Below are 144,179 nucleotides of genomic sequence, written 5' to 3'. Positions count from 1 at the left end.
CACATCGAGAGAGAAAAAAAAAGAGAGAGAGAAAGAGAGAGAGAAAGAGAGCTTTGTATTGTACCTTCTCCTCCCATCAGCTTTGTATTGTGCCTTCTCCTCCCATCAGCTTTGTATTGTACCTTCTCTTCCCATCAGCTTTGTATTGTGCCTTCTCCTCCCATCAGCTTTTTTATTGTGCCTTCTCCTCCCATCAGCTTTGTATTGTGCCTTCTCCTCCCATCAGCTTTGTATTGTGCCTTCTCCTCCCATCAGCTTTGTATTGTGCCTTCTCCTCCCATCAGCTTTGTATTGTGCCTTCTCCTCCCATCAGCTTTGTATTGTGCCTTCTCCTCCCATCAGCTTTGTATTGTGCCTTCTCCTCCCATCAGCAATTCACTGCACCTTCTGTACATGAATGGTTCTTGCTTATGCTTGGCTGCATTTACACAGAGAGAGAGAGAGAGAGCATGACAGTGGGGTTAAATAGACATCTTATTAGCACCTGCTCACTGTCAGGGTGATGGTGGCCAAACAGAGTGCTGGCTTACTGTCAAGAACTAACAAGCTGAACTAGCTTGTTAGTCTAGCAGCCTAAGGTAAAGGTAGAGGAAGCTGAACTACATGTCTAGCAGCCTAAGGTAAAGGTAGAGGAAGCTGAACTACATGTCTAGCAGCCTAGGGTAAAGGTAGAGGAAGCTGAACTACATGTCTAGCAGCCTAGGGTAAAGGTAGAGGAAGCTGAACTACATGTCTAGCAGCCTAGGGTAAAGGTAGAGGAAGCTGAACTACATGTCTAGCAGCCTAAGGTGAGGTTAGAGGAAGCTGAACTACATGTCTAGCAGTCTAAGGTAAAGGTAGAGGAGGCTGAACTACATGTCTAGCAGCCTAGGGTAAAGGTAGAGGAAGCTGAACTACATGTCCAGCAGTCTAAGGTAAAAACAGAGGAAGCTGAACTACATGTCCAGCAGCCTAAGGTAAAGGTAGAGGAAGCTGAACTACATGTCTAGCAGCCTAAGGTAAAGGTAGAGGAAGCTGAACTACATGTCTAGCAGTCTACGGTAAAGGTAGAGGAAGCTGAACTACATGTCTAATAGTCTAAGGTAAAGGTAGAGGAAGCTGAACTACATGTCTAGCAGTCTAAGGTAAAGGTAGAGGAAGCTGAACTACATGTGTAGCAGTCTAAGGTAAAGGTAGAGGAAGCTGAACTACATGTCTTGCAGCCTAAGGTAAAGGTAGAGGAAGCTGAACTACATGTCTAGCAGCCTAAGGTAAAGGTAGAGGATGCTGAACTACATGTCTAGCAGCCTAGGGTAAAGGTAGAGGAAGCTGAACTACATGTCTAGCAGCCTAGGGTAAAGGTAGAGGAAGCTGAACTACATGTCTAGCAGTCTAAGGTAAAGGTAGAGGAAGCTGAACTACATGTCTTGCAGTCTAAGGTAAAGGTAGAGGAAGCTGAACTACATGTCTTGCAGCCTAGGGTAAAGGTAGAGGAAGCTGAACTACATGTCTAGCAGCCTAGGGTAAAGGTAGAGGAAGCTGAACTACATGTCTAGCAGCCTAGGGTAAAGGTAGAGGAAGCTGAACTACATGTCTAGCAGTCTAAGGTAAAGGTAGAGGAAGCTGAACTACATGTCTTGCAGTCTAAGGTAAAGGTAGAGGAAGCTGAACTACATGTCTAGCTGCCTAAGGTGAGGGTAGAGGAAGCTGAACTACATGTCTGGCAGCCTAGGGTAAAGGTAGAGGAAGCTGAACTACATGTCTAGCAGCCTAGGGTAAAGGTAGAGGAAGCTGAACTACATGTCTAGCAGCCTAGGGTAAAGGTAGAGGAAGCTGAACTACATGTCTAGCAGCCTAGGGTAAAGGTAGAGGAAGCTGAACTACATGTCTAGCAGTCTAAGGTAAAGGTAGAGGAAGCTGAACTACATGTCTAGCAGCCTAGGGTAAAGGTAGAGGAAGCTGAACTACATGTCTAGCAGTCTAAGGTAAAGGTAGAGGAGGCTGAACTACATGTCTAGCAGCCTAGGGTAAAGGTAGAGGAAGCTGAACTACATGTCTAATAGTCTAAGGTAAAAGTAGAGGAAGCTGAACTACATGTCTAGCAGCCTAGGGTAAAGGTAGAGGAAGCTGAACTACATGTCTAGCAGCCTAGGGTAAAGGTAGAGGAAGCTGAACTACATGTCCAGCAGTCTAAGGTAAAGGTAGAGGAAGCTGAACTACATTTACCTAATAGTCTAAGGTAAAGGTAGAGGAATCTGAACTACATGTCTAGCAGTCTAAGGTAAAGGTAGAGGAAGCTGAACTACATGTCTAGCAGCCTAGGGTAAAGGTAGAGGAAGCTGAACTACATGTCCAGCAGTCTAAGGTAAAGGTAGAGGAAGCTGAACTACATGTCTAATAGTCTAAGGTAAAGGTAGAGGAAGCTGAACTACATGTCTAGCAGCCTAGGGTAAAGGTAGTGAAAGGATGACATAAGGTAAGCACATGAGCAAGGAGTGAGAGATGGAGTTGTTTATTCTGAGAAGAATGGTTGCTATTGGTTATGATGATGAGGACATTTGACTTATGGCAAGGTTCCCCAACTGGTGATTTGATTGGCCCAGTTTTCTTAGACATTTGGGGGGGGGGGGGGGGGGGGGTAAAAACACCAGCAAATCAGCTCCAAGCGATTTTAATTTGTGAAATCTGTTCCAAAGTATTCCCACGCACAACAAAGATATATTCACAGGTATGTGATTGTATACCAATATATGCAAGGTGTTGCGTGTGCTCCCTCCCCAGCCTCTAAGTCAGCAGGCTGCTCATTATGGCGCACACCTGTCACCATTGTTACGTGCACCTGCGCGTAGTCAGACTCACCTGGACTCCATCACCTCCTTGATTACCTGCCCTATATATATCCCTCCCTTTGGTTCCTTCCCCAGGCGTCATTGTTTCTGTTTCTTGTCTGTGCGTTGTTCGAGGGTCTTGGTTTGTATTAAGTTTCTGTTTATTTTTATTAAAACACTCACTCCCTGAACTTGCTTTCCGACTCTCAGCGCACATCGTTACACAAGGTTTGAAATGATTATCATTTAGTCAAATATTATATTTGTTTTGGATTCTTGAGGTCAATTTGCAGTCTACAAATAACTTGTAATTATGTTCCGGCGAGCTGACCATCCGCCCAAGAAACAATCGACCCGCTGATGAATCTAGTTAATGATCCCTGATGGATGGTGTGTGTGTATGAGGACAATATTCCTTTATCCACACTCAGTCTTGGTGGGTGTTAATTGAGATAGTTTACAAGCTTTAGGTAGACTTTGATGCTGTGGAAAATGCTTGATTGGAAATAATTTCATGTGCAGTGAAGCTGTTGATCAATCCACTATGACATTCACACGGTCACCCCATATTTCCTTTGTGCTCACTGTTGGTAGGTCACTCAATCGTGCCTGTCATTCATTCTAGGTAGTTTTGGTGCCTTCTAGCTAAATGTCAGATGTCATGCTGATTGTGACATCAAATAAAGGCTGCATTGTGTTGAACAAATGACTGTTTATTTCTCTTTGTCTTTACTTTGATTGCTTTGGTTACCTTTTGTTGATGCAGAAATATAATGTAGCTATTTAAATTGATTTGAGTGCTTCACAATCACACGTTTTTGAAAAAAGCATGGCTCTTGCAAAACATTTGTAAAGTTTACTGTGTCATACATTAACTGATTTTGATGCATGATGCACTCAGACTATTTCTTCAAACATATGTTGCATTTAAGAAAGAACATGCTTTGAGATCTGTCAGATGAAGAGGAGAAGCAGAATGCTTTATAGATGAAGCTTTGACTTTATCCCTAATGATATTTTAAAGGACAAACAGAAAGTAGAGCTGAGTGAAAGCAGAAATTGACAGATGCTCATGATATCCTAGATGTATAGCTTTTGTATCTAATCAGTGCTCAGTTTAACAAAAATCAAAGCGAGAAGACTGACATTTAATTTTCCATTGTTTCGCTCCCTGGATTCCATTGCCCTCTAATTGTATCAGAGTCATTATCTTAACAGTGAATCCTGAGCGATAAATAAAGTTGCCTAATTCTCCTTGATCTTTAGGCCATATTCTCATTTAACACCCACTAGAAGTGCACTGTGCTTGTGTAACGGATGTGAAACGGCTAGCTTAGTTAGCGTGGGCGCTAAATAGCGTTTCAATCAGTGACGTCACTTGCTCTGAGACCTTGAAGTAGTAGTTCCCCTTGCTCTGCAAGGGCCGCGGCTTTTGTGGCGCGATGGGTAACGATGCTTCGAGGGTGACTGTTGATGTGTGCAGAAGGTCCCTAGTTCGCGCCCGGGTATGGGCGAGGGGACGGTTTAAATTTGTACTGTTACATTGATGCTGTTGACCCGGATTACTGGTTGCTGCGGAAAAAGAGGAGGAAGGTCAAAAGGGGGGTGAGTGTAACGGATGTGAAACGGCTAGCTTAGTTAGCGTGGGCGCTAAATAGCGTTTCAATCAGTGACGTCACTTGCTCTGAGACCTTGAAGTAGTAGTTCCCCTTGCTCTGCAAGGGCCGCGGCTTTTGTGGCGCGATGGGTAACGATGCTTCGAGGGTGACTGTTGATGTGTGCAGAAGGTCCCTAGTTCGCGCCCGGGTATGGGCGAGGGGACGGTCTAAATTTGTACTGTTACACTTGAGGCCTATCCTTTCACCTCTAATGGTGTAAAGTTGAATAAAGTTCCAGGACATGCAGTATGTGTTGTATATGATTTAACACAAATCAATCAATCAAATTGTGTAGATTGTGTAAAAGAGCATTTTCCGATACACATTGGGTACAGCTTCCCCAACCTAAACTTCCAAAGATTAGTAATGACAATGACAAAAGAAAAACTCCCATGATAGGAAGAAACCTTGAGAGGATGGAACCATGAACCATGTGGTTAAGATAAGATCATCTTGGCCAGACAAGACTACAGTACCACAGGAGGTTGGTGGCACCTTAACTGGGGAGGACGGCTCGTGGTAATGGCTGGAGCAGAATAAGTAGAATGGTATCAAACACACGGTTTCAATGTGTTTGATGCCATTCCATTTGCTCCGTTCCAATCATTTATTAAACTTCTATAGCGCCTTTAATTAAAGAGAGAATTTCAAAGTGCTTCAAAAGCAAAAAAACAAAAGCAATACATCACGAGCAACCTAGCTATAGCTAGCTAGGTCAACTAATAGAGGCCAAGTCTTTGAGTGCATGCATTCGCCAAGGATGGAGAGGGACAGGTTATGGCTTGATCAGAAGAAGGTGGTCAGGGAGATGGTTGATGAAGAGTCTGGTGCTGATCGTGTGGATGGCTCCTCTGGGAACAAGGCGTGTAGCCACTGGACTTCTCCTCCTACACAATATGTGGCACCCACAGCAGCTCTGGGCGCCAGAAATCTCACCACACACAGTTCAGAGAATTAACATTAGTCAGTCATCCTCACAACAAGCCCTCTGCCTCAGCACTACATTCCTGCACTTCATCTCCTGTTCTGCTCAAGCTTAAAGTGGAACTGACAGCGTTTTAACTTCTTTGCAGATATGAAACAAAAAGATAATCATAACATCAGTCAAAAGTACAACATTCCCAGTTTATGCTACAAAACCAACTTTATAATAGGTTCTATGGACTCGAAATTCTATGACGTAGAGTGAGGCATTCTTGGCATAATGGATGGATGCAGTTCAATGCATGATTAATTGTTTAAAGTCTAAACTGTTGTGTTTTTAAGTTTTTGTACTGTAGCTAGGTATAATATATAAAAAAGCTGAAGAAAAATATATATACTGTAGAGTTCCTCTGTCCAGTGTCTGTGTTCTTTTGCCCATCTTAATCTGTTCTTTTTATTGGCCAGTCTGAGATATGGCTTTTTCTTTGCAACTCCGCCTAGAAGGCCAGCATCCCGGAGTCGTCTCTTCACTGTTGAGGTTGAGACTGGTGCTTTGCGGGCACTATTTAATGAAGCTGCCGGTTGAGGACTTGTGTCTGTTTCTCAAACTAGACACTCTAATGTACTTGTCCTCTTGCTTAGTTGTGCACAGGGGCCTCCCACTTCTCTTTCTATTCTGGTTAGAGCCAGTTTGCGCTGTTCTGTGAAGGGAGTAGTACACAGCGTTGTATGAGATCTTCAGTTTCTTGGCAATTTCTCACATGGAAAAGCCTTCATTTCTCAGATCAATAACAGACTGATGAGTTTCAGAATAATTTTTTTTTTTTCTGGCTATTCTGATCCTGTAATCAAACCCACAAATGCTGATGCTCCAGATACTCAACTAGCCTTAAGAAGGTCAGTTTTATTGCTTCTTTAATTGGGACAACAGTTTTCAGCTATGCTAACATAATTGCAACAGGGTTTTCTAATGATCAGTTAGCCTTTTAAAATGATAACCTTGGATTAGCGAACACAACGTGTCATTGGAACACAGGAGTGATGGCTGCTGATAATGGGCCTTTGTACGCCCATGTAGATATTCCATACAAAATCTGACGTTTCATTTACAATGTCTCCACTGTATTTCTGATCAATTGATGTTATTTTAATGGACAAAACATTTGCTGACCAGGAGAATCCAGGTAAAAGCTATGATCCCTTATTGAAATCCACTTCAAATCAGTGCAGATGAAGGGGAGGAGACAGTTTCAAGAAGGATTTTTAAGTCTTGAGACAACTGAGACATGGATTATGTATGTGTACTGTACCTGCCATTCAGAGGGTGAATGGGCAAGACAAAAAATATTTAAGTACCTTTGGTAGTAGGTGTGGTGGTAGGTGTTTGAGTGTTTCAAGAATTGCAACGCTGATGGATTTTTCATGCTCAACAGTCTCCAGTGTGTATCAAGAATGGTCCACCACCCAAAGGACATCCAGCCAACTTGACACATCTGTTGGAAGAATTGAAGTCAACATGGACCAGCATCACTGTGGAATACTTTTGACACCTTGTAAATCCATGCCCTGACAAATTGAGTCTGTTCTGAGGGCAAAAGGGGGTAGGGGGTGCAACTCCACATTAGGAAGGTGTTCTTAATGTTTTGTATACTCAGTGTAGATAATTCACCAATACATTTCTTGGTAGTCCAACAAATATTGCTATCAGGTTGCAAATCACAGCTGGTCTGGTACATTGTTTGCTGCCTCCAGTCATTCGGGATGCACTATTTCAGTTTCAATGGCTCAATATTTTGGACAAAAACGAACAAATGTAACTAAGGCTGGGATTGTCAATAAAATCAAACTAGGAAGGGCAATGACCACAAGTCAGTTATAACGTGGCTAATAGGCTATCTATATATGTAACTATGTATACAGTAAGCTAAAAACGTGGAGCCTAATGTTAGCTGGCTAGCTGCTGGGAGGATGTCAGCAAATCAAATCAAATGTTATTTGTCACATGCGCTGAATACCATGCAATACTTACTTACAAGCCCTTAACCAACAATGCAGCTCAAGAAATAGAGTTAAGAAAATATTTACTAAATAAACTAAAGTAAAACAAATAATAATGAAAACGTAATACATGAAAGGTACATAACAACAATGATGCTGTATACAGGGGGTACCGGTACCGAGTCAATGTGTGCAGGTACAGGTTAGTCGAGGTAATTTGTAAAGTGAAATTTGCCAGCTAGCTAAACAGCTAGCCAAGCCCCAAAAGGTTTACTTACCAGACAATCTGCAAATCTGTGGCTAAAAACCACCAGATGTATCCAACAAAAACTCAATGTTATCAAAAACAAAACTGCTGATTCCAAAAATAACAACATATGTACAAATGTACAGGAGCTATGTGCTTAGGCCGCTACTAGGGCACAAAGGCAACTATAGAACTCGTGCCTCAGATTGATGCGATTCAGACGTTACAGTTTCCCATTAGATTGCAACTTATATAACATAAGGCGCCATCTTACTCCTACCGTCTTGTAGGCAGAAACTCAAACAGGATGTACCAGTGACGAGAACCATTCAATGCTGGTCTGACCAATTGGAAGCTATGCTTCAAGATTGTTTTGACCACGCAGACTGGAATATGTTCTAGTCAGCCTCAGAGAACAACATCAACCTATACGCTGACTCGGTGAGTGAGTTTATAAAGAAGAGCAATGGAGATGTTGTACCCACTTTGACTATTAAAACCTACACTAACCAGAAACCGTAGATGTATGGTGGCATCCGGGCAAAACTGAAAGCGCGATCCACCGCATTTAAATTTGGAAATAGGTCCAGGAATATGGCTGAATATAAACAGTGTAGCAATCAAACAAGCGAAATGCCGGTACAGGGACGAGGTGGAGTCGCAATTCAACAGCTCAGACACGAGGTGTATGTGGCAGGGTCTACAGGAAATCACAGACTACAAAAAGAAAACCAGCCACGTCACGGACAACGACGTCATGCTTCCAGACAAACCAAACACCTTCTTTGCCTGCTTTGAGGATAATACAGTGCCACAGTTGTGGCCCGCTAACAAGGACTGTGCCTCCTCTCCTTCTCCGTGGCCAACGTGAGTAAAACATTTAAACGTGTTAACCCTCGCATGGCTGCTGGCCCAGGCGGCATCCCTAGCCGCGTCCTCAGAGCATGAGCAGACCAGCTGGCTGGAGTGTTTACGGACATATTCAATCACACCCTTTCCCAGTCTGTTGTCTCCACATGCTTCAAGATGGCCACCGTTGTTCCTGTACCCAAGAAGGCAAAGATAACTGAAATAAATGACTATCGCCACATAGCACTCACGTCTGTCATCATGAAGTGCTTTGATAGACTAGTCAAGGATCATATCACCTCCACCTTACCGGTCAACCTAGATCCACTTCAGTTTACATACCATCCCAACAGGTCCACAGACGACACAATCGCCATAACACTGCACACTGCCCTATCCCATCTGGACAAAAGGTATACCTATGTAAGAATGCTGTTGATTGACTACAGCTCAGCATTCAACACCATAGTACCCTCCAAGCTCATCATCAAGCTGGAGGCCCTCGGTCTCAACCACGCCCTGTGCAATTGGGTCCTGGACTTTCTGACCGGCCACCCCCAGGTGATGAAGGTAGGAAACAACATCTCCACTTGCTGAGCCTCAACACTGGGGCCCCACAAGGGTGCATACTCATTCCCCTCCTGTACTCCCCATTCACCCACGACTGCGTGGCCATGCACGCCTCTAACTCAATCATCAAGTTTACAGAAGACTCAAGTTTGCAGACGACTTAATCAAGCTGGCTTGATTAAACAACAACGACGAGACAGCCTACAGGGAGGAGGTGAGGGCACTCGGAGTCAGGAAAATAACCTCTTACTCAACGTCAACATAACAAAGGAGAAGATCGTGGACTTCAGGAAACAGCAGAGGGAGCACCCCACTATTCACATCGAAGGGACAGCAGTGGAGAAGGTGGAAAGTTTTAAGTTCCTCAGCGTTCACATCACTAACAAACTGAACTGTTCCACCGACGCAGACAGTGTGGTGAAGAAGGCGCAACAGCGCCTCTTCAACCTCAGGAGGCTGAAGAAATTTGGCTTGTCACACAAAACCCTGACAAACCTTTACAGAGAGCATCCTGTCAGGCTGTATCACAGCCTGGTACGGAAACTGCACCGCCCTAAACCGCAAGGATCTCCAGAGGGTGGTGCTGTCTGCACAACGAATCACCGGGGGAAAACTTCCTGCCTTCCATGACACCCACAGCACCCGAAGATCATCAAGGACAACAACCACCTGAGCCACTGCCTGTTCACACCACTACCATCCAGAAGACGTGGTCAGCACAGGTGAATAAAAGCTGGGACAGAGCGACTGAAAAACAGCTTCTATCTCAAGGCCATCAGACTCCTAAACAGTAATCACTAACTCAGAGAGGCTGCTGCCTAGATTGAGACCCAATCACTGGCAATTTTAATAAATGGATCACTAGTCACTTTAAACAATGCCACTTAAAAAATGCCACTTTAATAATGTTTACAAATCTTAAATTACTCATATCACAAGTAGATACTGTATTTTATACCATCTATTGCACTTTGCCTATGCTGCTCGGCCATCGCTCATACATATATGTTCATGTTCTCATTCACCCCTTTAGATTTGTGTGTATTAGGTAGTTGTTGGGAATTGATTACTTGTTAGATATTACTGCACTGTCGGAACTAGAAGCACAAGCATTTCGCTACACATCTGCTAACCATGTGTATGTGACCAATAACATTGATTTGATTTGAAGGCACCGTTATAGGTAGCACATTCACTTCGCTTGAAGAAAATGTACTGAAGGAGTTAAATGGGCCTTCACCCTCCATCCTTATTTAGTCTTAACATCACTTGACAATGGTAAGCTCCCTTTGAAATGAGACCTTTTTTAAAACAAAGTACCTTTTTCATTTGACGCAGTTGACACCCATTCTCAGGTGTTCTACTTTTACTTCTGATAGACACATTCTCTCAAATCCTCCCTGTTGCGAACATCATTATTATTAGATCAGGGACCCTTATTCCACATGGGGACTATGGAGTTCTGACTAACATTTCTTAGGGGAGAGAGGAATCAAAGCTTAAGGATGAGCACTTAGCCTGGAAATGTTCTACCAAGAACATCTCAAAATAACAAATCGAAAGGAAGAGCAAACCATCCAAAACAAAGCTCATTTTGCCCAGGCTTTGAGGATTACGTCAAACCGTTGGCACCGGCTATGATCTACATCAGCGAACTAATTATAATGACAATGGTAGTGTTGGGAATCGAAAGTCAGGACATTTTCTTAGAACCTGTATAAAAGTCAAACTATTTGTACTCATATGCAGTTTACAGTTTTATACAGTATGCTCTGTAGTCAGCCTTTTGGGTGTGTCATCTCATGCTTTTTACTGGATTGTTTTCTTAGAATCTGTCACTCTTCCTGTCCCTAGTTCTAGACATACTGTGTGGGAGGTTTGGTATGACACAGTCTATGAAATCAAGCATCATCCACAACTGCATAACAATCATAACTTCATTCGTAGAGATAAGAAAACAACAAAAACAAACTAACCACAAAACGAGAATACAAATTATGAGTCTGACATGGGCATTTGCTGTCACTGACATTGAGTTTTTACAGGGTTGACGAAAATGTGAAATCATGACAGATGAATTAGCACGCTGACATAAAGCTGTGTGAAAGATGAGTGTTTTCTGTCTCCCGGAATGGTGGATGAGTGCAATCAATTATGTCTATAGTATGTGTCTGAGCGAAGGGATTGCCTATCATACAACACTTCTCCCCACGTCAAATTCACATGAGATGAGACAGCTAACCTTCCCATCACACATGAAATAACATTTTATTTGTCACATTCTTCGTAAACAACAGGTGCAGACTTAGGCCTAGATTCAATCAGATCAAGTGTTAACCGGTGATAGCAGACAGCCACACAGCTGATGTTTTGACGGTGTCGGAGGTGTAACTGTGTTGGAGCCGTCAAATCGGTGAGCAGCTCTTGCGATCATTGTCACGAAATGTTGCAATCATTTTCACAAAGCCACACCTGCCCAACTCATGTTTGAAGTTCAGAGCAAGACAGTGTAGGCGAAATATACATAATAAAACGTCATTAAACAAAATAATGAGAATTTCTATCATCCTAATAGAGTTTTAGATTGCATCTCACATTACAGTGTTCCAACCTGTGAACAAGGCCGCATGGGATTTCTGTTAGTGTGACTCCATGGCTATGCCCGCTTTAGGTATGATGCCACTAGTGGATTTGACAGCTCTAACACCTCCAACACCGCCGAAACAACCACTATGCAGATGATCTGCAAAAGCAGATCTGATTGAATAAAGCCCTGACAGTGAAATGCTTATGGGTCTTTTTCCAAAATGAAGAGTTAAAGATGAAAAAAATATAGATAAATAGTGACATAGTGAATAATGAATAACAATAACGAGTAAAAATAACCTGGCTATATACAGGGAGTACCAGTACTGAGTCGATGTGCAGGGGTACGAGGTAATTGAGGCAGATACTTTACCCCCTACCTGTATATACAAAATGTGACTAGGGAACAGGATAGATAATAGACAGTAGCAGCAGCTTATCTGGTGAATGTGTGTGTGTGGTGTCGGTATGCATGTGAGCGCGTGTTACATTATGTGTATGTGGGCGATTGTAGTGTGTGTGTGTATTGTGGTAGAAGTACGTGTGAGTGTGTTGGTATAGTCCAGTGTGTGCTCATAGAGTCACTGCAGGAGAGTTAGCGCAAGAAGTGTATGTGTGTGTTGTGGCGTGTATGTGTGTGTGTGTGTTTTGCATACACATCATGCATTTGCTTTGTACATGGTGCTGCTGCGCTCTCTCAACATGGACCCAGGGGTAGACGTAATATAATAAATTAAAATATGCAATGATAATAATATTAGGATATGTTACGTTTGGTATGGTAAAGTTGAAGTCGGACATTTCTCCAAAAGTACGATCTTTGTCCACATGTGCAGTTGCACACCATAGTCTGGCCTTTTTATGGTGGTTTTTGAGCCGTGGCTTCTTCCTTGATGAGCGGCTCTTCAGGTTATGTCGATATAGGACTCGTTTACTGTGGATATAGATACTTCTGTACCTGTTTTCTCCAGCATCTTCACAAGGTCCTTTGCTGTTGTTCTGGGATTGATTTGTACTTTTCGCTGCAAAGCACCTTCATCTCTAGGAGACAGAAAGCGTCTCCTTCCTGAGCGGTATGATGGCTGTGTGGTGTTTATACTTGGGTACTATTGTTTGTACAGATGAGCGTGGTACCTTCAGGAGTTTGGATTTTTTTCTGAGGTCTTGGCTGATTTCTTTTGATTTTCCTATGATGTCAAGCAAAGAGGCACTGAGTTTGAAAGTAGGCATTGAAATACATTGAAATACATGTTGGACACCATATGTGAATTGATTGCCCCCTATCTATTTTCAGAGTTCGTTCTGTTAGGTGAGCTAAACTGGGATATGCTTAACACCCCAGCAGTCCTACAATCTAAGCTAGATGCCCTCAATCTCACACAAATTATCAAGGAAAACAGCAGGTACAACCCCAAATCTGTAAACATGGGCACCCTCATCGATATTATCCTGACCAACTTGCCCTCCAAATACACCTCTGCTGTTTTCAATCAGGATCTCAGTGATCAGTGCCTCATTGCCTGCATGCGCTATTGGTCTGCGGTCAAACGACCACCCCGCATCACCGTCAAACGCTCTCTTAAACACTTCTGCGAGCAGGACTTTCTAATCGACCTGCCCCGGGTATCCAGGAAGGATATTCACCTTATCCCGTCAGTCGAGGATGCCTGGTCGTTCTTTAAAAGTAATATCCTCACCATTTTAAATATGCATGCCCCTTTCAAAAAATGTAGAACTAAGAACAGATATAGCCCTTAGTTCACTCCATACCTGACTGCCCTTGACCAGCACAAAAACATCCTGTGACAGACTGCAATAGCAATGAATAGTCCCTGTAATATGCAACTGTTCAGGGAAGTCAGGAACCAATACACGCAGTCAGTCAGGAAAGCAGAAAAACAGAAAAAGCTAGCCGTTGTTGCAACCTCTATTACCAGTCTGTTCAACCTCTCTGACCTCTTATCATCTGAGATCCCTAAGGATTGGAAAGCTGCCGAGGTCATTCCCCTCTTCAAAGGGGGAGACACTCTAGACCCAAACTGTTATAGACCTATACCCATCCTGCCCTGACTTTCTAAAGTCTTCGGAAGCCAAGTTAATAAACAGATCACTGACCATTTAGAATCCCACCGTACCTTCTCCACTGTGCAATCCGGTTTCCGAGCTAGTCATGGGTGCACCTCAGCCACGCTCAATGTACTAAACAATGTCATAATCACCATCAATTAAAGACAGTACTGTGCAGCCATCTTCATCGACCTGGCCAAGGCTTTCGACTCTGTAAATCACCGTATTTTTATCTGCAGACTCAACAGCCTTGGTTTCTCAAATGACTGCCTCGCCTGGTTCACCAACTACTTCGCAGATAGAGTTCAGTGTGTCAAATTGGAGGGCCTGTTTTCCGGACCTCTGGCAGTCTCTATGGGGTACCACAGGGTTCAGTTCTCGGGCCGACTCTTTTCTCTGTATATATCAACGATGTCGCTCTTGCTGCGGTTGATTCCCTGATCCACCTCTACGCATACGAAACCATTCGGTATACATCTGGCCCTTCTTTGGACACTGTGTTAACCTCTCTAGGGTATGTGGGACGCTAGCGTCCCATCTGGCCAACATCCAGTGAGGTGGCAGAGCGCCAAATTCAATTACAGAAATGCTCATTATAAAAATTCAGAAAACAAAACATATTTTACATAGGTTTAAAGATGAACTTCTTGTTAAACCAACCCCAGTATCATATTTACAAAATGCTTTTCGGCGAAAGCATACCTATCCCAGAACATACCAAGCCCAGAACATAGCCCAGTTGACAAACTATTACAAACAGTAACCAGCCAAGCAGAAGCGTTACAAAACTGAGAAATAGAGATAAAATTAATCCCTTACCTTTGATTATCTTCATTTGGTGGCAATCAGAAGACATTCATTTACTCAATAAATATTCCTTTTGTTCTATGAAGTCTCTTTATATCCAAAAACCTCCATTTTGTTAGCGCGTTTTCTTCAGTAATCCACAGGCTCAAACTCAGTCAAAACAATCAGACAAAATATCCAAATTGTATCCGTAAAGTTCATAGAAACATGTCAAACGATGTTTATATTCAATCCTCAGGTCGTTTTTTAGCCTAAATTATCTATACGTTATTGTCAACCGGACAATAACGTTGTCAATATAAAAGGTAAACAAGAAATGCACATGCGCCTGAAAAAACTCTGTGTCACGTTAGGGTCCACTCGTTCAGACTGGTCTTACTCCCTCATTTATAAGAATACAAGCCTGAAACGATTTCTAAAGACTGACATCTAGTGGAAGGCATTGCAAAAAAAGTCCTAAGTCAATGAATACTGTAATGGCATTGAATAGAATACTACAACCCCCCCAAAAAAACTACTTCCTGAATGGATTTTTCTCAGGTTTTCACCTGCTAAATCAGTTTAGGCATCGAAACCAAACCATATCATGTAAGAATCGCTCATGTTGTATTAAATGTAATATAAACAGTGTGAATAGGTCAGGAGCCAGACAGGTAGAGAAATGATTTAGGCTATATTATTAGCATATTATTTCAATTATTTCAATGCTTTAGCCTACAAATAAATACACTATGAAGCATTAGTGTGATACATTAGGCTGGCAGGGACATTAAGCACTCAGATTTAAACAATATTTCATTGTATTAAATCATTATAGTCAATAAATTGTGCATATAGGCTGTGACTTACATACAATTAAATATAAATTAAACAAAAAATGATTTATTTGAGTCAGACTACACATACAGTGCCTTTGAATAGATTTTTAGAAACACGAGTTTGGCCGGAGTCTGGCTTCAGGCTCATGCGATGGTGCCTGGAGAGAAGCCCAGCAGCCGAGAATACCCTCTCCGCACTTGCAGAGCCACTGGGGATGCTAAAAACCCTTCAGGCCACTCTCGCCAGGCTGGGCAGGGATACAGAGTTTTTTAAATGTAGGTAGGCCTACGTTTTTGGGGCAAAACAACACTCCTTCTACACTGTGCTGTTACACTCCTTCTACACTGTGCTGCTACACTCCCTCTGCACTGTGCTGCTACACTCCTTCTACGCTGTGCTGCTACACTCCCTCCGCACTGTGCTGCTACACTCCCTCTACACTGTGCTGTTACACTCCCTCTACACTGTGCTGTTACACTCCCTCTACACTATGCTGTTACACTCCCTCCACACTGTGCTGCTACACTCCTTCTACACTGTGCTGCTACACTCCCTCCACACTGTGCTGCTACACTCCCTCCACACTGTGCTTCTACACTCCTTCCATACTGTGCTGTTGCACTCCTTCCACACTGTGCTGCTACAAACCTTCTACACTGTGCTGCTACACTCCTTCCACACTGTGCTGCTACACTCCCCCTATACTGTGCTGCTACACTCCATCCACACTGTGCTGTTACACTCCCTCCACACTGTGCTTCTACACTCCTTCCACACTGCTGCACTCCTTCTACACTGTGCTGCTACACTTCACCCACACTGTGCTGCTACACTCCCTCCACACTGTGCTTCTACACTCCCTCCACACTGTGCTGCTACACTCCTTCTACACTGTGCTGCTACACTCCCTCTACACTGTGCTGCTACACTCCTTCTACACTGTGCTGCTACACTCCCTCTGCACTGTGCTGCTACACTCCTTCTACGCTGTGCTGCTACACTCCCTCCACACTGTGCTGCAACACTCCCTCTACACTGTGCTGTTACACTCCCTCTACACTGTGCTGTTACACTCCCTCTACACTGTGCTGTTACACTCCCTCTACACTGTGCTGTTACACTCCCTCTACACTATGCTGTTACACTCCCTCTACACTGTGCTGTTACACTCCCTCTACACTGTGCTGCTACACTCCTTCTACGCTGTGCTGCTACACTCCCTCCACACTGTGCTGCTACACTCCCTCTACACTGTGCTGCTACACTCCCTCTACACTGTGCTGCTACACTCCCTCCACACTGTGCTGCTACACTCCTTCAACACTGTGCTGCTACACTCCTTCTACACTGTGCTGCTACACTCCTTCTACACTGTGCTGCTACACTCCTTCTACATGGTGCTGCTACACTCCCTCCACACTGTGCTGCTACACTCCCTCCACACTGTGCTTCTACACTCCTTCCACACTGCTGCACTCCTTCTACACTGTGCTGCTACACTTCACCCACACTGTGCTGCTACACTCCCTCCACACTGTGCTTCTACACTCCCTCCACACTGTGCTGCTACACTCCCTCCACACTGTGCTGCTACACTCCCTCTACACTCTGCTGTTACACTCCCTCTACACTGTGCTGTTACACTCCCTCTACACTGTGCTGTTACACTCCCTCTACACTGTGCTGTTACACTCCCTCTACACTATGCTGTTACACTCCCTCTACACTGTGCTGTTACACTCCCTCTACACTGTGCTGCTACACTCCTTCTACGCTGTGCTGCTACACTCCCTCCACACTGTGCTGCTACACTCCCTCTACACTGTGCTGCTACACTCCCTCTACACTGTGCTGCTACACTCCCTCTACACTGTGCTGCTACACTCCCTCTACACTGTGCTGCTACACTCCCTCCACACTGTGCTGCTACACTCCTTCTACACTGTGCTGCTACACTCCCTCCACACTGTGCTGCTACACTCCCTCCACACTGTGCTGCTACACTCCTTCAACACTCTGCTGCTACACTCCTTCTACACTGTGCTGCTACACTCCTTCTACACTGTGCTGCTACACTCCTTCTACATGGTGCTGCTACACTCCCTCCACACTGTGCTGCTACACTCCCTCCACACTGTGCTTCTACACTCCTTCCATACTGTGCTGTTGCACTCCTTCCACACTGTGCTGCTACAAACCTTCTACACTGTGCTGCTACACTCCTTCCACACTGTGCTGCTACACTCCCCCTACACTGTGCTGCTACACTCCCTCCACACTGTGCTGTTACACTCCCTCCACACTGTGCTTCTACACTCCTTCCACACTGCTGCACTCCTTCTACACTGTGCTGCTACACTTCACCCACACTGTGCTGCTACACTCCCTCCACACTGTGCTGCTACACTCCCTCCACACTGTGTTTCTACACTTCTTCCATGCTGTGCTGCTACACTCCCTCCACACTGTTCTGCTATACTCCTTCCATGCTGTGCTGCCACACTCCCTCCACACTGTGCTGCTACACTCCTTCTGCACTGTGCTGCTACACTCCCTCCACACTGTGCTGCTACACTTCTTCTACACTGTGCTGCTACACTCCTTCCACACTGTGCTGCTACACTCCCCCTACACTGTGCTGCTACACTCCCTCCACACTGTGCTGTTACACTCCCTCCACACTGTGCTTCTACACTCCTTCCACACTGCTGCACTCCTTCTACACTGTGCTGCTACACTTCACCCACACTGTGCTGCTACACTCCATCCACACTGTGCTTCTACACTCCCTCCACACTGTGCTGCTACACCCCCTCCACATTATGTTTCTACACTCCTTCCATGCTGTGCTGCTACACTCCCTCCACACTGTGCTGCTATACTCCTTCCATGCTGTGCTGCCACACTCCCTCCACAGTTTGCTGCTACAGTCCCTCTACACTGTACTGCTACACTCCCTCCACACTGTGCTGCTACACTCCCTCTACACTGTGCTGCTATACTCCTTCCATGCTGTGCTGCTACACTCCCTCCACACTGTGCTGCTATACTCCTTCCATGCTGTGCTGCCACACTCCCTCCACACTGTGCTGCTACACTCCTTCTACACTGTGCTGCTACACTCCCCCCACACTGTGCTGCTACACTTCTTCTACACTGTGCTGCTACACTCCCTCCACACTGTGCTGCTACACTCCCTCCACACTGTGCTGCTACACTCCCTCCACACTGTGCTTCTACACTCCTTTCATACTGTGATGTTGCACTCCTTCCACACTGTGCTGCTACAAACCTTCTAAACTGTGCTGCTACACTCCCTCCACACTGTGCTGTTACACTCCCTCCACACTGTGCTTCTACACTCCTTCCACACTGCTGCACTCCTTCTACACTGTGCTGCTACACTTCACCCACACTGTGCTGCTACACTCCCTCCACACTGTGCTTCTACACTCCCTCCACACTGTGCTGCTACACTCCCTCCACACTGTGTTTCTACACTCCTTCCATGCTGTGCTGCTACACTCCCTCCACACTGTGCTGCTATACTCCTTCCATGCTGTGCTGCCACACTCCCTCCACAGTTTGCTGCTACAGTCCCTCTACACTGTACTGCTACACTCCTTCTACACTGTGCTGCTACACTCCCTCCACACTGTGCTGCTACACTTCTTCTACACTGTGCTGCTACACTCCTTCCACACTGTGCTGCTACACTCCCTCTACACTGTGCTGCTATACTCCTTCCATGCTGTGCTGCTACACTCCCTCCACACTGTGTTGCTATACTCTTTCCATGCTGTGCTGCCACACTCCCTCCACACTGTGCTGCTACACTCCTTCTACACTGTGCTGCTACACTCCCTCCACACTGTGCTGCTACACTCCTTCTACACTGTGCTGCTACACTCCCTCCACACTGTGCTGTTACACTCCCTCCACACTGTGCTTCTACACTTCTTCCACACTGCTGCACTCCTTCTACACTGTGCTGCTACACTTCACCCACACTGTGCTGCTACACTCCCTCCACACTGTGCTTCTACCCTCCCTCCACACTGTGCTGCTACACTCCCTCCACACTGTGCTGCTACACTCCCTCCACACTGTGCTTCTACACTCCTTTCATACTGTGATGTTGCACTCCTTCCACACTGTGCTGCTACAAACCTTCTACACTGTGCTGCTACACTCCCTCCACACTGTGCTGTTACACTCCCTCCACACTGTGCTTCTACACTCCTTCCACACTGCTGCACTCCTTCTACACTGTGCTGCTACACTTCACCCACACTGTGCTGCTACACTCCCTCCACACTGTGCTTCTACACTCCCTCCACACTGTGCTGCTACACTCCCTCCACACTGTGTTTCTACACTCCTTCCATGCTGTGCTGCTACACTCCCTCCACACTGTGCTGCTATACTCCTTCCATGCTGTGCTGCCACACTCCCTCCACAGTTTGCTGCTACAGTCCCTCTACACTGTACTGCTGCACTCCTTCTACACTGTGCTGCTACACTCCCTCCACACTGTGCTGCTACACTTCTTCTACACTGTGCTGCTACACTCCTTCCACGCTGTGCTGCTACACTCCCTCCACACTGTGCTGCTACACTCCCTCTATACTGTGCTGCTATACTCCTTCCATGCTGTGCTGCTACACTCCCTCCACACTGTGTTGCTATACTCTTTCCATGCTGTGCTGCCACACTCCCTCCACACTGTGCTGCTACACTCCTTCTACACTGTGCTGCTACACTCCCTCCACACTGTGCTGCTACACTCCTTCTACACTGTGCTGCTACACTCCCTCCACACTGTGCTGCTACACTCCCTCCACACTGTGCTGCTACACTCCCTCCACACTGTGCTTCTACACTCCTTCCATACTGTGATGTTGCACTCCTTCCACACTGTGCTGCTACAAACCTTCTACCATCTGCTGCTACACTCCTTCCACACTGTGCTGCTACACTCCCTCCACACTGTGCTGCTACACTCCCTCTACACTGTGCTGCTACACTCCTTCCACGCTGTGCTGCTACACTCCCTCTACACTGTGCTGCTACACTCCTTCCACACTGTGCTGCTACACTCCCTCCACACTTTGCTGCTTCACTCCCTCTACACTGTGCTGCTACACTCCCTCGACACTGTGCTGCTACACTCCTTCTACACTGTGCTGCTATACTCCCTCAACACTGTGCTGTTACACTCCTTCCACACTGTGCTGCTACACTCCCTCTACACTGTACTGCTACACTCCTTTCGTTCCTACTTTTGTCCTTGGTGACACGTTCTGTTAACTGATGCCCATGCTCTTAACAATGGACAGTGCACATTCTTGCGGTGGGAATAGGGCTTTAACATGATTACTGTTTGTGTACGGAGAGTATAAACTCCTCTTTAGGTGTCTTTAATAAAAGCTACACCGTCTGTCTCTATAAGCAAGTTGAGTTGAGGGAAATGGGATACCCAAGCACACAGACTTGTTTTGTTTGTAATATCACTAGGAAATGCAAGGCAGGAGGTATTCTGTGATAAATTAAACAGATAAGTCATGCATAACTTGCACTTAATGGTAATAATATCGGCATACATGCCAACTTAGAAACATTGAAATGCAATATTGTAACGAACTTCTTCTTCGTCTGATGAGGAAGGATCGGACCAAAATGCAGCATTGTAAGTGTCCATGATAATGTATTTTTTCAGAAAATGAAAAATACAAAATGACAAAGTGAGGGAAAGAAATGCAAATCGAAACAGTCCTGTATGGTGCAAACACTGAAATGGAAAACAACTACCCACAACCCATAGTGGGAAAACAGGCTGCCTAAGTATGGTTCTCAATCAGAGACAACGATTGACAGCTGCCTCTGATTGGGAACCATACCGGGCCAAACACCTAGAAATATAACACAAAGAACAAAACATAGAATGCCCATCCCAACTCAAGCCCTGACCTAACTAAAATAGAGACATAAAAAAGGAACTAAGGTCAACTAAGGCTCTGGCAGCTCCTGACTGATGGACAGCCCCTGACTGACGGGCGGCTCTGGCAGCTCCTTACTGATGGGTGGCTCTGGCAGCTCCTGACTGACGGGCAGCTCTGGCAGCTCCTGACTGACGGGCGGCTCTGGCAGCTCCTGACTGACGGGCGGTTCTGGCAGCTCCAGACAGATGGGCGTTCTGGCGGCTCCGACAAACGGCTCCGGACAGGAGGGAGGCTCTGCAGGGTCCGGACTGGAGGGAGACTCTGGAGGGAGAAGACCCATAAGAGGCCTCCTCCTTGGCCAAGGCACCGGATGCACTGGGCCGTGGAGGCGCAGTGGAGGTCTCGAGCAACGAGCCTGCACAACCTGTCCTGGCTGAATACTCCCTGTAGCCCGGCAAGTGCGGCGGGTTGGAACAGACCGCACTGGGCTGTGCTGGCAATCCGGGGACACCGTGCGTAGGGCTGGTGCTATATAACCCAGGCCGAGGAGACGCACTGGAGACCAGAAGCACTGAGCCGGCTTCATCCCTCCTGGCTCGATGCCCACTCTAGCCCGGCTGATTCGCGGAGCTGCGATGTAGCGCACCGGGCTATGCGTGCGCACTGGGGACACCGTGCGCCTCACCGCATAACACGGTGCCTGCCCGGTCACTCTCTCGCCACGGTAAGCACGTGGAGTTGGCTCAGGTCTCCTACCTGACTTTGCCAATCTCCCTGTGTGCCTCCCCCCCCCAAAATATTCTGGGTCTGCCTCTCGTACTTGATTCCTCGAGCCAATTCGTCATAGTGTCGCTGCTCTGCTTTAGCTGCCTCCAGCTCCGCTTTCGGACGGCGAAACTCTCCCGGCTATGCCCAGGGTCCCTTGCCATCCAAGATTTCCTCCCATGTCCAGGAGTCCATTCCACGCTGCTTGGTCCTTTTGTGATGGGTAGTTCTGTAACGAACTTCTTCTTCGTCTGATGAGGAGTAGGAAGGATCGAACCAAAATGCAGTGTTGTAAGTGTCCATGATAATGTATTTTTTCAGAACATGAAAAATACAAAATAACAAAGTGAGGGAAAGAAATGCAAATCGAAACAGTCCTGTATGGTGCAAACACTGAAATGGAAAACAACTACCCACAACCCATAGTGGGAAAACAGGCTGCCTAAGTATGGTTCTCAATCAGAGACAACGATTGAAAGCTACCTCTGATTGGGAACCATACCAGGCCAAACACCTAGAAATATAACACACAGAACAAAACATAGAATGCCCACCCCAACTCATAAAAAAGGAACTAAGGTCAGGACGTGACAAATATGGGAGACCCAAGCATTATTACACAAAAAACTGATTTGTATCACATGGGCAAATAGCTGACCTCCACCAAACACAATGTCCTTAACGACCCTAGGTCATTTTCATCAGTTCTCTATAGCAGACACGTTTTCACTGTCCCCTGACCCTTTAAAACCCTCTGCATTATTCCATAGAACACCATAGCACACAGAGCTGGGAGAAGCAGAACTGATTGAGGTGAAAACGGACATATGTTGATAAAACCAAGGGCTGCGTGGTATTTCCCCCATTCTGTCGATCTCAGTCCAGGAGGACCACAGCTGAGCAGCTCTCACTGACAGTTTACCATAATCTCTCAGAGGCTCCCATCATGTTTATTCCTCATAAAAATTTTATCAGCCATGGCAAATTGTAAAGATTAGAGAGGGAGGAGGGCTTTCGCGCCAGCCTGTTCACAGATGTATTACTGCTATGGATGATCCCGGCTTATCAGATCCACAAAGTCAAAATAAGTTCCTGAAGCACTGCAGAGGTTGTGGAATTTGACCTTCATCTTGAACGGCAGCCAACTTAAGTAAGTATGGGCACATTAGTGGTATAGACTCATAAGCTTTCTCCTATTTAGTTTTAAAATACACTGACATTATACAACTTTGTCCTGGCCTATTGATTTTTTGAGAAACTGCATTTATGAGATACTGCTTGTATGCACTTGTGCCAATGTTGCATGGTTCACCTAGGGATGACTGCTGAAAGAAAAGGAATTAGGCAACATTTCAGTTTCAGAGTGCAACTTTCCATGCACCAATGACTGTAAATTATGTTTTGTCTGGTACACCTTGATTTAAACTCTAATGTGATTATTTCAAGGCCAGAACCAGGAGAGATTCTAAATAAGCACTTTTTATAGTTGTGGAGGTTCATGCATGTGATTCTGTCTTTAATTTGCTGGTGGTTGATTGAGACCAATAGGTGCTATGCTATAAAACTCCTCGCTCACATATTTACTCTCACAGAGAGGCTGGTGTGCTCTAATTGACCCAGCTAAATCCCCATAAAAGTCTCCATTAAACTCTGATCTCATTCCAGGTTGCTGCACAGTTTGGGGTAAAACATGCTTAGCAATTATCAAATAGCACACACAGATACAGATACAGATCTTAATTTGATCACCCCGTTGTTGCAGGAAATGTCCTGCACGGCAGGAAATGCAAACTTGTAGTTTATTCAAGGTTTAAAAAAGCTTCTAACGTTAGTAATTTCCACATTAACATTTCAGACTTGATTTGCACTAACAAAAAATGGATCAACCCATACAAAAAAACATCCATTAGGTATAATTCACATTTTCTGTTCCTGCAGGATTATTTTCCTGCTGTGAGAAACTAGTCAAATCAAGATCCGACATCTGTATATGAGTGCTTTGGAGAGAGCTGCTAAAATTGCAAATTGACACAGAATAGAGTCAATTGTCACTGTAGAGGAGACTTGTGACGACTGCAGGAATGGGCAGTAAAGTCTGAATAGGGTGTAAGTTTGATGGTGTTCCCATAATTTAAAATGATCTGATATAAAAACTTGAGGTTATAAAGCAACACGAGGCTAACTGTGCAGTCCAGTAAAGTGGGCCCACACAATGTGTATTCATGACCACTGGAAACACAAGAACACAACTCATGAAGTGGACTCTTTAAGACATGCTAAAAAGTGATGTCAATCAGCAACTCGGAGCGTCACTGTGATAGCCGAAGCATAACAAATAGATGAAATAACTGAGGGATAAGAAGAATATCTGTCTATTATATACGGGCTAGGTCATTAGCCAGGAGAGGTGTTTTGTTTTCCATTAGTTTCTCAGACAGCCAGACGCCTCCGCAGCCCCCTGGCCTCCCTCTGCCAGCTCCTGGGAAAACCACTGTGGGGTCAGAGTGGCTTGTCCAGTAATGAAGCATTAGGGGATGAGATCAGCAACGCCCGGAGAAATCTCCACCAGGTCGCATCCAGGAGTCTCCATTTGTCAGAGGCCGCAGTGAAATCGCCACTATTTACAGCTGGTAATGCACCACCTCCTCGACCCAACAAAAAACCCCTCCAGGGTTTAAAATCCCCTGTAGACATTCACTGAGTGAGCACTGTTGCTCTCCCTGGGGTGGTAATGTCACCCTTACATTTGACCACGCTGTGGCCAAGATTTAGGGGTGTGAGAGTAAATCTGTACGAACTGGTATTAACGGGGGACTAGATCAAGTACATGGAGCCCAACGTGACAGTGACAGCTCATTGGTCATCTAGATCTAGAGACTGAGAGATGTGGTACACAGATATGGTCACAACAAAATCACATTATTGAATCACTCAAAAACGATTACAATATCCGATAAACGGGTCTCAAGGATCATTGGCCCTATCCCACTTAGAACACAGAGTAGCAATACATTAAAGAACTCTAGACAGGGCACTTATTCATAGAATTACTGAACAATGCCTTTTTAAAACCACAAATCCAATTAGACAAAAACAATGCAATATTTTCAATAGGTATCTGGAAGCTAGCTGAAGTGGTTGCGTAATTTATGTTGGTCCTTTTTGTCTTTTTGAATAGGTGTAATAAAACCAATATCCATTCAGTAATGCATGACCTGCGGTTCTGTTAATAGGCTTTGTAGTGGTAGTAATGTACTTTCCTACATGGCTGATGGAGATTACGGCCAGCGCTCTCTGGTTGCCTGCCAGATATCGATCTCCCTTAATACCTCTAGCTTCCCCGTCCCCGATCATTCAGCCCAGACCCAACACTGAGGAGGGTAAGGGAGTTTGGAGAAACAGAGAAACGGAGTGAGTGAGAGAGGAATCCGGGAGAGGAAAGGATAGCACTTATCAAATAAATGTATGTTCTCCTTTCTTAAATCTGATTATTCTAATAATTAAGAGAAATCGCTCAAGCGCAACTCCAATAAGGTTGTACATATCCAGCAGCCTCCAGCATAATTAGGAAAAAAACTAAACAAGAATTTGGTTTGCACTGAAATCTGATTGGCCAATACAGTACCATAGCTGACATAACTTAGGGAGAAGGTTCAGTCTTAGGCTGAATTCAATTAGAGGCGCCTTTTAGCCAAGCGGATTGCAAGTGGCTTTTAAAGGAAATTTCTAAGAACTTCCCGGAGATCCCATTCACGGTAAACGCTGCAGATGTTGACACAAAATGGAAATGGAAAAGGAAATGACCTATAAATGTCAACTGCTGTGCACTTGTGTACAACATGCCTTTGATTGAATGCCGACCTTAGTTGCTATCCATTGGAATGTTGACATAACTCTAAGGCAAGTATAAAGAGTTAGTGTGCCTGAGGAAGACGATCCGTCTGGCCATGGTACTTCATTTTAGAGACTGAAATAAAGAAACTATGGAACTTGTAGAAAAAGTTGACTTCTAACTTAACTTTAACTAAACTAGCTTAAACTACCATAAAAACACAATATTCAACAATGTGCCCAAACATACTGGATCAGTAAGTGGTATCATACCATTAGGCAGTGTGTTAAAAGAATGAGACTTCACGACAAGAAGACTACAGAAGGAACGAGGGTTTAGTCCATGGTGCCGCCAGTGAGGCAGGTACAGAGGGAGCTGAGATGGCAGCAGTGGCTGATTGGTGGAGCGAATCAGAACTTAGCTTTCGTGATTAGACGCGGAACAAGCACACAGGAAGAAGACAATGAGCAGACATGTTTTAGTTGCCCATCTCTTAAGTGGAGGCCCAAGGTGGCAGGAGGGAGATTTCTCTGGGGAAAATGTGCCCTTCACAGATAAGGTTGAGGGCCAGATCGAGCTCCTGAGTGCTGAGGGAGCCAACTTCCATAAAAACAAAACAAAGGGAGGGAAGAGAAAGGGCGCTGTGGTGTGGAACGCAGCCCGGCCAAACTTTATCTCCTGCATTGGAAAGGAATAAGAAAAGTTTTTGTCACCTAAGCTGCTCCAACTCTGGGGAGTGGAACCTTACGGAAGAACGTTACGCAAGAAGTTGCTCAGTTAGTGAGAAATCCCCCCCAAAGAAACATTCATTTCAAGAAAAATCATTGCAATATGTGTTGCCTTGCCTCCAAGCCTGCAACGGCCAGCAGTGTGTTTCATAGGAGATTCTCAAGCTGAAAATGCTCCATTGAATTTGATGCACTAGCCAATACCCAACTTCCAAATTGACGGAGCATTGTATGGGAAGTGCTAAAGACCTTTCAGTACACTCATTCATCTCAGAGAAAAGGGAAATGCAGGGATGACAGAAAACAAAAGGGAGTGATTGTGCTGAAATAAGTGGCCAGGGTAATAATACACTGCTCTCACTGATGATTACTCTACTCTCTGCTTTCTGCTAAGCACTGAAATAAGAGTGGGAACTTCTCTTTGCTGGACTAGTGAGCTGCTGTCTTGGGACTCAACAAGCTAATAGAACATCTTGCTACATTGACAAGACTGTCAATATTTAAAGTAACTGTCCAGTGTTTCCAGATGACCTGCAATTAATAAAAATCTGAGTGAAATAGTTTTACTCACAAAAACTTGTAATTAAGTATGTTAATAACATATTTTCTGCGTTGGAATGGTGTGGGCATACCACAACAAGATAATAGTGTTATGGAGGAGGAGGAGGAGGAGGTCTACCGACCCTTTAAGTAATTAAGCCATTCATTGTAGTCATTGGGCTCTATAGAGTTGCTATTTTATCGAGATTTCTCATGTCAGTTAACTTGACATTCCTGGATTACTTATTATATTAACAAAGTCTGATTTAATCAACAAATACGATCGTCAGTTTAAAAAAGGTTATGGGTACAAGACTGTGTACATCTCTGGCTGTTTACATATCATTAAATATCCCATCGATCCAAGCGGGGAGAGGCTGCCCATTGTCAAAGTTCCAAGACCAGTCAGAAATGTTCAGCTAACCCTATGCCATTGTAGGGTGGATCTCAAAACTGAACTTGGATCTGCATTAAGTAGTAATGATATCCTTCCTCTCTGTCCTCTTACAACAGATTTCTCAAACCAGTCATGACTATTCAACCAAACAATAAAACAATTTACAGCAAATTTCTTAGTTACATGAATGTATAACTAGAAAATTAGTTATGAAGTTGAGGGCGCAGTATTTATGAAGTTTGGCAATGAGGACTAAAACTAGCATTGTTCAGATAGTTTAGCCAGGGAAAACCATGGAAAATGAGCTTGAGCCTAGTGTGCGTGTGCGACCATGCGCACTAAGCTAAATCAGGCGACAGATTGTAGTTTTATGTCCGGATATCAGGAGCTGGTGATGAAAAGTTTGATTAAACAATTCAGAGACTGAAAGTTGTTGCTTATATTTAAGATGAGTGAATCAATATACAATCACAAAATCAGCTGTAACTGTCAATAGTAAACAAAGCTTAATATTTGAGTGAACCCTGAATCCAGAAAATAAATGGTCAATTCGTTTCCAGACACGGTAGACTCCTCCTCCTCACCACTCTATGGTATGGGCCTATACCGGTCATTAAAAATATTCATTCAAGTAGTTCGCTCATTGGCCAGATCAACCTCCTCAGGAGGATGACATCATCCTCTATGAGAAAATAGAGGGGTTTTTGAAGTTGTTTTTTTTCTCCCCAATTTTTTTATTTGGCCATAAATACAAGTATATGACGAGTCAAGCACATTTGTTGGGTATCAGTTAACAGAATATGAACTTTTAAAAGTAACATTTTCACTGGACAGTTACTTTAACAGCCATATTACTTCCCTCTCAAAGCAGCCTTCACCTCTAAATACCTTTTAGTGTTTACTTGTCTTTGTTTTCACCTGCCATAGTATTCACCTTTACCTGAGATAGCACTTTTTAGCCAATGAGCTGAAATAATCCAATTGTAGATGGTCAGTGACAATTGAAAAGTATTGTGCATATTTACTGACCCCCAGATCATCTAAATGCACTGAGAATAGGAACAGAGATGGAGTCCATCCAAATGCTAAAAGGGTCAGTGAATCTGTTTTGATCCTAGACAACGTTGATCTCCACCAAGGCATAAATGATAGCCCAGTCTGACACAGAGGATGAACTTGAAATGTTCACTTGTTGCATATTGTCTTGGGGCCAAGAGCTACAGCGTTCTTTACCACACTGGATAGGATTCACTCTGATGTCTCCTCTGTTTCTCTGCCATGTGAGCTTTGAGGGAACAAAAATGATTTATAAAGGTTGGAGGACAATACTGCTCCTATGCTAGACTGCATACTGATAGAAAATAACTATAACATAAAGGAACAAGATAGATGAACAAGACAATCACTGACTGTGTGTTTGAATGTGAGAGAGGTTGTGTCCAGAAACAACCCCTATTACCCAATGCCCTATAGACACTTGTGGATCTCTGAGGGGATTGGACAGGTAGGCAATATTGTAAAAATCCCACCTAGCCTATCAAATCAAAATCTCTCAGATTTGTGTTTAGGGCAGGGTTTATCCAAACTCGGTCCTCTGGACCCCAATTTTTGCAGATTTTTCCCCCTAGCACCACACAGCTGATTATAATAATCAACTAATCAGTGTTGTGGCAAAAACCAAAACGTGCACCACTTGGGGTCCCGAGGACCGAGTTTGGGAAACACTGGTTTACGGGCTACAGGTTGTTTCTGAACAGGGCCTGGGAGTTTCTGTGTTTAGATTTCCTGAAAAAGAATTGACCTTTTGTAATGGTCTTTATAAACAGTACTCTACAATTAAAGGTTACAAAAGCATTGAGCAGATGCATATCATGCATGACGTTTTCCATATTACAGTCAGTGTTGGCAGTAACACTATAATATGAAATGATTGTATCATTTGGAAGGAAATGGCATGTTGACAGCCTTCATAATTTTCCACGGTATTGTGTTGTTTGTCACAGTCTAGCTCATCTGTTAACAACAGAAGACTGATGATGACAAGCTGAAATGAGACATAGGAACAGTTATACAGAACAACCCACTGATGATGTATGAATGTCTTATCACTTAAACCAATCAATCCCACAGGGCTAACACAATACAGCAGTAGCAATAGTAGTAGCAGTAATAGTAGCAGTGGCAGTAGTAGTAGTAGTAGACATAATAGTAGCAGTGGCAGTAGTAGTAGTAGTAGTAGCAGTAGTAGCAGTAGCAGTAGACATAGACATAGTAGCATTAGTATCAAATCAAATTTATTGGTCATATACACATGGTTAACAGATGTTAATGCGAGTGTAGCGAAATGCTTGTGCTTCTAGTTCCGACAATCTAGTAATATCTAACAAGTAATCTAACAAATTCACAACAACTACCTTATACACACAAATATAAGGGATGAATAAGAATATGTACATATACATTTATGGATGAGCGATGGCCGTGTGGTATAGGCAAGATGCAGTAGATGGTATAGAGCAGTATTTACATATGAGATGAGTGATGAAGGATATGTAAACATTATTAAAGTGGAATTCTTTAAAGTGACTAATGATAGGCATAGGCAAGATGCAATAGATGGTATAGAACAGTATATACATATGAGATGAGTATCGTAGGATATGTAAACACTATTATGTAAAAATGATTAAAGTGGTGACTAGTGATACCTTTATTGAGTCCATGTATTAAAGTGGCCAAAGATTTGTGTCTGTATGTTGACAGCAACCTCTGTATGTTAGTGATGTCTGATGGCCTTGAGATAGAAGCTGTTTTTCAGTCTCCCGGTCCCTGCTTTGATGCACCTGTACTGACCTCGCCTTCTGGATGATAGCGGGGTGAACAGGCAGTGGCTCTGGTGGTTGTTGTCCTTAATTATCTTTTTGGCCTTCCTGTGACATCGGGTGGTGTAGGTGTCCTGGAGGGCAGGTAGTTTGCTTCCGGTGATGCGTTGTGCAGACCTCACTACCCTCTGGAGAGCCTTGCGGTTGAGGGCAGTGCAGTTGCCGTACCAGGCGGTGATACAGCCTGACAGGATGCTCTCGATTGTGCATCTGTAAAGGTTTGTGAGTGTTTTAGGTGACAATCCACATTTCTTCAGCCTCCTGAGGTTGAAGAGGCGCTGTTGCACCTTCTTCACCATACTGTCTGTGTGGGTGAACAATTTCAGTTTGTCCGTAAAACTTTCCACCTACCCCTGTAGGCCGTCTTGTCGTTGTTGGTTATCAAGCTTACCACTGTAGTGTCGTCTGCAAATTTGATGATTGAGTTGGAAGAGTGCATGGCCACACAGTCATAGGTGAACAGGGAGTACAGGAGAGGGCTGAGAACGCACCCTTGTGGGGCCCTAGTCTTGAGGATCAGTGGGTTGGAGATGTTGTTTCCTACCTTCACCACCTGGGGGCGGCCAGTCAAAAAAGTTCAGGACCCAGCTGCACAGGGCGGGTTCGAGATCCAAGGTCTTGAGCTTAATGATGATTTTGGATGGTACTATGGTATTAGATGCTAAACTGTAGTCAATTAACAGCTTTCTTACATAGGTATTCCTCTTGTCCAGATGTGATAGGGCAGTGTGCAGTGTGATGGCGATTGCATCATCAGTGCTATTGGGGCGGTAAGCAAATTGGAGTGGGTCTAGGGTATCAGGTAGAGTGGAGGTGATTTGCTCCTTGACTAGTCTTTCAAAGCCCTTCATGATGACAGAAGTGAGTGCAACGGGGCGATAGTCATTTAGTTCAGTAACCTTTGTTTTCTTGAGAAGAGGAACTTTTGAATGGGTGGTGAGGAAAATAAAACCTGAAAAACGGTGGCTTGTTTTACTCAGTTGATTTAGGGACTGGAGAGTGGGGTAGGGGTGACATATTTTATTGAGACGTTGTTGAATCGTCTAGCATGTGGGGACAACAGAAGGATATGGATTGATTTAATATCTCCGTAAACACACCAGCCATCTGATCTGCACATGCTCTGAGGACGCGGCCAGGGATGCCTTCTGGGCCGGCAGCCTTGCGTGGGTTAACACGTTGAAATGTTATACTCTGGTCGGCCACGGAGAAGGAAAGCCGACAGGCTTTGGTAGTGGGCAGTGTCAGTGGCACTGTTCTGTCCTCAAAGCGAGCAAGACGTCAATGTCTGCGACTGAGCTGGTTTTCTTTTTGTAATCCGTGATTGACCATAGACTGTAGCATTACTAGCAGTAGCAGTAGTAGTAGCAGTAGTAGTAGCAGTAGTTGTAGCAGTAATTGTAGCAGTAGGATTAGCAGTAATGGTAGCAGTAGCAGTAGTAGTAGCAGTAGTAGTAGTAGTAGTTTTAGTAGTAGCAGCGGTAGCAGTAATAGTAGCAGTAGTAATAGCAGTGTTAGTAGTAGCAGTAGCAGTAATAGAAGCAGTAATAGTAGCAGTAGCAGTAGCAATAATAGCAGCAGTACAATAGCAGTGTTAGTAGTAGCAGTAGCAGTAATAGAAGCAGTAATAGTAGCATTAGCAGTAGCATTAATAGCAGCAGTAGCAATAGCAGTGTTAGTAGTAGCAGAATCAGTAATAGTAATAGTAGTAGTAGTAGTGTTAGCAGCAGTAGTAGTAGTAGTAGTAGTAATATTAGCAGCAGCAATATTAGTAGTAGTAGTAGCAGTAGCATTAGCAGCAGCAGCATAAGTACTAGTAGTAGTAGTATTAGTATTAGTAGTAGTAGTAGTAGTAATAGTAGTAGTAGCAGTAGTAGTAGTAGCAGAATTACAGCCACATGTTTCCCATGCTAGTCAAATAACCATGCACAGTGAAACACTAGTGGTGGTGGCTGTTATCAAAGCCCTCCATTACTCCAGTTTGCCCATGCACAAAATTAACAAAGTCAGCCCTCATACAACTCACACCAATAGATTTGTGGCAAGATTGGACCTGGATTGAAATTAATGGGTTTTCTAATTGGAGCACATGTTCTCTAAAGTGACGGAGTGGAGCTAACATGAGTCTCCTCCTGCTCGCAGCTCACCTGCCCACGGGGGAGACAGGAGGACGGCAAAAATTAATTTTCCCAGACGCACTCCACTTCCTCCGTCTGGCTGATGTCCTTAGTCACGATGGATGATGTCATGCCTGTTTGTGGTGGATGTTTTAGGGACCTTGCTGAGCTACAAGGTGTGTCTGTTTTTACATGGCCCCATCACACCAGAAACAAGACACTTAAAATAATGTTACAAGACATCAGGATTCTGTTGTAGACAGGACCCCCGTCTTTCAGTAGTCTTTTTAATAAACACCATGCAAGATTGAAAATGTTATTTTATTTGATGGCCACAATGTATCTGTAATTTGTCTCTTGTGCTAAATTGACTAGCGTTTTTTTCCTACACTTCTTGGATGTGCAATAAAATGGTACATTGTGTCTTGTACCCAGAGTTGGCACCACAGGTTTAAAAGTGGTGTGGAAAAATGTTTATGTGTCTTTTGGAGCCTGGAGTTTTTCCTGATCTCATAAGCTGGTCAGGTAAACCCCTGGGTCTTATTCGTAGGCTATGACAGGGTCCAACGTAAATGTTGTATATATTTATTCCAAAATCTACCAGCCTGAACAAAATTTCAACTGGCCCGGACATGGTGTAGTTCTTAAATGTATTGGGGTAATGCAGGGCCTATAGTTTGGCATGTTTTCTCTCTATATTCAGCTATTAATAGGTTACATTTGGTTATTGTGATATGAATTAAAAAGCGGTGTAATATAATTTTGAAATGTATGTCATTACTCTATTCTTTAGAATTGCATTGTATTAATTGCATATATTTTTGTTTCTAAAGTATGCCATTTGGAGAAGATTTTTTTTACATCTCAAAATAAAATTCTGCCCCTTTAAGACAATTGCGTTCCAAAAGAGATATTTGCCTGGTACAATACGTTAGCCAAGAGAAATGCTAAAGTGTATTTTTTAGCTTTCTTTTTTGCAGACTATCAGCAGTAGCCAGCATATTGCTATTACGTATTTGCACTATTGAAGGTTTCCTTTTGTATATCACTTTCCCTAAAATAAATAAGCTCAGCGAGTAGATTGATAGGCCTTACTTTTTGCAAGGGACCGCTCGCATGTGCTTAGTGAACAAACAGTAGCTAACTTCTGTACTGCTCGTGTGCTCAAGAAGTTGTGACTCGTGGCAGCGTAGTGGTGCATGAATTAACGGGCAATCGTATTCCTCACACAATCATCTTTTCTGTGTGTTACTGGCCCGGTCGGTGTTGCTGCTGAGAAGTTACTGGCCCGGTCGGCCTTGCTGCTGAGAAGTTAGTGGCCCGGTCGGTGCTGCTGCTGAGAAGTTACTGGCCCGGTCGGTGCTGCTGCTGAGAAGTTACTGGCCCGGTCGGTGCTGCTGCTGAGAAGTTACTGGCCCGGTCGGTGCTGCTGCTGAGAAGTTACTGGCCCGGTCGGTACTGCTGCTGAGAAGTTACTGGCCCGGTCGGTGCTGCTGCTGAGAAGTTACTGGCCAGGTCGGTACTGGCGCTGAGAAGTTACTGGCCTGGTTGTTGTTGCTGCTGCTGAGAAGTTAGTGGCCCGGTCGGTGCTGCTGCTGAGAAGTTAGTGGCCCGGTCGGTGCTGCTGCTGAGAAGTTAGTGGCCCGGTCGGTGCTGCTGCTGAGAAGTTACTGGCCTGGTTGTTGTTGCTGCTGCTGAGAAGTTAGTGGCCCGGTCGGTGCTGCTGCTGAGAAGTTAGTGGCCCGGTCGGTGCTGCTGCTGAGAAGTTAGTGGCCCGGTCGGTGCTGCTGCTGAGAAGTTAGTGGCCCGGTCGGTGCTGCTGCTGAGAAGTTAGTGGCCCGGTCGGTGCTGCTGCTGAGAAGTTAGTGGCCCGGTCGGTGCTGCTGCTGAGAAGTTAGTGGCCCGGTCGGTGCTGCTGCTGAGAAGTTAGTGGCCCGGTCGGTGCTGCTGCTGAGAAGTTAGTGGCCCGGTCGTTGCTGCTGCTGAGAAGTTAGTGGCCCGGTCGGTGCTGCTGCTGAGAAGTTACTGGCCCGGTCGGTGCTGCTGCTATGAAAGTCCACTATTAGTACAAGCAGATCTGTCTCGCCACACATTTTCTGACCGCTCTGCTTGTACCATAGAAAATAAAAGCCTCACACACACAGAGGCCAGATTCAAGCATTGATTAGATTGCTCTGATTTCCTTTTGGCCAGGAACATCAAGAAGCCATGACTATGTCTGCAACCCTTAAAAGGTCCAATGCAGACATGTTATATCCAGTCAATCCTGGGTAACTATGAAGTACCTTACTGTGATTGTTTTCAATTAAAATGGTCAAAAAGAAACAGAAATATCTTCTTAGTAAAGGGACATTTCTCAAGTAAGAATTTAGTTGTCTGGGACTGTCTGGGAGTTGTCTGTCTGTCTGGGAGTGGGGAGGGTAACACTGAAAGTTAGCTGTTACTGGCAGAGAGGTTTGGAACTCTCTTTCTTATTGGTCAATTAACTAATTTACAGCCTGGGGATGTCATCGTGGAAGGCCAAAACTCCATCTCACAAAAACAGGAAGAAATTTCAGGCAGACTTTTCAAAATGCATTATCATCATTCTCACATTTCCACAGTATTATTTCACAATTTCACCCTCATATTGTGGAAATATAGAAATAAAAATAGGAAATCACGTTTTTCACTGCACTGGGCCTTTAAAGGAAAATCACTACAGCTCCAGTCTCCATAGAAAGCACGGCAAGCGCTCCCCTCAGCTCCTAATTTAACTTCTTCCAATCTGTCATCTGCACTGTTTCAGGTGAAAGCACTACGAGTTGACTATCACTGCTCTCTCTCTCTCTCTCTTTCTGTTTGTCCCTCTCTCATTGCGATTCAATTTCAAAGCTTTTATTGACATGATGTGCTGTGGGGCTGTATTGTGTACAATGAACAACCCACAATCTCTTCCTCTTCATTTTACCCTTTCAATCTCTGAGGTGAGTAGAGTACTTCCCCCTCCCTCACATTTCTTTTAAATGGAGTGAGCTGCCTCCAGTTTTCTCTGTATTTCCTCCCTATCATTTCATACAATCATATCTTTCAGGTTTTCTCTTGTGAACTGCTTTTTTGTCTTTCACACCTTTGGTCAAGTCCATTGCTTACATTTATTCTGTCTCTCTCTCTCTCTCTCTCTCTCTCTCTCTCTCTCTGTCTCTGTCTCTGTCTCTGTCTCTGTCTCTGTCTCTGTCTCTGTCTCTGTCTCTGTCTCTGTCTCTGTCTCCGTCTCTCTCCGTCTCTCTCTGTCTCTCTCTCTCTGTCTCTCTGTCTCTCTGTCTCTCTGTCTCTCTGTCTCTGTCTCTGTCTCTGTCTCTGTCTCTGTCTCTCTGTCTCTCTCTGTCTCTCAGAGAATAGTCCCAGTATAGTGGAGGTATAATGTAGCCCATCTTTCTCTCTGTCACACACAATCCTATAATACCTATGAAGGAATAGCAGTCGGAAATAGCAGTATTCAGGAGAAAGTACATTTGTGTAACCGTGTCCCATGCCTCCCCATTAGATGTGATGAAGCTATAAAAATCTTCCTCTTGGACATGTACCGTATATGACACATATCTGACAGCTGCCACAGAGCCAGATTTGGAGGACTATTTGTCTCTTATCTATTATAATTATCACTTCCCACAAAATATCTCACTTCTTCAAAGACACATGCTCAATGACATGAGTACAGAAAAATACAGCAGATGCTGCGCTGGGGAGGAATATATATTGAGTGTGAAATAGGTTCATCCAATGATGTAATGTGAAGGGAGCTGCAAATATAAAGGTGAGAGAGCTGCTAAAATACAGGTGAGAGCTACTAATAAACAGGTGAGAGAGTGGCTAATAAACAGGTGAGAGAGTGGCTAATAAACAGGTGAGAGAGCTGCTAAAATACAGGTGAGAGCTACTAATAAACAGGTGAGAGAGTGGCTAATAAACAGGTGAGAGAGTGGCTAATAAACAAGTGAGAGAGCTGCTAAAATACAGGTGAGAGCTACTAATAAACAGGTGAGAGAGTGGCTAATAAACAGGTGAGAGAGTGGCTAATAAACAGGTGAGAGAGCTGCTAGTAAACCGGTGAGAGAGCTGCTAGTATACAGATGAGAGAGCTGCTAGTATACAGGTGAGAGAGCTGCTAATATACAGGTGAGAGCTACTAATAAACAGGTGAGAGAGCTGCTAGTAAACAGGTAAGAGAGCTGCTAGTAAACCGGTGAGAAAGCTGCTAATAAACAGGTGAGAGAGCTGCTAGCATACAGGTGAGAGAACTTCTGGTATGCAGGTGAGAGAGCTGGAAATATACAGGTGAGAGAGCTGCTAGTATACAGGTGAGAGAGCTGCTAGTATACAGGTGAGAGAGCTACTAGTATACAGATGAGAGAGCTTCTGGTATGCAGGTGAGAGAGCTGAAAATATACAGGTGAGAGAGCTGCTGGTATACAGGTGAGAGAGCTGCTAATATACAGGTGAGAGAGCTGCTGGTATACAGGTGAGAGAGCTGCTAATATACAGGTGAGAGAGCTGCTGGTATACAGGTATTCAAAACTATGGGCAATAAATAATGATAATTATACACTTGGCAGTTCCCCCCCTCTCTCTCTTTCTTTCTTTATTACTTTCTCTTTCTGTCTCTCTTTCTTTTTCTCTCTCTCTGTCTCTCTCTCAATTCAATTCAATTTCAATTTAAGGGCTTTATTGGCATGGGAGACATATGTTAACATTGCTAAAGCAAGTGAAGTAGATCATAAACACAAGTGAAATAAGCAACAACATTGTACAATAAACATTATTCTTTTGGAACTATTGTGAGTGTAAAGACATTTCGAAGGTCATATTATGTGCAAGTAGCACAAAAAGGAAAAGAAATAAACATAAATATGGGTTGTATTTACAATGTTCTGCACTGGTTGCCCTTTTCTTGTGGCAACATGTCACAAGTCTTGCTGCTGTGATGGCACACTGTGGTATTTCACCCAGTAGATATGGGAGTTTATAAAAATTGGGTTTGTTTTTCGAATTCTTTGTGGGTCTGTGTAATCTGAGGAAAATATGTCTCTCTAATATGGTCATACATTTGGCAGGAGGTTAGGAAGTGCAGCTCAGTATTCACCTTATTTTGTGGGCAGAGTGCATATAGCCAGTCTTGTCTTGACAACCAGGTCTGCCATTGGCGGCCTTTCGCAATAGCAAGGCTATGCTCACTGAGTCTGCACATAGTCAAAGCTTTCCTTAAGTTAGGGTCAGTCACAGTGCTCTGGTATTCTGCCACTGTGTACTCTATGTTTAGGGCCAAATTGTGTTGCTGTCCTGGGGCTCTGTGGGGTCTGTTTGTGTTTGTGAACAGAGCCCCAAGACCAGCTTACTTAGGGAACTCTTCTCCAGGTTCATCTCCCTGTGGGTGATGGCTTTGTTATGGAAGGTTTGGGAATCACTTCCTTTTAGGTGGTTGTAGAATTGAATGGCTCTTTACCGGATTTTGATAATTAGCGGGTATAGGCCTAATTCTGCTCTGCATGCATTATTTGGTGTTTAACGTTGTACACAGAGGATCTTTTTTTGCAGAATTCTGCATGCAGTCTCACATTTTTTTTTCACTATTTTGTTCATTCTTGGTTGGTGAGCTGACCCCAAACCTCACAGACATAAAGGGCAATGGGTTCTATAACTGATTCAAGTATTTTTTGACAGATCCTAATTGGTATGCCAAATTTTATGTTCCTTTTGATGGCATAGAAGGCCCTTCAGATCGTTCGCAGCTTTGAGGAAGTTACCTGTGACGCTGATGTTTAGGCCGCGGTATGTATCGTTTTTTGTGTGCTCTAGGGCAACAGTGTCTAGATGGAATTTGTACTTGTGGAACACCATTATTTTTGTCTTACTGAGATTTACTGTCAAGGCCCATGTCTGACAGAATCTGTGCAGCAGATCTAGGTTCTGCTGTTGGCACTCCTTGGTTGGGGACAGAATTCTCGGGCCAACTCTTTTCTCTGTATGTATCAGTGATGCCGCTCTTGCTGCTGGTGATTCCTTGATCCACCTCTACGCAGACGATACCATTCTGTAAACATCTGGCCCCTCTTTGGACACTGTGTTAACAAACCTACAAACGAGCTTCAATGCCATACAACACTCCTTCTGTGGCCTCCAGCTGCTCTTAAACGCTTGTAAAACTAAATGCATGCTCTTCAACCGATCGTTGCCTGCACCCTCCCGCCCGACTGGCATCGCTACTCTGGACAGTTCTGACTTAGAATATGTGGACAACTACAAATACCTAGGTGTCTGGCTAGACAGTAAACTCTCCTTCTAGACATATTAAGCATCTCCAATCCAATCCAATAGAATCGGCTTCCTATTTCGCAACAAAGCCTCATTCACTTACGCTGCCAAACATACCCTCGTAAAACTGACTCTCCTACCGATCCTTGACTTCGGTGATGTCATTTACAAAATAGCCTCCAACACTCTACTCAGCAAACTGGATGCAGTCTATCACAGTGCCATCCGTTTCGTCACCAAAGCCCCATATACTACCCACCACTGCGACCTATGCTCTCATCGGCTGGCCCTCGCTACCATTTGTCGCTAGACCCACTGGCTCCAGGTCATCTATAAGTCTCTTCTAGATAAAGCCCCGCCTTATCTTAACTCACTGGTCACCATAACGACACCCACCCGTAGCATGCGCTCATGCAGGTATATCTCATTGGTCATCCCCAAAGCCAACATAATCCTTTGGCCGCCTTTCCATCCAGTTCTCTGCTGCCAATGACTGGAATGAATTGCAAAAATCGCTGAAGTTGGAGACTTATATCTCCCTCACTAACCTTTAGCATCAGCTATCTGAGCAGCTTACCGATTGCCGCAGCTGTACATAGCCCATCTGTAAATAGCCCATCCAAGTTCCTACCTCATCCCCATGTTGTTTTTATTTACTTTTTTTGCTCTTTTGCACACCATTATTTTATTTCTACTTTCACATCATCATCTGCACATCTATCATTCCAGTGTTAATTTGCTTAATTGTAATTACTTCGCTACTATTGGCCTATTTATTGCCTTACCTCCTTACTCCATTTGCACACACTGTATATATTGTATATAGATTTTTCTATTGTGTTATTGACAATAGAATTGTGTTATTGTGTTATTGTTTATTCCATGTGTAACTGTGTTGTTGTTTGTGTCGCACAGCTTTGCTTTAACTTGGCCAGGTCGCAGTTGTAAATGAGAACTTGTTCTCAACTGGCCAACCTGGTTAGATAAAGGTGAAGTAAAAAAATTGAATAAAAAAATCACCAGGTCATCACCAAACAGTAGACATTTGACTTCAGATTCTAGTAGAGTGAGGCCGGGTGCTGCAGACTGTCTGTTTGTGTACATTTGTGTACATTTATAATGTTGTTTTTTCCCCACACCACTTTCCATCAATTTGTATAGCAGACCCTCATGGCAAATTGAGTCAAAAGCTTTTTTGAAATCAACAAAGCATGAGAAGATTTTGCCTTTGTTTTGGTTTGTTTGTCAATTCGGGTGTGCAGGGTTAATACGTGGTCTGTCGTACGGTAATTTGGTAAAAAGCCAATTTGAAATTTGCTCAGTACATTGTTTTCACTAAGAAAATAAATGTACACGTGCTATTAATGATAATGCAAAGGATTTTCCCAAGGTTGCTGTTGACGCATATTAAACGGTAGTTCTTGCAATCAAATTTTTCTCCACTTTTGTTGATTGGAGGGATCAGTCCTTGGTTCCAAATATTGGGGAAGATGCCAGAGCTAAGGATGATGTTAAAGAGTTTAAGTTCGGCTTGTCACCTAAAACACTCACAAACTTTTACAGATGCACAATCGAGAGCATCCTGTCGGGCTGTATCACCGCCTGGTACAGCAACTGCTCCGCCCATAACCGTAAGGCTCTCCAGAGGGTAGTGAGGTCTGCACAACGCATCACCGGGGGCAAACTACCTGCCCTCTAGGACACCTACACCACCCGATGTCACAGGAAGGTGAAAAAGATCATCAAGGACAACAACCACCTGAGCCACTGCCTATTTACCCCGCTATCATCCAGAAGGCGAGGTCAGTACAGGTGCATCAAAGCGTGGACCGAGAGACTGAAAAACAGCTTCTATCTCCAGGCCATCAGACTGTTAAACAGCCATCACTAACATTGAGTGGCTGCTGCCAACACACTTGACTCAACTCCAGCCACTTCAATAATGGAAAAATATATGTAATCAGTTTATCACTAGCCACTTTATATAATGTTTACATACCCTACATTACTCATCTCATATGTATATACTGTACGCTATACCATCTACTGCATCTTGCCATCTTGATGTAATTAAATGTATCACTAGCCCCTTTAAACAATGCCACTTAATATAATGTTTACATACCCTACATTGCTCATCTCATATGTATATACTGTACTCTAAACCATCTACTGCATCTTGCCTATGCCGTTCGGGCATCACTCATTCATATATTTTTATGTACATATTCCTATTCATTCCTTTACACTTGTGTGTATAAGGTAGTTGTTGTGAAATTGTTAGGTTATATTACTTGTTAGATATTACTGTATGGTCGGAACTAGAAGCACTAGCATTTTCGCTACACTCGCATTAACATCTGCTAACCATATGTATGTGACAAATACATTTGATTTGATTTATAATAAATTGGAATTTGTGGACTATATATTTTATCATTTCATTGAGGATACCATCAACACCACAGGCCTTTTTGGGTTGGAGGGTTTGTATTTTGTCCTGTAGTTCATTCAATGTAATTGGAGAATCCAGTGGGTTCTGGGAGTCGTCAATAGTTGATGCTAAGATTTGTATTTGATCATGTATATGTTTTTGATGTTTGTACTTTGTTATAGGGCCCAAAAGATTGGAGTAGTTTACCCATACATCTCCGTTTAGGATAGTTAACTCCTCGTGTTCTTTGTTTAGTGTTTTCCTATTTTCCATGAAGTGGTTAGATTCTATGGAATCTTCAATTGCATTGATCTGATTTCTGACATGCTGTTCCTTCTTTTTCCGGTGTATATTTCTGTGTTGTTTTAGTGATTCACGATAGTGAATGCGTAGGCTCAGGTTTTCTGGGTCTCTATATTTTTGGTTGGATAGGTTTCTTAATTTCTTTCGTAGGTTTTTGCATTCTTCATCAAACCATTTGTGAAACGTTTTGTGGAGGAAGTTGTCAAAAAAGGGATTGAATTTGTTGTTGCCTAATTGTTTTTTGATAGGTTTCCACAGGACTTTCCTTCCATCTATAGCATTTCTTAGTATTATTCAGTTCCTTCGGCTTTGATGCCTCATGATTGAGTATTGCTCTGTTCAAGTAGACTGTGATTATGCTGTGATCTGATAGGGATGTCAGTGGGCTGACTGTGAATGCTCTGAACGCTCTCTGTCTCTCTCTCTCTCTGTCTCTCTCTCTCATTGAGAGACAGACAGTCTCTGTAGCATTTTCTACTGCTCTCCACCAATAAAATATCTCTCTGGGTAGGTTCAGACAGGCAGCCCAATTCTGATTTTTTTTCACCAATTGGTCATTTGACCAATCAGTTGAGCTCTGGAACATATCTAATTTGAACAGATCTGATGTGATTGGTCAAAATACCAATTAGTGGAGAAAATATCTGAATTGTGCTGCCTTTGTGAATGCAGCCCTGCTTACTGTGAGAGGCCTAAATGCACACTCAGAGGCTTTCATTTTCATTTTACTCACACACAGATTCCACCCATTTCACTCTGTCAGTTTCCACAGTGCAATGGATAAGACAGCCATGGATTAATTCAACAATAAGGCAAAAGCTATTTTAATCAAATAATTGATTTGAACACTAAGGTAACCTGCCTGAAGGACTACCGACCCGTAGCACTCGTGTCCGTAGCCATGAAGTGCTTTGAATAGCTGGTCATGGCTCACATCAACACCATTATCCCAGAAACCCTAGAACCACTCCAATTTGCATACAGCCATAACAGATCCACAGATTATGCAATCTCTATTGCACTCCACACTGCCCTTTCGCACTGCCCTTTCGCACCTGGACTAAAGGAACACCTATGTGAGAATGTTATTCCTTGAATACAGCCCAGCGTTCAACACCATAGTGCTCTCAAAGCTCATCAATATGCAAAGGACCCTGGGACTAAACATCCCCATCTGCAACTGGATCCTGGAATTCCGAACAGGCTGCCCTCAGGTCGTAAGGGTAGGTAACAACACATCCACCACGCTGATCCTCAACAAAGGGGCCCCTCGGGGGTGCGTGCTCAGTCCCCTCCGATACTCCCTGTTCAATCATGACTGCACGGCCAGGCACAACTCCAACACCATCATTAAGTTTGATGATGACACAACAGTGGTCACCATCAACGACGAGACAGCCTATAGGGAGGAGGTCAGAGACATGGCCGGCCGTGTGGTGCCAGAATAACAACATATCCCTCAACGTGATCAAGACAAAGGAGATGATTGTGGACTACAAGAAAAGGAGGGCCGAGCACGCCCCCATTCTCATCGACGGGGCTGTAGTGGAGCAGGTTGAGAGCTTCAAGTTCCTTGGTGTCTACATCACCAACAAACAAACATGGTCTAAGCACACCAAGACAGTCATGAAGAGGGCACAACAAAACGTATTCCCCCTCAGGAGACTGAAAAGATTTGCCATGGGTCCTCAGATACTCAAAAGGTTCTACAGCTGACTGGATGCATCACTGTGGCCTCCGACCGCAAGGCACTACAGAGGGTAGTGTGTACGGCCCAGTACATCACTGGGGCCAAGCTTCCTGCCATCCAGGTCCTCTATACCAGGTGGTGTCAGAGGAAGGCCCTAAACATTGTCAAAGACTCCAGCCACCCTAGTCAAAGACTGTTCTCTCTGCTACCCCATGGCAAGTGGTACCGGAGCGCCAAGTCTAGGTCCAAGAGGCTTCTAAACAGTTCTACCTCCAAGCCTTAAGACTCCTGAACATCTAATCAAATGGTTACCCAGACTATTTGCATTGCCCCCCCCTCTTTTACTCCGCTGCTACTCTCTGTTATTATCTATGCATAGTAACTTTAGTAACTCTACCTACATGTACATATTACCTCAATTACCTTGACTAACCGGTGCCCCCACACATTGACTCTGTACCGGTGCCTCCTGTATATATTCTCACTATTGTTATTTTACTGCTGCTCTTTAGCTACTTGTTACTTTTATTTGTTATTCTTATTGATATTTTTTAAGCTGTGTTGTTGGTTAGGGGCTTGTAAGTAAGCATGTTCTGCCCTTCCAAGCAAAAAGGCAGTAACGGCTCTTAGCGTGAAACTGAGAAAAATTGCTTTTATTTACCTTGGTTTCACAGTAACTTTATGCAGTTACTACTAACATGACCCCCATTTTATCCAAACCACAATACAATAGAGGCAGGATACTTGTCCACATGATTAAGCATGTATTTAATGTATCAAAAATGACATTAACTCATTTTCAACCAAATGAGCAGTTACTGCCTTTTTGCTTGGTAGGGCAGTGTTGTATTCGGCGGATGTGACTAATAAAATGTGATTTGATTTGATTAAAGGACACATGCAGCTTTTTATGTTTGTGAAATAACACTATTCCTACTTTTTGTTCAATTATAAAAAATGGCGTATCATAAAGTAGGCCTTTCTCCACATTTTGTTGATTAACATTAAGAAACCAGAAACGGTTTGGGAATAATCTGGTTGAGGGTCCCTGACTCAATCTGTTCGGTGGCAGGAGGTGACATAATGTTGACGGGAAGGTTCCTGTCAATCAGGCAGAATCTGCCAAGAAACGTCATAACGTCATCTCCTGGTTTAAATCTGGTTGAAGTGACAAGAGGAATGGATTTCCAGAAGACTGGATGTTGCTGCCTTTTTTAATAGATGTTTTATTTCAGCTTTGTTTCACCAGGTATGGCCAGTTGAGAATGAGTTCTCATTTACAACTGCGACCTGGCAAAATTAAAAGTAAAGCAGTGCGACCAAATCAACAACACAAACCTACAGTCAATCACACAATAGAAAAATCTGCATACAGTGTGTGCAAATGAAGTAAGGAGGTAAGGCAATAAATAGGCCAATAGTGGCGAAGTAATTACAATTTAACAATTAACACTGGAGTGATAGATGGCAGATAAGGATGTGCAAGTAGAAATACTGGTGTGCAAAAGAGCAGAAAAACAAAAACGAATATGGGTATGAGGTAGATAGTTGGTTGGATGGGCTACTCCGCTCTAATGCTATACAGTAATACAACTCTATTATATTCTAGTAATCAGTAATGGGTGCTCCAGTAATCATGGAGGCTTCAATTTTATATTACTCTGGTCAACACTGTCCTTCCTCCCAAATATGATGTTTCTGACAAGACACTGCTTAAACCTACCATAAAAAGAATCCCACACAGGATAGCTTCAAGCATGTGCTATTCTACAGTGGTAAAGAATCCGAAGCCTGTGTGGGGTAGCAGCAATGGCCACTTCATCTGTTTTCTCTCTCCTTTTACATTGGCTGAATAACCTCTGACCGTATCGAAAAGGCACCTTGAGTGTTTTGTCAAACTCATACTACGGATGAGCCTTAGCCCCATTGCGAGCCAGCAGGTGACAGGCAGAGGAAGAGTTTGTTGTTATCGTCACCCCTCCCCTCTTTCTCCTCCCTCTCACCTTCCCTCTCATATAATTTCACGGCAGTTTCTGCGGATTCACAGGGCAGCCGAGCGAGACAGACACATGGCGTGAGAGATGGGAAACAGAGGAGACGTCTGACAAAGCGACATAGAGACTCGGGGCTTGCTCAGCCATTACATTGTGCCGTCACCTGAAACTGGGGAGGGGAGGGGACATTGCCAGGAAAGAACAGTGTCACAAAGAGGCACAGTGGATTATGGGTTTGTTTAGTGTGTGTGTGTGTGTGTGTGTGTGTGTGTGTGTGTGTGCGTGTGTGTGTGCGTGCGCGTGTATGACAAAGAACACAGATTTCCCGCTGGACAACATGGCAGAAAACATATTTCCATTTACTGTTAAATACCGATCATTCATGATTTTATTTTCCTTTCATTTGCAGTTGGCAAACATCCAACAGCAGATCAACCACTATTTTAAAATTAGAATTTCCCATATTCTCTTCCTTCTTGGAGTCAGGCAGTTAATTAGCAACGTCAGTGGAGACCAGATGTCCCGAGCTAGTTTGGGTGAGATGAAAATGCAAATGTTCAAAATTTACCAATACAGCTAAAACAACCTGACTGGGAATCTCATTAGGAGCGGTTTTGATCACCTCCTATCAGAAGGTATCGGAATATAGACACCTTCCTCATCCTCAACACTTCCTGGACTTCTTCAATCTTTTCACTGAACTCAATGTGTCTGTCTGTTTTGTCTGTCTAGCTCTCTCACTCTCTCTCTGTAAAATCTGGCTCATCGCAGTACTAGTCTAATAACAGTAAAGCTTTTTCTCTGGTGTCATTTCAATAGAAGTCACAGTACAAGACCAGGTAAAACTGTCAAGGCCGTAAGGTACAGTAGTGTTTTATACCTGTGGATGTACAATAGAATAGTCTGGATACACGTCTGGTAAAATACAACATATTTCAGTGTTCTGAATCAGAATATTTACACTATTTTATATCTCATGAGCGTAAAAAAATATATATATATTTTTGCTGCAAAGCTGATATCAGATCTTGGTCATACCCCAAAATTGGACATATCCACACAAAATAAAATGAACCTTTCTCCAGTAGACTCAACCATCCATCAATCAATCTATCAATTAACAACAATCTATCATGTAGAGACTATGTTTACCTTTAATTTGAACTCGTTTGAGAGCAAACAGACAAGTTTGACATGATATAATCTGAACGCAGTGTATATTTGAACAGGAGAAAATGAATGGCAGCAGACTGAGGTTCGTCAACCCAATGTTAACTTTTATGCCTTCACCTAACCCTTACCTCACTGAAACTATACCTAACCTTAAAGGGCAATTCTGCTACTTTTCAACCTCCTATTCATTATCTCCAGAACCAAACCAGTGTCTGCATATGCGAAAAGGTTACATTATGATATGTGGTTAAAAAGATAAGTCATTTATTATTACGTGTTATTACTTTTCTACTATTTCTCAATTTTCTTTCTCTTTGCATCGTTGGGAAGGCCTTGCAAACATTTCACTGTTAGTCTACAACTGTTGTTTACGGAGCATATGCCGAATACAATTTGATTTGAAGAAACCCACAGGGTTGGTGCAACATAGGTTGGCGCAACATAATTTTGTTTAAATGATGTGAAAACAACATTGATTCAACCAGTGTGTGCCCAATGGTAAGGTCATTTTTTCTTTTTGCAGATGCTCAGTCACTACTGCATAAATTCTTTCACTTTTTAAACGGGTCCCCGTGGGAATTAAACCCACTACCTTGACTTTGCAAACGCCATGCTCAACCAACTGAGCCACTCGGTAGACAAAACATTTTAGGTCCTAAAAAATGCTTCTAGGATTAAAAGTAAGAAAAAGTGTGATTTTCTAAATGTGTAACAGGTTTCTAGTCAGAGGGAGGGTATTTCTTGCTCCCCAAGTCACCACGAATCTCATAGAGTTTGAAAATCACTGTTTTTAAAATGTTTCACTTTTGAGGATGTCATAAGGTAGAATTGTTTTACCTAATATTTTTTGCCCTAGAAAAGTGCCGTTTTAACATTATGTAGACACTGGTATTGTGCTGGAGAAAATTCAAGTGGTGGAATTGCCCTTTACCACTTACCGTTGTTCCGAAACCTGAATTAATTTCCACTGCTATGCCTAAACTACTGAGGGTCAAATAGCTACTTCCTTATCTGAAATCACTTATTCCTATGTCCATTTTCAATAATGAGGTGCTATGCAATTTTCATGCAGGTAAAAAATATTTTAACACAAGCATGTAAATGAAACCCATAGTACTATAATTTCACTCGTCTCCTCCACCAGCCAGTTGTCTCTGTTGAATCACTCTGTCATATGCATAGCAATTAGCCTGGGGATGAAGTTACCATTTCCTTAAATGTGCTTGTTTACAGAATGTGTTTACAGTAACACAACCTTGCAAGATTCGATCATAGTTCAATGCTTCCATCGTCTGCTCACTTCATATTAATTTGCACATATTATATAGATGTGTATTCAGAAGCAACCAGGGTCAACGCCCTGCTCAAGGACAAATCGACAGATCTCCCACAAGGTCAAGAGCATGGACCCGAACCATCAACCTATCAGCCACCGGCCCAAACTCCCAACCGCCAGGCCACCAGCCCTCCAAGATCCCCCCACAGTTCCCCAGGAGCTGCCCCTCAACCATCTGAGCCCCCCCCCCCCCACCTTTATTGTAAATAAAAATAAAATATGTTTCCAAACACTTCTATGTTAATATGGATCCTACCATGATATGGATAATCCTGAATGAATAGTGAATAACTATGAGTGAGGTATCATATATCATAACCCCAAGACATGCTAACCTCTCACCATTACAATAACAGGGGAGATTTGCATTTTTGGGGGTATGATATTTGTGCGTCTGTAACTTTCTCACTCATCATAATTCACGGTTCATTCAGGATTATATGTAATTCCTTAACGGTTCACCCGGTATGGATGAAAATGCCCTTACATGAAATATGACAGTCTGCACTTTAAAATCATAGTCATTGATTGCTTGATTTCAAATCCAAACTTTTGGAGTATAGAGCCAAAATAATTAAAAATACATCAGTGGCCCAATAATTACAGAGGGCACTGTATTGGCTTTAAATATGGTACTGCCTGAGAACGAATAGCAATGCTGAAAGAGCCAGATCATTTGTGAGTTTCAATTAGTGGCTCTCAAATGACAATAAATAAAATCTCCCTCTCAGATAATCCACAACTTTCGCACAAGGAAACGTAATGATATACACACCTGAAAACACCAACATGCACACTAAATCAAATCAAATCAATGTTATTTGTCACACACACGTATAGCCAGCAGGTATATAGCCAACACTTGCTTTGGCCGCCTTTCCTTCCAGTTCTCTGCTGCCAATGATTGGAACGAATTGCAAATATCTCGGAAGCTGGAGTCTTATATCTCCCTGTCTAACTTTAAGCGTCAGCTGTCAGAGAAGCTTACCAATCACTGTACCTGTACACAGCCAATCTGTAAATAGCACACCCAACTACCTCATCCCCATATAATTACTTACCCTCTTGCTCATTAGCACCCCAGTATCTTTACTTGCAGATCATCATCTGCACATCTAACACTCCAGTATTAATGCTAAATTGTAATTATTTTTCACCTCTATGGCCTATTTATTGCCTATCTCCCTACTCTTCTACATTTGCACACACTGTACATAGATCTTTCTATTTTTCTTTTCCTATTGTGTTATTGACTGAACGTTTGTTTATGTGTTGTAGTTTTTGTCGCACTGCTTTGCTCTATCTTGGCCAGGTTGCTGTGAGAACTTGTTCTCAAAACTGGCCTACCTGGATAAATAAAGGTGAAAAAAAATAAATAATAAATAGCAGATGTTATTGCGGGTGAGGCGAAATGCTACCTCACTTTTTCGGGGACTTGCACACATATAAAGTTATTTTTAAGAGTCACATATGCAGTCTTTTACATTAGCAACTGTGTAGGCATAACTGTGTAGGCATAACTGTGTAGGCATAACTGTGGGCATAACTGTGTAGGCATAACTGTGTAGGCATAACTGTGTAGGCATAACTGTGTTATTGAAACTATCCAAACACTTCCATGCTCCTCTAGCAGTTGTCAATGGAACCTAACAGGGTGAGAAATGCCAGTTCCCTTTTCTCCTTGTATTTTTGTAGTCTTGCCAAGGAATGAAAAGAACTCAGTGAAAAAAATGACATTTCTGAGCCTCTCACCCTCTAATCCGTGGTTGGGATTTTTTTCCCTCACCGTAAATATGTCCCCTTTCTTCAGTGGAAGCGCATGTTTGCTGTGTAAATCATTTGTTAGCTGCTGACTTAGATTCTATCACTTTACTCCCAGCTGGCTTTGATCCCATTGAAAGGCATGTACAGTATACACTCTTTCGTCTTTCTCCTGTCTTTCTTTTCCCTCTTTCTTTCTGACTTCTCTCTTTTCTCTCGTGGAAAGTTCCTACAAACGCCTGTTCCGCCGTACTTTAAAGATGCTAGTACATGAAAGGAGTGGCATCAAAAGACTCATTGCTTTGCATGTATGGAGACAGATGTCATCTGGGGTGCATCTGCTATACTCTCCACAGATATTACAAAAGAACAATGCTGGATAGATTTGGCCAGTTGGAGCAATGGGGTCACTCCAAATTCTTAAACTCCTCCCTTTATGCCATACATTTTGAATGCAAACTAACAGGCAGGACAATTGCAATCTAATTTTCCTCTTGTTTGTTATTGATCATTTGACTTCCTAAAATAAACTAGTAACATTGTCCTGGTAGGCCTGGCAGAACGCCAATAGTTATACAGATAACTGCAATTCCTCAAAAACACAAAAGTACACACACACACACTACTGTTACCCTAACCCTAACCCTAACCTTAACCCTAAACCTAACCTTAGCTCCAAACCCTAACCCTTAACGTAATTCTAAACCTAACACTAAACTCCCTAGGAATAGCATTTGACCTTGTGGGGACAAAAATTATGTCCACAGTTGGTCAAATTTTAGTTTGTTTACTGTTCCTGTGGGGACTTCTGGTACCCACAATAATAGTTAAACCCCCCCCCCCACACACACACACACACACCCACACACACAACAGTTCTCTCACTCATAAAGGCAAATACATAGCTGACCTTAAATAATGTACAAGAGAAAAAGAAAAAAAACACAGCCAAGGCAATCCATCTATTCATCCTGTATGTAATCAAATCCATATCAGTATCATCCCTGGAACCATTTCCCTAATTGTCATATTCAAATGAAACTGCCCGAGGATGCTTTCCTACAGTGCTTTCGTCTTTAAAAAACTCTGTATCTTCAAAATCTCAAGAATGGTTGAGCAGGCACTGGCGACGACTCTGGTCATGGCTGCGATTCGGACTGAATACCCAACATGGCCTGCGGCAGTTGCTGTGGCGTCCCTCGCACTCTTACGAAAACTGGGAGCCAGCTCACTCTCCACCATACCCGACTAATGAAAGCTGGGCATGGACCCTGGAGCTATAAACAAACGCTCCCGCTGTGTTGACATTTCCAATGGATTTTGTGTGTGCCTCGCCCCTCACCCGAGCTCTCTACTGTGAAGGAGGGGAAGCCAAACAATTACCCTGGAGATGGATTAAGCCCCGCTGCATGGGGAGTTGGTTTCAAGTAGAGGAATGGTAGCTGGGCAGCGGGGACTTGTGTTCCCTGTGTAAACAGACGTGGAGGGTAGCTGGACGGCAAGTCCTTGTGTTCCCTGTGTCAACAGACGTGGAGGGTAGCTGGACGGCAAGTCCTTGTGTTCCCTGTGTCAACAGACGTGGAGGGGACATACAGATGTGTGCACGCACAGACACACAACACTCAAAGATGGATGGACAAAATATACAGTACCAGTCAAAAGTTTGGACACCAACTTTTGACTGATTTTCTTTATTTGTACTATTTTCAACATTGTAGAATAATAGGGAATTTATTAAAACTATGAAATAACACATGGAATCATGCATAACCAAAGTAAAACAAATAAAAATAGATGTTATAATTGAGAATCTTCAAAGTAGCCACCATTTGCTTTGATGACAGCTTTGCACACTTGGCATTCTCTTAACAAGCTTCACGAGGTAGTCACCTGGAATGCATTTCAATGAACCTTGCCATGATCGGTGTGTGTCCCCCGCTGCACAGTTGAGCTAAAGTGCACTATTGTGATTAGCATGACATTTTAGGACATGGTCTTCTGATATGGGAAGAAAGCTAAAATTATTGTTAATCTAACTGCACTGTCAAATTTACAGTAGCCATTACAGTGAAATAATACCATGCTACTGTTTGAGGATAGTGCACAGTTACGTACTTGAAAATGTATCAATAAATCAATTAGGCACATTTAGGCAGACTTGATACAACATTTTGAACAGTAATGCAATGGTTCATTGGAACAGTCTACAACTTTACACATACACTGCTGCCATCTTGTGACCAAAATCTAAATTGCACCTAAACTGGAATAATGCATTGTGGCCTTTCTCTTGCATTTCAAAGATGATCTTTTACCAGATCTAATGTGTTATATTCTTTTACATTAATTTCAAATTTCCACAAACTTCAAAGTGTTTCCTTTCAAATGGTATCAACAATATGCATATCCTTGCTTCAGGTCCTGAGCTAAAGGCAGTTAGATTTGGGTATGTCATTTCAGGCGAATATTTTAAAAAGTGGTCAGATCTTTAAGAGGTGTGCCTTGATAAAAGTTCATTTGTGGAATTTCTTTCCTTCTTAATGAGTTTGAGACATTCAGTTGTGTTGTGACAAGCTAGGGGTGTTATACAGAAGATAGCCCTATTTGGTAAAAGACCAAGTCCAAATTATGGCAAGAACAGCTCAAATGAGCAAAGAGATATGACAGTCCATCATTACTTTAAAACTTCTCACGGAACCCCTCGACAACACAGAGCGCGAAATTCAAAAATATTTTTTAGAAATATGTAACTTTCATACATTCACAAGTGCAATACACCAAATGTTATAATCTACCCATCGTGTCCGATTTCAAAAAGGCTTCACATATGATATGATTATATCATATGTGATGATATGATTATGTTAGGTCAGAGCCTAGTCACAAAAACACACACAGCCATTTTCCAGCCAAAGAGAGGAGTCACAAAAAGCAGAAATAGAGATAAAATTAATCACTAACCTTTGATGATCTTCATCAGATTCCACTCATAGGACTTCATGTTACACAATACTTGTGTATTTTGTTCGATAAAGTTCATATTTGTATCCAAAAATCTCAGTTTACATTGGCGCTTTATGGTCAGTAATGTTGTGCCGCGAAAACATCCGGCTAAATTTTAGAGAGCCACATCAATTTACAGAAACACTCATAATAAACTTTGATAAAAGATACAACTATTATGCATAGAATTATAGATATACTTCTCCTTAACCTTTCTGATCTCCCCATCCCGGATCCGGGTTCGTGAATACAGACTCAAGCTCATTACCATAACGCAACGTTAACTATTCATGAAAATCGCAAATGAAATGAAATAAATATGCCATCTCTCAAGCTTAGCCTTTTGTTAACAACACTGTCATCTCAGATTTTCAAAATATGCTTCTCAACCATTGCAAAACAAGCATTTGTGTAACAGTATTGATGGCTAACGTAGCATTTAGCATTAGCATTCAGCTGGCAACATTTACACAAAAAAACAGAAAAGCATTCAAAAAAATCATTTACCTTCGAAGAACTTCAGATGTTTTCAATGAGGAGACTCTCAGATAGCAAATGTTCAGTTTTTCCTGAAAGATTATTTGTTTAGGACAAATCGCTCCGTTTTCTGCGTCACGTTTAGCTATGAAAAAACCCCTGTATCCAGGATTGTGTAAATCTATCAGCAAGCTCATTAGCATAACACAACGTTAACTATTTATGAAAATCGCAAATGAAATGAAATAAATATGCCATCTCTCAAGCTTAGCCTTTTGTAAACAACACTGTCATCTCAGATTTTCAAAATATGCTTCTCAACCATAGGAAAACAATCATTTGTGTAAAAGTAGCTAGCTAGAGTTAGCATTTCGCGTTAGCATTTAGCGTTAGCATTAGCGTTAGCATCCAGCACGCAACATTAACAAAAACATAAAAGCCTTCAAATAAAATCATTTACCTTTGAAGAACTTCTGATGTTTTCAATGAGGATACTCTCAGTTAGATAGCAGATGCTCAGTTTTTCCAAAAAGATTCCTTGTGTATTAGAAATAGCTCCGTTTTATACATCACATTTGGCTACCAAAAAAAATCCATAAATTCAGTCCTCAAAACGCAAACTTTTTTCCAAATTAACTCCATAATATCGACTGAAAACATGGCAAACGTTGTTTAGAATCAAGCCTCAAGGTGTTTTTCACATATCTCTTCATTGATACATCGTTCTTGGACACATGCTTTCTCTCCTGAATCCCAGGAGAAAATGACCGCACCTGAAGATTACGCACAAATTTAGACAAAGGACACCGGGCGGACCTCTGGAAAATGTAGTCTCTTATGGCCAATCTTCCAATGATATGCCTACAAATACGTCACAATGCTGCTAAGACCTTGGGCGAACGACAGAAAGTGTAGGCTCATTCCTTGCGCAATCACAGCCATATAAGGAGAGAATGGAAAACAGAGCTTCAGAAATTCTGCTAATTCCTGGGTGATGCATCATCTTGGTTTCGCCTGTAGAATGAGTTCTGGGGCACTTACAGACAAAATCTTTGCAGATTCTGAAACTTCAGAGTGTTTTCTTTCCAAAACTGTCAAGAATATGCATAGTCGAGCATCTTTTCGTGACAAAATATCGCGCTTAAAACGGGAACGTTTTTTATCCAAAAATGAAATAGCGCCCCTAGAGCTCTAAGAGGTTAATGCAACCGCTGTGTCAGATTTCAAAAAAGCTTTAAGGAAAAAGCAAACCATGCAACAATCTGAGTACGGCGCTCAGACACAAAAACAAGCCATGCAGATACCCGCCATATTGTGGAGTCAGTAAAAGTCAGAAATAGCGTTATAAATATTCAATTACCTTTGATGATCTTCATCAGAATGCACTCCCAGGAATCCCAGTTCCAAAATAAATGTTTGTTTTGTTCGATATAGTCCACAATTTATGTTCAAATACCTGCTTTTGTTAGCGCGTTTGGTAAACAAATCCAAATTCACGAGGCGCGGGCAAATCCAGGCAAAAGTTCAGACGATAAGATCAAAAAGTAATTTTACAGTTCGTAGAAACATGTCAAACGAAGTATATAATCAATTTTTAGGATGTTTTTAACATGAATCTTCAATAATGTTCCAACCGGAGAATTCCTTTGTCTTTAGAATTGCAATGGAACGCAGGTCGTTCTCAAGTGTGCACGCGTGATCGGCTCATGGCACTCTGGCAGGCCTCTGGTTGAATCAGCTCTCATTCGCCCCCACTTCACAGTAGAAGCCTCAAACAACGTTCTAAAGACTCTTGACATCTAGTGGAAGCCTTAGAAAGTGCAATATGACCCCATAGACACTGTATCTTCGATAGGCAATGAGTTGTACAAAAATCAGATTTCCCACTTCCTGGTTGGATTTTTCTCAGGTTTTTGCCTGCCATATGAGTTATGTTATACTCACAGACATCATTCAAACAGTTTTAGAAACTTCAGAGTGTTTTCTATCAAATACTACTAATAATATGCATATATTAGCTTCTGGGCCTGAGTAGCAGGAGGTTTACTTTGGGCACGCTATTAATCCGAACGTGAAAATGCTGTCCCCCAGTTAAGACATGAAGGTCAGTCAATCTGCTTGGGCCAAGAAACACCAGCAATGGACATTAGACCGGTGGAAATCTGTCCTTTAGTCTTATGAGTCCACATTTGAGATTTTTGGTTCCAACCGCTGTGTCTTTGTGAGACAATCAGTAGGTGAATGGATGATCTCTGCATGTATGCTTCCCAATGTGAAGCATGGAGGAGGAGGTGTGATGGTGTGGAGGTACTTTGCTGTTGACACTGTCAGTGATTTATTTAGAATTCAAGGCACCCTTAAACAGTATGGCTATGGTTTGCGCTTAATGGGACTAGCATTTGTTTTTCAACAGGACAATGACCCAACACACCTCCAGGCTGTGTAAGGGCTATTTGACCAAGAAGGAGAGTGATGGAGTGCTGCATTTGACGACCTGGCCTCCACAATCACTCGACCACAACCCAATTGAGATAGTTTGGGATGAGTTGGACTGCAGAGTGAAGGAAAAGCAGCCAACAAGATCTCAGCATATGTGGGAAGTCCTTCAAGACTGTTGGAAAAGCATTCTAGGTAAAGCTGCGAAGAGTGTGCAAAGCTGACATCAAGACAAAGGATGGCTACTTTGATGAATCTCAACAATAAAATATATTTGATTTACAACATGATTCCATATGTGTTGTTTCATAGTTTTGATGTCTTCACTATTATTCTACAATGTTGAAAATAGTAAAAAATTAAGAAAATCCTGTACTGTAGATGTGTCCAAACGTTTGACTGCTACTGTATATAGACATATAGATTACCAAACCGACACATAACACATTCACTTATTGATTAAAATATATCCCAAGGCTCAGTGACCATTGATAGAGTCCATGCTGTGAAAGGAGCCAGACACACTAACAGAGTCCATGCTGTGAAAGGAGCCAGACCACTAACAGAGTCCATGCTGTGAAAGGAGCCAGACACACTAACATAGTCCATGCTGTGAAAGGAGCCAGACACACTAACAGAGTCCATGCTGTGAAAGGAGCCAGACCACTAACAGAGTCCATGCTGTGAAAGCAGCCAGACACACTAACAGAGTCCATGCTGTGAAAGGACCCAGACACACTAACAGAGTCCATGCAGTGAAAGGAGCAAGACCATGTAATGACAGACTACTTGGGCCTCCTACTGTTGGTTTGGTAACAGACTCAGCCAGGAGACCCAGACATTCTGAACCCACTCTTGTGGGATGGAGACACAATGCCCAATCCAATCTCTACTTCGACCATTTTAACATATCACTCTCCCATCTGTTTTGCATCTCATATGAGGTGGTTGGGAAATGGAGGCAGAGAACAAATGAGGTGGATGATGGGAAATGGAGGCAGAGAACAAATGAGGTGGATGATGGGAAACGGAGGCAGAGAACAGATGAGGTGGATGATGGGAAAAGGAGGTAGAGAACAGAGAGAAAAGAGAAGAGATATGACAGTGGTTTCAGACAATAGTTTTTCAATTCTGAAGCATAATTCTTTAAGGATCACATTGATAATGATCAATGTGAGTTAAACCGCGGTACAACATGCTTTGAAACAGTTTGGATATGATCAATAGTCTGAGATCTAGTGATGTTTTCTCTCCTAGCATTCCTAGTGAAAATCATTAACTCCAATGAATTTGGGATGATTGATTCTTTGAATGTGTTCCGATATCATGAAGATGGAACTTTCATTCTTCCAAACCCCTATGAATAATTTTGTCCTTCTAATGACAGCAACTCTGCTCATTAAAACATCTGTATTGGCGTACCTACAGACTGTTCCTCCCTGTCTGTCTCTGTGATGTGGTCGTCCTGGATTTTGCTTGATTCAGTCTATTTGAAGTCGGTGTGTTTTGATGTAAAACTGAAAGTGTCAATGCCGTCTGCTTATTGATCGTCTATTGTGTCGGGGAACTCACACCTTTAAATAAGCTTGCAAAAAGTACTGTATTTCCACTGTGCAAATTTTTTCACTTCAAAGTTTTTATCTGCTCCATTGTCAGCCATGTACTCTGGAAGAAGTATGCTACCCAAACACAATGCCCTACTGTTAGTACCGGTACACATGTATTTTGTTGTACTATTAGATGTGAAGATAATGCTCAGAGCATGTAAGCTCAGTTGGCTTCTTGAGATAAAATGCTTTCGGGATTGTATGGCCGATCACGCCATTATCTTGAAATGAAAAAAATACCAGAACACATACATACATTTGTCAACAGTAGTTTCTGGCGTGTCTAGCTAGCGTGATGTGATTTTGGTGACCAATGAAATAGATGAAAATAGCTCCTTGCCATGATAATGAGCTGTCAGTATTTAACAATGGACTTTCTACCCCCAGATCTCACACACGCACACACACACCCGCGCGTGCACACACACACACACACACAAACACACAAACACACAAACACACACACACACGCACACACACACACGCACACACACGCACACACGCAAGCATACACACACACTCTTGCATGGGGTGTCCAGTGTGTTGTGGCCTGAGGATCTGGGTGTCCACTTGATTCAGGGTGAGGGCCAGTGACACTAATCTGAATGATGAGCTGGTGAGAAGGCCCACACATTATGAAGGTTCCATATCTGCCCTAATGAGTAGGAGGGGGTGGGGGGAGTGGGTAAGTACACGGTTACAATTATGTAACACGGCGATGAATTTCAAGCAATGATTTTATTTTATGGGTCGGGGTTGGGGGAAGGCTGTGGGTTGGGGTAAGGCTGTTGGGGGAAGAATGTGGGTCGGGGTTAGGGTTGGGCGAAGGCTGTGGGTTAGGGTTGGGGGAAGGCTTTGATTTGCGGTAGCTTGGGGGAAGGCTGTGGGTTGGGGTAGCTTGTGGGAAGGCTGTGGGTTGGGGTAGCTTGGGGGAAGGCTGTGGGTTGGGGTTAGTGGAAGGCTGTGGGTTGGGGTTAGGGTTGGGGAGGGGGAAGGCTGTGGGTTGGGGTTAGGGTTGGGGAAGGGGAAGGCTGTGGGTTGGGGTTGGGGTTTAGTGTTGGGAAGGGAGAAGGCTGTGGGTTGAGGTTAGGGTTGGGGGAGGGGGAAGGCTCTGGGTTAGAGTTGGGGGAGGGGGAAGGCTGTGGGTTAGAGTTGGGGGAAGGGTAAGGCTGTGGGTTGGGTTTGGGGGAGGGGGAAGGCGGTGGGTTGGGGTTAGGGTTGGGGGAGGGGGAAGGCTGTGGGTTGGCACACACACCCACACACACAGAAACACACACACACACACACACACACACACACACACACACGCACACGCACACGCACACGCACACACACACAGACACACAGACACACACACACATGCACACGCACACACACAGACACACAGACACAGACACACACACACACACACACACACACACACACACACACACAGCTGATGTGTTTGTATGTTTCACTGAATGAGATCAAATTGCAACCCTATTCAATTCATGCACAGATACTGTGGTATTATTAGTAATATTAGTAATTACATGTACTTGATGGTAACAGCCCTTGTTTCTTTCACCATGATTCAAATGTACTTATTTCAATGTCCCTGTGTGTGGCAGAGTGCAATCTGATCACGTCTCACGATAGATTCGATAATATAATTTTGTCCGACCATAAATATTTGATAATGCTAATATTATCCTAGCAAGGGGTAGCATAATACCATGCTGATATCAATATACCGTTGAACAAGCCTCAGTTTTTGAAATGTGTCTCTTTCTCTGATCCATTTTTTTCCACCACCAGCTGTTTCCAATCACACTGTATCCTAAAAAGAGGAGAATTGGTAATTAGCAATGAGCACATAAAACATAGCCATGCCTGCCAGTGTGTGGAGTGTAATTGAAAACAGTTTGACTCAAATTGGTGTATTTCTTTGTTATTATTTTTTCCCTCTGGGATGTCCGCCTGTGAATGCAAGCTCAGGGCCGTATCCACAAAGCATCTCAGAGTAGGAGGGATGATCTAGGATCTGTCCATATAATCCTATTCATTATGATCTTGAAGGTATAATACTCTCTTAGGTGGTGCTAAAACAATCAGGCGCAGCCAGTTGTGGATGGAATCAAGGGTTCTCATACGCAGAAAATTGTGTGTCTCTCCACAGAGAGGGGATATGGCACTACATTGCCTAGAATAGAAGGTTATGTGGTGTGTTGTAGGGGGTGCTGATTCTATAAGCTAGCCAGGGTCTTAAAATTCAAACCTACCTGCTCTACCTGCTATCCATGGTCCTGAAATCAGCTTTTCCCAGGCCTCAGAGTGCAATAATAGCATATGAGAAATGGAGGTGTCCTTGTCCATCACTGCAACAGTGAGAAAAAAACACAAAAAAACAATTTCAATTAAATTACCTCTTTCTTCTTTTCTGTTTCTTAGTTTGCTTCTCCTTTTTGTGCTCTAAATTGAATTGTTTCTTTGTTCCCATAACGATACATCTAGTAAGAGCTTGATTGCTTTTCCTAATTATTCTGTTTATTCCTCCTGCAGGCCAGGTCCTCTTATTGGTGTAATTAATTTCAAAGATAACTTGTCCTCCGCTCGGATTAGAAATGGCTCTAGATAAGGCAATGACAGAAGGGATGGGAGAGGGAGAGTGATATGTTTGTGTGTATGTGTGTGTGTGTGTGTGTGTGTGAGAGAGAGATAGGGGGTCAGTCTAATTAGCCTGACAGGAGAGCAGGCTACCTGACTCCCTCCATATCCTCTTCCTGTCTATCACACGTTTGAATGCCGCACTACGATTCTTTCCCCTCCTATCTCCTTCCACCGTTTAATTTTTCCCCAGTTTGTGGCGAATAAGGATTTTGTCCTGTAGGCATCTGTAGAGTAAGCGGTCAATGCATAGCTTGCTAATTACTTGACATGTTCCATGTGCTTGCCTAATGGGCTAATTAGGACACAGATTCCTAGAACCATTGAAAGAGAAAAATGGATAAATATATCTGATTCAACCAGTACAACGTGCTCTTTAATGTAGCTAACATATTAATATTCCTGATTCAACCAGAAAATCGTGCTCTTTAACTCTTAGCGTACGGATCCTGCTAGCGGGATCAAAATCGTCAACATCCGGTGAAGCTGGAGCATGCCAAATTCAAATGACAAAATCGTAATATTAAACATTAATGTAAATACAAGTGTCGTACATCGTTTAAAAGCTTAATATCTCGTTAATCTAGCCGCGTTGTCAGATTTCAAAAAGGCTTTACGGCGAAAGCATACCATGAGATTATCTGAGGACAGCGCTCCACACCAAAATACTTTTCCAAACCAACACAGGCGGCACAAAATCCCAAATAGCGATAGAATAAATGACTTACCTTTGAAGATCTTCCTCTATTTGCAATCCCAAGGGTCCTAGCTACACAACAAATGGTCGTTTTGTTCGATAAAGTCCTTCTTTATATCCCAAAAATGTCTGTTTAGTTGGCGCGCTTGATTCAGTAATCCACTCTTTCAACATGCATACAAACAAATCCAAAAAGTTAACAGTAAAGTTCATCCAAACAAGTCAAACAATGTTTCTAATTAATCCTCAGGTACTCTAATATGTAAATAAACAATACAATTTAAGACTAGAGAATAGTATGTTCAATACCGGAGATAGATAACGAAGAGCACGCACCTCATTCACACGCGCAACTAGACTGCATTTCTAATGAGAGACACCTAGGAAAAACTATTACTACTCAATCATTTTTCAAGAAAACAAGCCTGAAACACTTTCTAAAGACTTGACATCTAGTGGAAGCCATAGGAACTGTAATCTGGGAGCTATTTATGTGTATATTCCATAGACAAGCATTGAAATGGACTGTGATCTCAAAAAACATTTTCCGGATGGATTTTCCTCTGGTCCTCGCCTGCCATATCAGTTCTGTTATACTCACAGACATTATAACAGTTCTTGAAACGCCAGAGTATTTTCTATCCAATGCTACTAATTATATGCAAATCCTAGCTTCTGGGCCTGAGTAACAGGCAGTTTACTTTGGGCACATCATTCATCCAAACTTCCGAACACTGCCCCCTAGCCCTAAGAGGTTTTAATGTACCTAACAGATCATTATACCTGATTCAACCAGAACAAGGTGCTCTTTAATGTACCTAACAGATAATTTTATCTGATTTAACCAGAACAACCTGCTCTTTCATGTACTTTAATTTTGACCTCTTGTCAGCCTTAACTCCTTCTCACTCCCCACAGCCAACTCTTCTTTTTACTTCCCTTCTGTTCATCTCTCCTGTTGTTTTGTCTCCTGTGCCGAGAGGCCAACTCTCTGATGTGAAAATCATTGCTGGGTGTTTGCCGCTTAGTGAGAGGGGCTTTCATCTGCTCTCTTGCCCGGGTGGGGTGCTCAATGTGCCCCCTCTCTCCTCCCTTCCCCTCCTGCCGCGTGGGTATCGATGGCGGGTTGTCAGTGGCTTACCTGGAGGTACATTAGGAAAGGGCCCTAACAAACAACAGAGTCCTGGCCTCCAAATTAATTTGTAAGTCTAGGGAGAGATGGAGGGGCATGTCGAGACCGAACACTGCTCGTAATAGAGCCAGGGAGCGAGGCCCCCCGAGGGCTGGATCGATCAGACGTTCTTAAGAGGAGTCGCTAACACACCAGCCAACATGGAGAGAAAGAGACCGGGGGATAGGGGAAGAGATAGAAAAACAAGTGAATAGACAAATAGAGTGGCTGTTGATGGATCATTAATATCTATCAGGTTAATATGTTGTGATGGATTATTAATATCTCTCAGGTTAATATGTTGTGATTCTATCGGTGTGACAGAGTGAGAGGGCTGTCTTGACCGTCTCAGACACGTGGACAGACCTAAGTAAAGTGAACCATGTGACTACAGAAACTTGAGCTCAGCAACCAAACGCTCACATTGTCCATATTGTAACAGTTTGAGAAACACTTAGGCCGGGATTCAATCAGATCACGCTTGTAGACAATTCAGTTTTTAAAGGCAATGTTGCTGTGTTTATGGAGAACGCTTTCAAGGTAAACACTGCAGATGTCAGTTCAATTAGAAATTACCATAAAATGTCAAGATATAATGTGGATCTAGCATGGATTGGAATGAATCCAGGCCTTTTTTCTTCAAAGCAAAATGGCTGACATTTCCGTTCAAGCATGACAGTTTAGGTTTATGCATGTTAGCAACTAGCGAGTGGTTATGGTAAGGATTAGGGTAAGGTTAGAAAACAAAACAAAACATGTTGGTTTTCAAACTGCTCCCACTCATGTATTTCCAGTTCTTTGTGTGTTACTCCATCCGCCAACCCCAACCAACCATAGCCATTTCCTGTTCCTGTTGCATTTCCATTCTCTTTATGTGGTCAATTGTTTTTATTTACTTAAGACTTTGAGCAAAGACATCTATGCAAATTGTATTCCTAAGCGTTGCCCTAATAAAAAAATCAAACACATAAAAAAATGACCAACTTATAAAATAAAAAAATCCTTAAATACGCAGTCACCACTTCTTGAGGCTGCAGCATCACCATACTGAACACACAATGCATAGTGTCAACTGTAAAGTTTGGTGGAGGAGGAATGATGTCTGAGGCTGTTTTTCATGGTTTGGGCTGGGCCCTTAGTTTCTGTGAAGGGACATCTTAATGCTTTAGCATGCAATGACATTCTAGATGATTCTATGCTATCAACTTTGTGGCAACAGTTTGGGGAATGACCTTTCCTGTTTCAGCATCACAATGCCCCCGGTGCACAAAGCGAGCTCCATACAGAAATGGTTTGTCTAGATCGGTGTGGAAGAACTTGACTGGCCTTGACCTCGACCCCATCAAATACCTTTGGGATGAATTGGAACGCCGACTGTGAGCCAGGCTTAATTGCCCAACATCAGTGCTGACCTCACTAAAAATGCTCCTGTGACTGAATGGAAGCAAGTCCACACAACTATGTTCCAACATCTAGTGGAAAAGCCTTCCCAGAAGAGTAGAGGCTGCTATAGCAGCGACTCTATATTAATACCCATGATTTTGGAATTACATGTTCGACGAGCAGGTGCCCACATACTTTGGTCGTGTAGTGGAAGATAGTGTAGAAAGATTTACTTTTTTTGGCTCACCATTCAAAAGTCATTGTCAGTGAGTGTCAGCTGGGTTATGATAGGCCTACACACTGTAGATTACAGTGCTTAATTAGAGCAGAATGTGAGCTACATAGTGTAGGATTCCGTCACTAACTGAATACCCATGCAAGGGCTAAACAAGACTTTGTTAACAATCTAATCAGCTGATGAGCTCTTTACGGATAGATAATTATTCACTTCCTTAGCAAATCTGATTTCCTTACTTCAGTCTAATTGACTGGGTAACACTCTAGTAATGGCCAAGCTGAGAGATACTTTCCATCACGTACACAAACGCGCGCGCACACACACACACACACAGACATCCAGACCACTGCCTGTATTAAAAACTACCTCCCAACTCTCACTGTTTGTGTGTGTGTGTATATGCATGCTATATCAGTCCGCCCACTTGGGCAGCTGAGCCCTACGGAGTCACAGATGAGGGGTCTCTGCCCCTGTGAATATGCCAAAAGGTACTCTAGCACTTAGTCTCCAACTGGGAGAGACCAGATGTCATACCATTCAATTTAGACTATGTAGCCATGCATTGTTGCATGGTAAAACTTTCTACTTTAATTGTTATTTATTTAACCCTTATTTTACCAGGTATGTTGACTGAGAACACATTCTCATTTACAGCAATGACCTGGGGAATAAATACAGGGGAAAGGAATGAAACAATTCGAAACTGGGGATGATTAGGTGGCCATTATGGTACAAAGGCCACATTGGGAATTTAGCCAGGACACCAGGGTAAAAAACCCTATTCTTGCCATAAGTGCAATGAGATCTTTAATGACGTCTGAGAGTCAGGACACCCATTTAACATCCCATCCAACAAAAGGCAACCTACTCAAGGCAATGTCCCCAATCACTTCCCTTGGGGATTGGGATCAATTATTTTATTTGACCAGAGGAAAGAGTGCCTCCTACTGGCCCTCCAACACGACTTTCAGCAGCATCTGGTCTCCCATACAGAGGCCGACCAGGACCAACCCTGCTTAGCTTCAGAGGAAAGCCAGCAGCGGGATGCATGGTTGTAGGTCATTACATTGTAATACACGAAGGAGACATATTAGCTGCCAACTAAACCCTACATTGTATGTAAGCAGGATTAACTATGGGTCAATTTACTCAAAATAAACTACAGTAGACATTAGACAGTCAGTCATAAACATACTTTTTTTTTAAGTTTGTAAATATTACTTGTTTTTCTCTTGATTTGGAAAGGTGTGTCATTTAATCTGTGCATTATATTTCATCTCTGTTTTTCGAGACATCTACACTACCGTGCAACATGATGTACTTACTGTCCCACTGAAGCTGTTTTGTGTATGTAGGCCATAACCTGACCATTGTACGGGTAAAATAAGAATATCTTAATTGTTGTGTGACTATGTGTGGGTGAGCTAGTGTTTTGTTTTGTAACCTGAAAGCATAGTTTCTCCCTCTTTCATCAAGAAAGTGGTTGCAAGGCTTCTTTATGCATCATTAAATGAGAGGGATGCAATGCATCATGGGTGACCGTACTAGCCCTTGGCACCTGAACACTTCTGTTGTACATATTCACCATCTTTACATGTAGTGGGGCAGAAGTAATTGTACGCACACACTAACACAGTTCTCAGTTTGTTAGGCAGTCTGATTCATTACATTCTGTGAGGGTGCATCTATTAAGGTGCTTAAAGCAATGAAAATCTGCCTCTTGATTGCACACCCCACATGCTTAGCGGTTCGCCTGATGACTATTTTAATGCATAATTTACTAATATAGATCTTCAACACACCATATGTTTGGTATACAGCTAATTAGAAGGTACATGTAGCTGGAGCTACATTCCCTTGATGCCCCTGACCCTGAAATATTAATGCATATTTACAGTGTTGGGGAGTCATTGAAAATTGGCTGAGTCAATACTATATTTTTTCACCCTTGATCCACAAGATGAGGCCTGAGATGGACCACACATGGAGGATTACCTCTCCCCATTGTTATTAGCTAGAATAATGGCCTGTTGACATGAAAGCGTCACAGAGGGGCTTTTAGCTGACATGTTTCAGCAGGGGGCACCATACAGAGAAGAATGGGACATTTATCTAGACTCAGAGCAGAGCAAGAGAAAAAGAAAAGAAGAGTGTCAGGAGAGGTAGAGAGGGGGTGTAAGAGAGGGGTTCTTTGAGAGTTTAGTAAAAGGTGTGTATGCGTTTTTTCGCCAACGGGGTGGGGGGTGCGGGTGTTCTCATACATAGTAAGTGGTGTGTTTGCAGGTGCTGTCCATGGGACTGCTTCTAGCTCCACAAAGTGGGGATATGGCACAACATTGCCTAGATTAGAAGGTTATGTGGTGTGTTGTAGGGGGTGCTGATTCTATAAGCTAGCCAGGGTCCTGAAATTCAAACTTTCTCTACCTGCTATCCATGGTCCTGAAATCAGCTTTTCCCAGGCCTCAGAGCGCAGTAATAGCACATGAGAAATGGAGGTGTCCTTTTCCAACACTGCAACAGAGAGAAAAAAACAACAACAAAAGAAACAATTTCAATTAAATTACCTCTTTCTTCTTTTCTGTTTCTTATTTTGCTTCTCCTTTTTGTGCTCTAAACTGAATAGTTGATTTGTTCCAATACATCTAGTAAGAGCTTGATTGCTTTGCCTAATTATGTTTTATCAATGGGGGGGCTGGACACATCTTTTTGCCCGCTCATGCGCTGCAGATGGATGTATCGGTCCGCTAATACAGGACTATTGAAGGCCCAGTGCGTAATATTATATTGTTTTACATGTTTTTCAGGGGGTGCTGCAGCAACCTCAGCACCGCTACTTCCAGCGACTATGCCCGCAGGCTGCATTATGGGTTCAACAAGGTCTGGAGAACAACATAAAAAATAAATATTTGGACAAAAGTTGTCCTCTTTCTTCTATACATCATTTTGGGAATTGTGGATGCACCCTGACTGTCTAGCTTTCTTTCCAGTTACGTTAGAAACCTGGTGAGTGAAGAGACTGTAGAAATGTAGGTCAATTATCATGTCTACACAGTTTCCACTTGGTTTAAGTAATTTCAATGTACATTCAGATCATTTTTCCCAGTAGAATTAAAAAATAATAATAACAATTAAACCGCCGGCCGTATTCAATGGGCTGGCTATGCAGTGTGTTTGACACCGCTACATTAGATAATAATGGACAGCTTTAATTCAGTCTAATCCTTTTTAAGCCCCTATGAGAGTTGTCCAGTCACCATTGGATAGCCTACGTCAGGAGAAAATCATGACACCTTTGTTCCACCTGAGTGAGTCTGACCACAAGTCAGAGACCACTATAATGACACACCAAATACTTTTGATGGATCCTTTTTATCTTCATCTAAAGCCTCTTAAGGGGAAAGTAATCTAAAAGTAACAGAAAGTAATCAGATTGAGTTTCTGGGTAATACAAAAGTTATGTTAGTGAACAATTTTGGACAGGTAACTATTTACTGTAAGAGATTACATTTAGAAAGTAACCTACCCAACCCTGTCACAACTTCATTGATGTACTCATATAACATACTCATATAACATATATGAACACTAATGAACACTAATGCAACATCCTGCACGGCATACACAGACACAGACACACACACAGCTGGTTGTGTGGTGCTCAGATTCCTCTAAGCCTTATAAACCTGGGTTACGTTCATCCCCGAAACCCGCGCTTTGACAAGAGCACCACCATGAAATGAATGCATGAAATAGGGTTTAAATGAAACAGGACTTTGATGTACGTTGCCGAGTGGGATTGTGGCTCGGCTGGGGTTTCGTCGTTGTCCTATTCTCTGACCGGCCCACACAAGGCCAAAATCAGCTCTCCTACACACAAACAGGAGGAGACACAATGTTGTCCATGTCATTTCTATGGGATTGAATTCATTTACATCTGTTTAGCAGAGGGATGACCTGTTGACATGGATTACTTTAATTTGAGGCAAACACTATCAGAAGAACAGGCAAAACTGCCAATCAAATTATGTGTTTTCAGACATTTTAAGAGACGCTCCTACAATTCAAAGACGTTCACACAATGTCAAGATGGCTTAGGTTTCCAATGTATCATAGCTCTGTTGTCTTTTTGCTGTGTCGATTCCTGCATACGGTAAGAAAAGCCTCCCGGTAGCACAGGTGAGCTGAGACGCCTACGGAGACCCTCATCTCCTCATTTATTTAATAATACCTCCCCAGTTAACATTCATTATACCATGTTCTCTCTATCCCCATAGATACAATGTTAATCTCCCAATCACGGTGGAGACACAGCGTCCCCGCCAGACTACAAACGTTTGAGCTCCGAGGCATACCCCGGAAGAACCATCTAATATCATAATTACTTTAAATGTTTTGGAAACATTGAACCAGCCCTCTTGATCTCCTATGTTTTGGTACTGTAGCAGTCATCTGGTTTTAGTATGCCATGCTAGTGTTTGACAAACGGCACTGCACACAGCTCTGCACACTCTTGGTATTCTCTCAACCAGCTTCACCTGGAATGCTTTCCCAACAGACTTGAAAGTGTTCCCATATATGCTGAGCACTTCTTGGCTGCTTTTACTTCACTCTGCGGTCCAATTCATCCCAAACCATCTCAATTGGGTTGAGGTTGGGTGATTGTGGAGGCCAGGTCATCGAATGCAGAACTCTATCACTCTCCTTCTTGGTAAAATAGTCCTTACACATTCCGGAGGTGTGTTGGGTCATTGTCCTGTTGAAAAACAAATGATAGTCCGACTAAGCGCAAACCAGATGGGATGGCGCATCACTGCAGAATGCTGTGTTAGCCATGCTGGTTAAGTGTGCCTTGAATTCTAAATAAATCACTGACAGTGTCACCAGCAAAGCACCCCCACACCATCACACCTCCTCCTCCATGCTTCACAGTGAGAACCACACATGCGGAGATCATCTGTTCACCTACTGCATCTCACAAAGACAAGGTGGTTGGAACCAAAAATCTCACATGCTAGCCTTGCTAGCCTTCTAGGCAGAGTTGCAAAGAAAAAGCCATATCTCAGACTGGCCAATAAAAATAAAAGATTAAGATTGGCAAAAGAACACATACACTGTACAGAGGAACTCCGCCTAGAAGTCCAGCATCCCGGAGTCGTCTCTTCACTGTTGATGTTGAGACTGGGGTGTGCGGTTACTTTTTAATGAAGCTGCCAATTAAGGACTTGTGAGGCGTCTGTTTCTCAAACTAGACACTCTAATGTACTTTCCCTCTTGCTCAGTTGTGCACCGGGGCTTCCCACTCCTCTTTCTATTCTGGTCAGAGACAGTTTGCACTGTTCTGTGAAGGGAGTAATACACAGCGTTGTAGGAGATCTTAAGTTTCTTGGCAATTTCTCGCATGGAATAGCCTTTATTTCTCAGAACAAGAATAGACTGATGAGTTTCAGAAGAAAGTTATTAATTTCTGCCATTTTGAGCCTGTAATCAAACCCACAAATGCTGATGCTCCAGATACTCAACTAGTCTAAAGAAGGCCAGTTTTATTGCTCCTTTAATCAGAACAACAGTTTTCAGATGTGGTAACATAATTGCAACAGGGTTTTCTTGTGATCAATTAGCCTTTTAAAATGATAAAGTTGGATTAGCTAACACAACGTGCCATTGGAATGCAAGAGTGATGGTTGCTGATAATTGGTCTCTGTACACCTATGTAGATATTCCATTAACAATCAGCCATGTCCAGCTACAATAGTCTACAATAGCTACAATAGTCACTTCATTGTATTTCTGATCAATTGTATGTTATTTTAATGGACAGAAAACGTGGTTTTCTTTCAAAAACAAATGAGAGGGAGAGAGAGCTAAGGCAAGGCTTCTCTTTGTGACTGTTGCTGAGGCAACCTTCTAAAGGAGCTATAGAGAGAGACTTTTCAGGTGCACTACCTTCCCCTCCCATCAGCTTTGTAGTGTACCTTCTCCTCCCATCAGCTTTGTATTGTACCTTCTCCTCCCATCAGCTTTGTAGTGTACCTTCTCCTCCCATCAGCTTTGTATTGTACCTTCTCCTCCCATCAGCTCTGTATTGTACCTTCTCCTCCCATCAGCTTTGTATTGTACCTTCTCCTCCCATCAGCTTTGTATTGCACCTTCTCCTCCCATCAGCTTTGTATTGTACCTTCTCCTCCCATCAGCTTTGTATTGTACCTTCTCTTCCCATCAGCTTTGTACTGCATCTTCTCCTCCCATCAGCTTTGTACTGCATCTTCCCCTCCCATCAGCTTTGTATTGTACCTTCTCTTCCCATCAGCTTTGTAGTGTACCTTCTCCTCCCATCAGCTTTGTATTGTGCCTTCTCCTCCCATCAGCTTTGTACTGCACCTTCACCTCCCATCAGCTTTGTATTTTACCTTCTCCTCCCATCAGCTTTGTAGTGTACCTTCTCTTCCCATCAGCTTTGTAGTGTACCTTCTCCTCCCATCAGCTTTGTACTGCATCTTCCCCTCCCATCAGCTTTGTATTGTACCTTCTCCTCCCATCAGCTTTGTAGTGTACCTTCTCTTCCCATCAACTTTCTTGCTAATGCATTGACTACATTTACACAGGCAGCCCAATTCTGATATGTTTTCCAATTATTGGCAAAAGATCTCATCTAATTGGTCAAAAGACTAATAATTACATAATTGGGCTGCATGTGTAAATGTAGCAATTGTGAAGGCTGATATACTGTATGTGTGCTCAGACATTGAATATGCCCATGCAGCTATCAATAAAATCACATTGACAATACTTCTGGTTGGGGGCTTGACCTTGTAAACAAGGAAACTAATACTGTCAGCTGTCTACAGAAAAAGTGTGTACAAAAGCCAGGCCCTGTAAAGTTAACTAGAACCTATGTACCAGCTACACAAACTTCACTTGAGCATAGTTCCTGGCAATTGAAATCTTTCTGTGTAAAATTGGTTCAACTTCCCTATACATTCACCAGCAATATCTTTGAAAAGTCACAAGCATTCTTTTGAAGAAACAGATTTTGCACTAATCATGACTGCAGGTTAGTTGAAAATGCCCTGCTGTTCATGTTATCAATTTATATCTACAGCATCACACATAATTGTAAAGGGATTTGCCGTGTTGATTACGGTTTTACATGAGCCAATACTGTGTTCATCACACCATTTCCCAATGGCCACACTTGTTTCACACACTTAGACAATCAAAGGAGAAGAAAAGCTTCCCAAGTTGTTTTACCCATAGACACAAAGACATTGCCATAGAAGTATTGCTTTTTATTACATTTCTTTGTTGTAAAGTGACATTTTGTCACAAAATTGCCAATAGTTAAATGACAGCCTCATATATTGGTTTTTATTGTGCCTGCCTTGAGTGACAATGACAGTTAGGCAATGAGAGCCAGTTGGTAACATGAGAATAGATATGCAAGTAAAACAATTTCCAGCAACACAAACATGCTTTGAGTGAAGGATAAAGAATGGGTCCACTCCCTCCCCAAATCTGTCACACCCTGGTCAAAGTATTTTGTGTTTATCTTTATTTATTTTGTCAGGCCAGGGTGTGGCATGGGTTTTTGTATGTGGTGTGTATTTATGGGGATTGTAGCTAGTGGGGTGTTCTAGCTAAGTCTATGGCTGTCTGAAGTGGTTCTCAATCAGAGGCAGGTGTTTATCGTTGTCTCTGATTGGGAACCATATTTAGGCAGCCATATTCTTTGAGTTTGTCGTGGGTGATTGTCCTTAGTCTGTGTTAGGTTACACAAGTATAGGCTGTTTCGGTTTTCGTTAAGTTTATTGTTTTGATAGTGTTTGTGTTTAGTGTGTTTCTTCATTAAACATGGATTGCAATAGACACGCCGCATTTTGGTCCGACACTCCTTCACATACAGAAAACCGTTACAGAATCACCCACCACAAAGGGACCAAGCAGCGTGTCAACAGGCAGGAACAGCCCAAAGTGGAGTACAGTATGGACTATACTTCTTGGGAGGAGATAGACAGGTGGGCGGTCGACCCAGGGAGAGTGCCGGAGCCCGCCTGGGATTCGATGGAGCAGTGCGCGGAAGGATATAGGAGAATGGAGTTTGCGAAGCAAGCAAGGCGGCGCGGACGGAGGCCCCATAGTCAGCCCCAAAAATGTATTGGGGGGGGGCTCAGGGAGAGTGTGGCAGAGTCAGGAGACAGACCTGAGCCAACTCTCCCTGTTTATCGTGAGGAGCCAAGGAGGAGACCAGAACCAGAGCCGGTGTTGGATGTGAGCGAAACAGAGACTGTGAAGGAGTTAATGGGGAAATTGGAGGAGAGAGAAATGAGGGAGTTGCTGTGTTGGTGTTTTAAACATGGAATTCGCCCGACGGAGCGTGTCGGGGATTTGATGGCACCTGGGTCAGCGCTCCATACTCGTCCTGAGGTGCGTGTTAGTCGGCTGGTGAAGATGGTGCCAGTCTCACGTACCAGGCCTCCTGTGCACCTCCCTAGCCTTGCACGTCCTGTGCCAGCACCGCTCTCAAGAGCTCCAGTGCACCTGCACGGTCCGGTTTTTCCAGTACCACCTCCATACCCCAGCCCTCCGGTAGCAGCTCCCCGCACCGGGCTTCCTGTGCGTGTCCTCGGCCCAGTACCACCAGTGCCAGCACCACGCATCAGGCCTACAGTGCGCCTCGCCTGTCCAGCGCTGTTAGAGCCTTCCTTCTCTACAGCGCTGCCGGAGTCTCCCGCCTGTTCAGAACTGCCAGTTAGCATGGAGCTGTCAGTCTGCAAGGAGCTGCCAGTCTGCAAGGAGCTGCCAGTCTGCAAGGAGCGGCCAGAGCTGCCTGTCTGCAGGATGCCGCCAAAGCTGCCAGTTTGCAAGGAGCCGCCAGAGCTGCCAGTCTGCAAGGAGCAGCCAGAGCTGCCAGTCAGCATGGAGCAGCCAGGGCCGCCAGTCAGCATGGAGCAGCCAGGGCCGCCAGTCAGCATGGAGCAGCCAGGGCCGCCAGTCAGCATGGAGCAGCCAGGGCCGCCAGTCAGCATGGAGCAGCCAGGGCCGCCAGTCAGCATGGAGCAGCCAGTCAGCATGGAGCAGCCAGTCAGCATGGAGCAGCCAGAGCAGCCAGTCAGCATGGAGCAGCCAGAGCTGCCAGTCAGCATGGAGCAGCCAGTCAGCATGGAGCAGCCAGAGCTGCCAGTCAGCATGGAGCAGCCAGTCAGCATGGAGCAGCCAGAGCTGCCAGTCATCATGGAGCAGCCAGTCAGCATGGAGCAGCCAGAGCTGCCAGTCGACCAGACTCTCCCAGATCTGCCAGTCGACCAGACTCTTCCAGATCTGCCAGTCGACCAGACTCTTCCAGATCTGCCAGTCGACCAGACTCTTCCAGATCTGCCAGTCGACCAGACTCTTCCAGATCTGCCAGTCGACCAGACTCTTCCAGATCTGCCAGTCGACCAGACTCTTCCAGATCTGCCAGTCGACCAGACTCTTCCAGATCTGCCAGTCGACCAGACTCTTCCAGATCTGCCAGTCGACCAGACTCTTCCAGATCTGCCAGTCGACCAGACTCTTCCAGATCTGCCAGTCGACCAGACTCTTCCAGATCTGCCAGTCAGCCAGGATCTGCCAGTCAGCCAGGATCTGCCAGTCAGCCAGGATCTGCCAGTCAGCCAAGATCTGCCAGTCAGCCAGGATCTGCCGAAACCACCAGCCAGCCTGGATCTGGTAGATTCATCAACCTGCCTGAGCTTCCTCTCACTCCTGAGCTTCCTCTCACTCCTGAGCTTCCCCTCAGTCCCGAGCTGCCTCAGTCCCGAGCTGCCCCTCAGTCCCGATCTGCTCCTCAGTCCAGTGGGGTTCTGGGTGAGGACTACTAGGCCATGGTCGGCGGCGAGGGTGGACTATCCAGGGACGCGAGGAGAAGGGATTAAGACATTGATTGAGTGGGGTCCACGTCCCGCGCCGGAGCTGCCACCATGGACAGACGCCCACCCGGACCCTCCCTATTGTTTTGAGGTGCGTTCGGGAGTCCGCACCTTAGGGGGGGGGTTCTGTCACACCCTGGTCAAAGTATTTTGTGTTTATCTTTATTTATTTTGTCAGGCCAGGGTGTGGCATGGGTTTTTGTATGTGGTGTGTATTTATGGGGATTGTAGCTAGTGGGGTGTTCTAGCTAAGTCTATGGCTGTCTGAAGTGGTTCTCAATCAGAGGCAGGTGTTTATCGTTGTCTCTGATTGGGAACCATATTTAGGCAGCCATATTCTTTGAGTTTGTCGTGGGTGATTGTCCTTAGTCTGTGTTAGGTTACACAAGTATAGGCTGTTTCGGTTTTCGTTAAGTTTATTGTTTTGATAGTGTTTGTGTTTAGTGTGTTTCTTCATTAAACATGGATTGCAATAGACACGCCGCATTTTGGTCCGACACTCCTTCACATACAGAAAACCGTTACAAAATCAGAGGATTTTTTAATCTTCATTGATATTTACGTATACTATGATACTATGAATTATTTGAGGTGTTCTTGGTGTAATAGAAGCAAATTAGTAAATGTGACAGACCAGCTCGATTTGGTCTTATGTAGCAAAATTTGAAATAGTGTTTTTTACAGTGGATAAAAGTAGAGCTAGAAAATTGTATATCATACACTACAAATGAGGAACAATGGGAATGTAACTCTTCTTTGAAAGTTGATAAACTTGTAAAATCACTTTTGAGAAAAGGGTCCTTGAATATTTTGGTAGACCTACTGGACCTACTTCTTTGTCTACACCCATGCAGCATTGTTCACACCCTCTTAAGCTTTAGTCCCACCTATCCCACCCAACATTCACATGTTTACCTGTGTGCCGACGCTGTGCCTGTCTTGTTACCTGATTGTTCCTGATTAAATGTTGACTCCCGTACCTGCTTCTCATCTCCGGCGTCGGTCCTTACACGTCTGTTGTGTTAGCTAATCCAAATCAATCATTTTAAAATGCCAATTGATCATTAGAAAACCCTTTTGCAATTATGTTAGCACAACTGAAAACTGTTGTGATTATTAAATAAGCAATAAAACTGGCCTTCTTTAGACTAGTTGAGTATCTGGAGCATCTGTCACGACTTTCGCCAAAGTCGGTCCCTCTCCTTGTTCGGGCGGCGTTCGGCGGTCGACGTCACTGGTCTTCTAGACATTGCCGCTCCACCTTTCATTTACCATTTGTTTTGTCTTGTTTTCCTGCACACCTGGTTTACGTCTCCTCATAATTACTATGTGTATTTAGCCCTCTGTTCCCTCCATGTCTGTGTGGGGTATTGTTTATTGTCGAGGTTGGCACGCTCCCAACTGGTTAGCGCCAGGTTATATGTATACCTGTATTTTGTGGCAGACGGTATTTTGTACTTGTACTTGTTTGTGGTACTGTGTGCTGCCTTACTTGTTTCGGGCATTTGTTGTTGGTGACGCTGTTGCGTTCTGGTCTTACTCTTTGCCTCAGTAAAGTACTTTGTGTTCACTCATCTCTGCTTCCCTGCGCCTGACTTCCATGCACCAGATACACCCACTGTTGACATCAGCATTTGTGGGTCTGATTACAGGCTCAAAATGGCCAGAAAAAAAACTCTGAAACTTCTGTCTATTCTTGTTCTGAGAAATAAAGGCTATTCTATGCGAGAAATTGCCTAGAAACTGAAGATCTCATACAATGCTGTGTACTACTCCCTTCACAGAACAGTGCAAACTGGCTCTAACCAGAATAGAAAGAGGAGTGGGAGGCACCGGTGCACAACTGAGAAAGAAGACAAGTACATTAGAGTGTCTAGTTTGAGAAACAGACAAGTCCTCATCTGGCAGCTTCATTCAATAGTACCCGCAAAGCACCAGTCTCAAGAGGCGACTCCGGGATGCTGGCCTTCTAGGCAGAATTGCAAAGTAAAATACATTTCTCAGACTGGCCAATAAAAATGAAAGATTATGATGTGCAAAAGAGCACAGACACTGGACAGAGGAACTCTGCCTAGAAGGCCAGCATCCCGGAGTTGTATGTAGATTATTGTAGCTGTTTCCAGCTACAATAGTCGTTTACAACATTAACAATGTCTACACTGTTTTTCTGATCAATTTCATGTTATTTTAATGGACAAAAAATTAGTAAAAAAAAAAAAAAAAAAAAAAAAAAGATTTCTAAGTGACCCCAAACTTTTGAACGGTAATGCGACAGTTGTCGCAGTGACATCATGAACATTCTATTGAAACGGTTACTTGCATAGTGGAGTCTTATGTTTAGACATGTAGCTTGTTAGCTAAACTATGAACTATAATACCAACTCATAACGTTACTGTAACGCTCGTCGTCGGTGAAAGGAAGAGTGGACCAAAGCTCAGCGTGGAAAGTGTTCATGATATTTATTTACAAGAAACACTCAAACAAAAATAACAAATCCAAAAACGAAAGCGAACAGTTCCATCAGGCACAGACACTAAACAGAAAATAACACCCCACAAAACCCAAACGGTAAATCACAACTTATATATGATCCTCATTCAGAGACAACGATAGAAAACATAGATTCTCCCACCCGAGTCACACCCTGACCTAACCAAACATAGAGAATAATAAGGATCTCTAAGGCGTGACAGTTACTACCCTGCATGAATCTGCAGGTAGCTAACCAACCAAGTTCAATGTTCGCTAGCTAACATTAAGCTATAACGAGCAATGCAAATGGCTCTGGGATATGAATACTATTACTATACAGATTATAGCTAGCTAACAGTACACTTCAACTTGAAATGAAAACGACTTTCTGACAAAATCAGAAACGTGTAATATTTGAACATGTAACTACCAAGACTATCTTACCCATATACATGGATGGACGCTTATCCCTCTCCGTCACGGATGCCATGGTTGCCCTTAGTTTGAGGATGTAATCCGGAGACAGGTGTTTTATACATATACATTTGCAATCAAATGCCAGAATTTCCTCCATCTCCTTAGCTATCATACTCTAATTCCACTGATTTCAAAGCTCAGTCCTCCAGAAAGTGGAGAGCAACACTTATGCAGTTATACTACGTGATCTCTTTCAAAAAAGCCACGTTAGAAAGGATTTCCTACACATACTGACCAGCTCATGTTGTAGACAGAAGCATGCTACATGGCAGACCAATCCAAACTCATCTCTCGGCATGTCTAGCCAACTCATTTTCTCAGCCAATCATGGCTAGTGGGAGGTTGCTAAAGCAACTAGGCTTGTAATTTAACAATTTAATTTGTATTTGTAGATGGCATACAAGTTTGTTAACAAGGCTTATTAAAGTTCCAGAAGGCATTTCTGCAAAAAACTGTGGCAAAAACAGTGGAGGCTGCTGAGGGGAGAACGGCTCATAATAATGGCCGGAACGGAGCTAATGAAATAGCATCAAACACCAGGAAACCATGTTTGATGTATTTGATATCATTCCACTGATTCTGCTCCAGCCATTACCATGAGCCCGTTCTCTCCAATTAATGTGCCACCAACCTCCTGTGACATATATATATTTTAATCCAGTTGGATAAATACTTCAAAACAGCCTACCCAACCACTCTGAGGCATCCGCAGGGTCCTAAAGCACACCGTGCTTTGTATTACATTCCAATGATAAAACCTGGGGGTGACAAAAAAATGCAATTTCAGAACGTGGCATGTCCCCCCCCGTGCCCAGTGAAAGTTGCACCTCTGAATAGAAGTGTTGTGACTTAATGTAGGATATTACTAGGTACATATTAAGTAGTTGGTTCCCTACTGAACAAGGAGTAAACATGTGAATATACAGTAGATATGACACATTAGTCATTTTTGTTAATTTAACTAGCGTACAGTTTCAGCAGAAAACAATAACAGATATGTGTGTACAGACTACGTAAACATAAATGGTACTGTAGTTCTGTGATGATACAACGGGATAAGTGAGATAACCTGTAGCAATAGTTCTGGTGTTTTTCGTCACTGGTTATTTCGACAAATCATTATTTGCAAGTGTTAGCATCTGTCCCTTAACTTCCAAATGTAGCTTTTCGTTACGGTTCCCATCTTTTCTTTTAACACGTACGATCCAGGACATAATCGAGCACCAATTACGCAATTCTTTAGTTCTGGGTTAACCGATATTAGTTAAATATACAGTAAATTAAATTACCACCCTTACTCTCAAATTGGCCCTTAGTCACTGAAATAGTCTTGTGGCTCTTATAAACCCCCACAAATAGACAGTACGACCCCCCCACAAACAGACAGTAGGACCACCCACAAACAGACAGTAGGACCACCCACAAACAGACAGTAGGACCACCCACAAACAGAGGGTAGCCTACACAGTAGCTGTAGTGAAGCATGTTGGCTGCGATATCTAAGCAGCATCACTTTTCCTTGTCACACCTTCTAATTAGCCACAGTCACATGAAGTTGAGCTGTCTGACATCTTCTTTGTTTTTAGTTTTTGACAGATCCAGATTCTGCTTTATTATTTATCTCTATTTTTAATGAGAGCTACACTAAAACTGGACTCTCACACACACACACACACACACAGAATGGTCTTATTACTAATTGACTAAGCGGAAGCAGGGCTGGATTAAGACATCATACAGGCCCCCAGGGCTTTGTTTAAAAAAAACATAAATAAATTCAACAGCCCAGGCCAATGAAGCCACTCACAGATTGTACAATATTAGGCAGTAGCACACTAAATCGCCCAATGATGAAGATGAAGGCAGAGGCTACTACTCAAGGTGATGGCCGATGTGTGCGTCTTGGCAATAGCCTATCTCAAGATGAGCTACTTTGAAAAACAGTGCTGCTGTTCGCTACAAATTGGAAGTTGTTGAGAATTTTTTTAAAGTATTGGTTCTACAGACGGATTAGTGTTCTTTTTTCAGCCGTAGTTATTTGCTTTCCAACCTGTAGGTTTTTCATGCCATTGAATTTAGAAATGTGCAAAAGGCAAACTGACAACCACAACCAACCATAGAAATGTAATCCATAGATGGCAGTTCCCATTCAAGTCAGGACTGGCAGCCATTGCTAGTTTAACAGTCAAATTGACCGGAGAAGATGTACCAAAACCCTTCTAAGGTTTACATGTCTATGGCCACAATGCAACAAGCTGTATATTTGGCATACATGCTGCCCAATTTGCATCCTTCCTGACAGTAGGCATACCAGTAATTGCCAAAATCTAATTAAGATGCTATTAAGATGCTTTATGTTGGTGTTTCCTTTATTTGGGCAGCTACCTGTATGTACTTGGGATAAAACTTAATCCACAGTTACTTAATTTTTTTTACTATTGATCCTCTGTGGCTAAATTATGCTCTCTGGTGTATTTTGAACTTTGAGAGCGGGCTCCTGTGATTATTTTTTTAAAGACATTATTTATTTTATATTTTCTTTCTTGGGACTTCCATGGCATTAATCTGGCCCTGAGTGGAAGTGTACAGAAATAATGGTGCTATCTAGAACGTTAAATTTTTGGCTGTCCCCATACCAAGAACCAAAAATGTTTCTCCTATGGGGACAGCCGAATAACCCCTTTGGAACCCTTTTTTCTAAGGGTCAGGAGAATGAGAGAGAGTGTGGATGAGACCAAATATACAATTAAGGTTTAGGGGCACATATGAGCAAATTTAAATATAATCACTCAATTAAAACCTTTACTAATTGCTTGAAAGATTGAATTTCACATTTACCTTTTGGAATTCTGTTGAATTATTGACTTCATTCCTGGGATTGCGTTGGCATTACATTGACTTCATTCCTGGATTTAAAAAAAAGTATCTTTGTTTTTACATTGGATTATCTATTTCCTTGGTTTTGGACCAAGATACTCAAACCAAACAGCAAGCAATGTTGGTTTGCTGTTTGGGGTTTTAGGTTTGGTTTCTGTATAGCACTTTTTGACATCGGCTGATGTATCAAGGGCTTTTTAAATACATTTGATTGATTGTTTGATGTTCAAGTATTACTAAGGTTTAATTTACATTTCGGATTCGTTCTTCAGACAGACAGCTCTGACAGGACTACTTATTTGCTGATTATTGAATCATTATCTTGTTGCTTATGTTAAACCATTGTGATTGTATTATCAACACACTAGTTTATTATAACACTGACCTAGTTCCACAATCTTTTCTTTCTGCCAAATTTGTGGTTTGTAGAAGTTTGTTACAACTTGACTCGACTTTCATCTATAAGGGAGGGTGGCCTAAAAAGGACTCTGTATGGGAGTCACCATTTAGAACAAACCGACTAGTGGCTTCCATCATGTCATGGTGTGACATGTTTTCTTGAATGGTTAGCCCAGAGTCACTCTCAGTGGGGGAGCGTATCTCAAACCCAATGCTTCACTGGCTCAGTGTGAAGCTACATCACCACTTGGAGTTGAGTCATCAATAACACTTCTTAGGACAATTGATTCCCATCAGAAGTCAGATGAGTGAAAATCAACATCTATTGACATCGCTTTGCCTTGCACTGCTGTGGTGTTCCGCTCTTATCTTCCCATGTAATTCACCCAACCGATTCATCCAGAACTCAGCTCCCACTGGGATCCTCTGGGAGGATATGCGGACACATATTTACAGGTGCAGACGGAAAACCTTCAGCAGCACTCAAATGGAATGTGGGTTTTGGTATTCCTGTTTATTATCTGTAGGCAACCATGCTTTTAATGTCAGGACTTTAAATTACTGTAACTAACAAGTTTTGTGAGAAATAATTTTCAATAACACACAATCCAATAGAAACTTAAAAGAAAATGGAACCTGTGTACCATATTTGTTTGTCTTCACAAGCACATTAGCTTGCATAGTTGTCCTCTTCCCATGATGGATTGAGCTGATATACTGTTGCAGTGGAACAGTTATCGTTTCAGATGCCTTCTGTTGGAGGGCTTCCCTCAAGGTATCCTTTATGCTTACAAAACATATATCCATTGGCCACAGAAGTCATTTCAATGACTAGTTTTGATATACATTTGGTTGAGATGTCAACTAACGGAATTCAATATGAAATCAACAAAAAAATTCACCATGTCCTTGGATTTCGGTTCAAAGTTGGGTGAAAAACAGATGACATTCCTTTACCTTAATGACTTTTTGCAAATCCAATCAATTTTCCACGTTGATTCAATGTCATCAGATAGTTTTTTTATGACGTGGAAACAACGTTGATGCAACCAGTTCTTACCCAGTGGGATAATTCCATAGGAGAATGGAGGGGGCTTTTAATCAACACCACGAGGAAGTAAAATGACAGATATTGATTATCCTTCTGTTTACATTTAATCTCATGCGCCTCTGGACTCCTTACGGGCATCTTGTCGGTGTTGTTTTATTGTCCTGCTACTGTAACAAAGCCTGTCATAAAGAATAAGAACTCAAGGAGATAATGTGTTTTCCATTAGTTTCCAAAGGATGGCTGTAACGGTTCTCTTGATGTGAAGTAGAGGCGGACCAAAACGCAGCGTGGTGGTTATTCATTGTATTTTAATGAAGACACTATACATGAATAAACTAACGAAAACAAGAAACGTGAGAACTCAAAACAGCCCTATCTGGTGCAAACACAAAGACAGGAACAATCACCTACAAACACACAGTGAAACCCAGGCTACCTAAGTATGATTCTCAATCAGAGACAACTACTGACACCTGCCTCTGATTGAGAACCATACTAGGCCGAAACATAGAAATACCTAAATCATAGAAAAACAAACATAGACTGCCCACCCAACTCACGCCCTGACCATACTAAATAAATACAAAACAAAGGAAATAAAAGGTCAGAACGTGACAATGGCTATGATAAGACATAAGGCGAAATGTGATCATGTCTTGTGTTAATTCATTATTATCAACTTAAGGCAGCTCCGTTGGATTAGTACTTATAACCTTACCCCTGGGTAACCTCGGGTCCTACCTAGTGTCTTGTCTTTGGCTATGCTGGATTAAGTGATATGACATGCTATTCTATAAAATAATTTCTCCATGATTGACATTACCTGTGTAATGGTCGTAGTATGAAGGAGAGGACCAAAGCGCAGCATGGTAAGTGTTCATCTTGGTTTTTAATAAGAATAGTGAACACTGAAACAAAAACAATAAAAAGACAAATAAACAGTCCTGAACGGTGAAATAAAACACAGAACAGAAAATAATCACCCACAAGTCAAGGGTGAAAACAGGCTGCCTAAGTATGGTTCTCAATCAGGGACAACGATTGACAGCTGCCTCTGATTGAGAACCATAACAGGACAAACACAGAAATACCAACTCATAGAAAAACAAACATAGACAACCCACCCAACTCACGCCCTGAACATACTAAAACAAAGACAGAACAAAAGAACTAAGGTCAGAACGTGACAACCTGATTGAGCTAATCATGTAAATGTAATTAACTAGAGAGTCGGGGCACCATAAAATAATATTTATACAGCTGTTATCTTCCGAATAAACTCTTAAAGACCTAGTAATATTTTACATCAATACCAGTCAATGTTAATCGTCACCTTAATTCAGTCTCATCTGAAAGTTGTAAATTCTTGGTTATCTTCACGGACCCTGGCTAACAAGTTGAATCAGCAATACAAAATTGGGTTTAATTATTTATTTACTAAATACCTAACTAATCACACAGAATTACACATACACATAATTAATCATAACTTAGTTACAAATTACGACATAAAGGAAAACGTCCCTAGCGGGCGGATCAGATATGACAGCTTGTTACACAAAAGAAAAGGGGCTGGGTTTGAGTGAAAGAGCGGGAAGACTGAGGACCAAAGGAAGAAGCTGTGCTATCGTAAATACAGTATCTTATGCATTCTAAATTACTGCCCATTTGGAAAAGGAAACGCTTCAGTAGGTTGGTGGTAGATGGAAGGCCGTGTTGCCAAACCGAGTCCTTTGTCCTTTGAAGAATGTCTCTGGTGGTAAATTGGGTACGTTGTAGTAACGTTGTTGTGTGATAGACGGGATACTCTGTCTGTTCCCTCGTTTGCAGCTGCTGTTGCTAACTCAACAGCTAGGAGGTATCACTTCTGTAGTGAATAAGAGATCAAAGTTCATACCATTCGCAACCAAAGCTCACTCTGATGTTGGCTTCGTTCTGTAGTTATTATATGAACCATTCTGACATGGGACCGTCGGCCTCACATCCTCATCAAGGCTTTATATAGTGGAGCGAGAAGGGTGTGTCTGAAAAGTATATAACCCATGTCTCTTCACAGCCACTGATTGAGCAGAGCCCGAACCTTATGAAAACCCAATTCTCACATTTTAGAAGCTAAAATCACATTTCATCCCATCACGAATAATTCCATATTCAAACATTTAAATTGAACAACAATTCCATGGGAATCCGATAACTCTGATGTGTAAACTTTACACTGTAGAGTTTATGTCATCTTATCCTTGATGAGAATGTCTCAGATGACAACTGAACTGATATCATATTCATTAAGTACCACCGCATATGTTCAATTGGTCAGAATACCAGAATATAGTTCATTTCCCCCCACCTTCTGATGTTCCCAGAATCTCTATGTTAACCAAGGGGTTTGAAATGTAACATCAGTAGGGTAGAGAGAGGAAAAAGGGGGGAAGAGGTATTTATGACTGTCATAAACCTACCCCCAGGCCAACGTCATGACACTAGTGTACATGCTGATAGTAATAACTGTTGAATATGTTCAAGGCCTGGGTATGTAAATGAGAAAGGAAAAGCCAATGGGGAGCACAATTAGCGCCTCGATGGGGTAACCCTTCAGGACAGGGTGCGGTACATGGAGAGGGGCCGACTACGTGAACGTGACACTAATTTGTTTTTGTGCGGTGGGTTCAACCATCCTACAGCACTTAAAACCCTACTGGGACATGTTTTACCCGCAGGCTACATCACAAACAACTCCTCCCAGTTACAGACAACCTGAAAACTACTCTGACGAACACTCCAAAAAGCTCTCGGGTTCTGTGACATGGAGGTTTCTCATACTAGAGCTACAGACTGTTACCAAGCCAGAGACACGGGAGGTTGAGTTTTACAACTCTACTAACATGCCATGCCAACCACTTAGACAGGGCTACAATTGTCGGACAAAAAAGACATTCAGGATTGTAGAACTTGATGTTAGAAGGTCTACTTTCTAGGGGAGACTATATTGGATGGTTCGATTTTCTTTTAATAACAGCCTCTACAAACATATGCTAAGAAGTGATAGGGGTAATCATGCAATGTTTGTAAATATATATATATATATATATATGTTTTTTTGCCAAATCACTTATAAGTAGATTGGTATTGTTTGTTTAAGTAATACTAAAACATGTATTCATTTTGCTAATGCTCAACGGCTATCATCTTTCAAATTAAATGTATTTCTTTAGCAGGACTATGCAATCACAGAGGGGATTTGATTAGGATAATGCGGATAGAATGTTTTATCATACCTTGGCCTGTGGGACAGTGATTAACCTTTGATAGACTCAAGTTTGTCACTCTGGGGTTCTAGACAGTAGAACCATTCCAAATTCCTGACAAATCTTTAGTAAGACTAGCAGTACCAACGTTTTATCCCTGCAGATGTCTTTAACCAAGACTAAGGAGATGATTGTGGACTACAGGAAAAGGAGCACCGAGCACGTCCCCATTCTCATCGACGGGGCTGTAGTGGAGCAGGTTGAGAGCTTCAAATTCCTTGGTGTCCACATCAACAACAAACTAGATCGGTCCAAACACACCGAGACAGTCGTGAAGAGGGCACGACAAAGCCTATTCCCCCTCAGGAAACAAAAAAGATTTGGCATGTGTCCTGAGATCCTCAAAAGGTTTTACAGCTGCAACATCGAGAGCATCCTGACCGGTTGCATCACTGCCTGTTACAGCAATTGCTAGGCATCCGACCGCAAGGCACTTCAGAGGGTTGTGCATACGGCCCAGTACATCACTGGGGCTATTTGCATTGTGTGCCCCCTCCCAACCCCTCTTTTATGCTGCTGCTACTCTCTGTTTATCTTATATGTATAGTCACTTTAACTATACATTCATGTACATACTACCTAAATGGCCCGGCCAACCAGTGCTCCCGCACATTGGCTAACCGGGCTATCTGCATTGTGTCCCACCACCCGCCAAACCCTCTTTTTACGCTTCTGCTACTCTCTGTTCATCATATATGCATAGTCACTTTAACAATACCTACATGTACATACTACCTCAATAAGCCTGACTAACAGGTGTCTGTATATAGCCTTGCTACTCTTTTTTCAAATGTCTTTTTACTGTTGTTTTATTTCTTTACTTACCTACACGCACACACACACACACACACACACACAGACACACACACACACACACACACACACACACACACACACACACACACACACACACACACACACACACACACACACACACACACACACACACACACACACACACACACACACACACATACACACACACACACACACACACACACACACACACATACCTTTTTTTTCCCGCACCATTGATTAGAGCCTGTAAGTAAGCATTTCACTGTTGTATTCGGCGCAGGTGACAAATTAACTTTGATTTGATTTGATTAGTCAGACTGTAGCCGTATAGAAGTGTTATCCCAGCAGATGTCTTTAGTTAGACTGTAGCAGTACAGAAGTGTTATTCCGGCAGATGTCTTTAGTTAGACTGTAGCAGTACAGAAGTGTTATCCCAGCAGATGTCTTTAGTTAGACTGTAGCAGTACAGAAGTGTTATCCCAGCAGATGTCTTTAGTTAGACTGTAGCAGTACAGTAGTGTTATCCCAGCAGATGTCTTTAGTTAGACTGTAGCAGTACAGAAGTGTTATCCCTGCAGATGTCTTTAGTTAGACTGTAGCAGTACAGAAGTGTTATCCCAGCAGATGTCTTTAGTTAGACTAGACTGTAGCAGTACAGAAGTGTTATCCCAGCAGATGTCTTTAGTTAGACTGTAGCAGTACAGAAGTGTTATCCCAGCAGATGTCTTTAGTTAGACTGTAGCAGTACAGTAGTGTTATCCCAGCAGATGTCTTTAGTTAGACTGTAGCAGTACAGAAGTGTTCTCCTAGCAAATGTCTTCTCAAAACACCACTTCAATAGAGGGAATGAAAGGGACAGGGATCAATGCTGATACAAATGAAAATAGTAGGATGGTGTGTGTGTGTGTGTGTGTGTGTGTGTGTGTGTGTGTGTGTGTGTGTGTGTGTGTGTGTGTGTGTGTGTGTGTGTGCGCGCACGTGCGTGCGTGCGCACATATTTGAGAGAGAGAGTGTAAGTGAGAGTGTGTGTAACAGAGACTGCACATGTATGTGTGTGTGTCATGCTCTGCGCATTCTCGTTCCTAGGCGCACTTCCGAACAAGATGGTCTTTCTTATGAGGAATCGTAGACAATGCGTTTAAACTCCACTGGGACACTCCATGATTTAAGACTCAGGAATGCTGCCAGGTTCCGCCAATAAAAAAGTAAAAACATATTATTAACATCAGAAGCATGCAATGTTTTATTCTCCTTTTATCCCTCTCCTCCTCACTTGGTAGCTTCATTACCCCTCTCCTCTCCTCTTTGTACCCAGCTAACAAAAAACATTCCCACAACTTTAGAGAATGTTCCCTTATGAATCGAATTTGTTCATTAACCAAACGTTTACATAGGAATGTTATTGTGATGTGCCTGGAATGTTTTCCAAGAGACCATTCCCTTAATATCATATCGAACTTACCCAGAACATTGTTACCATGTTCTCAGAAGTTAAGATATTGTTCTTGACAAGTTTCATGGGAACGTTGCAGGAACATTTTTGTCCAGCTTTCTGTCGCCCAGGATAACATTCCATCCACGTTCCACCAAACATACACAGACCATGGTTGTCGTCTTCTCTGAACAAAAGATATTAATGCTCTAGACATTTTTTATGGAACCTTTGCAAGATCATTCATGTGTCCAGCTTGCTGTGGGTTAGGATAATATTCCAGGATAATCTGTTTTGTTTTTGCATTGAATGCGTCTCAATCCAACTCATCCGCCTAACCTTGGAAATCAGCCTTTTCACAGAATCGTTTGTAACGTCCAAACAGTTTGGCCTACAAACTATTATGAACCCTCTATGGAAAGATGAAACTCTCACGATGGTGTTACCTGTTTTGCTCTACGACCCCCACAAGTGTCTTGGGACTTGTCTGAAGTTGGTACAGCCAATCTGCCAACTTCTGTCTGTAGCGTCTGAACAGTTTGGGCTACACACTAATATGACCCCTCTGTGGAACGACTCTCACGAACACAGACATGTCGGTTGTTTTGCTCTTGGATGTCCACAGACCTCACAAGATTAGTCTGAAAATCCTGTTTAGTGAAAAAAATAAGGGGTAAAATACATTTCCTTTTCTTTCTTAAATCTCTCAGATATAGTATTGACACCTCCGAACAAACTTTCTTTAGTTTTTTGGGGGTGGGGTTGGGGTTATCTGTTGTTCCATGTGGTGAATCTGTTATTCAATGCGTTTGTATGGGCTAAGAAAGTCCAAATAACATTTTTCATCAACCTTTTTTATACCTTAATATTCAAAATCAAATATCAAAGTGATCCTTGGTATGACCTTCATACAACATTTCCATTTAGCTTCGTAGATGAACATGCACATCGTAATCATGTATTCCGAAGTGTGAAATGCGGAAATTGAAAGCACTATGTTAAAAGCACTGTGTGTGAGTATCCCTAACCTTACCAACTGACAAAGAGCTATGAATGGATCAGTGGTTCACCAAGTCAGGGACTTGATTGGGTCGGGCAGCAGTAACAAGGCGTGGTGTATAATGACATTGTTGGGGAGGCAGGATGCTTCTTCGGTTCCATCAGGCGACGACGTCCTGACAACTCATGCACAGAAATGTTCTTGCAAAGTTCCCATGCAACGTGTCTAGTTGAAACATGAATAAATTATGTTCTGAGTACATGTTAAGCATGTTCCGTGTATGTTTGGTGGGACGTTGATGGAACATTCTCCTAATCATTAGAGAACTGGACACATGAACGTTCTTGCAACTTCCCATTGAAATGTGTCTCGAATATTAATATTGTATATTCTGATAGCATGGTACCACGTTCTGGGTATGTTCTGTTTCACATTAAGGGGATGTTCTCCTAACTCTAACGGCAAAACCATGTTAAAACGGTTCATTTTTCTAACACACACCGAACAAAAAGCTAAACACAACATGCAACAATTTCAACGTTTTTTTAAATTTTTTTTAAGGAAATCAGTCAATTGAAATAAATAAATTAGACCCTAATCTATGGATTTCACATGACTGGGTAGGGGCGCAGACATGGGTCCACCCACTTGGTATGTCATGCCCTGATCTGTTTCACCTGTTCCTATGATTGTCTCCACCCCCTCCATGTGTCGCTTATTTTCCCCAGTGTATTTATCCCTGTGTTTCCTGTCTCTCTGTGCCAGTTCATCTTGTATGTTTAGTTAAGTCAACCAGCGTGGTTTTCCCCGTACTCCTTTTCTATTCTTTTTTTTGGCTAGTCCTTCACAGTTTTGACCACTGCCTGGACTACTTTTCCACTTGCCTGATACTTTTGCTTGTACATGACCTTTATCTTGTCTATCCCTTTTTGGATGAATAAACATTGTAAGACTCCAACCATCTGCCTCCTGTGTCTGCATCTGGGTCTCGCCTTGTGCAATGATATGGGAGCCAGGCCCACCTCCTGGGGAGCCAGGTCCAGCCAATCAGAATGTTTTTTTCCCCACAAAAGGGATTTATTACAGAAGGAAATACACCTCAGTTTCATTAGCTGTCTGGGTGGCTGGCCTCAGACAATCCCACAGGTGAAGAAGCCAGATGTGGAGGTCCTGCACATTTTAGAGTGCCATTTTATTGTCCCCAGCACAAGGTCCACCTGTGTAATGATCATGCTGTTTAATCAGCTTCTTGATATGCCACACCTGTCAGATGGGTGGATTATCTTGCCAAAGGAGAAATGCTCACTTACAGGGATAGAAACACATTTGTGCACATCATATGAGAGAAATAAGCTTTTTGTACGTATGGAACATTTCTGGGATCTTTTATTTCAGATCATGAAACATGGGACCAACACTTTGTATGTTGCGTTTTATATTTTTGTTCAGTATAGGTAGAATGTTCCCTTCACTAACAGAAAACTAGACACAAACATTAAGGGAACATTACTTGTAACATTGCAAAAACGTTCTCGCTCCCTAGAATTGTTAGATGGGTAGCTTTATTACTTCTCTCCTTCCCTTCTGCTCTCCTCCCCTCCGCTCTTCTCTCCTCCCCTCTTCTCTCCTCTTGGTACCTCTATTACCCCTACCTTACCCACCTTTCCCTTTTTGTGTGGAATTTCAGATCATTCTAACCCTAACCCTAACCCAATGTATATGCATATGAGGGATGGATGGTTTACAATTGACCATAATCATACAATGTTTTCATTTCAATGTAGTAGTATTTTCTGCAAACCTAGTACTATATTACATATTGATTTTAATTAAACACAGTATTTCAATATTACATTATTAGATATTGCACAGCAAGGAATCCATATTGTCTCATCAGATTATCATTGAGACGCGTGTAACATAATAAGATTATTAGGTTGAATTGAATCAGGTTAGTTAATACAATTTGTCGGGGTAGGACCATCAGCCCATACTGTTATTCATCATTCATCATTTACTTGAGACCCACTTTTAGATCTTTTTTATCTGGGTCTGGGAAGCCATCCCCAGTTCTCCAAGGTCTTTCTTCTTCATGGTGGTTCAACAAATCTCTGAGACCCCTGAAATGGAATGCCTCCAACGGAGCAGATCTACAGGACGCTAGGGAAGAGTAGCCTGCTGTGCCAAACTACTTCATGGCATTATTCTTAATGACGTCTCATCTGCATCCGCCCTCTCAACGGACACAAATCATCCATGGCTTTAAACAGAGGTTTAAGACGATTCATTGTTAAACGGTCCCATTGGGAACAGAAAAGTACTGCTTTTTCATAGTGCTTTTATATTTTTGATGAAGGGTATGAAAAAAGAATATGAAAAAAGAATATGAAAAAAAGCCTTGTTGACAGCAGCTATTATTCTTCATTTGCTGGTACAGTTTGTACTAGTCTTGTAGTAGCAGACCTACACATTTAGCTTGTCAAACATAGCATGGATCATTATGCATTAGCCATGATTGGAGAGTCCTTAAAAAAAAGTAACGATTCTTTCTTTTGATTATGCATTGTCTTCAGAGGAAGAGACAAAAGCCTCCAGGCAAGTTTGACGATTGAGAGGGGTAAACCACAGTTCAGAGACACTTCTAAAGTTGTTTGAAACATTTCTATTTAAGGGGTTTGAATAAAGTTTTGACATATGTCTTAAAAGGTTTAGCAGGAAAAATGTTTAGTAAGTGACAGTCAGACATGCTGCCAGCTAAACTAACTGTTGACTAAGGTCACCACTTCATCTCAATGATGAGGTGAGCATGGACAAAGTTGCATTCTCATCAAAGGGAGGGAAGCTCAGAGACCATGGTATCAAAGGTTGCCATTTAGCATTTCATCCAAACCAAGCATGTATGCTATCTCTCGCTCATCACCACTAGCCAAATGTTAATGCACTCCCGGGCGAGAGTGCATGTGTTAGTCCCCTGCACAATGGTGTTGGAAGAGGCCACCATCTCCCCAGAAGGACCCACAGATACATAATTGACCTGCATAAAAGCCATCTCCCTCATTCCAGATCAAGCAGAGTGCCGTGGCTGCGTTGCCCGTGGTTACCAGGGCTGTTGTGCAGGGGTCAGAGTCTGTTAGCAGGCCAGATTGGCAGCAAAGGTACAGTGAGAGCTCTCTCTGGATTGTGAGAGCCGCGGTCATTCGTTCTCGACGTGGCATTTGCACTGAGAGATTAAATCCTGCTTTGGTACACTGGACATTACTAGGAGTGTAATTTCCATTGGTGTAATGACAGTGGCAATAATAACCAAACTGCCTGTTATAATCACAGTCACACCAGTGGATGGTGATAAGCTTAGCGAGAAACTGATAGAATAGGCAAAATGTTGAAAGGGTATTCTTGAACTGAATGTGTTTTCTTCACAGTTTATTTGTGTATACCACTGCGTGGCTTGGCCTACATTTATAACGTAATCGTACACACTTCAATCGTTTGCATTTTCTGTGTGCTTCCATGTGTCTGGTTGAGATGGCTACAAACAAGAAGTCCAAATGAAGCCTTTCACACACTCACACTCACGCACACACATGCACACACACACACACACACATACACTCTGCCACTCTTTCTTTCTTAACCTGACAAAGGCATAGACATCACATTAATGTGATGCCCATCACCCATCCATTTCTCCAGAGTCCCCAGAGTGGGAATGAACTCGTTAATCCATGTTCAACTGGTCCCTTTCCCTGTGTCCATTCTCTCCTCAAAATGCACCGATTACTACAGGTGTATAGAACTTAGCGTGACATTTTTACTTGCAAGCCCTTAACCAACAATGCAGTCAGAGAAATAGAGTTAATAAAATATTTACTAAATAAACTAAAGTCAAAATAATCTAATCAATCAAGAAATGTACATAACCATAACGAGGCTAACTACAGGAGATATCAGTAGGAAGTCAATGTGCGGGGTACAGGTTAGTCAAGGTCATTTGTAAAGTGACAATGCACAGAAAATAAGCAGCAAGGATAATTTATTTGTATTTTTATATTGAACCTTTATTTAACTAGGCAAGTCAGCTAAGAACAAATTCTTATTTACAATTACGTCCTACACTGGCCAAACCCGGACGAAGCTGGGCCAATTGTGCGCCGCCCTATGGGACTCCTAATCACGGGGCGGTTGTGATACAGCCTAGATTCGAACCAGGATGTCTGCAGTGACGCCTCAAACACTGAGATGTAGTGCCTTAACCCGCTGCGTCACTTGGGAGCCCCCCGAGTAGCAGCAGTGTAAAAACAAAAAGGGGAGGTAAATGTAAATAGTCCAGCTGGCTATTTGATGAATTGTTCAGCAGTCTTATGGCTTGGGGATTGAAGCTGTTAATGAGCCTTTTGGTCCTAGACTTGGAGCTCTGGTACCGCTTCCCATGCAGTAGCAGAGAGAACAGTCAATGGATTTGGTGACTGGAGTCTTAGACAATTTTTTGGGCCTTCCTCTGACACCGCATAGTATATAGGTCCTGGATGTCAGGAAGCTCGGCCCCAGTGATGTACTGGGCCATACGCACTACCCTCTGTAGCGCCTTACGGTCAGATGCCGAGCAGTTGCCATACCAGGCGGTGATGCAAACGGTCAAGATGCTCTCGGTGGTGCAGATCTGGAACTTTTTAAGGATCTGGGGACCCATGCCTAATCTTTTCAGTCACTGTCTTGGTGTGTTTGGATCATGATAGTTTGTTGGTGATGTGGACACCAAGGTACTTTAAACTCTACACCCGCTCCACTTCAGTCCCGTCAATGTTAAGGGGGGCCTGTTCGGCCCTCCTTTTCCTATAGTCCATGATCAGCTCCTTTGTCTTAATCACATTGAGAGAGAGGCTGTTGTCCTGGCACCACACTGCCAGATATCTGACCTCCGCCTTATAGGCTGGCTCATCATTGTCGGTGATCAGACCTACCATTGTTGTGTCATCAACAAACTTAATAATGTTGTGTTGAAGTCATACTTGGCCACGCAGTCATGGGTGAACAGGGAGTACAGGAGGGACCTAAGCATGCACCCTTGAGGGGACCCAGTTTTGAGGTTAAGCATGGCAGATATGTTGTTTCCTACCCTTACCACCTGGAGGGGGCCCAACAGGAAGTCCAGGATCCATTTGCAGAGGGAGGTGTTTAGTCCCAGGGTCCTTAGCTTAGTGATGAGCTTTGTGGGCAATATGGTGTTGAACGCTGAGCTGTAGTCAATGAACAGCATTCTCACATAGGTGTTCCTTTTGTCCGGGTGGGAAAGTTCAGTGTGGAGTGCGATAGAGATTGCGTCATCTGCGGATCTGTTGTGGCGGTATGAGAATTGGAGTGGGTCTAGGGTTTCTGGCATGATGGTGTTGATGTAAGCCATAGCCAGCCTTTCAAAGCACTTCATGGCTACTGACGTGAGTGCTACGGGCGGTAATAATTTATGCAGGTAACATTCGCTTTCTTGGGCACAGGGACTATGGTGGCCTGTTTGAAACATGTAGGTATTACAGACACGTCCAGGGAGAGGTTGAAAATGTTCATGAAGACACTTGCCAGTTGGTCTGCAGATGCTCTGAGTTCACATCCTGGTAATCGGTTTGGCCCCATGGCTTTGTTAATGTTGACCTGTTTGAAGGTCTTGCTCACATCGACTACAGAGAGCGTGATCACACAGTCGTATGGAACAGCTGGTGCTCTCATACACGCTTCAGTGTTGTTTGTCTCAAAGCGAGCATAAAAGTTATTTAGCTCGTCTGTTAGGCTCGCGTCACTGGGCAGCTCGCGGCTGGGTTTCCCTTTGTAGTCCATAACAGTTTTCAAGCTCTGCCACATCCAACGTTAGAGCCGGTGTAGTAGGATTCAATCTTAGTCCTTTATTGATGCTTTGCCTGTTTGATGGTTTGTCTGAGGGCATAGGAGGATTTCTTGAAAGTGGCAGCTCTAGCCTTTAGCTCGGTGCGGATGTTGCCTGTAATCAATCACTTCTGGTTGGGAAATGTACATATGGTCACTGTGGGGATGACGTCGTCGATGCACTTATTGATGAAGCCGGTGACTGAGGCGGTATACTTCTCAATGCCATTGGATGAATCCTGGAACATATTCCAGTCTGTGCTATTCAGACAGTCGTGTAGCGTAGCATCCGCGTCATCTGACCACTTCCGTATTGAGCGAGTCACTGGTACTTCCTCATATAGTTTTTGCTTGTGAGCAGGAATCAGGAGAATGGAGTTTAGGTCAGATTTGCCAAATGGAGGGCAAGGGAGAGCTTTGTATGCAACTCTGCATGTGGAGTAAAGATGGTCTTGAGTTTTTTTCCTCTGGTGGCACTTGTGACATGCTGGTTGAAATGATTATTTAAGTTTGCCTGCATTAACGTCCCCGGCCTCTAGGAGCGCCACTTCTGGATGAGCACTTTCTTGTTTGCTTATTCGCCTTATACAGCTCGTTGAGTGCGGTCTTAGTGCCAGCATCAGTTTGTGGTGGTAAATAGACGGCTACGAATAATTTAGATGTGAACTCTCTTGGTAGATAGTGTGGTCTACAGCTTATCATGAGGTATTCTACCTCAAGCGAGCAATACCTTGAGACTCCTTTAATATTGGACATTGCGCACCAGCAGTTATTGACAAATAGTCACACACTCCCACCTCTCGTCTTACCAGACATAGCTGCTCTGTCCTGCCGAAACAAGGACAAGCCAGCCAATCAGCCAAGTCTCGGTGAAACATAAGATATTACAGTTTTTAATGTCCCGTTGGTAGGATAGTCATAATCCTAGATCATCGAATTTGTTTTCCAACGATTGCACGTTGATCAATAATACCGAGGGTAGTGGTAGTTTACTCACTTGCCGACAAATTCTCACAAGGCTGCCAGACCTCCGCCCACTGTATTTCCATCTTTTCTTCACACGAATTACGGGGATTTGGGCCTGGTCTCCGGGAAGCAGTACATCCTTTGCGTCAGACTCATTAAAGAAGAAATCTTTATCCAATTCGAGGTGAGTAGCGCTGTTCTGATGTCCAGAAGCTATTTTCGGTCATAAGTGACGTTAGTAGCAACATTATGCACAAAATGAGTTGCAAAAAATTTGAGCCCATAAAACGGCAGCCATCCCCTCCGGCGCCATTATATAGTCAGCTTCTTGTGTTGTAGCCATGGCACAGTGATTCACTCAGACTCAACTCATTGTGTGTGTGTGTGTGTGTGTGTGTGTGTGTGTGTGTGTGTGTGTGTGTGTGTGTGTGTGACTAGAAGGGGAAGCTTTCAACCTGATCTAACTATGGCTGCATGCATTCTGAAGCGTTCATCTGCCATTACCATCATGTGGAATTGAGCTTTTTCATTTGCGGACTGTCAGTCTTAACAGAGAAAAAAAAGGTCCATAATGATTCTGTCTGCCTCATGTAAACATACAGTCTTGGGTTTCTGTTCATTTTATCTTACATTGTTCTGATACCTTGACTCACACAGAGGGGGCGGATGCTGACTCACTTGCCATTACAGTCTGTTGCAATATGTTGTTAATTTTACGTCAGCAATAAGATGACCCCTACACAGACCTTGTTTCTAATCTCACATACAGTATACAGTACAGTGCTGTACATCTTGTTCTTTAATTGTGATGTGTACAGCTAAGACATATGGTTGTAAGTCAGAGTAAAACTATAGAGTGAAATCACACAGCCACTTGCACATAATCCACATCTTTCACGTCTTATCTTAGACACAAATCAAATTAAATCAAATGTATTTGTCACATGCGCCGAATTCATCAGGTGTAGACCTTGTCATGAAATGCGTACTTACGAACCCTTTCTTAACAATGCAGAGCTAAAAAGTATAAAGATTTTGCAAATAAGAAAAAAAGGAAATAGTAACACAATACAATAATAATGAGGTTATATACAGGGCCTTAGTCTGAATAGATTAGCTTTCTGGGTGGGTTTGTTAATTATGAATATGAGCCATCATTATGAAACTGTTTGAATGAATGACCCCCTTCCCTTAGAAAAGGACGCAGCCATCACTGTGAGAACAGTTAAACCATGTAAATCTGTCGCCTTTAATGGCCAGCTCCCAACTGAGATATACATTGTAAATACATTTGTGAGGCACTCAAGCTGTAGCGGCCTGAGTGATATAGGGAGACGATAATGATTTAGAATCCCTCCCTCCCCTCATACACACACAAGCACAACAACACACACACAACCACACACACAACCACACCAACACAAACACCACCACACAAACACACACACAAACACACTGACAACCACACAAACACACACACAACCACACACATAACCACACACACACAAACACAAGTGTGGGGTGTGTATAGTATATGTATGTTTATACAGACTTCTTGCCTCAGTGTGTCGGTGTATTTTGACGTGTCCCTGTGTGTGTTTGTGTATGGATGTGTGATGTTTTATGTGCATGTGTGGCCAACAGTATGCCTGCTTTATCCAGATCAAACATGTGTCTTACTGGTGAGGCCTTCCGTAAGCTGAAAAGGTCACTGGGGTGATTTCTAATAAACCTCCTTGCTACAGGTCAATGCCTGGCTGGGGTTGCTGACCTTTGCTGTATCGGACACATTTTGGAAGGGGGAGAGGGGAGTCTGCAGTGTGAAATGGGCTGGGGAGACGACTGGATCACAACTTCTCCACAAAGCCTCCACACAGGACATAATAAATATTTCATCATTTACAGCTTGTGCAAGAGATTTGTTTGGGTCTCGTGTGTAGTACCCATACAAGACAAATTCATAGCAACCATTTGTTGCATGGCCATTACCTACAAGCTGTCAGGAAACAAAGATGATGGCTTGAATGTCAAATTGTTTGTCCTTCTTCATGCGGTAATAAATAACCATAATCAACAAGTCATATCTTTTTTTTTTTTGGTTCTGCAGCAGGTTGACTAACTCCACGGCACTTCAGGAGTATGCAGGGTACAACTCTACTTACCCATTGATTAAGGTGGAAATCCACATATCAGTTGGAACATGATTCTCTCTGGAAAGATACTCCTATTCCAACACGGAATATGTCAGGACATAGTCTTAGACTCATCACGACTCCCTGTTGTCCAAGGTCATAGTCTTTCTCTTCTAGGGTAGGCTATGCGACAATGATCTTCATTCCCATGATAGATCCATCCATGCTCAATGCCAGTGCAAACATTGCAGTTCTTCAGCATATTTATCCAAAAGTGTGAGATTGCTTTTCTGAGTAGAAATCCATCACTGAGGGTGAGCACTGTTTCTATGTTTGTTTGAATATCCTTATGCTATTGAAAGACTATCATTTATAAAATGTCCTCTCAATGCTAAGCACATTGTCATGATAATGTATATGAATGGAGTGTAAAGGAAACATTCATGGCAAAAATGATGATCCTTGCAGTTCTATTGAGAGCAAAATGGAAGTGTTACATAAGGAGTGTACATTTCCTTAAAAAAGCCGTACACGTCTCCAGATTTCTGCCCAAGAATATATCCCTAAATGGAATCTGCCACTTTTAAACGCAGGCAATCATAATGGTGTCGTTCCCTCACAATGGAGGGGAAAATCTAAACTCGAAGAATGACTTGAAATTTGAATTTATGTCCAGAAGCCCAGAGCGGGCAGAAAATGAAAAGTAGCAGACATGGAAAACTAGTAGAGTCTAAAAAACACTTAATGGGGTAGTTTTCAGAGTTTTTACCCCAAGCTTAAATCACTTTATTACCTTAAGATAAGTTACTTGATGGCTTGTCATTTCAGACCACTGTTTGGATATCAGTGTTAGCATTTTGCTAATGTTGGTATCGGGATACTAAGGACTGGCACACTTTTGGGTAGCCCTTCCTTCTCTAGGGGTGCCCATAGAGATACTAGAAAGACCATTTGCAGTCTGTGCAAAGTCCTCTTCTGTGACAGGATGGCAGTGCCATTGAGGGCTATCTCCACTTCGAGGTAGCCAACTGAGTGGGACTTTCTATTGGTTATACTCATAAAACTAAATATGGAGCTCATTTTAATTGACTTCAGTTGATTTGCTACTTACAGTTTTTACAATTGCCCCTACCGGCCGTGTGCACCCAATTTAGAGGGAACATTGGTGATTAAATCCAATGGAATTTGTCACATGCTTCGTAAACAACAGGTGTAGACTAATAGTAAAATGCTTACTTAGGGGCCCTTCCCAACAACCCCCCAAATTTTTGGGGGGGAAATAGTTGAAAAATAGAAAAATAATAACACATTGAGTGTACCAGTACCACGGGGTACCAGTACTGAGTCAATGTGCAGGGGCACGAGGTAATTGAGGTAGATATGTACATATAGGTAGGGATAAGGTGACTAGGCAACAAGATAGATAATAAACAGTAACAGCAGCGTATGTCATGAGCAGGCCCACACGGCATCCACGCACGCAGAATTCCGATGAAAATCTGCAGAATTTCAAATAGAACGCGTAGGATTCTAAAGCTAAAAATACACTGCCAGCTGACAGAAAAGTTAACAAAAATGGACTTGTTGCTGAATTAGCATTTTCATTTAATTTTCATGTAATTTTCATGTATTTCAATCACCCAAAAGTGTAGCCAGAGGTGTCCCACTCTTACCGTAGCCTCATCTCATGTGTGAGTTGTGCAGACAGCTCAGTGAGTGAATGGCAGATGTCTGAGGAGTGAAGTAACTTTATCTAGCTAGCTAAAAATGCCCATATTTGCAGCATAGGAGCTGAGAAGTAAAGACTTGGCGACCAGAATAACAGCCAGGGACAGGATGTTTCCAGCTGAACTGTACGAGGATTTTCTGCAAAGACTGTCAGAATTCAATGAACTACATACTGTACATCGTAAAACTGCGGTTGAGCACCTGAGGTCACTCCAACACAAAAATAGGAAGGCTAGTGGACCAGGTAAGCATTCTGATGCTTTAGCTAGCTACAGCTATATTAACTAGCTAGTAGTTTTGCTCAAGCTAGTGAATATCTGTTCTTGATAATAATATTTCTGTCTGCATCTAGATAGGAGTGGAAAGTTAACTAGCTAATGTTAGCCTGGCAAGCTTCCCCAACTTGCCACTCCAGTTCCATCACGGAATTTAGGCTCGCTAGCTTAGCTGAGGTAATATTAGCTAGTAGCTAGCAAGTTACTCAAAGTGATGTGGTGGAGCTATCAAAACAAGTGACATGTTGGGAATTACAAAAGCAGCAAGTCACAGACATGATGTTTTTGTGACATTATTCATTAAATTATTTGGTGTTAACTACTCACATTGTATTATTATGGTGTGTGTGTGTGTGTGTGTGTGTGTGTGTGTGTGTGTGTGTGTGTGTGTGTGTGTGTGTGTGTGTGTGTGTGTGTGTGTGTGTGTGTGTGTGTGTTGCTTCAGGAGAAAGAGTGCTTAGCTTCAAAGCTTGATATCTTCTGGAGGGCTGTTGTTGAACTCATAACATTCTTTAATTTCTAAATGTTTTCAGTCCAAACAAGAACACAGACCCTGGCCTCCTGTCTGGCAAAGACCCTCTCCACAGCTGACAGAAACGAGTTCATGTTGGACTTTAATTGAAGCAGATATATTAATTGTAGCAGATATACCTCTTGTGAAGAGGCTCAAGTTCCTCACATTTCTGAAGAAACACTACAAGCAGGGAGGGTCTATCCCTGCGTAATCCCATCTGCTTACAGAGTACCTACCAGAGCTCTACCCACAATATCCAGCCCAGGTGGTAGGGGCAAGAAAGGACATGAAGGCCTATGTCCATGCTCTCCCTGCTCTGAGCCAGGTATCTGCAGAGGAGTGGCACAGATACATGGGCGTTGACAAGGCAGACGCTATGGAAGTCAGTGCAGTGAACTGGTGGGCAGCTAGGCATAATAGGATTGTGGCGATACATCTGTGCCTCCCCACTACCTCAGTGGATGTAGAGAGACATTTCTTACATTATCAGATGCTACTTAGTCAGCGTAGAAGGAGCATCACAGATAATTGTTTAAAGATGTTGATTGCAAATTACAATAGCATTGAGCATTAAAAAGCACATCAGTCACAAACACACCCACCGACTCTCCCACTCGTTCTGTGTTTTGGTTAGAAGCAATGTGAATGGTGAATGGAACGACGAGACAGAATAGTTAATCTAATCTATTTGACGTTTATGTATTTTTAGATGGATTCATCAATGTATTATTTGTATTTACAGTATATGCCATGGTACATTGTTAATAATGCTCTATTTATTCATGTCTCGTTTATTTATGAAACGTTTATTTATGAAACGATTCCAACAAAAGGACCGTATAAAGGTTGAGTCAGTGTAGAGGTTATTTGTGACTGAGCTTTACTAGAAGGATAACCATAGGTTATGTTATTAAATAATGTTAGTACTTTAGAGGCATGAAAAATCTGTCTTCAGATTTTTGGCAGAAATCTCTGCAGAATATAGAAAAAGAATCCAGGCAGATTCCGTTTGGGTTTGGTCCTGAGTCAAAAGAGTTGGTGCAAAAATGGTCAATGCAGATATTCCAGGTAGCTTTTGATAACTATTTAACTGACTATTTAGAAGTCTTAAAGCTTGTTCAGGGTCCTGTTGGTTCCAGAGTTGTGCATTGTCATGCGGTAGCAGGTGAGGCTAGAGGTGTCACTACAGACCCTGGTTTGATTCCAGCATGTATCACAGACGACCGTGATTGGGAGTCCCATAGGATGGTGCACAGTTGGCCCAACGTCGTCCGGGTTAGGGTTTGGCAGGGGTAGGTCATCATTGTAAATAAGAATTTGTTCTTAAAAACGTAATGTTGTTAATACAGTAATGACTATATGCCATGGCAGAGCAAGGGTGAAATTCCCCTTTAATAAGTGCATCAATGATGTTGTCCCCACGGTGACCGTATGTACATATCCCAACCAGGCATATCCCAACCATATCCCAACCAGGCAACATTTGCAGAGAAGGACACTAATCCGGACACTTATTAGAAATCCCTCCATGCCCTCCGAGGAACAAGCAAACAGGCAAAGCATTAATACAGGACTATCGCGTTTAATGTATGACCGAGATGCAGACAGTGTTGAAGAAACAAAAAGTGTATTCTTTAACAGGGGCAGGCAAATGACAGGTCAAGGCAGGCAGGGGTCAATAATCCAGGTAGGGTGTAAGGGTCCAGAAAGGCAGGCAGTCTCAGTGTTAGGACAGGCAGGGGTCAAAAACGAGAAAGACTAGAAAACAGAAGCAAGAAACAGGCAGGAGCAGGGAAACAAACGCTGGTAGGTTCTATGAACAAAATGAACTGGCAACAGACAAACATAGAACACAGGTATAACAAACAAACAGGAGACAAAGGGCTGTGAGACATGGGTTTAACTCTAGACACATGAAAAGTAGGATGTACACGGCGGTTATGGGGCAACAGAAGACACACAGCAGAGGGGCTAATCAAGGGGGTGTAGTCGCGGGGCAATAGCAGTGTGTCAGCGCATCTGTCTTGACATTCTTGGATACTGGTCGGTGCTGCGGAAGCAAAGTGGCCCGGGCCTTACTGAACCCCTCCCGGAGGTCCTGGTACTCAGCGGGAATGATGGAGAGCAATTTCCAAGCCCCAAGGAAGACTTTCCGGGCAGGCAGAGCTGAATTCAGGCAATGAGCGTGGCAGAACGGGCTCCAGCCCACAATGGCACCAGTAGACCAGTCAATAAAGGGATTCTGTTGCTGGAGCCAAGAGAATCCCAATATGACGGGAACCTGCGGAGACTTAACTAGCTGGAATTGTATCGTCTCACTGTGGTTCCCTGACACACGTAGGTTGATGGGGGTGGAATGGTGGGTGATCTGGCCCATAGAGCGCCCGTCCAGTGCTCTAACATAAATGGGAATGGAGAGGGGTTGAGTGGGGATGCCCAGCTTCAATGCCAGGGTAACGTCCATAAAGCTCTCATCGGACCCCAAGTCGATGAGTACCTGGAAAGACTTGGACTAGTCGCCCCACAGCCTCAAACTTTTTTCACTTCCGCCACAAGGCATTGTTGTTCCCAAATGGCTGTAGCCCAGGTGAGGGCCCTACCTGGCATCAGAGTGATGAGGTACGCTATCTTAGAGTGGTCTGAGGGGAAGGAGGAAGGCTGCAGCTCCAGGATGAGTGAACACTGAGCGAGAAACGCCCGACAGGTGCCCGACTCTCCATCAAAGTGCTCCGGTCGAGGTAACCTGGGTTGCAGGGAAACCAGGATGACGGTACTCCTAATAGCCGAGTTACTGAGGGGCTGGGAGGTTACCGTCATGGTAGGCTGCCTGACAGACAAGCTGCTGAATTGCTCCAGCAATGTGTTCAAAGCACTGTCATGGCGTTCGGCCAAGGTCTGGAACCCTTCGATCAGACTGCGAAGCAACTCCTCGTGCCTTCCAAAGATGGCTCCTTGGGAGGAGATGGTGTTGCAGAGCTGGTCTGAGTCTGCTGGGTCAGTCATGGCCAGTTCGTACTATCACGTCTAAGGTATGACCCAAATGCAGACAGTGTTGAAGAAACAAACGTTTATTCCTTAAACAGGGGCAGGCAAATGACAGGTCAAGGCAGGCAGGGGTCAATAATCCAGAGGTGTAAGAGTCCAGAACAGCAGGTAGTCTCAGGATCAGGACAGGCAGGGATCAAAACCGGGAAAGACTAGAAAACAGGAGCAAGAAACAGGCAGGAACAGGGAAACAAATGCTGGTTGGTTCTACAAACAAACCAACTGGCAACAGACAAACAGAGAACACAGGTACAAGTACACAGGGGATAATGGGGAAGATGGGCAACACCTGGAGGAGGGTGGAGACAAACAGAAAGACAGGTGGAACAGATCAGGGTGTGACACAGGACCAAGATCGAATCCTACAACACCGGCTCTGACGCTCGTCGGATGTCTTGAAAACTATTATATACTGTATATGAAATTGTGGCAACCCTAATTCATGCAATTGGAAAATTACATTGTTAAACTTGGCAATCAGAGCTTTAAATGATTTGATTCTTGTGTGGAATTTTAGGAGGGGAAATCCCAGAAGGGGGTCTTAGAACCAGTTCATTGTATTATAGCGGAAAAATGTACTGTTCAATTAAATACGGGAGGAGTAAGCCTGAAAGTTCCAGTAATCTATCTACTTGATCATAGACATGAATGCATGCAGGGATTAAACATAATATTTTGGGGATATGCACTTACTGTAAAACGCTCTGGATAAGAGCATCTGCTAAATTACTAAAATGTAAGACAAAAACCTCCAGGGGACCATGACACTATATTCCAAGAACGTTCAGGGGACCTTAAGGGGACCATGACACAACATCTCAAGAAAGTCCTAAAAATTTCCTTGGAGACATCTTCGAGACACTGGGAGTTAGACAAAACCTCCAGTGGACCATGACACAACGCCCTAAAAATATCCTAAAAACAACCAATCTAGAACTAGACAAAAACCTCCTGGGGACCAAGACCAAGACTTTAAGCGACTATTTCGTCCCAGGGAGGTCTTAACAACTCATTATTGTTTGCAGGGTAGCGTTTTAGAATGAAATTACTAAAGATAAAGCTTTAATAATCTGATTGCTTTTTGGGAGAGGCTTTCAACAATTTAGCGCTTAATCATCTGTTTACATGTGTTTTTGCCTCCAACATTAGCTATCAGTCGGAACCATAGCAGTTGAAAATCTGAGTTTTTTTAAACAGTGGCTAACATTGGGTTAAGACTTCCCACTTAAAGAATTTGGGAATTATATTTAAAATGAATTTACACCAGGATTATAAGCTTAAGGACCAAAAGACCGTCTGCTTCTTGTTCAGTGAAAGACAAAAGACATAAAGGGTCTGTGAACAGGCAGAACATGTAGAGGGAGGATGGAGGGGGGAGAGATTGAAAGAGAGACTAAGAGTGAGTCAGTGATTATTATTAAAATAAGGATCAGAGATAAAGCTGGATGAAGAGGAATTTTGAAGGATTGGCACAGATCGAGATGACGGATTAGCCTCTTGTGCTGTAGAAGATTACGAATATAAAGTTGAGTTATTGCAAACCGGTTGTCACACACACACACACAAACACACAGTGTTTGCTCTGTTTTTCCACTCCACATCTCAGACAGGCTCAGACACAATGGATTGAGATGGTATCTCGTAACTGAATGTGAAATGTCAGAGGACATGCACACTTTTTCAAATGCTATAACTGTTGACAGAAGACAGATAGTGTCCCTGTCTCATGCTGTCGCCTGAAAAACAAATTGGGTAGTCTAGGACTTTTCTCTCCAAAAAGTTCTAATGACAGACTGGTGTTGACTGTCTTTGAGTGAATTTCTGTTACCACTCACACTTGGTCCACATCATACCCCTCTACAGAAGACCTGATAGAGTAGTGATCTCTTTTAAGGACTGACTTTAAGCCTCTCAACAATAACCTATCAACAATAACCTATCAGTACCACCAAGTCTCCATAAGGATATGGTCAAGACATTCCCTATAACTGGTCAGAACTAAATGTCACAGATCATTGTTATTATTATGCTTACGTTTGCCATAGTCATATAGTGTTTTTGGTTGCAACATTGCTGTTTAACATTTTAATTTTTATCATAGGTACACTTCAACTGTGAGAGACGGAATCTAAAACAAAAATCCAGAAAATCACATTGTATGATTTTTAAGTAATTTATTTGCATTTTATTGCATGACATAAGTATTTGATACATCAGAAAAGCAGAACTTAATAGTTGGTACAGAAAGCTTTTTACAATTACAGAGATCATATGTTTCCTGTAGTTCTTGACCAGGTTTGCACACACTGCAGCAGGGATTTTGGCCCTCTCCTCCATACAGACCTTCTCCAGATCCTTCAGGTTTCGGGGCTGTCGCTGGGCAATACGGACTTTCAGCTCCCTTCAAAGATGTTCTATTGGGTTCAGGTCTGGAGACTGGCTAGGCCACTCCAGGACATTGAGATGCTGCTTACGGAGCCACTCCTTAGTTGCCCTGGCTGTGTGTTTCGGGTCGTTGTCATGCTGGAAGAGCCAGCCACGACTCATCTTCAATGCTCTTACTGAGGGAAGGAGGTTGTTGGCCAAGATCTCGCGATACATGGCCCCATCCACCCTCCCCTCAATACGGTGCAGTCATCCTGTCCCTTTTGCAGAAAATCATCCCCAAAGAATGATGTTTCCACCTCCATGCTTCACGGTTGTGATGGTGTTCTCGGGGTTGTACTCATCCTTTTTCTTCCTCCAAACACGGCGAGTGGAGTTTAGACCAAAAAGCTCTATTTTTGTCTCATCAGACCACATAACTTTCTCCCATTCCTCCTCTGGATCATCCAGATGGTCATTGGCAAACTTCAGACAGGCCTGGACATGCGCTGGTTTGAGCAGGGGGACCTTGCGTGCACTGCAGGATTTTAATCCATGACAGCGTAGTGTGTTACTAATGATTTTCTTTGAGACTGTGGTCTCAGCTCTCTTCAGGTCATTGACCAGGTCCTGCCGTGTAGTTCTGGACTGATCCCTCACCTTCCTCATGATCATTGATGCCCTATGAGGTGAGATCTTGCATGGAGCCCCAGACCGAGGGTGATTGATCGTCATCTTGAACTTCTTCCATTTTCTACTAATTGCGCCAACAGTTGTTGCCTTCTAACCAAGCTGCTTACCTATTGTGCTGTAGCCCATCCCAGCCTTGTGCAGGTCTACAATTGTATCCCTGATGTCCAGCTCTCTGGTCTTGGCCATTGTGGAGAGGTTGGAGTCTGTTTGATTGAGTGCGTGGACAGGTGCCTTTCATACAGGTAACGAGTTCAAACAGGTGCAGTTAATACAGGTAATGAGTGGAGAACAGGAGGGATTCTTAAAGATAAACTAACAGCTCTGTGAGAGCCGAAATTCTTTCTGGTTGGTAGGTGTTCAAATAGTTACAGTATGTCATGCAATAAAATGCTAATTAATTACTTAAAAATCATACAATATGATTTTCTGGATTTTCATTTTAGATTCTGTCTCTCACAGTTGAAGTGATGAAAATTACAGACCTCTACATGCTTTGTAAGTTGGAAAACCTGCAAATCGGCAGTGTATCAAATACTTGTTCTCCACACTGTATGTTATTGATTGAACACAACCACTCAAAATTGATTGAACCTGTTTCAAATGATGCGACATAACCAATATAAGCCAGTCAGAGAGCAAACAGGTTGTTGAAGGTGGGAAGGAGAAAGTCTGCGAATGGATACTGCAGTACAGTGCATTGTAGGCTGTATACTGTACAATGGATGAATTGTATGGCCCTGAACATTGTGCTTTCTATTTATTAACAGTACTGACTGCTCAATAGATTTTGACTGGTTGCAGGTTCATGTCAACAAAGAACAAGAATTACAGTATCACAGAGACAAGTCACAAGTTTGTGTGATGCAGGGTACAGTACTGTAGAAATAGGGGTACAAGGAGGAGGAAGAACAAAAAACAAAATTGCAAAGAGCAAAACAGAGTAGTAATTTCGGATCAATTTTGAGCTACTATTACTACTATGGCCTTTATGGAAGAGTGGCAAGAAGAAAGCCATTTCTTAAAGATATCCATAAAAAGTGTTGTTTAAAGTTTGCCACAAGCCACCTGGGAGACACACCAAACATGTGGAAGAAGGTGCTCTGGTCAGATGAAACCAAAATTGAACTTTTTGGCAACAATGCAAAATGTTATGTTTGGCGTAAAAGCAACACAGCTGAACACACCATCCCCACTGTCAAACATGGTGGTGGCAGCATCATGGTTTGGGCCTGCTTTTCTTCAGCAGGGACAGGGAAGATGGTTAAAATTGATGGAAAGATGGATGGAGCCAAATACAGGACCATTCTGGAAGAAAACCTGATGGAGTCTGCAAAAGACCTGAGACTGGGACGGAGATTTGTCTTCCAACAAGACAATGATCCAAAACATAAAGCAACATCTACAATGGAATGGTTCAAAAATAAACATATCCAGGTGTTAGAATGGCCAAGTCAAAGTCCAGACCTGAATCCAATCGAGAATCTGTGGAAAGAACTGAAAACTGCTGTTCACAAATGCTCTCCATCCAACCTCACTGAGCTCGAGCTGTTTTGCAAGGAGGAATGGGAAAAAATGTCAGTCTCTCGATGTGCAAAACTGATAGAGACATACCCCAAGCGACTTACAGCTGTAATCGCAGCAAAAGGTGGCGCTGCTAAGTATTAACTTAAGGGGGTTGAATAATTTTGCACGCCCAATTTTTCAGTTTTTGATTTGTTAAAAAAGTTTGAAATATCCAATAAATGTTGTTCCACTTCATGATTGTGTCCCACTTGTTGTTGATTCTTCACAAAAAATACAGTTTTATATCTTTATGTTTGAAGCCTGAAATGTGGCAAAAGGTCGCAAAGTTCAAGGGGGCCGAATACTTTCGCAAGGCACTGTATATGACTATTTTTTTAGATAAAAAATGTACTTCTCCCTGAGAATTGTATGTTTTGAACAATCATGAACATTTGTGAAACACAAAAACGTCAGGCTGCATGAAATAGGCAGACCGGTGGTCCAAAATAGCATACCTGCTGTATTTTAACACCAATAAACCTATCCGTTTAAAATTAATTTAGTATATGTCAATCTAGCAAAGCAGGCAACTAAAAGCAACTTTACAAACAATGCTATGGTTAGTTTCTAGCTTGCTAGCTAGCTAGATAACATTAAGTTAGCTGGCTAGCCAGTTTAAATAATGAACATATCATATAGCTGACAGCGTCTTAACTTTAGCTCATTTGTATTTGTACTACAGGTAAATAAACTCACAACAAGCTAATGACAGAAAACAGCTTATGGTTGTGAGTGTGACAAAAATATACCAGGGAATGTTTGAACTTGGACACTCTCTCGTTGGCCTAACATTATTTCCTAATTTGACTTAATTTGATGTGTTCTTCACATTACTGTCTCTGGTAAACACACATTATATCAAATCAAATATACGTTTATTTGTCACATGCACAGGATACTGAAGATGTACACGGCACAGTGAAATGGTTGCTTGTATAGTGGAGTCTTGTTTAGACATGTACAGTACCAGTGAAAAGTTTTTTTTTTATTTGTACTATTTTCTACATTGGAGAATGGTGTTGAAGACATCAAAACTATGAAATAACACATATGGAATCGTATAGTAACCAAAAAAAAGCTAAAGAAGCCAGATATATTTTATATTTGAGATTCTTCAAAGTAGCCACCCTTTGCCTTGATGAAAGCTTTGCACACTCTTGGCATTCTCTCAACCAGCTTCATGATGTAGTCACTTGGAATGCATTTCAATTAACAGGTGTGCGTTGTTTAAAGTTAAAATGTTTGAGCCAATCAGTTGTGTTGTGAAAATGAAGGGGTGGTATACAGAAGAGTCCAAGTCCATATTATGGAAAGAACAGCTTAAATAAGCAAAGGGAAACGACAGTCAAGCCTTACTTTAAGACATGAAAGTCAGTCAATCCGGAAAATGTCAAGAACTTTGAGAGTTGCTTAAAGTGCAGTAACCAAAACCACCAAGAGCTATGATGAAACTGTCTCTCATGAGGACCACTGCAGGAAAGGAAGACCCAGAGTTACCTCTGCTGCAGAGGATAAGTTCATTAGAGTTACCCGTATCGGAAATTGCAGCCCAAATAAATGGTTTACAGAGTTCAAGTATCAGACACATCTCAACATCAACTGTTCAGAGGAGACTGCTAAGGAAACTGAGCTAAATGACTACCGCCCTGTAGCACTCACTTCCGCCATCATGAAGTGCTTTGAGAGACTAGTCAAGGATCATATCACCTCCACCCTACCTGACACCCTAAACCCACAGACCCTGGGTCTCGACCCCGCCCTGTGCAACTGGGCCCTGGACTACCTGACGGGCCGCACCCAGGTGGTGAGGGTAGGTAACAACATCTCCGCCCCGCTGATTGTCAACACTGGGTCCCCACAAGGGTGCGTTCTCAGCCCTCTCCTGTACTCCCTGTTCACCCACGACTGCGTGGCCATGCACGCATCCAACTCAATCATCAAGTTTGCAGATGACAATACAGTGGTAGGCTTGATTACCAACAACGACGAGACAGCCTACAGGGAGGAGGTGAGGGCCATCGGAATGTGGTGTCAGGAAAATAACCTCACACTCAATGTCAACAAAACAAAGGAGAGGATCGTGGACTTCAGGAAACAGCAGAGGGAGCAGCCCCCTATCTACATTGCCGGGACAGTAGTGGAGAGGGTGGAAATGTTTAAGTTTGTCGGCTTACACATCACGGACAAACTGAAATGGTCTACACACACAGACAGCGTGGTGAAGAAAGCGCAGCAGCGCCTCTTCAACTTCAGGAGGCTAAATAAATTTGGCTTGTCACCAAAAACACTCACAAACCTTTACAGATGCACAATCGAGAGCATCCTGTCGGGCTGTATCACCACCTGAAACGGCAGCTGCTCCGCCCATAACCGTAAGGCTCTCCAGAAGGTAGTGAGGTCTGCACAACGCATCACCAGGTGCAAACTACCTGCCCTCCAGGACACCTACACCACCCTATGTCACAGGAAGGCCAAAAAGATAATCAAGGACAACAACCACCCGAGCCACTGCCTGTTCACCCCGCTATCCTCCAGAAGGCGAGGTCAGTACAGGTGCATCAAAACGGGGACCGAGAGCCTGAAAAACAGCTTCTATCTCAAGGCCATCAGACTGTTAAACAGCCATCACTAACATTGAGTGGCTGCTGCCAACACACTGACTCAACTCCAGCCACTTTAATAATTGAAAAATGTATGTAATAAATGTATCACTAGCCACTTTAAACAATGCCACTTCATATAATGTTTACATACCCTACATTACTCATCTCATATATATATACTGTACGCTATACCATCTACTGCATCTTGCCATCTTGATGTAATTAAATGTATCACTAGTCACTTTAAACAATGCCACTTCATATAATGTTTTCATACCCTACATTACTCATCTCATATGTATATACTGTACTCTAAACCATCTACTGCATCTTGGCTGTTACGTTCAGCCATCACTCATTCATATATTTTTATGTACATATTCTTTGTCATTCCTTTACACTTGTGTGTATAATGTAGTTGTTGTGATATTGTTAGGTTATATTACTTGTTAGATATTACTGCATGGTCGGAATTAGAAGCACAAGCATTTCGCTACACTTGCATTAACATCTGTTAACCATGTGTATGTGACAAATACAATTTGATTTGATTTGAATCAGGCCTTCATGGTCAAATTGCTAAAAAAGAAGCCCCTACTAAAGGACACCAATAAGAAGAAGAGACTTGCTTGGGCCAAGAAACACGAGGAATGGACATTAGACTGGTGGAAATCTGTCCTTTGGTCTGATGAGTCCCAATTTGAGATTTTTTTTACGCAGAGTAGGTGAACGGAAGATCTCTGCATGTGTGGTTCCCACCGTGAAGCATGGAGGAGGAGGTGTGATGCTGTGAGGGTGGTTTGCTGGTGACACTGTCAGTGATTTATTTAGAATTTAAGGCACACTTAACCAGCATGGCTACCACAGCATTCTGCAGCGGTATGCCATCCCATCTGTTTGTGCTTAGTGGGACTATAGTTTGTTTTTTTAACAGGACAATAACCCAACACACCTCTAGGCTGAGAGTAATGGAGTGCTACATCAGATGACCTGGCCTCCACAATCACCCGACCTCAACCCATTGAGATGGTTTGGGATGAGTTGGACCGCAGAGTGAAAGAAAAGCAGCCAACAAGTGCTCAGCATATGTGGGAACTCCTTCAAGACTATTGGAAAAGCATTCCAGGTGAAGCTGGTTGAGATAATGCCAAGAGTGTGCAAAGCTGTCATAAAGGAAAAGGATGGCTACTTTGGGCGGAAGGTAGCCTAGTGGTTAGAGCATTGGGCAAGTAACCGTAAAGGTTGCTAGATCGAATCCCCAAGCTGACAAGGTAAAAATCTGTCCTGCCCCTGAACAAGGCAGTTAACCCACTGTTCCTAGGCCTTCATTGTAGATAGGAATGTGTTCTTAACTGACTTGTCTAGTTAAACAAAGTTTCAATTTTAAAAAATTAAAAAAATATATATTTAACAATACAGGATTCCATATGTGTTATTTTATAGTTTTGATGTCTCCGCTATTATTCTACAATGTAGAAAATAGTAAAAATACAGAAAAACCTTGAATGAGTAGGTGTGTCCAAACATTTGACTGGTACTGTAGCTATCTAGCTAGCTAAACACTGAACCATAATCTCAACTCATAACATTACTACTCTGCATGAATCTGCTGGTAGCTAAACCCTAATCAACTAGTTAGGTTCAATGTTCGCTAGCAAGCTAATATTAGGCTATAATTAGCAGTGCAAATGGCTCTGATATATGAATAATTTTACTACACAGATCATTTACGTAACATTAGCTGTGAGCCAACATTAGCTAGCTAGATAATAGTACAATTTAACTTGCAATGAAAATACATTTCTGACAAAATTTGGAACTTATAGTATCTGAAAATGTAGCTAGCTAGACTCTTACCCATACATGGATGAATGCTTCTCCTTCTCTGTCACGGATGCCATGGTTGCCCATAGTTTGAAGATGTAATCTGGAGACAGGTGTTTTATACAACAGTGTTCTTCTGTGTGTTCTCTTTTTGACTCTCTGCATTATTTGCAGTCAAACGTCAGATTTTTCCCCATCTCCTTAGCTATCATACTCTGCTTCCAAACTGGTGAATTCCACTAATTTGAAAACTCAGTCTTCCAGAAAGTGGAGAGCATTTGCAACATTTATGCAGTTCTTCGTGATAAAAAAAACAGTGTTAGAAAGGATCACCTAGCTACACATACTGAGCAGCTCAAGTTATAGACAGAAGCGTGCTACATGGCAGATACATCTGAACTCATCTCTCGGCATGTCCAGCCCATCCATTACCTCAGCTAGCGGGAAAGTTCCTACTTTTCCGTGACTAAAACAACTAGGGTCATAATTTAACTATTTTATTGGAATTTAGAGGTGGCATACACGTTTGTTATTAAGGCACTTGAAAATTCACATGTTCCAAAAGGCATTTCTGCCAAAAAATGCATTTTGATAAAAAAAATATATATTTACATTCAAATACCTCTCCTGTGAAGTAGTGACAAGCGACACACGCCTAGTTTCCTGAAATTAGTCACAATTTTGAGACGTCACGAGAGGATGGCAGGTTGACAGGGTTTTTAGCTACTCTCTTTAGCACATTGCTCCCTGACTCAAACCCCGCTGCTTGAGCAGCTGTCGCTGATTGTGCGTCTGCATCTTGATGGCATCTTCCTCAAAAGTTGGTGCTCTGTGTCGGTGTAAAGTTACTGCTCTATTCTGGTGTAAAGTCAGTGCTCTATGTAGGTGTAAAGTTACTGCTCTATTCTGGTGTAAAGTCAGTGCTCTATGTAGGTGTAAGGTTACTGCTCTATTCTGGTGTAAAGTCAGTGCTCTATGTAGGTGTAAAGTTACTGCTCTATTCTGGTGTAAAGTCTGTGCTCTATGTAGGTGTAAAGTTACTGCTTTATTCTGGTGTAAAGTCAGTGCTCTATGTAGGTGTAAAGTTACTGCTCTATTCTGGTGTAAAGTCAGTGCTCTATGTAGGTGTAAAGTTACTGCTCTATTCTGGTGTAAAGTCAGTGCTCTATGTAGGTGTAAAGTTACTGCTCTATGTCAGTGTAAAACAGCTCTCTAACCAGAAAGAGCTACAGGAAACATCTTGGTTGGATTTCCTTTCGTGAGTGTGTAAAATGGATAGAAATACCTAATGTACTCAAAGATTAGCAACAATAGTTTGGGATGTGTTTGACAAGCTGGCAGGTGTCCCTAAAACGGCTCTGAGGTATTCTGTTTTGTGTACCTTTCCCACGGAATTCCCTCGGTTACGGCATAGAGGAGAGGGAGTCTCACCATGGGCAGGCTGCTCGGAAAACCTACCCAATCTGTCCAGCGACATTAAGCGAGAAGCCATTCTGGACCATATGTGTAGAGCTGACTGTCAAATGTAAATAATCCTCCACCGTTATCGGAAGGGATTAGATAATTATTAAATCTGCCTGCATGTCAATGATTACAATCTGTGCATCCGATTGGCAGCTGTATCCACTCAAGCCATTCAAGAGGGGATAGGGATGTGTGTGTGTGTGTGTGTGTGTGTGTGTGTGTGTGTGTGTGTGTGTGTGTGTGTGTGTGTGTGTGTGTGTGTGTGTGTGTGTGTGTGTGTGTGTGTGTGTGTGTGTGTGTGTGTGTGTGTGTGTGTGACAGTGAGAATGTGTGCATAATGTTGCTGGTATATGACTTCTTGTGTGTTTGAATGTGTAGACCGTGAGTGTCAAACTCAATTTGCAGAGGGCATTTGTCAGCAGTTTGTTTTAGTATTTCCTTTAAATTTGTGTCCAATCTAGACAAACAGGTGAGGGGAGCTTCTAAATAATCAATGACTTTAAATGATCCAGAAATGGATTTTAACACCCTGGTGTAGGTCAATGGGTTTTCTCATGGTTGTGTCTCCTGACAAAGTTTTTTACATCTCTTCCAAACCAAAAAGTCTCACCTTGCTCATTAGAGGGCATATAAGCACATGGTACACTGAGTGTAGCTTTCCAGTCAATTACATTTTCAATACCAAACTCACACATTTCTTCTATTTAGGCTACTGTTGCGTGAGAGGCGGGATATGAATTTTCATTACAATGTTTATTGCAATGCAGGAAAAGAGGTGCCAAAGGCTGATAAAGCTGCAGTTGATAAAAAATTAATTGAGGACAATAGTTGGTAATAAACAAGAAATTGCCATCATTAAAATGTGAGGTATGGTTTATTATTTAGTATAAAGGCATCACGAGGCGTGCATCTTTGAGTTTCCCGCAATATGCATCCATTGTCTGACAGATTAATTAATATGCATTAATACATTCTGAAAACCTAGCAATGTAATTTTGCCTGTGAATAATTAGAATGTGCGATAGGGTTCTCGTTGCGGTAGATTCATTATGCAACATTCATTTACAGGTTGCAATTTATGAATTATGGATATATATTTTATAATTAAAGTTGTCCGTCAGAAATGCTGACAGTATTGTGTATCTGTAGTGGTGGTTACAAGCTACATGACAGGTGAGTTTTACTTAATTATTTTAGTCAGTTTATGCAATTAGAATGGAGATGGCAAGTACAAGATTTTGTCAACATTAGACAGTGCTAAAATGTGTTCAATATTTGAAATGTCAGGAGTCTCTCAAAGCAATACTTGAGTGATCCCAGAGTTGAAGTCAATAACATTTCAATTCAGGAGTAAACTGGAAATTATGTTAACTTCTTGAATCGGCTGAAATGAAATAGAATTGACTCCATGATGGGATCTAAATGAGGAACTCCCATCCAGGAACTGACCAGGACCAACCATGCTTAGCTTCAGAAGCAAGCCAGCAGTGGTATGCAGGGTGGTATGCTATGATATGTGTAGACCTAATTACATTTCAGAACCACACATTTTTGACATTATTTTTGTCTAATACATCTGTAATTGCAATCTGTAATGTATCTGTTCTTCCCCCTACTGGTATCCTAGACTTTGAATAAAAACTTGGCCAATTAAAGAGACCAGCTTAGGGTGATAAACAATCACCAGAATGAGAGTAACAAGCGCCAGAATGACAGTAACAAGCAGATGAACGAACAAGCACCAGAACGACAGTAACACGCGGAAGAATGACATTAACAAGTGGATGAATGACAATGACAAATGCCAGAATGATAGTAGCAAGCACCAGAATGACAGTAGCAAGCACCAGAATGACAATAGCAACCACAAGAATGACAGTAACAAGCACCTGAATGACAGTAACAAGCACCAAAATGACAGTAACAAGGACCAGAATGACAGTACCAAAGGCAAGAATGACAGTAGCAAGCACCAGAATGGCAATAACAAATGCCAGAATGACAGTAGCAAGCACCCGAATGACAGTAACAAATGCCAGAATGACAGTAACAAGCACCAGAATGACAGTAACAAATGCCAGAATGACAGTAACAAATGCCAGAATGACAGTAACAAGCACCAGAATGACAGTAACAAGCACCTGAATGACAGTAACAAGCACCAGAATGACCGTATCAAGCGCAGGAATCCCCTCTGTGTAAGTGAAAGGTCTAATCCACAAGGAAAAATCTAATCCCCTTCATTCCTCTGTGAGATTCCTTTTTAACAAACACCTCCAGCTGCTGTTACAATCCCAGCTTGATCAATACCCATGTTCACTACACCTAGTCAGCCACTCCGCTCAGACTACATCACCCTACAGCTAGCCTCCCCCTTCAATAACCACTGTTCTTTAAACTAATATGTCGATAAGAGGAGGACGGTTGCCTTGCTGACCCCTTGTGAGGTTAATTTGATCGACTTGCCTTCGCCACAGGTGAGAAGAGGATCTGGGCTTACCTATCAGGCACGCATAGCATGGGCTGAACTTGTTTGCGGTATGGGCGGCTGTTGTGGTCAGTTGACATGTGCATCGGACATGGGGCCGTCAAAACAAGGAAAACACTATCAGTTTCATCAGTTTGTTTTCTTTTGTACTAAATATGTTCTATTATACTAAGAGTCAGATTAATGACTTACTTCAGTAACTATAGCATGTCTCGTATTCTCACTATTATCTTTTGTTAACATTACAGAAATATGCCTCGCTGAGGAATTGAGAGGGGTTGGGACTTTCATGTCATACATGATTACTTTTTTCTGGCCAAGTAATCCCGGGATCAAATATAAGGGTTTAAAGAAGAGACATAGCAGTTTGCTGAAGTGTAACAGTCCAGATCTCATTAATGAGGTATACAGAGATGCACTCCATTGATTTTCTTCCCGTTTAATTGAGGGGAACATTGATCCACATTGAGAGCACACAAAATGAAGTACTACCAACAGAAGGAGAAACAGGGAGGACCAATATTCTCTTCAGTTCTCCAGTGGACAAGCATATGACATCCAGTTAAACATTATAAATATATACATTATTTTTTTCAATATCAAAATTATATCAAAATGAAGTAAACTACGTCTGACCTTTAGAGTTGTCACGCCCTGACCATAGAGAGCCCTTGGTTCTCTATGGTGTAGTAGGTCAGGGCGTGACTAGGGGGTGTTCTAGGTTATATATGTCTATGTTGGTGCTCTTGGTATGGTTCCCAATTAGAAGCAGCTGATGTTCGTTGTCTCTAATTGGGGATCATACTTAAGGGTTCCCTGTTCCCACCTGCTTTGTGGGATATTGTTTTTGAGTCAGTGCATGTTGCACCGCAGTACTGCACGGTCGTTGTTTGTTTCTTGGTTTGTTTTAAGTTTCACTAAAAATAAAGATGTGGAACTCCAATCACGCTGCGCCTTGGTCCGTCTCTCCACACGATCGTGACATGAGTACTCCTCATTTGAGGAAATTCCCTATACATATCTGCTTCCCTTTACACTGGCTTTCCCCCAACAGACAGTCTGTTTAGTAAATTTAAACATCTGGATCTGAGTGGTCTTTTAACCCCCCCGTGTGACAGGCTTACTGTAACTCCCTCTTTGTGACAATCTGCCCCGGGTCATCGATGGGGGGTGGATGCATGGGGAGAGTTTGTGTAAGACCTTGTAATGCACAATATTGTGTTGCTTGTACTAACAGAACCATAAATAAAAAAGCAGCTTCTGGAGATTTAATAAAATGTAAAAATTAATAGGATGACGTGTCTAGGGGCTTTTGTGTTGTGGCCGGGGAGGGGGGTGGGGGGGTCAATTACTGGATTTGAGGTCAGAAGTCGTGATGACGTTCAGAGGATCATAGGAATCAGGTTTGTGTACAAGGACACTTTTCCATTATCACTGAATGAAGCACTGTCGTGTCCATGTGCCACTACATGTCATGCAAAATGATGGGGGCAATCTGGGATTCAAACAACAACAAATCAAACGTTATTTGTCACATGCGCTGAATACAACAGTGAAACGATTTCTTACAAACCTTTAAAACCAACAATGCAGTTCTAAGAAAAAGAAGTGTTAAGTAAAAAAGAGAAGTTGAAAATAAAAATAACAAACAGTTAAAGAGCATTAGTAAATTAACAATAGTGAGGCTATTAGGGTATTGGGGATACCAGTACGTAGTCAAGGTAATTTAGGTAATACGTACATGTAGAGTTAAAGTGATTATGCATAGATAATAACCAGAGAGTAGCAGGACGACAATGCAAATAGTCTGGGTAGCCATTTGATTGGCTGTTCAGGAGTCTTGTGGCTTCGGAGTAGAAACTGCCCTCCTGCTGGGTTCTGGTCGAATTGGACTGATTACAAGTTTTCTCTCTGAAAAATGTAGTTAATTTAATCTGATTGTCATAAGGTTCCATGACTTTGTGCACATAGGGCATCTGAACACACAAAATACATTTGGATGATTTTCATTAGATTTTGAGTGTTTATTTAACTTTTGTACACCTGTTGTGTTCCTGGTCAAAAATGACCAGTCATTAGAAATGAATGGGTGAGACTACAATTAGTGTATAAAATTGAGTTCAGGCACATCAGATGGACACACTTCCTCTCCCAGACCCCCACATGCATGTGTGTTTGAGCACACACACACACACAACTCACTCCCCTTGAAGTTGGAAGTTTACATACACCAAATACATTTTAACTCGGTTTTTCACAATTCCTGACATTTAATCCCAGTAAAAATTCCCTGTTCTAGTTCTGTTAGGATCGCCACTTCATTTTAAGAATGTGAAATGTCAGAATAATAGTAGAGAGAATGATTTATTTCAGCTTTGATTTCTTTCATCAGGTTTGTAGGCCTCCTTGCTCACATACACTTTTTCAGTTCCACCCACAAATTTTCTATGGGATTGAGATCAGGGCTTTTGTTACCTTTATTTAACTAGGCAAGTCAGTGAAGATCAAATTCTTATTTTCAAGGACAGCCGAGGAACAGTGAGTTAACTGCCTTGTTCAGGGGCAGATCAACAGAGTTATTTTACCTTGTCAGCTCGGGGATTTGATCTTGTGACCTTTCAGTTACTAGTCCAACGCTCTAACCACTAGGTTACCTGCCGCCCCTCCTGCAGCAAAGCACCCCCACAACATGATGCTGCCACCCCCGTGCTTCACGGTTGGGATGGTGTTCTTCGGCTTGCAAGCCTCCCCCTTTTTCCTCCAAACATAATGATGGTCGTTATGGCCAAACAGTTCTATTTTTGTTTCATCAGACCAGAGTACGTTTTTCCAAAAAGTACGATCTTTGTCTTCATGTGCAGTTGCAAACCGTAGTCTGGCTTTTTTATGGCAGTTTTGGAACAGTGGCTTTTTCCTTGCTGAGCAGCATTTCAGGTTATGTCGATATAGGACTCGTTTAACTGTGGATATAGATACTTGTGTACCTGTTTCATCCAGCATCTTCACAAGGTCCTTTGCTGTTGTTCTGGGATTGATTTACACTTTTCGCACCAAAAAAGTTCATCTCTAGGAGACAGAACGCGTCTCCTTCCTGAGCGGTATGACGGCTGCATGGTCCCATGGTGTTTATACTTGCGTGCTACTGTTTGTACAGATGAACGAGGTACCTTCAGGCGTTTGGAAATTGCTCCCAAGGATGAACCAGACTTGTGGAGGTCTAAAAAAAATTTCTGAGGTCTTGGCTGATTTATTTAGATTTTCCCATGATGTCAAACAAAGAGGCACTGAGTTTGAAGGTAGGCCTTGAAATACATCCCCAGGTATACCTCCAGTTGACTCAAATTATGTCAATAAGCCTTCAATCAGAAGCTTCTAAAGCCATGACATAATTTTCTGGAATTTTCCAAGCTTTTTAAAGGCATAGTCAACTTAGTGTATGTAAACTTCTGACAAACTGGAATTGTGCTACAATGAATTATAAGTGAAATAATCTGTCTGTAAACAATTGTTGGAAAAAAGACTTGTGTCGTGCACAAAGTAAATGTCCTAACCTACTTGCCAAAACTCTAGTTTGTTAAGAAGAAATTTGTGGAGTGGTTGAAAAAGGAGTTTTATTGACTCCAACCGAAGTGTATGTAAACGTCCAACTTCAACTGTATGTGTGGCATCAATATGCATGTGTGTGTAGTATGTGTGTAGTATGTATGTGTGTATGTGTGTCAGTGTAGTATGTGTGAATGTGTGTGTCAGTGTAGTATGTGTGAATGTGTGTGTCAGTCTAGTATGTGTGAATGTGTGTGTCATGGTAGTATGTGTGAATGTGTGTGTCATGGTAGTATGAGTGAATGTGTGTGTCAGTGGCATCAATATGCATGGTAGTATGTGTGAATGTGTGTGTCATGGTAGTATGTGTGAATATGTGTGTCATGGTAGTATGTGAGAATGTGTGTGTCATGGTAGTATGTGTGAATGTGTGTGTCATGGTAGTATGTGAGAATGTGTGTGTCAGTGTAGTATGTGTGAATGTCTGTGTCATGGTAGTATGTGTGAATATGTGTGTCATGGTAGTATGTGTGAATGTTTGTGTCATGGTAGTATGTGTGAATGTGTGTGTCATGGTAGCATGTGTGAATGTGTGTGTCATGGTAGTATGTGTGAATGTGTGTGTCATGGTAGTATGTGTGAATGTGTGGGTAGAGTCCAGTGAGTGTGCAAATAAAAAGGGGGTACATTTAAATTGTCCAGGTGGCCATTTGATTAACTGTTGAGCAGTCTTATGGTTTGGGGGTAGAAGCTGTTCAGGAGCATTTGGTCCCAGACTATGCACTTGGTTATTGCTTGTTGTGCGGTAGCAGAGAGAAAAGTCGGTGACCATTTTTAGGGCCTTCCTGTGACACCACCTGGTATAGAGATCCTGGATGGCAGGGAGCTCAGCCGCCGTGATGTACTGTAGGCCATGTCATGCATTGCTCTTTTTATTTTATTTAACTAGGCAAGGCAGTTAAGAACAAATTCTTGTTTACAATAGAAGAGTATGAACAGTGGATTAACTCTCTTATTCAGGGGCAGAATGACAGATTTTTACCTTCAGCTCAGGGATTTGATCTAGCAACCTTTCATTTACTGGCCCAATGCTCTAACCACTGGGCTATCGGCCACCCTTTTGTTTCCATTGGGCCTTGTATATTGTATATCCTTTGTATTTGTTGGTGAATAGAAGGCAACAAGCGTTTAATTGTGTGTGTGTGTGTGTGTGTGTGTGTGTGTGTGTGTGTGTGTGTGTGTGTGTGTGTGTGTGTGTGTGTGTGTGTGTGTGTGTGTGTGTGTGTGTCACAGATTGTGCTGTACTTAGTGCCCTTCCAGTCTCCAAAGTGCCCTTCTGGGTCGAGGTGGTATAATTTCCACCAAAATGATTTTTTGTATACATTATTTTGTTGTTGCTGTTCAGACCCCACTGCCCGTATGTCATCATCAAGTTCACCACCCCCCACCCTGTCCATTGGTTGCGCCTGTTGATCTGCCCTGTATGGCGCTCGTGTGCACAAGCTTTAGTGTTTTTCCCCGTCTGCCTTGAACAGAGATTGCTGTGCCTGGTTTAAACAGGCATGGTTGAGATGCGGTCACCAGTCAGGTGTGCGTAGCTACAGTAGCTACCTAGTTTAAATATCAACAGTAATGCCACAGCAGCATAACATTTGATTAACCCTTGATAACTTGATTTAGCCTACATCATCAATATTGGGTCCGTTTGGCTGGTACATGTATCAGAGAGGGGCAGAAAGACAGACAGGTCAATCAGGTAAATAACTGAAGCAGCAGATTTACATCAATAATCAAAATCAACCATCAGTTGCTAGACCACACTCTTCCCCATGTCAATCATGTGTTTAGGAGGCACTGTAACTAACTTGCTGAACAGCTGATAGACCACCCTCTTCCCCATGTCAATCATGTGTTTAGGAGGCACTGTAACTAGCTTGCTTACATTTTGTGATGATGAGTGGGTGTTGTTGCAGAAATAAACAGACCTATCCTCAAAAATGTTAAAATGTTCTCTTCAGAGGCATTTAGTATGTTCTTAATTTCTACATGTGAATTCTGAAATATATATATTTTTCAAGCGAGGTGCCTTTTTTTCATTTTAAGCACTTGCCCATATAAGGTCTGTGCATAGCCCTGGTGTGTGTGTGTGTGTGTGTGTGTGTGTGTGTGTGTGTGTGTGTGTGTGTGTGTGTGTGTGTGTGTGTGTGTGTGCGCACGTGCTAGTGTGTGTGTGCGCACGTGCTAGTGTGTGCATGCGTATGGATGTGTGTTTGTGTGTGATGATCATACTGTAGAGTTGCCATGGTTATGAGGGTCAGTCACACTTGTGGAGTAAAGACATTCCTTTATTCAATAGCTTTTATGTTTTTCTTAAAAAGAACCTGCACTTCATGTCGACCTTTAAGCTTGTGTAAAGCCTGGCAGACTCCCAGACGATACTGCCACACCACATTCTGTTTCTAACATTTAAAGGGAATTTCACACAATTGAAATATCAGCTAAAGAGAAAATGTATTACTTTCAAATCTCTCTTACAATCTTTCTATTCGTTTTTATAAAAACATCACAATATCAGAAGATAAATGTGAAAATAATGGATTCCTTTAGGGCAATTCTTTCTACCTAGACAATGTCAGCAGTCATTCAGCCTCCCTCTCCTAACCCTCTAAAATACCAGGCATTCAGCCTCCCCTCCCAACACTCTAAAATACCAGGCATTCAGCCTCCCCCTCCTAACCCTCTAAAATACCAGGCATTCAGCCTCTCTCTTCTACCCCTCTAAAATACCAGGCATTCAGCCTCCCCCTCCTAACCCTCTAAAATACCAGGCATTCAGCCTCCCCCTCCTAACCCTCTAAAATACCAGGCATTCAGCCTCTCTCTTCTACCCCTCTAAAATACCAGGCATTCAGCCTCCCCCTCCTAACCCTCAAAATACCAGGCATTCAGCCTCCCCCTCCTAACCCTCTAAAATACCAGGCATTCAGCCTCCCCCTCCTAACCCTCTAAAATACCAGGCATTCAGCCTCCCCCTCCTAACCCTCAAAATACCAGGCATTCAGCCTCCCCCTCCTACCCCTCTAAAATACCAGGCAAAAAATGTTAACAGAACTTAACTGGCTGGCGAATTTCAGTGTAAGATAAAACTACCGCCATCTAAATTTTTGATGAAATAAGCGTTTTCCATCTGCAGAAATTGGTAGATAGAATAACGTGTACTATCGCACAGCGGATGAACGATAAGTCAAGGATTTCTTAGTTTTCCTGTCAAGCTGTTATTTTTCAGGCGCTGCCAGAGTCCAATCCACCCTTGACTCAACACAATGTTTTATTTAATCTGAGAGCTCTACTCAGCTGGACTTCCTGCTTATTGCCAACTGAAGAATGTCCCTATGCTGCTGACCCCATCGCTTTACAGTTCCATTGGATAGACACAGATAGAACCCCCCCCCCCCCCCCGCAAAAAAAACATGAATATACAGAAAAGAAAGAAAGAAAGAAAGAAAGAAAGAAAGAAAGAAAGAAAGAAAGAAAGAAAGAAAAAGCTGTCAGAATAGCATTCAAACCATTTGGTCCAATCACAAAATTATCATGGTAAAGGTGTAATCATATCTCTTTGGAAAAACCTTTAGGCAGAGTCAGCAGTCTCAGTACAACTGTCCTCTAACTTTACAAAGTACTCATGGGTAGCAGCAGAAGAATTAACAGTGTAGAGTAGCTAGAGAGGTTTTCTACATTTTTTTGAATGCAATTCAAGGCGTGTCACTCAGTGACAGCGATCATTCTGATTCCTTTTCTGATATCCGTGCATGCGGTGCCAGCCAATTTAATAAGAATCCCCCACTTCTGCTCAAAGCTGAAACTGGTGGACCGATAAGGACTCAAATCTCATTGTAGAGAGAGAGAGAGAAAAAAAAAAGAGAAAGACAGAAAGAAAGGATTTTATTGCTTGTGCCAGCAGGTTGAATAATGATTATCACACTGTCTGTCTTTCTTATCGTGTCTGAGAAGGCTCAGCAGTGAACTCCTCAAAGACTCCAGTCGGCACGTTGGTGTGTCACAGAAATACATTCTCATTAATAAGAGAAGAAAGCCCCAAGAAGAAAAAAAGAATACATAAAATAGAAAAAGATCCTCTGCAATATTGCTCAGCCAAATCCCTGAGAGGGATTATAACATCCAGACATGGCAGTGCCTTGCCACGGCAGACATTTTGATTCAGAAGACAACGCTTCAGCAGTTGAAACCATTTCTACACAGTTTTAGCAATATCTCAAATAAAGTATAAAGGTCCAATAGCATTGTTTTCCTCAAATGCATATTACAAAACTTCCTACAATGGAATGTACACCATTTTAATGTAAAACAAGTATAACATCCTCTTATGTAGAGCCATGCCAACCAAGGAGGAGATAGAGAGAGCAGGGGAAAAAGAAAAAAAAGGCCCATCTCTTTTGTCTTTTATGACGCCTATAAGAGTAATGTGGCAATCTTCTCTCGCTAATTGTATTATGATTCTGCACTGTAGCAAGCTTCCTACTCGGTTCATCTTCAATCAAGCACATTAGCCTTCCTGCTGGGTCCTGGGTCCTGTGTGCTCAAGGAAAGATCATTCATTTAAATGACTGATACATCTCTGCGCTCTTAGAAAAAGAAAAGGCAAAAAAAATGCACTTCTGTTTCTCTGGGAAGCACACCACAGCCCCAATATTCATATCCATCATGAGGCAGTGATTCAATCCCCCCCAACCCCAAACCAAGCACACATACAGTGAAATGTGATGTACTTCCTTGATAAACATATACTCTGCATTGTTTTTTAAAGTTTCAAAAGTCATTATCCTTCTACGTCGATTTGTATTGCTTTGTTGGTGGGTGATAGTCTTTCTCAATACCTATTCCACAATTGAAAGGTATCATATTCATGTCCTGCTTGGTTCTGCAAGTGTACGTGTTATTTCCCACAATCTGGCTGATCCAAGCTTGAGGCTATGGCAACATTGTCTTGGCATGTTTTGTTCTGCCCATGTGCTTTCACAGTTGGGCTTCACCTAGTACATATCAATTATAGTGTTCATTTGGAGCAACACACTTCTTTTAAATGAATCACATTTTAAACCAAAACCCTTTTGACAACACGATCACACAAAAGATCACATTGGTTGAAAATCACTGCCACAGAAGGCAGACAAACACATATATTCAAATGCCCGATTTAATGAGTGAACCTCTGAGCTACTGGTTAAGTGGCTAGTTAGAGTTGTTATGGGTACATTAGTGACTTAGAGTTAGGTATGGGGTTGTTTTTGTTTTAGGGCTACAGTAGGTCAAGTAACTATGGTTAGGATTAGGCATATGCTTTGATTAGACAATTAATTAAAGATAAACTCACCAAGAACAGCAACACACCACAACATGTGCTGTTGCCACATGCAGACTGTGAAGTCATCACCAGTGTTTATGCCCACCACCCCCACAAAGTCTAACGTTGGATTTATCAATCCCAGATTGCCCTTGTAATGGCAGCTAGGAAGAAAATGTTGCGTGTTGTGTTGTGTTGTGTTTGTGATGTCATTGCCACATTCAGATATGTTTAATATGATTTATGTAGCCTTTTCCTGCAGTCAAATTACCTAGTGGCCTCATGCGTGGAATGTTATTCATATTTTTCATTATTTCATAATAAAGAAAAATTATAACAAAAACACGCCGAAAATCTTGTGTTTATGTCAAACGGTTTTGTTATATTTTAGTCTTCTGTGATGTATATGAAGTGTAATATTGGGATACAAACTCAAAATTGAATACATTTCAATGATATATCTGACATGGTACAGGTGTCTTCCTTTTTGAAGCCCGTAACCATGTGTGTGTTTCAAAGTGGATTTGTTTAAGACTACCAATAAACACTCTGTGTGACCCTGATTTAGCCCACTGCAGTAAAAGGTTAAAGCTTTTGAACATAAAGCTAAATGACCAAGGACACTAGTCTTAAACTACCTGGTATATGTCCACAAGTAAGGACACATTGTTCTCATTAAATTAAGCACATGGCAGCCTATACCTGTGCTGATTTATTTTTGTTCAATGTTAAGTTGTTTTTACTCATTTCAACAACAAATATGTTGCAAACTCTGAATGTTTGTTGTTTGTAGCGTCTGTGGCATCGGGGCGGTGATAGATAAAACCATTGGGCATTAAGAGAACAGTTCATCCGCAAGCCAGGCACTTCCACCCATAATGATCTCTGTAACCTTTCTAACGCAATTTCACAAAAGACCGCTCTGTTTGTTCTGCTAGCAGAAACAAATCTAATTACAAACCCGCCCAAATGACTTGACCTTTAGCTGTGAGTAATTACAGCTTTTTCCGGAGCACCGTGCCATTTTCACTCATCTCCACTCATACAGTACGCTGTGCACCCTCTGGTCACTTTCTCCACCTCCATCTCAATTCCGTTCCCGGTAAATGTGTCTTTCAGAGTATTACAAGTGATGGCCTATAACCTGTAGCTCTAAGCACAGGATGTATCCGAAAAGTCACCAAATGTTCTTAGACCTGCATGTTCTGCTGTCTACAAAATTATGTAGTAGTTGGGACTGGATTGAAATCCTAGAAGTTTTGAAAAATAATGTATCCCTTGAGAGGGGCCACATTTAAATGCCGGAGTTTAAAGTTTGACAGTGTCTGTTAACCAAGGAAGCAATGAGGATGCCTCTCCAATTCTCACAAACAGCACTTGTGTAGCTAGTATGCTCTTCATATGACAGACCGATGTACCTCAGCCAGGGGATAATTTTCATAATCAGTTTTACCATCGCTAAAACCTATCAACATGTAGATTAGTGAATGTTCACAGCACCTGTCTCTATGACCATTCAACATGTAGATTAGTGAAAGTTCACAGCACCTGTCCCTAAAACCTATCAACATGTAGATTAGTGAATGTTCACAGCACCTGTCTCTAAGACATATCAGTGTGTAGATTAATGAATGTTCACAGCACGTGTCTCTAAGACCTATCAGCATGTAGATTAGTGAATGTTCACAGCACCTGTCTCTAAGACATATCAGCGTGTAGATTAGTGAATGTTCACAGCACCTGTCTCTAAGACATATCAGCGTGTAGATTAGTGAATGTTCACAGCACCTGTCTCTAAGACATATCAGCGTGTAGTTTAGTGAATGTTCACAGCACCTGTCTCTAAGACATATCAGCGTGTAGATTAGTGAATGTTCACAGCACCTGTCTCTAAGACATATCAGCGTGTAGATTAGTGAATGTTCACAGCACCTGTCTCTAAGACATATCAGCGTGTAGATTAGTGAATGTTCACAGCACCTGTCTCTAAGACATATCAGCGTGTAGATTAGTGAATGTTCACAGCACCTGTCTCTAAGACATATCAGCGTGTAGATTAGTGAATGTTCACAGCACCTGTCTCTAAGACATATCAGCGTGTAGGTTAGTGAATGTTCACAGCACCTGTCTCTAAGACATATCAGCGTGTAGATTAGTGAATGTTCACAGCACCTGTCTCTATGACCTATCAACATGTATATTAGTGAATGTTCACAGCACCTGTCTCTATGACCTATCAACATGTAGATTAGTGAATGTTCACAGCACCTACTCATCCTGTATTTACAAGCTGTATTTACATGGCTTGTGTCCTTCCCCAGAGGTATATTCTGACATACATAGCTATGCATAAACCACTGTCTTCTCACCGGGCTATGACTGGCCATCTTCATAGTCTATAACAGTGTCTCACACAGAGGAAATTAACCCCACAGTTTGTGGGAGCAGAGTGGAAAGGTCACAGTGTGTGTGTTACATAAATATCACTGTATCATAGCCGTTGGAAAGTCTAGGAGCTCCAGCCTCATGTAGAGCCCAAATCATAAGCTAACACATTTGCCACTGCTGCAGGCACTCTCCACTACATGACTCATGCTGGGTAAACATGCAAGGTGCCAAAGGTTGGCTGGGCTGGGAGGGGGGAAATATGTATTATTATCACATATATATGTAGGCATCCATTAGGCAGAGAAATGTACAACAAAATGTGGATTTCTCCATTAGTATGGATCATAAACTCCTTGAGGATATCCAGGGCAAGATCATCTATGATAATGGTGCTCTGCAACAACCTCCAATGGCATGAGACAAATTGAACTTTGCTAAGTGTACATTTGTTTGTGCCCTGATTCACAAAGTAACGCTTTCATTAATTATCACCCGTGGTGCAAAAGTCACTAAAAGCTTTATAGAAATACTTATTGCCACAATGATAATAACCATGTTATCAATGGCCAACAAAAGACTCTTGACATTGACCATCAACAATGTGACTGTTTGCCTCTGCCCTAAACAATTACAAACAGTCACAGACTGCCAGGGCGTAATGTTGACTTCAGAACAAAACGAGTTCACTGTTATTTGAAAATATCATAATAATTTGTCCTATCTATGCAATGACTCAATACATAATAACAAAATTGACATTATTCACCAATGCCGATACAGTAGTCTCCATTCCAAAAATTCTTCATACACCTGATAAGAGTTTAGTTTAGGTAAATTCCACGGTAACAGAGTGATGCTGAGACTCAATTTTTCTCTTTAAAATGTATGCCATATAAGCAGAAGTGTACATTTAACAATTTACACTAAAACACATTTACTTGCGGAGCAGTGCAATTGCAAAGTTTTGTAACAACATCTCCCTCAGTTTAAGTGATCACATTTTCCAAAAACTCTTTTTAATTACTACTCCTGATTAAAATTCAAAGATGTCTGTAGAAAGAATGGGGTGTCAGCTATGACATGACAGTTTGTGTTTGAATAAATCTATTTAGGTTATTGAACAACAGTAGGTGAAGTGGATATACACCCGGTAACAGTCCTTGATCTGTACTACACAGATTCTCATTGTCATTCTCTTCATTGTGATGTGTCCTAAAACAGGTACACAAAGGTAGAAAAATGCAATATCCTCCTTTGAATGTTTATGGTATTATTCACACACTGGCTATTATAATAATATGCTCCGCCCCCAAACAAGAACAAATTTGGTTGGTCCAGACTGGACCGAACCTGTACCCATCAAAGACGTCTGTGTTTCACAAGTTTGGACATCACAGTACAGCACAGTAGAGCACAGTATAATACAGTACAGTACAGTACAGCACAGTAGAGCACAGTATAATACAGTACAGCACAGTACAGTACAGTAGAGTTCAGTACAGTACAATACAGTACAGTAGAGTTCAGTACAGTACAGTACAGCACAGTAGAGCACAGTACAATACAGTGCAGTACAGTACAGCACAGTACAGTACAGTAGAGTTCAGTACAGTACAGTACAGCACAGTACAGCACAGTAGAGCACAGTATAATACAGTACAGCACAGTACAGTACAGTAGAGTTCAGTACAGTACAGTACAGCACAGTACAGTACAGTACAGCATAGTACATTACAGTAGAACACAGTATAGTACAGTAAATACAAACAGAGTATAGTTTAGTAAAGTACAGTAGAGTGAAAATCTTTATACTCTCTTTGGATAATTCATTCCAATCATTTAAAAGTTAACAGCAGGTATTTTGCATGTAAGTTTAAGTATTTTGATATGTTGATATACAGTACATTCCAGAAGAGTAGAGTATATTACATGATACTGTACTATATTCATGTGTGCTCTACTCTACTGTACTGAACTATACTATACTCTTCTGTACTGTACTGTACTCTACTCTACTCTACTCTACTCTACTGTACTGTACACTCCTGTTTTCTACTGCAACTGTGGTTTGTGACTGCTATGACTCCCCATTGTGCCCAATTCAATTACAGTCATTCAGTTTCAGATTTTTTTGGCCACTCTGTTACTGATTTGGTAAAAGAGTGTCATGTTTTAATCACTTAATTAATAAACAATATTGTTGTCAGTAAACACACTATAACTAATTGAGAGGTCTACCTTTACTTGTTACTTCTGTGAACTCTTACAATTGTCCATCCTCATGATGGAGGGACATTTGAAAATATCTTAAAGATATGTGGGGTTATGATAACAGAATTACAAGGCACATGACAATATTTCTTAACATATAAATGCAGATAATTTATCCAAAACTAAATGCAAGTCTTGATACTATTTGGCAGGGGTCTTTACTTTACACATTACTGTGTAAGTATTTCTATTAACTTTTAAGACTTTTTCAAGTAGTTGTTTTTTAAGACCCCCTTTCCATCCGTGTGACCAGAAATCAAAGCCTTTGCTTATTCCTCATTTTTAGGATGGAAACTTTTAGAAAAATGGATCAATACTTTAATTTTCCCTAAAAAAATTTACTCGGATTTCATTTCACACCATGCTCATGTGTCCAAGAGGAAAGGAGATAATTGTCATCTCCTTTGTCTTGATCACGTTGAGGGAGAAGTTGTTGTCCTGGCACCACGGCCAGGTCTCTGACCTCCTCCCTATAGGCTGTCTTGTTGTTGTCGGTGATCAGGCCTACCACTGTTGTGTCATCTGCAAATTTAATGATGGTGTTGGAGTCATGGGTGAACAGGGAGTACAGGAGGGGGCTGAACACGCACCCCTGAGGGGCCCCTGTGTTGAAGATCAGCGTGGCGGATGTGTTGTTACCTACCCTCACCACTTGGGGGGCGGCCCGTCAGGAAGTTCAGGATCCAGTTAAAGAGGGAGGTGTTTAGTCCCAGGGTCCTTAGCTTATTGATGAGCTTTGAGGGTACTAGGGTGTTGAACGCTGAACTGTAGTCAATGAATAGCATTCTCACATAGGTGTTCCTTTTGTCCAGGTGGGAAAGGGCAGTGTGTAGTGCAATAGAGACTGCATCATCTGTGGATCTGTTGTGGCGGTATGAAAATTGGAGTGGGTATAGCGTTTCTGGGATGATGGTGTTGATGTGAGCCATGACCAGACTTTCAAGGCACTTCATGGCTACAGACATGCTACGGGTCGGTAGTCATTTAGTCAGGTTACCTTAGTGTTCTTGGGTACAGGCACTATTGTGGTCTGCTTAAAACATGTTGGTATTACAGACTCGGACAGGAAGAGGTTGAAAATGTCAGTGAAGACACTTGCTAGTTGGTCAGCGCATGCTCGTAGTACACATCCTCGTAATCCGTCTGGCCCTGCGGCCTTGTGAATGTTGACCTATCTAAAGGTCTTACTCACATCGGCTGCTGAGAGGTGATCACACAGTCTTCCGGTACAGCTATTGCTCTCATGCATGTTTCAGTGTTATTTGCCTCGAAGCAAGCATAGAAGTAGTTTAGCTTGTCCGGTAGGCTTGTGTCACTGGGCAGCTCTTGGCGGTGCTTCCCTTTGAGGTCTGTAATGGTTTGCAGGCCCTGCCACATCCGACGAGTGTCAGAGCCGGTGTAGTACGACTCAATGTTAGTCCTGTATTGACACTTGGCATGTTTGATGGTTCATCGGAGGGCATAGCGGGATTTCTTATAAGCTTCTGGGATAAAGTCCCGCTCCTTGAAAGCGGTAGCTCTAGCCTTTAGCTCAGTGTGGATGCGGACTGTTGTCATGACATTGGCCTGTGGGTAAGGTTTATGACCCCCCCATAAATACCTTTCTCCCCTCTCTCTCGTGACTCTATTGAAGGACTCTTGAATAGCCTTTGTTAAACATAGAGAGTCTGGGAACATCAAACAAGTGGGGGGAAAGGAACCATATTTCGGTAATAGAACCAGTTGAAAATATGCATTGGTACTTAATGAATATGACTGATGACAGGACGACATAAACTGTATCTGGCACTATTTGTGAAAAGATGAAATGCAATGAGAGATTTGGGTTTTAATAAAGTTAGAGCTCTGCTCAATCAGTGGCCCGCCCCTGCGAAGAGACATGGGTTATAAACTATGAAACACACCCTTCTCTCCCTCCACTATATAAGCCCTTGACGAAAATGTAACTATCTGTTCCGAGGACGATAGGACAGTGGTGCATACGTTGAAAAGGACTAACATGTCAAATACAGAACTAAGCCAACCTCAGCGTAAGCTTTGGTTGTGAATGGTATAAACTTTGAACTCTTATTCACTAAATAAGTGGGACATCCTAGCCTTCGAGTTAGCAACAGCAGCTGTAAACATGGGCTAGGAAAAGACGGACGGCGTATTCGGTTTAACACACAACGATGATACTACAACGTATCAAATTTACCACCAGTGACATTCTTCCGAGGACAGGAAGATCTCTGTTGGCCAACACAGTCAGCATCCACGAGCAACCTACCGAAGCGCAGCTCAGAGTAAATATTTATTGCATTTTCCTTTTCCAAACGGGTGGTAATTTAGAATGCATAAGATATATTTACGATAGCAGAGCTTCTCCCTTTGTTCCTCAGTTTTCCCGCTCTTTCACTAAAACCCAACCCCCTTTTATTTGTGTAACCAGCTGTCATATCTGTTCTGTCCACCAAGGATGTTTTCTGTATGACATAATTTGCATTCTGTGTATATGTAATTCTGTGTGATTAGTTAGGTATTTAGTAAATAAATAATTAAACCCAATTTTGTATTGCTGATTCAACTTGTTAGCCAGGGTTCGTGAAGATAACCAAGAATTTACAACTTTCAGATGAGACTGAAAGGTGACGATTAATATTGACTGCTCTTGATGTACAATATTACTAGGTCTTTCAGAGTTTATTCGGAAGATAACAGCTCTATAAACACTCTTTCGTGGAGCTCCGACTTTCTAGTTAACTACATTTACATGATTAGCTCAATCAGGTAATATTAATTAAAGAGAAAGGATTTTATAGAATAGCATGTCATATCACTTAATCCGGCATAGCCAAAGACACAACACTGTAATCCATGGCTTCTGGTTGGGGTATGTACGTACGGTCACTGTGGGGACGACGTCATCGGTGCACTTATTGATGAAGCCAATGACAGATGTGGTGTACTCTTCAATGTCATTGGAGGAATCCCAGAACATATTCCAGCCTGTGCTAGCAAAACAGTCCTGTAGCTAGTTGTTCCCTTCCTGTGCTAATTGTTTCTCTTGCTGTGCTAGTTGTTTCCCTTCCTGTGCTAGCTGTTTCCCTTCCTGTGCTAGTTGTTTCCCTTCCTGTGCTAGTTGTTTCTCTTTCTCTGCTAGTTGTTTCCCTTCCTGTGCTAGTTGTTTCCCTTCCTGTGCTAGTTGTTTCCCTTCCTGTGCTAGTTGTTTCCCTTTCTCTGCTAGTTGTTTCCCTTCCTGTGCTAGTTGTTTCCCTTCCTGTACTAGTTGTTTCCCTTCCTGTGCTAATTGTTTCTCTTTCTCTGCTAGTTGTTTCCCTTCCTGTGCTAGTTGTTTCCCTTTCTCTGCTAGTTGTTTCCCTTCCTGTGTTAGTTGTTTCCCTTCCTGTGCTAGTTGTTTCCCTTCCTGTGCTAATTGTTTCTCTTTCTCTGCTAGTTGTTTCCCTTCCTGTGCTAGTTGTTTCCCTTTCTCTGCTAGTTGTGTCCCTTCCTGTGCTAGTTGTTTCTCTTTCTCTGCTAGTTGTTTCCCTTCCTGTGCTAGTTGTTTCCCTTCCTGTGCTAATTGTTTCTCTTTCTCTGCTAGTTGTTTCCCTTCCTGTGCTAATTGTTTCCCTTTCTCTGCTAGTTGTTTCCCTTCCTGTGCTAATAGTTTCTCTTTCTCTGCTAGTTGTTTCCCTTGCTCCATTTTGTGGAGTGATTGATATGGCTGCTTCGTGAGGGCAAAGTGTTGTTGGGAACAGAAGGTTGATGGTTCATGCACAGTTAGCAACAGGGACAGATACTAATGTGCTATATGAATACTTATTTCCCATTATTTTTTACATTGATTTATCCAGCATATATTGGTGTGATATTGCCTATGATAGCAGCACTAATGTAGCCATATACTTATTGCATAATTACACAAAATGATTGCATGGCACTTGTGTGCTTAAGTGCATTGAGACAAAATGGTGGTATAGGGAACCTTGCTTGGTGTTGAATGTTGAATCTGAGTGGTTTTTATTTCCTTCACTACAAAGTGTGGGCGGATGTTATTGGGTACCATTAGGGAACCACATCCACTCTCAATGGCTCTGTTTGGGAGGAGTTGTTTGGGTAGAATCAGGTTTCTTGTTGCTGTAATGTTTTTATCTTACTTTGTAGATATAATTGAAACATGGCTTCTGAACTCATTATGAGCTGTAATAACGTGTGATGACAATAACGCCGCTCTTTGATCTATTGGAAGCCTTTTATTGTGGAGCGGGAGTACAAGGGGTTGGCTGGCGTTTATTGAGTTTAGATAATAGATTAACTGAACTGGAGTCGGGGTCAGGGTGTGAGTTAGGGTTATGTCCTGGTCATACGACATTACATCATGTACAGTACCAGTCAAAAGTCTGGATACACTTACTCATTCAAGGGTTTTTCTTTATTTTTACTATTTTCTACTTTGTAGACATCAAACTATGAAATAAGACATATGGAATCATGTAGTAACCAAAAAAGTGTTAAACAAATCAAAATATAATTTATATTTGAGATTCTTCAAAGTAGCCACCCTTTGCCTTGATGACAGCTTTGCACACGTTTGGCATTCTCTCAACCAGCTTCATGAGGTAGTCACCTGGAATGCATTTCAATTAACAGTAATACCCTAACAGGGGATCTGTTAACAGTAATACAGTAACAGGAGCTCTGTTAACAGTAATACACTACAGTAACAGGGGATCTCTTAACAGTAATACAGTAACAGGGGATATGTTAACAGTAATTCAGCAACAAGGAATATGTTAACAGTAATACAGTAACAGGGATCTGTTAACAGGTGTGCCTTGTTAAAAGTTATTTTGTGGAACTTCTATCCTTCATAATGTGTTTGAGACAATCAGTTGTGTTGTGACAAGGTAGTGGTGGTATACAGAAGATAACCCTATTTGGTAAAAGTCCATATTATGGCAAGAACAGCTCAAATAAGCAAAGGGAAACGATAGTCCATCGTTAATTTAAGGCATAAAGGTAAGTCAATGTGGAACATTTAAATAATTTCTTAAATAAAAAGTTTCTTTAAGTGCAGTCGCAAAAACCATCAAGCACTATGATGGAACTGGCTCTCATGACAACGGCCACAGGAAAGGAAGATGCAGAGTTATCTGTGCTGCAGATTATATGTTTATTAGGGTTAACTACACCTCAGATTGAACCCCAATTAAATTCTTCACAGAGACACTTCTCAACTTCAACTGTTCAGAGGAGACTGCATTAATCAGGCCTTCATGTTTGAAATGTTGCAAAGAAACCATTACTAAAGGACACCAATAATAAGAAGAGACTTGCTTGGGCCAATAAACACGAGCAATGGATATTAGACGGGTGGAAATCTGTCCTGGTGAGTCTGTTGATTCCAAATTTGAGATTTTTGGTTCCAACCGCTGTGAATTTCTGAGACGCAGAGTAGGTGAACGGGATAATCTCCACATGTGTGGTTCTCACCGTGAAGCATGGAGGAGGAGGTGTGATGGTGTGGGGGTGCTTTGCTGGTGACAGTGTCATTGATTTTCTTTAGAATTCAAGGCACACTTAACCAGCATGGCTACCACAGCATTTCGCAGTGATTCACCATCCCATCTGCTTTGCATGTAGTGGGGCTATCATTTATTTTTCAACATGACTATGTGTCCCAAAACACACCCCAGGCTGTGTAAGGGCTATTTGACCAAGAAGGAGAGTGATGGAGTGCTGAATTAGATGACCTGGCCTCCACAATCACCTGTCCTCAACCCATTTGAGATGGTTTGGGATGAGTTGGACCGCAGAGTGAAGAAAAAGCAGCCAACAAGTGCTCAGCATATGTGGGAACTCCTTCTAGACTGTTGGAAAATCATTCCTCATGAAGCTGGTTGAAAGAATGCCAAGAGTGTGCAAAGCTGTCATCAAGGCAAAGGGTGGTTATTTTGAAGAATCTCAAATGTAAAATATATTTTGATTTCTTTAACACTTTTTTGGTTACTACATGATTCCATATGTCTTATTTCATAGTTTTTATGTCTTCACTCTTATTCTACAATGTAGAAAATAGTAAAAAATAAAGAAAAGTCCTTGAATGAGTAGGTGTGTCCAAACTTTTAACTGGTACTGTATTTGTCAGCAGTTTTAATTGCTGAACAACCGCAATTACATATTTGCGATTTTGTTAAACTGATTGAGACCTTGTGTTGTCTAATGTTTTTTCCATGTTATCTTTTGATGTATGTTGAATTATTATCAGGTGATATCCATTTTAAACACCATAACGACTTGGCAAGGCCTTGCACCTCACAACAGCACCAATTGGGGGAAAATAGCCTGACACCGTATGTCATGCCCTCTTAGATAAAAGAAGTCTGTAGCCCCAAAAGTGGAGGGCTTAGAAAGACTCAGAGTAACATCCCTCGCTGCCGTTACATCTTCTCCCTTCTAGCAATATCAGCTGGAGTGTCCTCATTGGGCGTGTAGCCATCAACCAACAGTCCAGTGTTATCGATTTCCGCAAAGCAAATTCCACCATGCTGAAAATCCTTCATGCACAATTGCGGGTCTGTGAGAGTGGCAGCTATGTCCTCATAGCCTGTGGCAATCGGCTGGAGAGGACAATGACACAGAACTGACCCGAATTCGCTCAAAGAAACAGCAGATGTCAAACTGAACTAGTGCTTGACCGATTGTCGCAACGGTTGTTTTTCAGTCCCTCAAACTTTAGCAGACAAAAGGTCTCGACTGGTCTTCTGAATGGCTGATATATATAAAGATTTCTCTCCACAATTGTTTCTGGGATCATGGCCAAGTTCAAATAACGGTTCTCACAGTGTATCTATTGTAGACAAGGGTATTTTTGTTCTGAACAGGAGGTCTATTTAGAAATAGGGAGATATGATAAGTATGTCCATCATCGCTTAAGCATGAGAGCAGAGTCAGTACACTAAAGCGCACAGTACAAGTCAGTTTTATTGCTGAGGCCTATCACCATACTTCCTCACCAGCACATAATTCAGCTTTTCAATGGAAGCCTTTCTTTTTTACGAACACAACAAATTGGCGTAATCTCACTGGACCACATTCATGCCGCAAAACTTGTTCCATTAACACAAAAGTTAACCACCACATCACAAGCCTAGACCACATTATTTCATGCCCCAACATGCTAATCTTGAACCCACTTTAAACAAACTACAACTAGTAAAGGCTTTATAGCTTTATAGAGCATGGATAAACCCTCTATAAGGCATATGTAAATGTCATGCTATAATAACCATGGCAAAATGGTTTTGCCACATTTCGGAGCACACCAGTTGTAATTACCTTGTATGTACTATAATGACTGCGTATACATGATGCAGTGCTTATGAAAACTTTACGAATTGCCTTATGAAGCATTTTTTTGTGTGATATTAATCTCAATACGAGCTTTACACCACCACACAAAGAAACCTCTACCTCTTCATCATCACTGTCTTCCTCTTCAGTGTGTTTACTTCCTTGTTCATCATGTTCCCTCTCTCTCAGGCCAAGCTCCTCTTCCCTCTAATGCAAAGGGAATGAAATATTAATGATGAAACTTAATTGCTTTCTTTTGTTGAGATGTCGCACTAACCTCAACGCCGGCCAGTAATTGACACCTGTGGGATCTGGGAGATCAGAAATACTCCTTGTTACGTCACTTATATTTTAAATTCTTTAACCCTCGGTACACAGTGTGTGTACGTGTGTGTGTGTTAAGGTAAATTTGAACTCAAAAGCTGAGTCATGTAGACGTTGTTTACAATTCCCCATAAACATGAAACTTGAAACAGTCCAAATTAATGAAAATGCACACAATGTACACAAACACATAATTGTATTGTTTTTTATGTGTTATACAGTGCCTTCTGAAAGTATTCATACCCTTGACTTCGTCCACATGTTGTTGTGTTACAGCCTGAATTCAAAATGGATTCTATTGATTTTTTTATCTTCCCAATCTACACACAATACCCCATGCTGACAAAGTGAAAACATGTTTTTAGAAATGTTTGCACATTTATTAAGAATGAAATACAGAAATGTCTCATTTCCATAAGTATTTGCAGCCTTGAGTCAATACTTTGTAGAAACACATTTGGCAGTGATTACAGCTGAGACTTTCTGGGTAAGTCTCTAAAAGCTTTCCACACCTGGATTGTGTAATATTTGCCCATTATTCTTCTTGAAATTCTTCAAGCTCTGTCAAGTTGGTTGTTGATTATTACTAGACAACCGTTTTTAGGTCTTGCCATGGATTTTTAAGTAGATTTAAGTGAAAACCGTAATTTGGCCACTCAGGAACATTCATTGTCTTCTTGGTAAGAAACTCCAGTGCAGACTTGGCCTTGTGTTTTAGGTTCTTGTCCTGCTGAAGGGTGAATTCATCTCCCAGTGTCTGGTGGAAAGCAGACTGAAGCAGGTTAAGATTTAAGATTTTGCCTGTGCTTAGCGCCATTCCGTTTACTTTTTCTCTTGAAAACTCCCCAGTCCTTATTAATGATTATAAGCATACCCATAACATAATGCAGCCACCACTATGCTTGAAAATATGGAGAGTGGTACTCGGTAATGTGTTGTTTTGGATTTGCCCCAAACATAACACTTTGTGTACAGGATAAAAAGCTATTTGTTTTGCCAATTTGTTTTGCAGTTCTACTTTAGTGCTTTGCTGCAAACCGGATGTATTTTTGGGAATATTTTTTATTCTGTACAGACTTCTTTCTTCCCTCTGTCATTTAGGTTAGTATTGTGGAGTAACTATAATGTTGTTGATCCATCCACAGATCCATAGCTCAGTTTTCTCCTATCACAGCCATTAAACTCTGTAAATGTTTTATAGTCACCATTGGCCTCGTCGTGAAATCCCTTAGTGGTTTTCTTTCTCCCCGGCATCTGAGTTAGGAAAGACATCTGTATCTTTGTATTGACTGGGTGTATTGATACACCATCCAAAGTGTAATTAATAACTGCACCATGCTCAAAGGGATATTCATCGTCTGCTTTTTTTTTTTTTACCCATCTACCAAATAGATGCCCTTCTTTGCAAGGCATTAGAAAACGTCCCTGTTTTTTTGTGGTCGAATCTGTGTTTGAAATTCAGTGCTCGACTGAGGGACCTTACAGGAAATTGTATGTGTGGGGTACAGAGATGAGGTAGTCATTCAGAAATCATGTTAAACACTATTATTGCACTAATAGTGAGTCCATACAACTTATTATGTGAATTGTTAAACATATGTTTACTCCTGAACATATTTAGGCTTGCCATAACAGTGGTTGAATAATTATTGACTCATGACATTTCAGCTTTACATTTTTTTATGAATTTGTTTTTTAAAATCCACTTTGACATTATTTGGTATTGTGTGTAGGCCAATGACAAAAAAAATCAATCTCAATTTAATCCATTTGAATTCAGGCTGTAAAACAACTAAACTTGGAAAAAATGAAGGGAAAAAATGAAGTGCACTGTATATTTTACTTAGGGACCCAAGACATGACATCATGATTTTCTGGCTGGTCAACCAATAATACTTGACCTTTTTGTCAGCATCAGTCTGATGACATCATTTTTAAGCGCCAATGCAAGGATGATTGACCTAAGTCTGACATGGAGGCAGAGAGTAGACTGTTAATCAAAGTTCTGTGCCTTTGGAAAGTTAAGATGTACGAGAGTGTGGCTCAAGGAGAAAACGGGTCTGGAAGGATACACTTAAAGTGAGGCAACCCAAGTAGCTATTAGTATGAAGCTGATACATGTTAGTGATTCTAGTGCCATACAGTCATACACAAGTGTCAATACGAAGGAAACCCATCTTTGGATTCATCCAAAGTGATTGCAGTCTAACCAAGGTTATTTTATTGTTTATTACTTTTTTCCATCTCACTCTGCTGTCAGACAGTTTCCTTCCATTACATTGTTCGTAGAGGCTCTGAATAATTTATTCTATCTGGGTTATTTCTGCATTTGCTTATTTATGAAGGTAGTGTATTTGTAGAGTAACAGCAAGATTGGATGCTTGCGAGGTAAATGACACCATCCAACGAGGACATGGCAGCGCAGGCGTTTTAGATTGTAATAGTGTAATGGAATTGGATTCTGTATGAGTCGTCATTTCCTTCGCTTACAAAGAGGCCGTGACCAATCAGTCTTGCATGGAAGGCCGGGCAAACAGGGGGATGATTGTTCCCCCTGTCCCCCTCGACTCTCACTCCGATTGTTCCTATCTCTCCACTTCACTCGTTCGCATAACTCCTAGAAGCCACGGACAGAGCCCGCAGGGGAAAGCTTTCCTCACCAACCCGGCTGATCTCATTTCAGATCATCTGAGTGTGCCTGGGCTCTGGATATCCATGGGATCTGTGTGTTCCTGGGATCTGTGTGTTTTTGGGATATATATGTTCAAGGGATCTATGTTGTCCTGTGATCTGTGTGTTCCTGGGATCAGTGTGTTCTTTGGATCAGTGTGTTCTTTGGATCCAGTGTGTTCTTTGGATCTGTGTGTTCCTAGGATCTGTGTGTTCCTGGGATCTGTGTGTTCATGCTCAAATCCCTCTAAATCCAAGAGTAGATACAGTCAGTATGGGCCAATATGAGGGGAGAAGAGGAGGAGTGGTGGGTTCGTCAGGCTTTCACACTTCTTATCGCAAGTCGGCCCAAGGCAGCCTAATCTCTTGTGTGAATGCTTCTGAAACAAGGAAGCAGCCCACGGCCGACCTAAATCTTTGATGCCCCCCGAGGCATTAAAAGCACAGCCAATAATGTGGAGATATAGGACTGCCACTGAAAAATATTTACCAAATAAGCATTTAGGCTACTCGTCCATATTTATGAACGTGTTCATATCACAGTTAAATGATTTATTTGTTTGTATTTTAGAATGGGAGAGATAATCCAGATGAAATACTGTGGCTGCTGGCGACTTGAATGGTCGTGTTGGTTTAAATTCTCCCAGAATAAAATTGGATGGTGTTTTGGTTTTATGCAGTCCTCATGAAACAAGGCTCTTTGACTCGACTGAGAGAAAGAGAGAGAGAGCGGTAAGAGAGAAATAATGTTACCATTCTATGTCATCCCTGCATATACAGTATTCAATGTATCCAAAATATACTATAATGCTCTCAGAAGACTCTGGTCTATTGAAGAGAGAGGGGCTAAACAGCAGATACCACCACTAAGAGTTCATTGGCACCTGCCATAGGAGGTTCCATTGACTTGACACATTGGCAGTCAGTCAAAGGGATTACTGTTGTGATCCTACCCAGACTGTCCCTGGGGGCTGGGGGAGGTAACACTGACCTGCCGCATTCCTGCCAAAAGGAGACACAGTCAGGTTAATAATTATTCGCTCCCTTGACAAAGATGATGAATAAAGACTGTATAAAATAAATAATACAAATAATGATCTATATTGTGTACAAAAAGAGGAACATTTGTATTGTTTTATACTAATACAATTGCTAAGAGAAAGAGAGTAACAAGTAATCATAGTTTTTCTCAAAAAGATAGGGGTCAAAATGATTAGCACCCCTGTTTTCAATACATTTCAATCAAATCAAATTGTATTTGTCACATATGCCGAAAACAACAGGTGTAGACTACAGTGAAATGCTTACTTACAAGCCCTTAACCAACAATGCAGTTTTAAGATAAAAATAAGTGTGAGGAAGGTATTTATTAAATTAACTGAAGTAAACAATAAAGAAATAAAATGTAAAAATTAAGAAAATAGAAAAATAACAATTAATTAAAGAGCAACAACAAAATAACAGTAACGAGGCTTTATACAGGGGGTACCGGTACAGAGTGAATGTGTGGGGCCGCAGGTTAGTCGAGGTAATTGAGGGAATATGTACATGTAGGTAGAGGTAAAGTGATAGATAATAAACAGAGAGGTGCAGCAGCATAAAAATGGGGAGGTCAATGCAGATAGTCCGGTTAGCCATTTGGTTAGCTGTCCAGGAGTCTTATGGATTGGGGGATAGAAGCTGTGTAGAAGCCTTTTGGACATTTGGACCAATTCCTCGCCTTGCCAATCTCTCACCTCCCCTTCACCTGTTTTATGAGATTGGAGACCACATTGGGAGGGATCTTAGACCATTACTGAATGCAGAATCTTTCCAGATCCTTGAAATCCTTGATATCCTTTGTCTGCGCATATGGACTGCCCTCTTCAATTCAAACCACAGGTTTTCACCGGGGTTCAAGTCCGGAGACTAAGATGGCCATTGCAAAATGTTGATTTTGTGGTCAGTTTCTATGTCCATTTCTATGTGGATTTTGATGTGTGCTTGTCTTGCTGGAAGATCCATAACATTTCAAAAAAATAATGCTGTTGACCTTAACAAGGGCCCTAGGAAGCAAAATAGCTCCATGAAATCAAAGAGACACCAACATATTTTACCATAGGTATGAAGTAATTTGACATAGCGCTTGTTAAACAGAATCTCTTTCTCTGATCAATTGTAATAGTATAAAGTAATATCATTTCCCATTTTTTTAGCATACAACATAGCTCAATATTTGTATGATTTATATGATACAGTCCTTTTTGCTCATCTAATGGACCTGACTGTATGCTTACCCCCCACCCAAATAGTTCCTCTATCTATATGTCCTATCTCTCTCTCCCTTCCTTTTTCTCCCCCCTCTCTTTCTCCCTTCCTCTCTCTCTCCCTCTCCCCCTTCCACTCTCTCCCCCTATCTCACTTCCTTGCTCTCCCTTCTGCTCTCTCCCCCTCTCCCCCTTCTTCTCTCTCTCCCTTCCTCTTTCTCCCCTCTCCCCCTTCTTCTCTCTCTCCCTTCCTCTCTCCCCCCTTCTCTCCCTTCCTCTCTCTCTCTTTCTCCCTTCCTCTCTCTCCGCCTCTCTCCCTTCCGCTCTCTCCCCCTCTCTCCCTTCCTCTCTCCCCCCTTCTCCACCTTCTTCTCTCTCTCTTCCTCTCTCTCCCTTCCTTTCTCCACCCCTCTCTCCCGTCCTCTCTCTCCCCCCTGTATCCCTTCTCTCTCTTCCTCTCTCTCCCTTCCTCTCTCTCCCCCTCTCTCCCTTCCTCTCTGTCTCCCCCCTCTCACCATATCCACCATGCATTCAGGCTGACTCAACATTCCATCTGCTTGACTTACCACCGTAGGTTTGTCCACATGCTCAAACCCATGATCAATATCAATCATCCATCATCAGTGTGAAGCATGACTCATCAAGGCCACCATGTTCTGTGAATACGGATCTGAAAATAACATCTTCAACCCGTAGTTTAGACTTCTCAAGGTTTAATCGTCTTTTTTTCTGGATTGTATATTTCTGTTACTTTGGTGGGTGGGAGTTAAGTGCTGTATGTCCATGTAGTGGGTGGGTCTCACTTCAAGTACATGCAGTTTTTTATACATGTTTTATTTCCCCTTTGTTTAACCAGGTAGGCTAGTTGAGAACAAGTTCTCATTTACAACTGCGACCTGGCCAAGATAAAGCAAAGCAGTGCGACAAAAACAACACATGGAAAAAACAAACTTACAGTCAATAACAAAATAGAAAAAGTCCATGTACAGTGTGTGCAAATGGCGTAAGGAGGTAAGGCAATAAATAGGCCAATAGTAACGAAGTAATTACAATTTAGCAAATTAACACCGGAGTGAGAGATGTGCAGATGATGATGTGCAAGTAGAAATACTGGTGTGCAAAAGAGCAAAAAGTAAATAAAACAATATGGGGATGAGGTAGGTAGTTGGATGGGCTATTTACAGACACACAGAGAGTGAGAGAGATAGTGATTTACTGTGAACAAATTGATGGCCAAATACAAGAACATCAACTATCCAATGCTCTAAATGATGTTGACTCTGAAACACCCCACCCCTTTTCCTCCAAAAGGTCACTGAAGGCTCACAATCAGTAAAGGCCTTTCAATCATCTTGCTACAATAGGACACAGTGAGTTTATGTTCCATCAGCGTTAGGGCCGGCCCAAGCCTTTTGGGGGCCCTAAGTGACATTTTGGTGGGAGGCCTCCCCATCTCGTGGGCAAAACACTTTAGTGGCCCCACTTTTGATGTAATTTTATCACAAATTTGTTTCAATTATACACATTTTGCAATGACTTATGCCATGTTAATATGATATCTGAATGAGAATGACTAACATAATCAATGGGTGACCACTGGAGGTCAGAAAAGCTGGGCACGTCACCTTCTTGCTCAGTTGATAATTCAACCATGATTACTACAAGTTTAGATAGCTGGCTAGACTAACTTACCAATCTAAAACATTTTAACTGACCTGGGCTAATTGAGTGAGTTTTAGGGACGACATAGCAAGAGAAAAACTTGATGCGCCACCTTATTTTTTGGGCCTGTCACGTTCGTTGTATGGAGGAGACCAAGGGGCAGAGTGATATGAATACATCTTCTTTAATAAGACGAAGAACACTTAAACAAACTATGCAAAATAACAAAATGACCGTGAAGCTATACTATAAATGTGCAGACACAGGCAACCAGACACAGGCAACCAGACCTAGACAATAACCCACGAAATACCCAAAGAAGATGGCTGCCTAAATATGGTTCCCAATCAAAGACAACGATAAACAGCTGCCTCTAATTGAGAACCAATCTAGGCAACCATAGACATACATAAACACCTAAATAGTAAACGACCCCATAAACCTACAAAACCCCTAGACAGTACAAAAACACATACATCACCCATGTCACACCCTGACCTAACCAAAACAATAAAGAAAACAAAGAATACTAATACCTCTATCGGCCAGGGGCCCTAAGCGACCACTTATATCGCTTATGCCTAGAGCCATCCCTGATCAGAGTATATGTAAAGAAAAGGTATGCAGATTAAATCATGCACAATCATGACAATATGCTTCAGTCTTGTGTTCATTGCAAAGACCTACAGGGAAGTTTTTTAGAAATACTGGTGGATGAAAATGGTAAAACAGTTGTATAGTATTTGCATATCTCAAGTGCAGTACAGTATATCCTGAACATATTTTGCAAAAAACAATGCGCTTGTTTTGTTAAAAACAAAGTTCCCATAGTTCGTTGGAGTACTCCATTTAGGCTCTGTTAACGTTGCTCATAAAGTGTCGACTTGAGTAACTTTACCTCGCCCCCATACAATAGACACAGTATGTTTTGAGCACAACTGGAGGCCTTACATTAACCGGACGAAGGTAGCTGACAAGTATGGTTCAATTATCTACTTGCTAAATGTGTGCTCAATACCTCCAGAGATTTATTTACGGAATTACCGAAGGGTAAAATAAGTACATTTTTATGGTATATTTTAATTATAACTTTAAAAAAAAATCTAACAAAGACCCAGTGTAACAGTTTTCTTCCTGCGAAGGAGAGGAGGACCAAAATGCAGCGTGGTTATTTATAAACATCTTTAATGAAAGATGAAAACGTGAACACTATACAAAATAAGAAAACGTGGAAATAACCGAAACAGTCCTAACTGGTGCAAAACACAGAGACAGGAACAATCACCCACAAGATACCTAAAGAATATGGCTGCCTAAATATGGTTCCCAATCAGAGACAACGATAAACACCTGCCTCTGATTGAGAACCACTCCAGGCAACCATAGACTTACCTAGAACACTCAACTGAACACAACCCCATAGACTACAAAAATCCTAGATAAGACAAAACACATAAATCACCCATGTCACACCCTGGCCTAACCAAAATAATAAAGAAAACACAGAATACTAAGGCCAGGGCGTGACACCCAGAGGATACTTTAAGCAGACTTTTGGATAAAACAAAGATATTATGCCAAATGTCCGCCAAAAGTTTTTCATATAAAATGGTAAGAAAATAGACTCTTGGTGCATTCATTTTTCCTTGTGTCTTTTGCATCAGGAATAATACAAATCTATAAAGGATTTTGATCCATGCATGTGAAGGCTTCTCTAATCAAAATCATTTCCTGTCAGGATTCAAATCTTTGAACTACAGGAAGTATTTTACAAGATACAAGATTTCATAAGATGTTTATATTGGCTTAGTCTACAATTGGATCATGACAACAGATTTGTTTAAAACCTCTACTGACTCCCCATCCCGCATGCGGGAGCGTAATCATCGCCTGAAACTAATTAGCATAACGCAACAGACATAAATATCCCTAGAAAACATTCCTATTCATGAA

Source organism: Oncorhynchus mykiss, chromosome 14 (genome assembly GCF_013265735.2).
Source record: "Oncorhynchus mykiss isolate Arlee chromosome 14, USDA_OmykA_1.1, whole genome shotgun sequence".
NCBI lineage: Eukaryota > Metazoa > Chordata > Actinopteri > Salmoniformes > Salmonidae > Oncorhynchus > Oncorhynchus mykiss.
Note: the sequence above shows the minus strand (reverse complement) of the source record.